Raw genomic sequence first — 144,179 nt, 5'->3', positions numbered from 1 at the left:
GTTGCAATCCAGGGTACCATATAAGCCAGTCTCACTGGGTCTTGCCACAGGAGGTTGGAAACCAGGGTACCATATAAGCCAGTCTCACTGGTTCTCACAAGAGCTAGGTTGTGATCCAGGGTACCATATAAGCCAGTCTCACTGGTTCTCACAAGAGCTAGGTTGCAATTCAGGGTACCATATAAGCCAGTCTCACTGGTTACCACCACAAAAGTTTGCAATCCATGGTACCATATAAGCCAGTCTCACTGGGTCTTGCCACAAGAGGTTGCAATCCATGGTACCATATAAGCCAGTCTCACTGGTTCCCACCACAAAAGTTTGCAATCCATGGTACCATATAAGCCAGTCTCACTGGGTCTTGCCACAAGAGGTTGTAATCCATGGTACCATTATAAACCAGTCTCACTAGTTCTCACAAGACCTAGGTTGCAATCCAGGGTACCATATAAGTCAGTCTCACTGGTTCCCACCACAAAAGGTTGCAATCCATGGTACCATATAAGCCAGTCTCACTGGGTCTTGCCACAAGAGGTTGCGATCCAGGGTACCATATAAGCCAGTCTCACTGGTTCTCACAAGAGCTAGATTGCAATCCAGGGTACCATATAAGCCAGTCTCTCTGGTTCTCACAAGAGCTAGGTTGTGATCCAGGGTACCATATAAGCCAGTCTCACTGGTTCTCACAAGAGCTAGGTTGCAATCCAGGGTACCATATAAGCCAGCCTCACTGGTTCCCACCACAAAAGGTTGAAATCCATGGTACCATATAAGCCAGTCTCACTGGGTCTTGCCACAAGAGGTTGTAATCCATGGTACTATTATAAACCAGTCTCACTGGTTCTCACAAGAGCTAGGTTGCAATCCATGGTACCATATAAGCCAGTCTCACTGGTTCTCACAAGAGCTAGATTGCAATCCAGGGTACCATATAAGCCAGTCTCACTGGTTCTCACCACAATAGGTTGCGATCCAGGGTACCATATAAGCCAGTCTCTCTGGTTCTCACAAGAGCTAGATTGTGATCCAGGGTACCATATAAGCCAGTCTCACTGGTTCTCACAAGAGCTAGGTTGCAATCCAGGGTACCATATTAGCCAGTCTCACTGGTTCCCACCACAAAAGGTTGCAATCCATGGTACCATATAAGCCAGTCTCACTGGGTCTTGCCACAAGAGGTTGCAATCCATGGTACCATATAAGCCAGTCTCACTGAGTCTTGCCACAAGAGGTTGTAATCCATGGTACCATTATAAACCAGTCTCACTGGTTCTCACAAGACCTAGGTTGCAATCCATGGTACCATTATAAACCAGTCTCACTGGTTCTCACAAGACCTAGGTTGCAATCCAGGGTACCATATCAGCCAATCTCACTGGTTCCCACCACAAGAGGTTGCGATCTAGGGTACCATATAAGCCAGTCTCACTGGTTCTCACAAGAGCTAGATTGTGATCCAGGGTACCATATAAGCCAGTCTCACTGGTTCTCACAAGAGCTAGGTTGCAATCCAGGGTACCATATAAGCCAGTCTCACTGGTTCTCACAAGAGCTAGATTGCAATCCATGGTACCATATAAGCCAGTCTCAATGGTTCTCACAAGAGCTAGGTTGCGATCCATGGTACCCTATAAGCCATTCTCACTAGTTCTCACAAGAGATAGGTTGCGATCCAGGGTACCATAAAGCCAGTCTCACTGGGTCTTGCCACAAGAGGTTGCAATCCATGATACCATTATAAACCAGTCTCACTGGTTCTCACAAGAGCTAGGTTGCAATCTATGGTACCATATAAGCCAGTCTCACTGGTTCTCACAAGAGCTAGGTTGCAATCCAGGGTACCATATAAGCCAGTCTCACTGGGTCTTGCCACAAGAGGTTGCAATCCATGATACCATTATAAACCAGTCTCGCTGGTTCTCACAAGAGCTAGGTTGCAATCCAGGGTACCATATAAGCCAGTCTCACTGGTTCTCACAAGAGCTAGGTTGCGATCCATGGTACCATATAAGCCAGTCTCACTGGGTCTCACAAGAGCTAGGTTGCAATCCAGGGTACCATATAAGCCAGTCTCACTGGTTCTCACCGCAAGAGGTTGCGATCCAGGGTACCCTATAAGCCAGTCTCACTGGTTCTCACAAGATCTAGGTTGCAATCCATGGTACCATATAAGCCAGTCACACTGGTTCTTACAAGAGCTAGGGTGCAATCCAGGGTATCATATAAGCCAGTCTCACTGGTTCTCACAAGAGCTAGGTTGCGATCCATGGTACCATATAAGCCAGTCTCACTGGGTCTCACAAGAGCTAGGTTGCAATCCGGGTACCATATAAGCCAGTCTCACTGGTTCTCACCGCAAGAGGTTGCGATCCAGGGTACCCTATAAGCCAGTCTCACTGGTTCTCACAAGATCTAGGTTGCGATCCAGGGTACCATATAAGCCAGTCACACTGGTTCTCACAAGAGCTAGGTTGCAATCCAGGGTACCATATAAGCCAGTCTCACTAGTTCTCACAAGAGCTAGGTTGCAATCCAGGGTACCATATAAGCCAGTCTCACTGGGTCTCACAAGAGCTAGGTTGCAATCCAGGGTACCATATAAGCCAGTCTCACTGGTTCTCACCGCAAGAGGTTGCGATCCAGGGTACCCTATAAGCCAGTCTCACTGGTTCTCACAAGATCTAGGTTGCGATCCAGGGTACCATTAAAGCCAGTCACACTGGTTCTCACAAGAGCTAGGTTGCAATCCAGGGTACCATATAAGCCAGTCTCACTAGTTCTCACAAGAGCTAGGTTGCAATCCAGGGTACCATATAAGCCAGTCTCACTGGGTCTCACAAGAGCTAGGTTGCAATCCAGGGTACCATATAAGCCAGTCTCACTGGTTCTCACAAGAGCTAGGTTGCAATCCAGGGTACCATATAAGCCAGTCTCACTGGTTCCCACCACAAAAGGTTGCAATTCATGGTACCATATAAACCAGTCTCACTGGGTCTTGCCACAAGAGGTTGTAATCCATGGTACCATTATAAACCAGTCTCACTGGTTCTCACAAGACCTAGGTTGCAATCCATGGTACCATATAAACCAGTCTCACTGGGTCTTGCCACAAGAAGTTGCGATCCAGGGTACCATATAAGCCAGTCTCACTGGTTCTCACAAGAGCTAGATTGCAATCCAGGGTACCATATAAGCCAGTCTCACTGGTTCTCACAAGAGCTAGGTTGCAATCCAGGGTACCATATAAGCCAGTCTCACTGGTTCTCACAAGAACTAGATTGCAATCCAGGGTACCATATGAGCCAGTCTCACTGGTTCTCACAAGAGCTAGGTTGCAATCCAGGGTACCATATAAGCCAGTCTCACTGGTTCTCACAAGAGCTAGGTTGCAATCCAGGGTACCATATCAGCCAATCTCACTGGTTCCCACCACAAGAGGTTGCGATCTAGGGTACCATATAAGCCAGTCTCACTGGTTCTCACAAGAGCTAGATTGTGATCCAGGGTACCATATAAGCCAGTCTCACTGGTTCTCACAAGAGCTAGATTGCAATCCATGGTACCATATAAGCCAGTCTCACTGGTTCTCACAAGAGCTAGATTGCAATCCATGGTACCATATAAGCCAGTCTCACTGGTTCTCACAAGAGCTAGGTTGCAATCCAGGGTACCATATAAGCCAGTCTCACTGGTTCTCACAAGAGCTAGGTTGCAATCCAGGGTACCATATAAGCCAGTCTCACTGGTTCTCACAAGAGCTAGATTGCAATCCAGGGTACCATATAAGCCAGTCTCACTGGTTCTCACAAGAGCTAGGTTGCGATCCAGGGTACCCTATAAGCCAGTCTCACTGGTTCTCACAAGAGCTAGGTTGCGATCCAGGGTACCATATAAGCCAGTCTCACTGGTTCTCACAAGAGCTAGGTTGCGATCCAGTGTACCATATAAGCCAGTCTCACTGGTTCTCACCACAAGAGGTTGCGATCCAGGGTACCATATAAGCCAGTCTCACTGGTTCTCACAAGATCTAGGTTGCGATCCAGGGTACCATATAAGCCAGTCTCACTGGTTCTCACAAGAGCTAGGTTGCAATCCAGGGTACCATATCAGCCAATCTCACTGGTTCCCACCACAAGAGGTTGCGATCTAGGGTACCATATAAGCCAGTCTCACTGGTTCTCACAAGAGCTAGATTGTGATCCAGGGTACCATATAAGCCAGTCTCACTGGTTCTCACAAGAGCTAGATTGCAATCCATGGTACCATATAAGCCAGTCTCACTGGTTCTCACAAGAGCTAGATTGCAATCCATGGTACCATATAAGCCAGTCTCACTGGTTCTCACAAGAGCTAGGTTGCAATCCAGGGTACCATATAAGCCAGTCTCACTGGTTCTCACAAGAGCTAGGTTGCAATCCAGGGTACCATATAAGCCAGTCTCACTGGTTCTCACAAGAGCTAGATTGCAATCCAGGGTACCATATAAGCCAGTCTCACTGGTTCTCACAAGAGCTAGGTTGCGATCCAGGGTACCCTATAAGCCAGTCTCACTGGTTCTCACAAGAGCTAGGTTGCGATCCAGGGTACCATATAAGCCAGTCTCACTGGTTCTCACAAGAGCTAGGTTGCGATCCAGTGTACCATATAAGCCAGTCTCACTGGTTCTCACCACAAGAGGTTGCGATCCAGGGTACCATATAAGCCAGTCTCACTGGTTCTCACAAGATCTAGGTTGCGATCCAGGGTACCATATAAGCCAGTCTCACTGGTTCTCACAAGAGCTAGGTTGCAATCCAGGGTACCATATAAGCCAGTCTCACTGGTTCTCACCACAAAAGGTTGCAATCCATGGTACCATATAAGCCAGTCTCACTGGTTCTCACAAGAGCTAGGTTGCAATCCAGGGTACCATATAAGCCAGTCTCACTGGTTCTCACCTCAAAAGGTTGCAATCCATGGTACCATATAAGCCAGTCTCACTGGGTCTTGCCACAAAAGGTTGCAATCCAGGGTACCATATAAGCCAGTCTCACTGGTTCTCACCACAAAAGGTTGCAATCCAGGGTACCATATAAGCCAGTCTCACTGGGTCTTGCCACAGGAGGTTGGAAACCAGGGTACCATATAAGCCAGTCTCACTGGGTCTCACAAGAGCTAGGTTGCAATCCATGGTACCCTATAAGCCAGTCTCACTGGTTCTCACAAGAGCTAGGTTGCGATCCAGTGTACCATATAAGCCAGTCTCACTGGTTCTCACCACAAGAGGTTGCGATCCAGGGTACCATATACGCCAGTCTCACTGGTTCTCACAAGATCTAGGTTGCGATCCAGGGTACCATATAAGCCAGTCTCACTGGTTCTCACAAGAGCTAGGTTGCAATCCAGGGTACCATATAAGCCAGTCTCACTGGTTCTCACCACAAAAGGTTGCAATCCATGGTACCATATAAGCCAGTCTCACTGGTTCTCACAAGAGCTAGGTTGCAATCCAGGGTACCATATAAGCCAGTCTCACTGGTTCTCACCACAAAAGGTTGCAATCCATGGTACCATATAAGCCAGTCTCACTGGGTCTTGCCACAAAAGGTTGCAATCCATGGTGCCATATAAGCCAGTCTCACTGGTTCTCACAAGAGCTAGGTTGCAATCCAGGGTACCATATAAGCCAGTCTCACTGGTTCTCACCACAAAAGGTTGCAATCCAGGGTACCATATAAGCCAGTCTCACTGGGTCTTGCCACAGGAGGTTGGAAACCAGGGTACCATATAAGCCAGTCTCAGTGGTTCTCACAAGAGCTAGGTTGCAATCCATGGTACCCTATAAGCCAGTCTCACTGGTTCTCACAAGAGCTAGGTTGCGATCCATGGTACAATTTCCAAAGCAGAAATAATACACACAACAGAGGCCTATTAATGAATAAATCACATTATAAAATGTATTTTATCAAAAGTCATTGATTACATTATTCAATTTTCTATATTTCACGTCATGAATTAAGAGCCAATCCTATGACGGTTATAAGGAAAATTTGTTACACTCATGAGACGTATAAATTTGATCTTTTGAAATACAATGAGTGTTGAGGAAACAGAGATGGAGGTAAACAAACAAACAAAACATGAAAAATACACATAAATGTTTGATATCTTTATATGAAAATAAAATAAATAATTGCAATTTTATTATCTACTATATTAATGTGTTTTAAATTTAATTCATCCGTACTGTGAGTAAATTGTAAGCAAAAAATGTTCTTTATTTTGACAATTCATCGCATTAATGTACCATCACCCCAAAAATTATGAGTGTTATTTCAAACACATTTTTAATCAATGATAATTAACAATTTAAATTATGCATTATGGTTTTACACCTTCTAATTCAAGTCTAAAGATACGATCATAATTAATCATTTTAATGTGTTGAGGTACATTATACTGTAAGCAACTTTGTGAGAGACGAAATTTTGTGAATTTCGCCAGTCAGTGAATACCACCAAATTCTGTACTAGTGACAATTGAGTTACGATAACTTTTACAAAATTTTAACACCACGAATGCTATTATATCATCAAATCGTAAAAATTTCTAGTAAAGAAAACTGTTTCCATGGAAGTTTTATTATTGTGAGAAATAGTTGCTCTCAAATTGAAAAGCTAATTCCCTTATACTCCCTCACACATCTCTATATTCAAATTAATTATGAATCTTGTTATTTCTGGTGTTTACAAAATTGATGATGTTTTTGTACAAAGGCGTGAATGAGTATGAGGTCTTATCTTACGACATGCTGTTCCCTACACGCTGACACCAAATCCCTAGAAATTGACGTGTTTTGTGCTTGGCATGAAAAATAACACTATTATGAATGCCAGTGCTGAATAGGCTCTCAGCGGACTCAAATTAAATGCTTTTTTCTCATGTTTTCTCAGTAATTTTTCACACCATTTGCCAAAACAAACACTTTGTAGCACACCTTTTTAGTTGAATTCTTTTTTAATGTTAGCCTAAGTGTTGTTATTAATTTATGAAACAGCCAATGGCAAGCAAGAATATATTGGGCCAATCCATTTATGGTGTGGGGAGAGGAGATATATTGTGCCAATTCATTTAAGTTTTAAAGGGAAGAGATAGTAGTTATCATTTTCATGATTATTACATAATTTACGATTTAGGTACATCGATGTAATAATTATTTTAATTTATAATATCAAAACTTATAGTACCCCTCCTGAATTTTCATCTACCCCTATGAAAAAATGGATGAATCCAACTATGAATGAAAATTAAATCTTCATGGCATATAAAAGACTGATGCTTTGAAACGAGACCTTGAATCTGTCCATTGACGACCTGACATTGATATTACCGGCAAACTGGCTGATAACGTATCCAGACAAAAGAACCCGTGTTTAATTTTGAGAAACTTAAGCCATAGAGAGAATCGAACAATGAGGGCATTAATATCATGTACTCTTAATATCAGGGATTTGTTATTTCACAATTGTTTACTAGTTATTAAGATACAGCACTATTATAAATGAATTTTTGTCATAATTTTGTATGATGGATTATTTTGTTTTCAGTGTTAATATAAATTAATAACACGTTGACAGAATTAACTTAATTATGAACTTTTCACCCAAACTTGTATTTTTTTTAATTTCTGTTATTTTTTAAGGCCAAACTGACTGAGTGAAATGTCATTCTAACAAATATGAAAATTATGTAGAAATTAGTGTAAACTGCTTTAATTTTGATAGAAATAATTTTTTGGGATTTTTGCAAGTCATTGAAAATATCTCTGGGGTTCTAGGACACAGATTGTCAGTGACTTTCAAAAAAATGTTGTCATCACAAATACCATAAAATTCTGAAATCACAACAATTTCTAGCAGTGAAAAAAATTAGTTTACAGTAATCAAATGTTGAACTACATGACGTGTATATAAACAACAAAAGTTCACCATAGCAATAAGAGGTTGATCTACATCATCACTTCTCACCTGATCGACTAGGATAAAGTCTTGATGACTCATCATTTTTTTATCACAAACTGTAAGTATATTTTGGCACAAGTTATAAGCAACTAAAATGTAGAATATTTTTTCATGAGAATGGAATTTCACAGAAAATTCACATAAATGGGATCGAGGACCCTATTTTACTTCTACAAAACTGTAGGATTCAACAACAAAAAATCTACATACATCTCTATAAGGAGATTGATGTGCTGTTGCCATGGTTTCAAGGTTATGTGATATGAAGCATGATATTGGACCATCCACAAAATTTTATATATTTTCAAATCACTATAATTATAGTGTTTTTCATTTTATAGATATAAAGCCCTCAGTCCTTTCATAAAAAATTGATGAATCAACATATTGCAAAAAGCGCCATTGCTAAAATTGAGATGATATTATATACTAATCTGTCTGGCACTTCAATGTGACGATCTGCACACCTCACGGACAGTGGAGAATAATATGTGCCTACAAACACATGAGTTAGAAAATGGTAAACTTGTATTAAACAAAATAATTTTAAAATTGTATTCGGTAAAATAATGAAAATCAAGTCATTGACAGACAATTCGTCCTATTAAAATAACTGCATGACGTTGTGACCCAAAATTCATACTCGCTCTATGACACATGCCTTAACCGCTTGAAGCCAATATCCCAAATTTTTGTTATTCTTCACAAAATAAATATATTATTCATATTATTATTATCAAGAACTGTAAGCAATGCAAAATTATGTGTTCATTTCATCTAAAATAAATAAATTATAGAAAAAAAATTATCAAAAAATGTGCTGTACCACCAAAATATGGCATTCTAAAGGTTTACCTACAAAATGTTTTTGTATAGTCTGCTCCTAGCAAAATAAAAGATAATAAAAATTGACAAAAAATTTTGATCAAAAATTAAAAGCAATATCTGAAACTGTCTGTATGGTCCAAAAAGATGATAAAAATTTTACAAAATGTGAAAATATTTGCACTGAATATTGGGAGGGGAAAATATTTGGTATTCAAAGGGTTGAAAGAAATGACAAAATGCTGTTGATCTAACAACAATGACCATGACATTTCAATTCCAAATACACATTTCCTGCTACCAGTGAGTACATATAAATGTTAATAGTTAAGCATTAGTAACAGCTATCCGGGGAATAACAATATCGCAAAAACTAATATTAATGATGAGGGGAAGTAATTACGTTGGCGCCAGCATGTCTGATGAGATCCCGAAACCACTCAACGTCAATGTGACATTGATTAACGCATAAAGCGCACTGTTTAAATATGGATATAACGATGAGTTTTTAAACTACCATCAGCGGTACCTTGGTAGAGGCTTGGCTATTCTATCAATTGTCTAAACCCCATGTTACTTGATGTTGCATGATTAACACATACATGTACCTATAAAAGAGCCTTCTTTAAATATGAATATATTAACAATGAATTTTTAAACTACCATATATGGTAACAATTTGACTATTCTATCAGTTGTTTTCACCCCATGTTACATAATATTCAGTAACACATACATGTAAACTACCATGTTTAAATATGGATATATACCATCTATGGTAACAGTTTGGCTATTCTATCAATTGTCTCCACCCCTTATAACATTATTCCGACCATCAATAATGCATGAAGCTCTCTATGTATACTCAGATTATCTAAATAATAATCTGTATAAAGTTGGCTATTCCATTACTTGCCTCCCCCCATTAGGCAACAGTGATTAATACATAAGATTTGTTCATAGATCTGTGATAAGTATCTAATATAACATCCATGAGACCATAGTTGGCTATTCTATTCACTACCTGCACCCCTCAGTTTGCATGTCTCTTGCATGCACACTATTCACTTGTCAGTTAGCGAGATAGATTGTTTCAAACACTGCATTTCTGAACTGTTCAGTGTTCGATTATAATTATAGTGTTTAATTTGTAAAAAAACTATAAATTTAAAAAAAATGAAATTGCAGTTTGTGTAGGTATTAGATGTACAAGAATCTCTGACAGGTGGAATTGAGTCAAACCTCTTCCAAATGACAATTAGGCAGAGGTCAAGTTCAGAATATATGTGTTTTTAATGTATTTTTAGCCATGCTGTATTTTAAGCGCATACACAGCCTGATGAATGGAAAACTTGATTTTATGGATTAAGAGGAATTGTTACTAGGTAGATTTCCCATTAATGCATGTATATGAACTATTGTGTCCATATTTGGTAATGTGTGCATGACCATGGGGTTTTTAATTTGCAGGTGATGGACCTGCTTTTAATAGAGGAATTTGACTACATGTACTTGTATTGGAGGTGTGCTTCTAATAGAGGAGATACTGTACATGTAATTCTATTGGAGTTGTGCTTCTAATAGAGGAAATACAGTACATGTACTTCTATTGGTGGATTGCTTCTAATGGAGGAAATACAGTACATGTACTTCTATTGGTGGATTGCTTCTAATGGAGGAAATACAGTACATGTAATTCTATTGGAAGATTGCTTCTAATAGATGAAATACAGTACATGTAATTCTATTGGAGATGTGCTTCTAATAGAGGAAATACAGTACATGTAATTCTATTGGAGATGTGCTTCTAATAGAGGAAATACAGTACATGTATTTCTATTGGAGGTGTGCTTTTTATAGAGGAAATACAGTACATGTACTTCTATTGGAGATGCACTTCTAATAGAGGAAATACATGCACACATTACCTCTATTGGAGATGTGCTTCTAATAGAGGAAATACAATACATATACTTCTATTGGTGGATTGCTTCTAATAGAGGAAATACTGTACATGTAATTCTATTGGAGGGTTGCTTCTAATAGAGGAAATACAGTACATGTAATTCTATTAGAGATGTGCTTCTAATAGATGAAATACAGTACATGTACTTCAATTGGAGGTGTGCTTCTAATAGAGGAAATACAGTACATGTAATTCTATTGGAGATGCACTTCTAATAGAGGAAATACAGTACATTTACCTCTATTGGAGATGTGCTTCTAATAGAGGAAATACAGTATATGTACTTCTATTGGAGATGCACTTCTAATAGAGGAAATACAGTACATTTACCTCTATTGGAGATGTGCTTCTAATAGAGGAAGTACAGTACATGTACTTGTATTGGAGGTGTGCTTCTAATGGAGGAAATACAGTACATGTAATTCTATTGGAGATGCCCTTCTAATGGAGGAAATATAAAGTATATTTGTGATATATACATCATGTTAATATTGTGCACTTACTTGTAAGCAAGAAACTAAGTACTTGTAGACTATATAGTCAAGTGGCAACCGCTGCCAGATTCACATGGAGGTATACCATCATTTACACAATAGAACAACCAATCAGCTGTCATCTCCATCAGGCAACCATTCAGATAAACGCTATGCACATTGTCATAACAGACTTGCAGAGACAAAGAAAGGAGTCAAGACTTCACTTTTATGTGATTTTTTTTCTCAAAAATCTTTTAAAGAGTTTTTTAAAAAAAATACATTGATCAAACATGTCAAGAAGAATTGTGATAAAGCTGAAACCAACATGAGATCTATAGAGTATGTGACAATGCCGAGTACTGTAAGTTTAGTATGTACACCTCTCAATGATTGCATCTTTGACTCATACAACTATTGTGAGTTACAATGATTTGTACAGAAAACGTACTATGAGGGCTGAGTTTGGCAGCTACCCCCCTCACCCTCACCACCCCCAAAAGACAACAATTTATTAATTTAAGTTGCAAAAATATGATAATATCGGTTCATAACTAGCTACACACAAGCTGCCGCATTTTGTTGTCTACATGGTAGTATATATAACTGTCATTGCTCATATTTTAAGACCAGTACGGAAAATAAAAAACACACAGATCAGGCGTGCTATTATTAAGCAATCTTATCTTATTATACAAGATCTCATGTTATTATTTCAAAATCTTGTGATACACAAATTTTTATTGTGTTTTCAATGTCACTAAATGAGTTTTCATACATATTGCACTTTAAAGCGTGGTGGTCGTTGCACAGCACGTGTTCGAATTTCATGTAAATAAGCAATGTATTTCACACGCGCTGCATACGTCGCTATGGGTCCCATATCGAACAGGACGCAGCACGACGACTGCGCCCTTTAAATAATGGAACAACAAATTTTGTTTTTGTAATTAACAATCTCCTACTAAAATATCCATCCACTCTAAGCACTTTTTTAAATTTGTTCATTCTTCAATTCCCAAATTAGTTGCAAATCTTAATCGAGTAGAAATCCCTCTTTTTTTCTTGAGAATGATAAAAACACAAGTTGACACCGGTTGGCTAATGGAATGCAGTTAGTTAGTCTGAATCGTGGTGGAACCAATCTTTTAAGTGAATGCACTCCCTGTGGGAAAGACAGCAATACCAATAGCAATGATCTACTGGCTTAACAAGGCTTACTCCTTTTGTTGTTCAAATATACCTGACAAGTGCATGTAGTCCCCTAGGGTGACAATGATTTATGTGGTTATCAATAGGATTTGAAAGGCATTGTGTTTAGGATTTATAATGTGTATCAAGTTCACTACTACATCCATCTTTGACAGCTGTTCAGTTAATGGAATACCCTCCCTTCAGTCAGAGGGTCGATGACCTGCAACTGCAATGCAACTGTAATGGTGTAACTTTTAGTTTTAGTCGGAAAATATTACTGTAACAGTACTTTTTTTTTGTATCACTGTATCTCCCTTTAAAATCTACCAAACTACAAAGTAGAAACCTGATCACTGCTTGCAGCAATTCTTTTTGTGTTTTACAGAGAAAAAAAAAATTTGGTCATTTGTTATTTTAATTTTCTTTCAAATTGTGCACAAAACTTGAATGACCAGAAAGTGTAGGTTTTCCCATGAACCAATCACAGCATAGGTTTTCAAATGAACCAATCACAGCATAGGTTTTCCTATTAACTAATCACAGCATAGGTTTTTCCATGAACCAATTACAGCATAGGTTTTCCCATGAACAAGTCACAGCATAGGATTTCCCCATAAACTAATCACAGCATATGTTTTCTAATCATTTTGTAAATATTATAAACCATTTGTAAACAATGTAAACTGTTTTGTGAACATTATAAACCGTTTTGTAAACATTATAAACCATTTGTAAATATTGTAAACTGTTTTGTGAACAATGTAAACTGTTTTGTAAACATTTTAAACTATTTTGTAAACATTGTAAACTGTTTTGTAAACATTCTAAACTATTTTGTAAACATTGTAAACTGTTTTGTAAACATTGTAAACTGTCTTGTGAACACTGTAAACCATTTTGTAAACATTGTAAACCATTTTGTGAACATTGTAAACTGTTCTATAAACATTGTAAACCATTTTGTAAACTCTTTGTAAAACACTGCAAACTTTTTTGTAATTATTGTTATTTCGGGAGTCTAGAAATGTTTTAAAAGATGTACTTCTATTTTATCTGATTCAGTCATGTACTCATATTATTACAGGCTATTAAATCCATGTGAGTTTGGGAGTTAAACAGTAAATCAGTGGAGTAATAGCAATAAATGGAAAAGCCTGCATAGTTGACCAACCAAGGTCCATATTTATTATTTTTAATAATATAGTGATGCATGTGTTTGTCAAAACTATTGCCAAACTGTCTGCGTTATAAATCAACATTGTTGAAATGTACATTTCCTTGATCAATGTTTACTTTGCATAATGGAAGTTCATTGTCACAACCAATAATACCATATTTTGACATATCAAATCGAACTGGGTTTTTCCGGTTTTATTGCTAAGGGCTGGGCCATTTGAAACTTTGGGGAAGAGGTGTTTTTGGTTATTATTTTTAAGAGCTAGGTCATTGAAATTCCAGGGAGGGGTGTTTTTTTTTTATTCTTACTATGGCTGGCCATTTGAAACACTGGGATTGGGGTGATTTTGCTAAGGGCTTGGATTTTTGAACTCCTGGGGAGAGGGTGCTTTTTCATTTAAAATCCAGGGGAGGGGTGTTTCTGGATGTTATTGCTAAGAGCTGAGATATTCAAAATCCTGGGGGGGGGTGTTTCTGGATGTTATTGCTAAGGGCTGTCATATTTGAAATCCTGGGGAGGGGTATTTCTTGTTATTATTGCTAAGGGCTGAGGTATCTGAAATTATGGGGAGTGGTGTTTCTGGTTATTATTGCTAAGGGCTGAGATATTCGAAATCCTGGGGGGGTGTTTCTGGTTATTATTGCTAAGGGCTGCGGTATCTGAAATCCTGGGGAGTGGTGTTTCTGGTTATTATTGCTAAGGGCTGGGATATTTGAAATCCTGGGGAAGGGTGTTTCTGGTTATTATTGCTAAGGGCTGAGATATTCGAAATCCTGGGGAGGGGTATCTCTGGTTATTATTGCTAAGGGCTGAGATATTCGAAATCCTGGGGGGTGTTTCTGGTTATTATTGCTAAGGGCTGAGATATTCAAAATCCCGGGGAGGGGTGTTTCTAGTTATTATTGCTAAGGGCTGAGATATTCGAAATCCTGGGGAGGGGTATCTCTGGTTATTATTGCTAAGGGCTGAGATATTCGAAATCCTGGGGGGATTTCTGGTTATTATTGCTGAGGGCTGAGATATTTGAAATCCTGGGGAGGAGGTGTTTCTGGTTATTATTGCTAAGGGCTGAGATCTTCGAAATCCTGGGAGGTGTTTCTGGTTATTATTGCTAAGGGCTGAGATATTTGAAATCCTGGGGGTGTTTCTGGTTATTATTGCTAAGGGCTGAGATATTCGAAATCCTGAGGGGTGTTTCTGGTTATTATTGCTAAGGGCTGAGATATTCGAAATCCTGGGGGGTGTTTCTGGTTATTATTGCTAAGGGCTGAGGTATCTGAAATCATGGGGATTGGTGTTTCTGGTTATTATTGCTAAGGGCTGAGATATTCAAAATTCTGGGGAGGGGTGTTTCTGGTCATTATTGCTAAGGGCTGAGATATTCGAAATCCTGAGGGGTGTTTCTGGTTATTATTGCTAAGGGCTGAGATATTCGAAATCCTGGGGGGTGTTTCTGGTTATTATTGCTAAGGGCTGAGGTATCTGAAATCATGGGGATTGGTGTTTCTGGTTATTAATGCTAAGGGCTGAGATATTCAAAATTCTGGGGAGGGGTGTTTCTGGTCATTATTGCTAAGGGCTGAGATATTCGAAATCCTGGGAAGGGGTGTTTCTGGTCATTATTGCTAAGGGCTGAGATATTCAAAATTCTGGGGAGGGGTGTTTCTGGTCATTATTGCTAAGGGCTGAGATATTCGAAATCCTGGGAAGGGGTGTTTCTGATTATTATTGCTAAGGGCTGAGATATTCGAAATCCTGGGGGGTGTTTCTGGTTATTATTGCTAAGGGCTGAGATATTCGAAATCCTGGGGGGTGTTTCTGGTTATTATTGCTAAGGGCTGAGGTATCTGAAATCATGGGGATTGGTGTTTCTGGTTATTATTGCTAAGGGCTGAGATATTCAAAATCCTGGGGAGGGGTATCTCTGGTTATTATTGCTAAGGGCTGAGATATTCGAAATCCTGGGGGGTGTTTCTGGTTATTATTGCTAAGGGCTGAGGTATCTGAAATCATGGGGATTGGTGTTTCTGGTTATTATTGCTAAGGGCTGAGATATTCAAAATTCTGGGGAGGGGTGTTTCTGGTCATTATTGCTAAGGGCTGAGATATTCAAAATCCTGGGGAGGGGTATCTCTGGTTATTATTGCTAAGGGCTGAGATATTCGAAATCCTGGGGGGTGTTTCTGGTTATTATTGCTAAGGGCTGAGGTATCTGAAATCATGGGGATTGGTGTTTCTGGTTATTATTGCTAAGGGCTGAGATATTCAAAATTCTGGGGAGGGGTGTTTCTGGTCATTATTGCTAAGGGCTGAGATATTCAAAATCCTGGGGAGGGGTATCTCTGGTTATTATTGCTAAGGGCTGAGATATTCGAAATCCTGGGGGGTGTTTCTGGTTATTATTGCTAAGGGCTGAGGTATCTGAAATCATGGGGATTGGTGTTTCTGGTTATTATTGCTAAGGGCTGAGATATTCAAAATTCTGGGGAGGGGTGTTTCTGGTCATTATTGCAAAGGGCTGAGATATTCAAAATTCTGGGGAGGGGTGTTTCTGGTCATTATTGCTAAGGGCTGAGATATTCAAAATCCTGGGGAGGGGTATCTCTGGTTATTATTGCTAAGGGCTGAGATATTTGAAATCCTGGGGCGTGGGTGTTTTTGGATGTTATTGCTAAGGGATTGGTCTTTTATTATTTATTTATTTGTTGCTACCCTTTTAAAGCAGGGGATAACTTTTACAGGAGCTGCAAAATTAAAGATACATTATAAAATCTTCATGAGGAGCAATTTGACTGCCTATAATCAGTAGTTGAACAATTAAAAAAAAATATCCCACCAAATAATAGTAAACTTTACTCCACACATGACCTCCCTTATATTTCAAATGGTTCATCCCTTATCATAGAATTTACATGATTGCTGTATGATACAATATAAGCCTTATACAGAATTGCTGATATACTTCTAATTAGAGCTGTTAGATGAAGCATTAGAGATTGAAAAAATATGTAAAAATATTAATTTATTACGAAGCAAACCCCATAAATGCTGACAGTGTGAAATTATGTTCATTTAATAAAAAAAATAGAATTATAGAAAAATCCTTAAAATGTGAAAAATAGTGTTCAAAGTTTCTAATTCATATAATTTTACCCAATTTTTATGATACAGTAGATTAGAAGGCATTATTCTCTAGTATGGATAGTTCAGCAATACCTCTATTTTCTCTTGTTAAAAATAAAACTGTAGCTGTTCCCGGTAAGTCAGATTTACAAAGATCCATCATGGCTGTCAACACACCAATGGGCTGCTGGGAATTCCTTCAATGTGACTAAAAACCTGCTGCCGTATACCAATCAATACACATGTAAAGTAAAACAAACTGTCATCTATCTGCTCTACAAATACTGGCCAGATGAGAGGCTACCAACAAAACACACACCACAGCTGTATGGACTGTTTATTTAATAATCAATTAAAAAACACTCTAGAAAAACTAATAAATTGAAGTAATGACAAACAGTATTATCTGAGAACTTTGTACACAAGATGCTAATAATTACAAGCCTAAGGAGTAAAGTGAACACCTTAACTTTGTGAAAAATAGTAGATGAATTCAGTTTTCATATTTTACTTTAATAAATTAGATATAATTTTATATTCTTCAATATACAGTATATGTGTTTAAATGTTTAGAACAGTCATCTTTATAGTGGCAAATTGGTCAAAATTTGACTCCCTAGCTTCCTGTTAAAATGTAGGGGCTTTAGAAACAGGTGGTAACTAAGGGATGAATGCAACAGCAATCACAGAAAGAATGTATGATACAATGTTTCCATACTTAACAATCCTTTCACCATCAAAATGTAAGTTTATTTCTGTACTTTTTTTTTACATATTCTTTGATAATTTGTCAGAACTGCAGATCACTTGTATAAAATGTAGGTCTGGAGCAAATTTCTGATGAAAAACCTAAAGATATTTAAAGTCAACAAGAGTTGGGAATGTTGTTAATTGACATTGATGAGTGGGTTGAACACAAAATGTAACATTTATAAGGTATCGTATTATTCATTGTCATTTTCATTAATTATGTAACTCTTAGCTGTAAATGTTTAATAGTATACAGATGTTATAGTATTTGTAAATCCCAAGATACCATTATATCATCATTATTTAAACTAAACATGACTGTCGATGTTGATATCATTATTGATTACATATTATTAATCTTTAATGACTCACAATCAGTTCAATTTTTCTTAATGATGAATGTTTTGATGGTTTCGATTTCAAGAACTCACACAACTTCCCCTTATTTTAAATGTTGAAAATTTTCAATTCAAAATGGCTGACAAAAGAATTTCCCATGCCAACATGAATAGATTTAATACTGTAAATCATTAATTATTTGCCAAGTTTCAATTTCGCTATTTTCGCTGATAAGTAAAATTTGTTAAATCAAATCTTTGTGAACATGTAAAAGAAAATTGAAATCGCTTCAAAGGATGAAAATACTAAAATTGAAAGTCAGTGAACATAGTTTTACAGTAAATCATTTAGATATGGGAGTAAATCATTGAGATATGGGAGTAAATCATTTAGATATGGAAGTAAATCATTTAGATATGGGAGTAAATCATTGAGATATGGGAGTAAATCATTGAGATATGGGAGTAAATCATTTAGATATGGGAGTAAATCATTTAGATATGGGAGTAAATCATTGAGATATGGGAGTAAATCGTTGAGATATGGGAGTAAATCATTGAGATATGGGAGTAAATCATTTAGATATGGGAGTAAATCATTGAGATATGGGAGTAAATCATTGAGATATACTATTATATGGATCAGATGTATGGGGCTTCGAAATTCAAGAAAATAATAAATGGGACATTACACCAATCGAGAAAACCCATCTGAAATTTAGTAAAAGAATGCTTGGATTGAATAAATTTTCATCAAATCTAGCTTGTAGAGCAGAAATAGGTGAATTACCATTACTAGTAGACATCAAAATAAATCTTATAAAGTATTTGGCACGGATCAAAGAACTTCCAGAATGTAATTTAACAAAACAGGCATACCATGAACAGATAATCTGCAAACTCCCATGGATTATGTCAATTTACAAAGAGTTAAATAAGGAAGATAACACATTAGATATAAAGAATATCAATGACAAATTGAATGCAACAAAACAAAATATAAAGAGAATAGGAAACAATATTAAACAAAAATATATTGAATTCTGGAAGGAGACAATTATGGATAAACCTAAGTTGAGAACATATACTCAATTCAAAACAAACTACAACTTTGAAAGTTACTTAATTATACTGAATCTAAAACATAGAATTTCTGTCTCTAGATTCCGAACAAGTAATCACAGCCTAGCAATAGAAAAGGGTAGACATACCCAACCTAAAATTTCTTTGGAAAACAGGATTTGTAAACAATGTACTTTAGCAGACATAGAAGATGAAATGCATCTCCTCATCAAATGCCCAAAATATCACACACTGCGAATGGATATATTCTCAAATATACAGTTTCCTGATGAAACAAAAACTGACCAACAGAAATTTACATACTTAATGAAAAATTCTAACACAAATGTAATCAAACTTGTTGGAGAATTTATACACAGCTCGTTCTTAATGAGAAACGAGAAAGATACTTAACAAAAACACTAAAATCTATCATTTATTATTTGCTATAGTTATTTTGTTATTTTGTTTTTTAATATCTTACTTTTGTTGCTATAAACTGATGGAAACACTGTATTTCTAAGGATGCAATAAATTATCTTTATTATTATTATTATGGGAGTAAATCATTTAGATATGGGAGTAAATCATTTAGATATGGGAGTAAATCATTTAGATATGGGAGTAAATCATTGAGATATGGGAGTAAATCATTGAGATATGGGAGTAAATCATTTAGATATGGGAGTAAATCATTGAGATATGGGAGTAAATCATTGAGATATGGGAGTAAATCATTTAGATATGGGAGTAAATCATTGAGATATGGGAGTAAATCATTGAGATATGGGAGTAAATCATTTAGATATGGGAGTAAATCATTTAAATATGGGAGTAAATCATTTAGATATGGGAGTAAATCATTTAGATATGGGAGTAAATCATTTAGATATGGGAGTAAATCATTCAGATATGGTAGTAAATCATTTAGATATGGGAGTAAATCATTCAGATATGGGAGTAAATCATTGAGATATGGGAGTAAATCATTTAGATATGGGAGTAAATCATTTAGATATGGGAGTAAATCATTGAGATATGGGAGTAAATCATTGAGATATGGGAGTAAATCATTTAGATATGGGAGTAAATCATTTAGATATGGGAGTAAATCATTGAGATATGGGAGTAAATCGTTGAGATATGGGAGTAAATCATTGAGATATGGGAGTAAATCATTTAGATATGGGAGTAAATCATTGAGATATGGGAGTAAATCATTGAGATATACTATTATATGGATCAGATGTATGGGGCTTCGAAATTCAAGAAAATAATAAATGGGACATTACACCAATCGAGAAAACCCATCTGAAATTTAGTAAAAGAATGCTTGGATTGAATAAATTTTCATCAAATCTAGCTTGTAGAGCAGAAATAGGTGAATTACCATTACTAGTAGACATCAAAATAAATCTTATAAAGTATTTGGCACGGATCAAAGAACTTCCAGAATGTAATTTAACAAAACAGGCATACCATGAACAGATAATCTGCAAACTCCCATGGATTATGTCAATTTACAAAGAGTTAAATAAGGAAGATAACACATTAGATATAAAGAATATCAATGACAAATTGAATGCAACAAAACAAAATATAAAGAGAATAGGAAACAATATTAAACAAAAATATATTGAATTCTGGAAGGAGACAATTATGGATAAACCTAAGTTGAGAACATATACTCAATTCAAAACAAACTACAACTTTGAAAGTTACTTAATTATACTGAATCTAAAACATAGAATTTCTGTCTCTAGATTCCGAACAAGTAATCACAGCCTAGCAATAGAAAAGGGTAGACATACCCAACCTAAAATTTCTTTGGAAAACAGGATTTGTAAACAATGTACTTTAGCAGACATAGAAGATGAAATGCATCTCCTCATCAAATGCCCAAAATATCACACACTGCGAATGGATATATTCTCAAATATACAGTTTCCTGATGAAACAAAAACTGACCAACAGAAATTTACATACTTAATGAAAAATTCTAACACAAATGTAATCAAACTTGTTGGAGAATTTATACACAGCTCGTTCTTAATGAGAAACGAGAAAGATACTTAACAAAAACACTAAAATCTATCATTTATTATTTGCTATAGTTATTTTGTTATTTTGTTTTTTAATATCTTACTTTTGTTGCTATAAACTGATGGAAACACTGTATTTCTAAGGATGCAATAAATTATCTTTATTATTATTATTATGGGAGTAAATCATTTAGATATGGGAGTAAATCATTTAGATATGGGAGTAAATCATTGAGATATGGGAGTAAATCATTTAGATATGGGAGTAAATCATTTAGATATGGGAGTAAATCATTGAGATATGGGAGTAAATCATTGAGATATGGGAGTAAATCATTTAGATATGGGAGTAAATCATTGAGATATGGGAGTAAATCATTGAGATATGGGAGTAAATCATTTAGATATGGGAGTAAATCATTTAAATATGGGAGTAAATCATTTAGATATGGGAGTAAATCATTTAGATATGGGAGTAAATCATTTAGATATGGGAGTAAATCATTCAGATATGGTAGTAAATCATTTAGATATGGGAGTAAATCATTCAGATATGGGAGTAAATCATTGAGATATGGGAGTAAATCATTTAGATATGGGAGTAAATTATTTAGATATGGGAGTAAATCATTGAGATATGGGAGTAAATCATTGAGATATGGGAGTAAATCATTTAGATATGGGAGTAAATCATTGAGATATGGGAGTAAATCATTGAGATATGGGAGTAAATCATTGAGATATGGGAGTAAATCATTTAGATATGGGAGTAAATCATTGAGATATGGGAGTAAATCATTGAGATATGGGAGTAAATCATTTAGATATGGGAGTAAATCATTTAGATATGGGAGTAAATCATTGAGATATGGGAGTAAATCATTGAGATATGGGAGTAAATCATTGAGATATGGGAGTAAATCATTTAGATATGGGAGTAAATCATTGAGATATGGGAGTAAATCATTGAGATATGGGAGAAAGTATATTGAAATATCTATGAAGCTTTTTAGATTAAGAAATATGTTGATAATTTTAAAATTATAAAAAATAATTTGGATTACTGCGATGTAAAATCAACATGGTATAGAAACTGGAACTAGAATTTGTGTTGACCAGAGAAAAAAGAAGTCTTCACACATGAAAATGATACATATGACATATTCTTGAGAGATTAGTTTTCACAAATTTCATGAAATGCAGTGAACTATTCACTGAAATCGTACTAATAAATTTTTCACACCAACATTTTGCCTATTTATGTATGTATTTTTTTTATAATTTATTAATTTTGGGCCAAATGGACATAATTTCCTATTGACTACAGATTTTAATAAAAAAACTGGAAAAAAAAAATGTGGAAAAAAATTAAGTGGCTTTTAATTTGGGAGAGATGACAAAATGTTATCGATTACTTGTAAGAGTAACTTTGCTGACATTTTTGTATTGTCTCTGAACAACGCTTCAACTTGAGTAAATCTGTAGCAATAACAATTCAACAGTTTACGTTTTAAGTATTCCAGTAGTGTATACATGCATGTTTCGCTTACCGATCACCAATTATCTTAAATGACACTCACTAATTGAAGTGAGAAACAACACACAGTTCAAGTACACTCAACAAATCTAAAAGTCATTAAAAATGTAACCATTAACACCCATCTTAATAAATACTGTATCGTTTTAATTGGACGAGGGAATGTTTATCAAGTGAATATTGAAGTCAATGAAACCACGAGAGAGACTTATCATTTGGTGAGAACAAGTCAACAATTTGTCACTATAGGTGAGTACAGGGCTGGCATTAATAAGTTGGTTGTGAGTTGACTGAAGTGATTAGAGGGTTACTCAGTTTAAAATGCAGATCTATGTCACGTATTCTGATTTGTTGTCAGTTATAGCGTTTTTATACTATAGATTATATATTCATTTTTCCAATGATGTCAACAAATTTCGCAGTGAATGCAATTATCTCACAATAATGTCACAAAACGAAATTTTGTGTAGTAATACTAGCCAATAAAATCATTCATATCAACCTGTACTATGAAAAAGTGATATCAGGGGGAGTCTCGTATTATATATATTTATATATTAAGAACCAAATTACATTATTTTGTTTTTCAAAATTCACCTAACAGAAATATAAAGGTAAATATAGCAGTGAAAAAAAATAATAAGATAAACAATAATACCCCCTCACTTAATGCATTTACACTATAGTAGGTACCATAATCTGCAATAACCGGATCACAGCCAATATGTAACACTGCAAACAAAAGCGTTTCATATATTCGTGTAAGTACATGTATAATAATCAGAATCCAGATTTTATTGCTACAAAAAATATTTACAATATTTCCAAGAAATTGAGTATAATATACATGTAGCTGTCGGAAGAAATAAGCTAAATACTCATATTAAGAAATGGGAGAATTTTCTGAAAAAAATTGTCCAGGTCGTTTCATAATTTGTGGATTTTATTTTGCATAAATTTATTATACAAAGCAGGTACATGAGATATGTATTTTCTTTACAAAGATCCAAATAAAATTTTTGTTTTAAGTACAAGAAAACAAAAAAAAGAACATCCCAAAGTTCTACTAACATTGCATCTACAAGTGTTAAACACAGCAACATCACCAACACAGTACAGTATATTGTACACACTAGTAATGCAGGCTATAGTGACCTGACTACAAATTAACTGACACTCGATAAAACCATGTCAGAATAAAAAGTTAATGAAATTAACACATTCATGATTTATTGTTTGTGATTTGGACACACAAATGAATCAAGGATCACGCAGTCTTTTACTTTCATTAAATTCTGTCCAAGCCGTCACCTGTTAATTGCAATACTTCACACTTTTATTAGAGTCCAAGAATCTTGTCTCCAACACCAAATAAAACACTCTTAAGGGAAATGTAAGTCAAGCTGACTAATTCTCATCTTAATGTGTCCAATTATATTAATAATTAAATTTTGAACTGTCTTAAATCACTGCGATATCAGAGTTCTGATAAATTTAGTGTCACTTCATTAGGTTGGTTTGTCGGGTATTTTGACTTTTTAATCCATATATACCGAGGTAATTAATGTAAAATTTGTTTTACATACTATAATGTGCTTTAATTGTGCAAGGAACATTTTTTGTGTGAATTTCATGATTCTATCATGACATTTTGTAGCATTGATAATTTTCCCAGCGTGTGGCTGTGATTTAGCTCAGAGTATACCCACTGTATACTATGAGTCAGAACAATTAACGAAGTCGGAAAGTTTCATGTCAGGATTGACATTTATTGAACTACGAATCGGGAAACATCAACATCGGCTTGAAAAAAACAAAATAATAATAATAATGGTGAAACAACGAGGTTCTCAAGTGTCAAATGACACGAAACTCAAGTTGTGATTGATCAGTTCTAAACCAATCACTGATCGTGGTATAACATCATAGGTCAAATACAATGTATGATATAATATGAATATGAATAATCTAAACTAAACACCAAAGCTATTGCTGCACAGAAATAATACAGCAAATGGAATAATAATTATAGAAAACATTTTGATGTCTAACTAGACAATTCAACTTAATTAACAAACACACCTATGATTTGCATCTCGCCCCGACAGCGTGTCAGGGACTTCCACAAAATTTTGCAGCTGTGAATGCAACAAAATCATCTGATTGCTGTGAAAATTAAGCAGTTCAGTGCATATTATATATCCTATATCTTTATTTGGTACCAGTCATTTTGGTGCATTTACCAGTTTATTTACATTAAAAAATGTACAAAACAATTTGAAATGACGAAGCTTATAATTCTTATCTCCACAAATGTGGCATGAGACTTTGTGGTTATCAAAACTACTTTTTTTATTTCCCAACTGAATCACATTGTTGTTATGGACACACCATAGATTCCACAGTCTGTATGTGTTTAAAATATATAAACATTTCGAAGCATAAAAAAATGCACCGCAGTAAAAAATCTGATAAAATCAAAACAGATTTATACTTTGTTTTGACTTGCAAATAAGGCTCACAGTGGATGTGTATCTAAAAAGCATTTCTTCAGATCTATGTATAGCCAGACATCACTTCTACCATCAGTAAAGTGGTAATTATTTCAATGGTGCCAGATATTCAAATACTCTAAAAGCTGTTTCTGGTGTGAACAATTAAGGCTATATATTAGCAACAACTTAAAGGGCGGCAGTCGTCGTGCCGCGTCCTGTTCCATATGGGACACACAGCGACGTATACAACGCGTGTAAAATACATTGTTTATTTACATGAAATTAGAACACGCGCTGCACGACGACTACTGCGCTTTAATGAATGTATTATGGTTTCAGTTAATTTAAATATTCATATACATTTATTGACAGTTTTTTTGTTTTTTTTCAAAAATGTTTTTGTGCCAGGCGACATTGAATGTCACTGTTGTCTTTCCTGACTACATGTATTGACAGTTTCCAACACCTGACACCCACCCTTGTGGAGAAAAGATTGAGTATTTGATCTAGACCACATGTTGCTGAAAAAAATGCTATCAGCTGGCTGCCAAATTATTCACATGCTTGCCAATCCTTGACAATAGTTGTTGCTATGGAGTCAAATAGTAACAACTCAAATACCTTTATAGAATCGATTGCTCAAATAACAAATATGCATGGTTGTACCTCAATGAAAATCAATAGTATATTAAAACTGAGCAGTTTAACCACTCAAACTGAGTGACCTTATTAATGTACCTGAACTAAACTCAATACACTGATTAAAATATCAGGAATACATCATGCCGTAGTGAGAGTAATCACGATTGCTTACGGATTTATCACTTGCTAAATATGGGAAAATCCGGACGGATCATTAGCATGCAGGAAAACTGTCGCCACTAACTCTATGGAATACTAGTTAGTGAACGTTCTGTAATTATCCGAGGGCATGGAATTAAGTATCCTGAGATCTGATCTGATACAGTGGATTACTCATTACTTTGATCAGAATGCTTGAAGGGGTCATCTCAATATTGTGAGGTGAACAAAAAGTAATTAAAATAGAAATGCTTTCCCGCTAGGACTAGGACCAATTTTGTTCAAAGTACCTTTTATTTATTTATTTATTTATTTATTTATTTATTTATTTATTTATTTATTTATTTATTTATTTATTTATTTATTTATTTATTTATTTATTTATACAATATTTGCATTATTGCTGTTACCATGACAACTACTACCATTTAAATACATTTGATAGATGTTTGGTTGAAATTACCTGATTACCTGTATCCCCCTATACATGTGTAGGTTCATGCACGATTTAAAAAATTCCAACAATTGGGGAAAAAATACTTTAATTAGTCATTTAATTATTATAATAACTAATTAATTAAGTAACAAAACGTACCAATTTTAACCCATAATTGTCATTTTTAATATTCCCATCAAAAATGTTGTTGAATCATTTATATTTATTTTATTTAATTATGAGCTAAAACGGACATAATTTTCCATTGGCTTCATGGTGCAATCAAAATCTTTGAATAAGTATGAAAAATATTTTGCAAGTATGTTTTTGTGAAATACAATAAAATTGACTTTACTGTTCAAAAGGTAAATTCTGAACTTATGCAAATTTTGGGTCAAGTTCAAAGCAAATAAAATATTAAAGATGCACTTTTGTTATAGCAGTTGTATCTTTGGTTAAATTATTCATTAAAATACTGTTCTATTAAATTTTAAAACTAAATTTTCAGAAAAACACACACAATTGCATCAAAGTAGAAATTTTGCGTATTTATTCACTGTATTTAATATTTTGAAATAAAATAAAACTCATGCAATTTTTCTTGCAGGAATAATTCTAACTTTACTAAATTGAAATTATTATAGAAACCAAATAGCAAATCATATGAAAATTAATGTGCTTATAACAAATATGTCTGTGGTCAAAATAATTTGTATGTTGTGGATTTAGTAAACAATAAATACACAGTTTTGGTTTGTTTTCACTTCTCTGAGGAATTAGGTGTATATAAAATAATATTAAAATATCTGGAAATCACTTTTTAATTTCTCTGGAATAATGATATTAGTGAATAAATTTTGTTTTCTTGTTCATGAAAAAAATGTTCTTTATTTTTAATTTTGTTTTGGCATTATTATCCGCAGGTTTTATCTTCTAAGGTTATTTGGGTTGTGTACATGTATGACTACCCTCCTATTTCTAATACATAACTGCTCAATCTGAAATGTAACAACCATCTAATCTACATACCTAGTATGATATTTTAACCATACATAAACAAACACAATTTTGTGATACAGTATTTTTATCTGGATAAAATAAAATCTAATCATATTGCAAAATTCAAGGAATTCTTATTTGTTTCATTGATAGCCGACAATCCAAATCCACTGTGATATTTTATTACCATAGTAACCAATAGTAAAACAAAAATCATCATTTTAATGGATGTTTGATCTGTAGTTTGTGCAAAAATAGTTTTTTTAGTGACCTTAAAATAAAATCATATTGCAAAATTCAAGGAAATCTTATCATTTGTTTTATTGGTAGCTGACTACCCAAATCCGCTGTGATATTTATTTATTTTAAGTATATGATTGGCACACAGGAGATTTTTTTCCGAACCCTGGCTATCTAATAATAGATTGAATCTCACATCTCCCTGCTGCTGGATGCTAAAATTATACAGCACACCCGGAAATGGGGGGGGGGGGTCTTTGATTAAGATATGGTATGCAAGCTGAAGTAAAAAAATTCGTAAATGGTGTGTCATTTGATGCGTGTACCGGATGTAACTAAGAATATAGTAACAAGTCATTGAAAATGACACAGTCCTCGTTAAATGTTTGAATGTTCTCTTTGTGCTCATCATATTAAAGCGGAGGGGTTCCAAGTGGCGTATACAACAAATTGTTTATTTACATCAAAACACGTGTTCCGTGTAGTAGTAACATGGCCAAAAATAAAAACAGCCGTTATTTGGCCATTTTTGATATGTATGATGTATGTGCCTAATTCGAATGAAAATGATACATAAATTGTGTAAATATAGTAGTAAGGCCAAAAAGTCAGATGGCTGTCAATCGGCCATCCTTGACCAGATTTTGAAACAAGCAGCCTCTCGGCTGAGATAGCTCCGCTGTTAGCACTGCGCATTTTAATTAAAGAACAGAAGATATCATTAGAAAATGAACAATATGCATAGTATCAATGCAATGGGACTTGCTGTTTGCAACAAGAATTCAAAAATATAATAACCATAAATGATTGTGGTTTTTAACAAGAAGAAAATATCACTTTTTACCAAGAATGACAAAAATATTCATCAAAATTAGAGAGTTGAAGATATCATCATGAAATGAACAAATTTGAGAGTGGTCCATATGTAGTATCTATATATGTAATATCAAAGCAATTGGACTTGTCGTTTTTAACAAGAAGTCGAAAATATCACTTTTTACCAAAAATGACAAAAATATTTACCAAAATTAGAAAATTAAAGATATCATCATGAAATGAACAAATTTGAGAGTGGTCCATATGTAGTATCTATATATGTAATATCAAAGCAATTGGACTTGTTGTTTTTAACAAGAAGTCGAAAATATCACCTTTTACCAAAAATTACAAAAATATTCAAAAAAATTAGAGAATTGAAGATATGATCATGAAATGAACAAATCTGAGAGAGGTCTACCCAAGGTACATATACACCAAGTATCAAAGCATTCAGGCTTGTAGTTTTCAAGAAGAAGTCGAAAAAGTAAAACATTGACACGGACGACGGACACCGGACGACGACGGACAATCACTCATATGATAAGCTCCGCTCGACAAAGTCGATAGCGGAGCTAAAAAATTGTCATGGACATGCATCCTAACATGTATAAAGTACATGTATGTGCCAAATTTGAATGAAAACTGTCAGAGCATGTCCAAGATACCACATAAAAAAACAAAACAAGACGCCTGCCAGTCTACCATCTTTGATCCAATTGCGAAATATATTGTCATGGACATGTATCCTAACATGTATATTCTATGTACCAAGTTTGAATGACAACTGACAAAGCATGTCCAAAATACAACATTTTCAAAAAACAAGATGGCTGCCAGTCGACCATTTTGAATCGAATCGCTAAACCACTGCATGTGCATATGTCCCACATAAGGTACTAGGCACATGCATAGAATGAACGAAATCGGTCAACAGGATTCTGAAATATGACTCTGGACAGATTGACGCAGGGACGGACGGACACACGGACGGACAGACACAGGAACTCACTGACGATCGGGGACATGTATCCTAACAGGTATGATCTAAGTACTAAATTTGAATGAAAACTGACAAAGCATGTCCAAAATACGACATTTTCAAAAAACAAGATGGCTGCCAGTCGGCCATCTTTGATCCAATTGTGAAATAAATCGTCATGGACATGTATCCTAACATGTATAATCTATGTACCAAGTTTGAATGAAAACTGACAAAGCATGTCCAAAAAACAACATTTTCAAAAAACAAGATGGCTGCCAGTCGGCCATTTTGAATCGAATCACTAAACCACTGTATGTGCATATATCCCACATAAAGTACTAGGACCATGCAAAGAATGAACAGAATCGGTCCAAAGGATTCTGAGATATGACTCTGAATCGGTGCACGGACGCACAGACGCACGGACGGAGACCGAATTATAAGTCCCCGTTTTCGGACTTCGTCCGAACGGGGACTAATAAAGTGTGAAAAAAGGAAACTTCATGTCACCTCAAGTTGAAAACAGTATGATTTTAGATTGTACATGTACCGGTATATAGGGTATCTATTTTAAGTTTCTGCACTTGATATATAATTCATAAAGTATGTGTTCAGAGGCTTTTTTTAAAAGCTATACTTCAGCATGGGTACCAGGTCTGACTTGGAATACCCCCACCCCTGGGGACACCACACATCAGGTTGGTATATTACTTTACCATATATTGATACATATATGGTTGGAGCTGCATCTGAATTGACGTCGTCTCTCAGCTGTATTCCTGAAGCATCAATTCAAGTAACTATAGAGACGATCCCTAAATGACTGGGGATAAGAATACTACTATTTTGTCACCATAGCTGATCTCAAGTTTGTAGGCTGATTTGCAAATACTTAGATGTCTGGTAACGATTTTTACTAATCAAAAATCTGATACTGTCGGCACGTATTAGAGGCTAATGAAGTGACCAAATAAATGAGAAGAAAAAAAACTTAATTTGTTGGCGGTTAATTGGAGTAAATTGAATGAGCTGAACTGTTTAAATGCCTAGACCATATAGGAGCACTATAATTGTTAGCTATTTTGCACCTTAAAGGGTTTAGCTGAACTCAAGTTTTTATTCAGTGAAATATTTTCATTTTATTGCAAACCTTCACATTTTATTGCAAACCTTCACATTTTTCTGCAACCTTCTCAGTTTGCTGTAAACCCTCACATTTTGCTGCAAACCTTCACAGTTTACTGCAAACCTTCACATTTTACTGCAAACCTTTTCATTTTATTGCAAACCTTCACATTTTTCTGCAACCTTCTCAGTTTGCTGTAAACCTTCACATTTTGTTCCAAACCTTCACATTTTGCTGCAAACCTTCACAGTTTACTGCAAACCTTTTCATTTTATTGCAAACCTTCACATTTTGCTGCAAACCTTCACATTTTACTGCAAACCTTTTCATTTTATTGCAAACCTTCACATTTTGCTGCAAACCTTCACAGTTTACTGCAAACCTTTTCATTTTATTGCAAACCTTCACATTTTGCTGCAAACCTTCACATTTTTCTGCAACCTTCACATTTTGCTGCAAACCTTCACATTTTTCTGCAACCTTCTCAGTTTGTTGCAAACTTTCACATTTTACTGCAAACCATTTCATTTTAATGCAAACCTTCACATTTTGATACAAACCTTCACATTTTGATACAAGCCTTCACATTTTATTGCAAACCTTTACATTTTGATACAAGCCTTCACATTTTATTGCAAACCTTTACATTTTATTGCAAACCTTTACATTTTATTGCAAACCTTCACATTTTTCTGCAACCTTGTCAGTTTGTTGCAAACCTTCACATTTTAATGCAAAACTTTTAATTTTATTGCAAACCTCCACATTTTGTTGCATTAACCTTTTCATTTTACTGCAAACCTTCACATTTTACTGCAAACCTTCACATTTTGATGCAAACCTTCATTTTGATGCAACTTTCTCAGTTTGTTGCAAACCTTCACATTTTTCTGCAACCTTCACATTTTACTGCAAACCTTCACATTTTGTTGCATTAACCTTTTCATTTTACTGCAAACCGTCACATTTTGCTGCAAACCGTCACATTTTGATACAAACCTTCACATTCTGGTACAAACCTTCACATTTTGATACAAACCTTCACATTTTGCTGCAAACCTTCACAGTTTACTGCAAATCTTTTCATTTTATTGCAAACCTTTACATTTTGCTGCAAACCTTCACATTTTACTGCAAACCTTTTCATTTTATTGCAAACCTTCACATTTTGCTGCAAACCTTCACATTTTAATGCAAACCTTTTCATTTTATTGCAAACCTTCACATTTTGCTGCAAACCTTCACAGTTTACTGCAAACCTTTTCATTTTATTGCAAACCTTCACATTTTGCTGCAAACCTTCACATTTTTCTGCAACCTTCACATTTTGCTGCAAACCTTCACATTTTTCTGCAACCTTCTCAGTTTGTTGCAAACTTTCACATTTTACTGCAAACCTTCACATTTTAATGCAAACCTTCACATTTTGATACAAACCTTCACATTTTGATACAAGCCTTCACATTTTATTGCAAACCTTTACATTTTGATACAAGCCTTCACATTTTATTGCAAACCTTTACATTTTATTGCAAACCTTTACATTTTATTGCAAACCTTCACATTTTTCTGCAACCTTGTCAGTTTGTTGCAAACCTTCACATTTTAATGCAAAACTTTTAATTTTATTGCAAACCTCCACATTTTGTTGCATTAACCTTTTCATTTTACTGCAAACCTTCACATTTTACTGCAAACCTTCACATTTTGATGCAAACCTTCATTTTGATGCAACTTTCTCAGTTTGTTGCAAACCTTCACATTTTTCGGCAACCTTCACATTTTACTGCAAACCTTCACATTTTGTTGCATTAACCTTTTCATTTTACTGCAAACCGTCACATTTTGCTGCAAACTGTCACATTTTGATACAAACCTTCACATTCTGGTACAAACCTTCACATTTTGATACAAACCTTCACATTTTGCTGCAAACCTTCACAGTTTACTGCAAATCTTTTCATTTTATTGCAAACCTTTACATTTTGCTGCAAACCTTCACAGTTTACTGCAAACCTTTTCATTTTATTGCAAACCTTCACATTTTGCTGCAAACCTTCACATTTTAATGCAAACCTTTTCATTTTATTGCAAACCTTCACATTTTGCTGCAAACCTTCACAGTTTACTGCAAACCTTTTCATTTTATTGCAAACCTTCACATTTTGCTGCAAACCTTCACATTTTTCTGCAACCTTCACATTTTGCTGCAAACCTTCACATTTTTCTGCAACCTTCTCAGTTTGTTGCAAACTTTCACATTTTACTGCAAACCATTTCATTTTAATGCAAACCTTCACATTTTGATACAAACCTTCACATTTTGATACAAGCCTTCACATTTTATTGCAAACCTTTACATTTTGATACAAGCCTTCACATTTTATTGCAAACCTTTACATTTTATTGCAAACCTTTACATTTTATTGCAAACCTTCACATTTTTCTGCAACCTTGTCAGTTTGTTGCAAACCTTCACATTTTAATGCAAAACTTTTAATTTTATTGCAAACCTCCACATTTTGTTGCATTAACCTTTTCATTTTACTGCAAACCTTCACATTTTACTGCAAACCTTCACATTTTGATGCAAACCTTCATTTTGATGCAACTTTCTCAGTTTGTTGCAAACCTTCACATTTTTCTGCAACCTTCACATTTTACTGCAAACCTTCACATTTTGTTGCATTAACCTTTTCATTTTACTGCAAACCATCACATTTTGCTGCAAACCGTCACATTTTGATACAAACCTTCACATTCTGATACAAACCTTCACATTTTGTTGCATTAACCTTTTCATTTTACTGCAAACCGTCACATTTTGCTGCAAACCTTCACATTTTTCTGCAACCTTCACATTTTACTGCAAACCTTCACATTTTGTTGCATTAACCTTTTCATTTTACTGCAAACCGTCACATTTTGCTGCAAACCGTCACATTTTGATACAAACCTTCACATTCTGGTACAAACCTTCACATTTTGCTGCAAACCTTCACATTTTGATACAAACCTTCACATTTTGATAAAACCTTCACATTTTACTGCAAACCTTTTCATTTTACTGCAAACCGTCATATTTTGTTGCATTAACCTTTTCATTTTACTGCAAACCGTCACATTTTGCTGCAAACCGTCACATTTTGATACAAACCTTCACATTCTGGTACAAACCTTCACATTTTGCTGCAAACCTTCACATTTTGATACAAACCTTCACATTTTGATAAAACCTTCACATTTTACTGCAAACCTTTTCATTTTACTGCAAACCTTCACATTTTGTTGCATTAACCTTTTCATTTTACTGCAAACCGTCACATTTTGCTGCAAACCGTCACATTTTGATACAAACCTTCACATTCTGGTACAAACCTTCACATTTTGCTGCAAACCTTCACATTTTGATACAAACCTTCACATTTTGATAAAACCTTCACATTTTACTGCAAACCTTTTCATTTTACTGCAAACCGTCATATTTTGCTGCAAACCGTCACATTTTGATACAAACATTCGCATTTTGCTGCAAACCTTCACATTTTGATACAAACCTTCACATTTTGATACAACCTTCACATTTTGATACAAACCTTCACATTCCGATACAAAGCTTCACATTCCAATACAAACCTTCACATTTTGATGCAAAACTTCACATTTTGATGCAAACCTTTGCTTTGTGCTTGCAAACTTCTTTTTAGTGCAAAGATGTGCATTCTTAGCAACACATGTTGGTACTAGTTAACAAGTCTTATAACATGCTTCTATATTTATATAAAGCATGATGAGAAAAACACATTGTATGATATTTCATAGTTTCTGTATACTTTTCATGATAGTTTGAAAAATAAACCAATTAAATAGAATGGAATATCGTAGAGTTATGGAATATAGTAGAATTATAGAATATAATTGAATATTATGCAATAGAATTAGAGAATATGAGAGAATATAGTAGAATTATAGAATAGAAAAGATTATGAAAGATTTATATAACAGAATAAAGTAGAATTAGATGGATTAGATTCTAGTAGAATAGTTACATTATTTGACCTAGCATATGTTAATCAGGGGGTTATACTTTTGACTTTCATGGTTATTTACTGTGTCTATAAATGATTGGAATTAATTGCAGGGAAAGCTCATACTGTGCTGATTACAAAGCATGTCTTGGATGCCGTACCTCTAATTGGTTACCTGAGATCTACGCTCGATAAGACATCCTGCTCACAGTAACGGTCTATCAGAAACAACAGACACATATTCTGAGACACGGTTACAAAAACACACTAGGACATAAAATATCCAAATATATGTACTTCAAGTTGTTCACCTGATGTCACTTCTTAGCTGCCAACATTGGAAGGTTTTCTTTTTGAGATTTCATCAACATGCAAACTAAAATATATTTGTTGCTTCTCAGCACGCATATCAGTTCAAAAAAGGGTTTTAATGTCATGGTGAATGGTAGATAGAAAAACGTGTCACCACACCATTTTTATCTTTTAAAGACAGTGACTTTCTCAAAATTCTGTGTTCACACTCCAATTATGAAATTGTAATCACTTGTTTGTATTCTTTCTTTTACTTGTAATCACCACTGAAGGTTTATGTACATAATTAGTTTTATTCTGACTGACATCAATTCTACTCTCCATCATGTGACAGAAAATACTATCAAACATCATGCAGTTTCTAGGATGTGGTTGCTATCCACTGTTTTGGAAAGATAATAAAATGTTTCCATGGAAACAGATTTATTGTTATTGCATTACACACATCTCAACCTGGTATACTGTAAGTAACATATTTTATTTTAGCTGAAATTAATTATCGCTGAAAAGATTTTTTGGTGTTTTGTATGGAATTTATTTTCACTGATTTGTGACGAGTTAAATGTAAAATATAGGAAAAAGGGTATATTTGCTGGATTTTATTTTCACTGAATCATTCCTTCAGCAAAAATAGCGAAAATAAAGTATTTTACAGTAGTTATTTGATTTGGAATGAAAATTTTAAGTATCAAGGAGATATAATATACGATTTAGCACTCACTTGCATTCTGGGTAGGCTATCTATTTGTTCCCATGACAATATGTCTTGCAATTAATTTGTTACATCTCATATTATCTTGGATGATTAATACAACGCATAAACACTGGTGATTTCTGGTGATTACATTTTAATGACGGCTCAGTTTAAAAAAGATTGATATTATGTACAAAAGAATTATTCTCATGTACAGGAATTTTACAGAACACAAACATGCATTTAAAACAAGGAGAATGTGAATTGTATTTAAAATGTCCCTCTCTTAATTTGCATTTACACTGTTTTATTGAATCACATGGTATTTATGAACATGCATTTGTTTTCATGCAGATTATATGTATTAATTTTTTGGTACAGAAATTTGTTTGTTTCCTAATTGATTTATTTTCAACAATCTCGAAAAAAATTGGTTTGATATGACCTAGTTCAAGATTCCAATTCCTAAATGAAACACAATAATTATAAATTTGCAAGGATTCTGGAATTAAGGGAATCTTGAACTTTTTTTAATAAAAATTTTGCTGGAAGGAGATATACTGGCTTTTATATAATTTCAACCTGACAAATATGTCCATAAATAATCAAATGCCGACAGATTACAGTACCATGTGTGTGTACAATAACAATCTCAATTAATTATACAGCAATATGATGGAAAGCCCAAGAGTGGACTCTTATGAGTAGAAGCCCGGCACAGAGTACTCTTAATTGTATACGCATTATAGGCGGTACTGTACTCGTATGTAGTACTGTACTAATTTCACTACATTGTATGCATATTTAGTATTATATTGTACTACATTACATTGTATTGCATTTATATATAGTAATGCATTATAGGCGGTACTGTACTCGTATGTAGTACTGTACTAATTTCACTACATTGTATGCATATTTAGTATTATATTGTACTACATTACATTGTATTGCATTTATATATAGTAATGCATTATAGGCGGTACTGTACTCGTATGTAGTACTGTACTAATTTCACTACATTGTATGCATATTTAGTATTATATTGTACTACATTACATTGTATTGCATTTATATATAGTAATGCATTATAGGCGGTACTGTACTCGTATGTAGTACTGTACTAATTTCACTACATTGTATGCATATTTAGTATTATATTGTACTACATTACATTACATTGTATTGCATTTATATATAGTAATGCATTATAGGCGGTACTGTACTCGTATGTAGTACTGTACTAATTTCACTACATTGTATGCATATTTAGTATTATATTGTACTACATTACATTACATTGTATTGCATTTATATATAGTAATGCATTATAGGCGGTACTGTACTCGTATGTAGTACTGTACTAATTTCACTACATTGTATGCATATTTAGTATTATATTGTACTACATTACATTGTATTGCATTTATATATAGTAATGCATTATAGGCGGTACTGTACTCGTATGTAGTACTGTACTAATTTCACTACATTGTATGCATATTTAGTATTATATTGTACTACATTACATTGTATTGCATTTATATATAGTAATGCATTATAGGCGGTACTGTACTCGTATGTAGTACTGTACTAATTTCACTACATTGTATGCATATTTAGTATTATATTGTACTACATTACATTGTATTGCATTTATATATAGTAATGCATTTATAGACAGCACTGTACTCGTATGTAGTACTGTACTAATTTCACTACATTGTATGCATATTTAGTATTATATTGTACTACATTACATTGTATTGCATTTATATATAGTAATGCATTATAGGCGGTACTGTACTCGTATGTAGTACTGTACTAATTTCACTACATTGTATGCATATTTAGTATTATATTGTACTACATTACATTGTATTGCATTTATATATAGTAATGCATTTATAGACAGCACTGTACTCGTATGTAGTACTGTACTAATTTCACTACATTGTATGCATATTTAGTATTATATTGTACTACATTACATTGTATTGCATTTATATATAGTAATGCATTATAGGCGGTACTGTACTCGTATGTAGTACTGTACTAATTTCACTACATTGTATGCATATTTAGTATTATATTGTACTACATTACATTGTATTGCATTTATATATAGTAATGCATTATAGGCGGTACTGTACTCGTATGTAGTACTGTACTAATTTCACTACATTGTATGCATATTTAGTATTATATTGTACTACATTACATTGTATTGCATTTATATATAGTAATGCATTATTAGGCGGCACTGTACTCGTATGTAGTACTGTACTAATTTCACTACATTGTATGCATATTTAGTATTATATTGTACTACATTACATTGTATTGCATTTATATATAGTAATGCATTATAGGCGGTACTGTACTCGTATGTAGTACTGTACTAATTTCACTACATTGTATGCATATTTAGTATTATATTGTACTACATTACATTGTATTGCATTTATATATAGTAATGCATTATAGGCGGTACTGTACTCGTATGTAGTACTGTACTAATTTCACTACATTGTATGCATATTTAGTATTATATTGTACTACATTACATTGTATTGCATTTATATATAGTAATGCATTATAGGCGGTACTGTACTCGTATGTAGTACTGTACTAATTTCACTACATTGTATGCATATTTAGTATTATATTGTACTAAATTACATTGTATTGCATTTATATATAGTAATGCATTATTAGGCGGCACTGTACTCGTATGTAGTACTGTACTAATTTCACTACATTGTATGCATATTTAGTATTATATTGTACTACATTACATTGTATTGCATTTATATATAGTAATGCATTATAGGCGGTACTGTACTCGTATGTAGTACTGTACTAATTTCACTACATTGTATGCATATTTAGTATTATATTGTACTACATTACATTGTATTGCATTTATATATAGTAATGCATTATAGGCGGTACTGTACTCGTATGTAGTACTGTACTAATTTCACTACATTGTATGCATATTTAGTATTATATTGTACTACATTACATTGTATTGCATTTATATATAGTAATGCATTATAGGCGGTACTGTACTCGTATGTAGTACTGTACTAATTTCACTACATTGTATGCATATTTAGTATTATATTGTACTACATTACATTGTATTGCATTTATATATAGTAATGCATTATTAGGCGGCACTGTACTCGTATGTAGTACTGTACTAATTTTACTACATTGTATGCATATTTAGTATTATATTGTAATACATTACATTACATTGTATTGCATTTATATATAGTAATGCATTTATAGACAGCACTGTACTCGTATGTAGTACTGTACTAATTTTACTACATTGTATGCATATTTAGTATTATATTGTATTACATTACATTACATTGTATTGCATTTATATATAGTAATGCATTATAGGCGACACTGTAGGTGGCCTGAGGGGAATCTCTTGGAGTTCCTCATAAGATTTTCATATCTGCCTACCATGGTGCACGCGAAACCCTCACAAAGAGATAGTATAATGATAATTATTAAGGAAATATTGTGTTTACCTTGACCATAAACACTTAGCTTGAATTATTACCATGAATATTTTACATTGCCATTACAAATATAATAATCCCCTGGCCAATTGTACATACTGGTACAAGATGTGGAATATACATGTGTTTCATTTTTCATATTTTCTGTGAAATCGTACATTAATTTGCGGGTAAATTATTTGAGTGGACAAACTTTGTGATTAATTTGTGCTCTTCACCAAAAATTTATCCAAAGACTACAATTTATAATAAAAATGTAAAAAAATCATCATACAAAAAACGTTGGGTTTAATTCCTGGCATACATTTCTAAATTTTGTTATTCATGTGCTAAACTAGTAACAAAATGATGCAAGAATTGAATATATACTGAGTAATAAGTCGGGTCATATAATTGTCACTAGCATGCATATAAAATATTTAATTTGTCCAAAAATGTTTCAAGCAAAATCTAAGGTACTACCATTATCTGTAACATTTGCTATAAAGAATAAATTCCTCAATATCAAAAAATATGAAAAAAAGAAAGACAGCTTCTGTTCCATAAATAATTGTCATTAGTGTCAGTGTCAATGTGCTGCAACACGAATAATGACCTGTACTTGACCCTTTGGACAGCTGAGTCATAAAACACACTGTGTATATCCATCTCATGTGTCGACTTCTGCTTGATTGGTTAATATAGTACAAGTTCATTGCCAGCAACCCACAAGATGATTAACAGGATTACTGGCGCCAGTATGTCTGCAATACCTGTGACTCCTACTCAAAAATGGAATGTCCTGATGAATCTTACCAAAATCAGCTTGACAGGTACAGGTGAAATATTATATTTTTGATAAATTGTAGTATATTTTCATTATAAAGATTACAATCATTTTAATACTATTCCTATTTAATTTTGATAAACCATTAAAATTATCTTTGCATCTCTCTGTTTCCACTCCAGAGGGCAGTATTATTTCTATTCAGACATTCAAAAGAAATTATAGTTTTAACATTTTAAAAATAAAAACAGCAAACAAAATAATAAGAATAAATTTAAGGGTGAATCATTACAAAATCTGGGGGGGTGAACGGGAGAAAACATGGATGCAGTTAAACTCTAGTTTTGACCTTTAGAAACTGGGGCAGTGAAGAAGATAGAAAAACTGATTATGGTGATTATTTTTCCTTTGTTTCTGAGCTAGATTTTTTGTTTGCTTTCCTATATCCAGTGTGTGTGAGAGTTTTTGTTTGTTTTTTTGGAATTTTTTCTGTGCAATTGTTTCTTCAAATTTTGCCATGTTTCACTGAGTTTATGTTGATCAATGTAATAATAATATCTTATTGCATTTACAGAAATAACATTTTTATCAGTGTGCAGCAATATAGTGCTAAGATGTAAAATAAATTGGAAAAAAAACATAGTCAGAAGAACAGCTTACTCTCTGCTATTAGAAAAATGTTAATTTTGAAATTGCTAATTTGCTTGCAGTGAAAATTTGACAGTTTACAATTTAAATATTCATCATTTGATTTATGAAGTCAGAATTATGAATTCAACATTTCGTCTATTTGACTGTAAACTGTGAGAGCATGGAATTATGGGTAATACATGACTGACAGTCATCATGAGGAAAGAACCGGATACGAAGCATGTCTGGGGGTTACTAAAAGTAATTCATTTCATAAGTCTGTTTATAGCATACTAAGATCCATTCTTGACATAAAACTACAGTAAGTCATTACTCCCTCATTTCCCGCACAATGTATTACAGCCTGCCTTTGAGGCTTCATCATTCATAACAGTATTAGTAACACATTTTTGCTCTTAGCAGAGGAAATGATATAAAAGTACAGAGACAAGGGATTTTAATAATGCCAGGCTTATACGAGTCTTCAACAATATTCCAAGTGCATGTCTTTTCTTTGCTAATCAACTCCTCACGTTTCATGTCAGTAAACAACCTTTATCATTTTTCTAATTACCCAGTCATATGACCTTTAACTTTGCTTCAATCACACTTTGTCCTACCATTGGATGATATTTGACCTTTACCCTCCATGTGTCACGCTATTACCTTTAACCTCATGACCTTTGCCACTTTCACAGATTTCTGGGTGATTATACAGATTTCTAGGTAATTGTCTCCTATACTGAAATCATTCATTTTGCAAGCACTTTTTGTTTTATTTCATTTTGTGCTTAATTCTGTACAGCTTTATATAGCGTAATTTAAGATCAAATTTTTTAATTCCTGAATTTATTTGATAATTCTTGTTTTCTTAGATTATTTATAATAACAGATTTTTAATAATAACTCGATTCTTTTTAATTGAGTTTTAATTTGAACCCAAAAAAGACATATTCATAAAAGCAGGAGGGTGGTCACCTGTGCACACACAGGAATTGAGTCTCAAACGACGATAACAACACATGCTAAAAAGGTTCATGGGTAGACGCTTGTTTGTAAACAATGACACGCTATGGCCATCTGACGCATGCGGAGGCGATGACTCCTCCATAATATACTATAATATTCATAAATATATGTTTTCGTTTAAAAAAAGTGTCATTAACTGCAAACAATTGGATTGACCATAGACTTTTAGAGGGTCTATGGATTGACCCAATCAGTACACATTCTTCATTCCATGAAGTCCTCACATATAAATTAGAACACGTTAGAACACAATGTGGTATAACACCCAAACCACCCTTTTTTAATGCAAGAAAATTCTGCCATCTTTTCATCTGACAATTTATTCAACTGATATGTCAATGTACTGAACTTTAATTGCACTTACCATGCACAGACTTAGTAAGCTGGATGGCAGAGGAGAATTGCACTATGCAATCTACGATAACCCTCAAGCCAAAACCTACAAGGAAACTTGCATGTATGACTCATCCACCAATCATGCTGGGTTACTACCATCAACACAGGCAGTGGTATCAACTACAAAAACCCCGACAGAAAAACCACAAAATATCCACGCAGTTGGCAGCAAAATTCAATAATCTTGTTCTGAAAGAAAACAGCTCCGGGGAATACAAGAATGAATAGAAGGTTGGGTATTCAACGGTAAAAATTTAAAGGTTATAGCTACATGTAGTGAAAAAATAAGAGAAATCATGCTGTATAATAATCATTACAAATATAATTAGCTTAATCAATTAAAAGACTTGATTAATCATTAGAATCATTACGAATAAAATTAAACTAATATTATAATTACTGATATTACCGGTTTCTGGCTAACAGCTGGTGAAAAATAGCTCAGGGTAGTGTGATTTTTCACGTTAATAATCTTTATAAATGACTTTTTAATGATGTTTTATAATTATAAAACATAAGCAGACCCCGGAGAGAGGAAGTGACCTCGTCTGCAAAATTACAGATGGTTGTGAAAACAGTAGTTTCAGACACCTGGTTAGAAAAATATGATATGAAAGTCATATTTCATATTTTTAGCTAGACTAATCTTGTTCTGAAAGAAAACAGACTAATATTTGATGCAAAGACTCATTATTCAATTGTTTTATCTCTTAGACTCATTCATAATATAAATTGATTTATGCAGTTGTTTTTAATTGTAAGGTGGTGTGTTACCTGTACATATTGTCCGTAAGAAAAGTACAATACTCATTTAAAGAGCAGTGGTCGTCATGCCGCGTCCTGTTCGATATGGGACTCACAGCGGCGTATACACCGGGTGTAAAATACATTGCTTATTTACATGAAATTCAAAACGCGCTGCGCGACGACCACCATGCTTTAATACAAGTTTATATTATAACTACTGTAGAATACTTTATTTTCACTTGGAATTTATTTTCGCTATTTTCGCTGAAGGGATGAAAAAATAAAATGATAAAATCCAGCAAATATACTTTTTTCCCTATATTTCACATTAAACTCATGAAAAATCAGTGAAAATAAATTCCAAGCAAAACACCCAAAAAGCCTTTTCAGCGAAAATTAATTCCAGCGAAAATAAAGTATTCCACAGTATATTATATGTAAATGTAAATGACATATTCATTTTTATGATTTTAACCTACAACCAGAATGAGAAAAAAATAGACATGACACTCCTTAAGTACTGGGAACAGGTAGCATTCATCTCCCAGTAGAGCTAATGATAAAGAAATCAGGTTGGTATATACATGTATTAAGGTAGGTACTGCCCCAGGCTGTATTGAATTCCCATTTACACTTTGATTCAATATCATTAGCATGATTGCTTTAAAGGTGTCAAAACCTCAATTTATTGAATATGGTGAATCACTGCTTTGGTGCTGGAATCATGATTGCCTTGTAACAGTCACATTCTTACAGTATTTGCAGATTAACTGCAATTTATATAACTACCTCACTTAATATTACTCTGAATATGATTACTACTATTTTAAAGGTGTTAAAACCTCAATTTATTAAGTATACCAATGTAATCAGGATTTTGCTTAGCGCAATATGATAACATTTTAGATAAACATCCTCAAAGCTTAGATAGAGCTTTCTTCCTTCGTTCTTTTTTTTTATTTCTTTCTTTCTTTTATTTATTTATTTATTTATTTATTTATTTATTTATTTATTTATTTATTTATTTATTTATTTATTTATTTATTTATTTATTTATTTATTTATTATTTGTTTGTTTGTTTGTTTGTTTATTTATTTATTTATTTTCTTTATGTCAGTTTTTTTATCAACAGCTGGGATTACTGTACTCATCAATTTGTTGTATAATACAGCTGGGAGATACAAACAATGGCAGGACCACATTGCCATGGCAACCCTGTAGTAACCCAGCAGGACAGTAACAATAAATCAGGTGACTTTTAATCCCAAATTATGGGATGTGTAAACAATTGTAAATTAGTTCAACATAACATCATGATTATACATATTAATATTCATATTCATACATGTACATGCCAAATTATTATACTGTAAAATACTTTATTTTCGCTTGGAATTAATTTTCGCTATTTTTACTGAAGTAATGATTCAGTGAAAATAAAATCCAGCGAATATACCCTCCTATATAAATTCCTGTATTTTACATTCAACTTGTCAAAAATCAGTTAAAATGAATTCTATACAAAACACCTAAAAAGTCTTTTCAGTGAAAATTAATTCCAGCTAAAATAAAGTATTTTACAGTAGACATATTCCTATTATTCTAGGCATGTGATTCCCTATCTGACACAGAAATTCAACGGTGATTCTGATAACAGCTTTGTTGTCATTTTTTTGCAAAACAACTGATTGTTAATGATCTTTTATTTCATGTATTATATATTATATGACTTCTGACGCAAAAACTTGCTGGAGATTTTGTTTTGTGGTTCAAACACTTACATGCAGGTTTACTGAGGTTACAAATTATTCTGTGTCCAGCTGAAACCAGTTGTGCAATTGAAATCGTATATCTACCTGATTCGCCAAGAATGATGGTGGCACACATTCAAACATCCGATCATCCTAAATGTACCTAACCATCACTATCAGTGGCGATCAAACCTACCCAGCACAATCGGTAGTCATCTTGCCTACCCAGCACTATCAGTGGTCATCTTCCCATCAAAAGCTATCAGTGGCCATCAGTAGCTCTCTTGCACAAAGCTATTGTGGCCATCCTGCCCAGGTAGAAATATTAATGGGCATTCTGCCTGTAAAAAAATATCAGTGGCAATCCTGCCCACCAAGAGCTATCAGTGACTATACTGCCTGTCTCAGATCTATCAGTGACCATTTTGTATCCCAGAGTTATCAGTGGCCATACTTAGCCATATTGGTCAACTATTATGTGGTATACCTGTAATCAGTAGCTATATATTACAATAAATATTGCAGTTGCCATGCTGTTCACATTCAAAGGTTATATCTATGGAAATTCTGACCACATAAATAATATCAGGGGTCATTCTATCTGATCCATTGAAAAGTTACCCCAGTCATCTAGCCCACCTAAAGTCACCAGTTACCATGCTACAACCTAGTACCGGTAATATCAGCAGTGCAGTTCCTTACCACCTACAGTTAACTAAGGCCACCCTGCCCAACTATCAGTGGGCATCTGGCATGCTCACCTCGGCCTACAGATTACCAGTGATTACTCTGCCCTTGCGCACTCTAATGACAACTCAGGATGTTCTGTCACAAAATTGCTTTGTCCGAGAATAAAAACTCGCTAGATGAGAGACACGTATACAGGCCAATTCACATTTTCAATTTATAAATGCCTAAAGGAAGCAAATGTCAGTATTATTACAATCACCTAACACTAACACGTGCAGTAACATTACTCAGTATAATTGATTCTGGACATGCACAACAAACATCTTTGTTAATGGATTTCGTAGATGGAAATCCCACAAATGGTGATTGGAATGTATTGGGGGGCAAAATTAGCTGTAATGCACTTTCATTGCTATATAGAAGCATATGTGTTAACACTGAACCAAACTAGGTGCATCAGATAAAGGTGATGATAATTATATTTTGTAACATTAGCTTATACTGACAATTTTCTGGTTTTTAATCATCTAAAAATGGTTCTGTGACTATAATAATTTTGATTTTGATATTCTATCCATATTACAGTTACAATATTATGTGATGGGTACATAATCATCATAACTCTGTGAAGTAGTTTATAACACTCTTGTCACATCTTAGGGTTAACCAAAATGCATACTGTAACCGCAATGTTTGATCTCTACAGAGACAGATTCAGTAACAGAGCTTGATGTTTATTTGACTTGTACTCTAGTTACTCACATTCTGAGTTAATTGACCAATCAAGTTGTTTCTAGTTAAACCAATTATAGCAGTTTTGTCACGACCAGTAAAAAATCATCAGACTCAAATTGTGGCATCAAATAAAAGTCGTATGTATGCAAATTTAGTTCTGATTTGTTAGTTAAATAATAAATCACAGGCAGTAAAATCAAGTGAATGTCATTAAATCTGATAGTGCTAGGAGAATGCGCCATCATATATAGAATTATAACACGGGTTCCTGTGTTAGTATGGAATTTAAAGCGTTGTGGTCGTCGCGCAGCACGTGTTAGAATTTCATGTAAATGAACAATGTATTTTACACGCGTTGTATACGTCGATATGAGTCCCATATCGAACAGAACGCGGCACGACGACTGCCGCCCTTTAATCTGCACAATGTTGTTTAAGTATTTTGCGTATATACTAATATACAGTGGGAAGTATCTTTGGCCTTTGACTCAGAGTTGTTATCTATCTTATTGACATGGTTTGGCTTCCACATTAAATGTTTATTTTTCGTTGTTTGTGTATAGATTCGTCTTTCATTTGGTTACATATATGAAATTATACAGTCAAAAAATTCACTGGCATGGAATACATCCCCCTCCCTAAAATTGCTTCATACGAACTAATCTCCGCTCCTTGAGTGTTGAATGACAATTGCGTCGATTAACCACTTTTTTTTGTCAACCACGGTTTTGAATTCATAAATATTAATGCTTAATATAATGCCTCAGTGGAATCAGCTGTGTATATGCTCAACATTAATCAGAAGGACAATTTATCATATTTTAAAATTTCTAATGACGTCTACATGTTTCGACTGATGCTAACACACATTACGATTTGTTGATTTTTGCAGCATTACTATTGAGACATTTCAAGCCGAATTTAAATTTTGTACTTCTGTGCATACTAATGCATTCGCTGGTTCCCGGCGTCCATTGCGAATGGCAGGTAGGACGCAGGTAACTAGTAATCGCCATATTGTTCCATTTGGGCCGGTTTTCCGGCCGGAAGGAACGCGACTGGGTGACGTAATTTGAAAACATTCCAAGTTCCGTTTTGCGTAAACGTGTCTGTAATGCTACAATAAAGCCATGCTCATACATATTGCCTGCTTAGATTTACAGATTTGATATGTTCTGTGCAAATTTATAACAAAAGAAACAATTCTTTTTATTCGCCCAACTTTCGAAAGCAAAAGGAAACCCCTGAACGGCCACGAGCGTAAGCGCTGACGTCAGGTAACTAAGGGAAATGGAACAAGCAACGAGAAAGTGATGTACCAATCAGAATGCCAGAACCGTTACTAGTTACCGGCCTCTTGTGGCTTGGTACGCCATGACACTTGAGGCGGGAACCAGCCAAACTAATGCACTGTATGAAATGCATTATGGGAGAGAACTTCTAATTGTATAACACGTGAAAATATGTATTGCCAAGAAAAAATGTTTTGACAGTATTAACAATTGATATCATACGTTACCAAACAAAATGCTGAGGTATGAAAACATAATTTCACCATAGAAATCAGTATAAAAATGCAAGTTTTGATTTTCCACATTTCGGACTCTTGTTCTTCAAACAATTGTCCAGCAACCACAGTTGTTTAAGGTTTTATTGGTACTTCCTCATCAGTGGTGGAAGTGGTTTGTTGGGGGCGTCGCCCCTCCAAAATCAAGCTGAAAGCCTTTGTGTCAGCAAAATTTGTCCCTCAAAATGCACGAAATTTTCATTTCGTGCCGCCGCCTCTGCTCATAATAACGAAAACATTAAGACGGTGACATATCATTTTTAATTAGGCCTGAACCTTCTTAAAGCGCTACAATCGTCACGCAGCGTTCAAAATCCGCGTGAACAAACAATGTATTTTACACGCGCTGTATACGTCGATATGAGTTCAATATCGCTCTGTAGCGTCTTGAGTGTTTTTTTTCCACAGTTGAAAAATTAAATAAATAATATAGGTGCATACCATTGACAGTCATCTGGCATTTTTTGGAGTCTCTATTAATGTAGAAAATATGCAAATTATCGGTTATATGATAAAAGTGGTTCATAGTATCTATATTATCCAATGCTCCGATTAGTAAATGGCATCTTTTATTATTATTTTTGTTGTGACAATATATAATAAATGTGAATATATACATATAATATAAATATTAATATATTATTGCTTATATTGTGTCATTTATCAGCACAAGTATATTGGGGAGTTCTTGTATTAAGAATTGTCAATCACAGTGTCCCACCAAATGTTATCTGTATACTTGTCGTATCAACCAATATTCTGCTGTAGATTCTGATAGCATAAACTGTATCCAGCTGGGGATAATAGGAATACAATATAATTGCAGTTGACTCGTTGTGACCTCCAATGTATAAGCATGCAACTCACCTCATATATGGTAAAATGAAGCTAACTTAAAAGTCGTTTTTTTAAAGTTTTAACAAGAGTCATACGTCAAAATATGTCTGGTAATTGACTCAGCATGGCGCCATGCTGTGCCACTCAAAAAAACATTCACCCTCGTTGGTCTAGCGACCTGGGAGCAATATCAACGTTTTTTTTTTAACCAATTCGCGGGTAATCTACGAGTGAGTCAGTCAATTTTGATGGCACCTGGAGAACTTTTGTCGTATTTGAATTCAGTTTTATGATTAATGAATGATATACTGTCAATAATTCAGGCAATTATTAAGGCATACCTATTTACCAGGCTGTATAAATTTAAAAAGACTTCTACAGTTCACTTCACAAAATGGATGACCTGCAGCGAGCTACTTGACCCATGCAGTTTGAATATACTTTGGTAGTAGTGATCAGCTAGGCCAATTTTATGTAGCTTGTTTTCTTAATAACCGTTACATTTTTTGCAATTTGATAATTTAAGACGGAAATGACGACATAATTCAATAATGTCATTGTTAGTGCCATATATCTATTAAATGATCCTGGTTTAACTACTACGATATTTACTGATTGTTGTATTTGCCTCTTGACATTGAATTGGTTTATAGAAATTGTAGTGTGCCTTCATAATATAATTTTTAAGAGTAAATTCTCTGAAGGAAATGTCAATTATATACATTCAATATCGTAAATACGGAGGGTTATTTTGTGAGGTGAGATACATTTGTTCGAGGTTATTGACATGATTATGCTAATGAGTTTAACACATGAATGTGGCCCGCAAGTTTGATTACTACCGCATAATAATTAGGAAATATCACAATACTATCAGTTTTATTAAATAACCACTGTCACATTCACCAGAGACGAATTCGATTAGTAAATAAATTATGTCTTAATGTCAAGTGATGGATAATACATTTTGCATATTGTATACACTTTGTTCCAATAGGTGATTTTCCGTTCACTGCTAAATCTCGCATACTGCGTGGAAGGCGCGGACCGAACGTCTGCTGCAAAAATCGAATATTTTGATTTTGAACTTGAATGTCCTTTTTATAATTCAATATACGAAATGCAGATCAAAATAGTTTCGCAGTTGTCGAATCTCAAGTTTTAACGTCACTATTACCTTTGTCCTGTTTTAACGTCCAATGTCACGCATAACGCGAGATCTCACAAAGAACGAAAACGGCCTATTAAAAAATCATAATCATAATTGATCACAATAGTAAAAAAATACATTTTACCTATTTTCATCAGATCTGAATAAAGTTCTGTTTATTCTTAAGTTAGATTTTCCTTTCTCTACAGTCACAACTGTAAGTCTTAGATTCATGGGTTCATTGTTATGCATTTCACTGTTACACAGGCACCGTATGTCTGTACACCATAATCCAACCGCTGTCCCCAGGCAATTGCAACCTACTCAGGGATGCAAAATGTTTTCCTTCTCATGAAGAGAGACTCTTAATCAAATAAAGACGGCAATGGAACTGTTTATCAAGTATATTGTCTATGATTGAATGCCTGTGTTCACAGTCATTTTACAAAATGTTTCTCAGTGTCTTGGGTATCGAATCTTCAACTCGGTCGGTCTATCAGAATACTATTAATATAGATTTGACTACAAAGCGCCATACTACTGAACAAGTATATTATCAATGTACACGAATAAGTACATTTTGGATTTCAATGGAGTTTCAAAGCATATATTGTCACGTAAGCACCACAGACGTACTTATACTGGAATAAATATGCAATTTTATCGGATGTTACTGCAAAGCGTCTTTTGGAGATACAGGAAGAATTTACAATGGGAATAATGATATGTGTCTCATTCAGCATAACACAAATATGGACTCTGTTAAAACTGCTGAAAAAAGGCCGCTTCCTCATCAAAATGTACAATTTTTATTAGTAAATAATCACTATAACTTGGCATGCTGATACTTTGCTGAAATATACTGGAATGCACCAGATCACTTGTACTGCATAAGGCATGTCAATGTGAGTTAGTCACGAGATATTAACCAGATAGCGAAAGTAAATTTAAATGTTTACCCTAAAGTTCGATAGACCTGTAATAAATTATCATTACAGTAATGTGTAATTGATAATTGGACGAATATTCATTCGTCTGAGCCATTACAAGTAAAGAAGACGATTTCAGGTCACACTCACGGTCATATGCATGATGGTGTTTTGATTACTTTTAACGTTTATTTAAATAGAGGTGACAGCTAATACATGACTGTGAGATTATACATAGCAAATCAAACTTCTAAAGTTATACATAGTGACACTAAGGTAAGAAAGCAATCAGAAATAATTTGATCTATGTATGACAGGCATGGATTGGAGGTAAATCTCGATTTGTGTTAATGCATGAATCCACCGCGTCCTTCCTTGCTGTCGCCAGTGTCTTCATTGCTATTCTGTCGGTGTAGGTTGTGTGGAACAGCGGAACAATACCGCTTGCTTCAAGAACATTTCATGAACTTTTTAACGAAGCTTTACTTAAGTACTTAAAGGACGACAGACTGTACAATTTGTAAATAGAATGAATTTCTAGTTGGAAGCTGCTGATTTCTCAAGGTTCTGTGTCTGCGTGTATTTGTGGAAATCTCCGTAGGCCGAGTGAACAGGATGACACATGGTTTATGTCATAATCAATTCGCGTACATCCATCATACGAGTATTGAATCTGACACCAGGAAATTTCTATTCAATGAAAGTTGACGTGTATACACATTGAATTGACGCCCCGGATCGGTTTTATTTCAAAATGTCCATAATATTATAGATGATGTCGATCGCCTTAGTAATATGTACCACTGAGACCCCAGAACGTCGATCTACTGCAACGCAAATCCAATATATACAATGGTACAATTTGGTCTACATTTTACCAATCTGCTATTAATAAGCAGGGTTTAGGAACATTAGTCGAGATAAGGTGAATAACAAATATTAATTATTACTTTAGTGACATGATATTTCCCTGGAGGCACGCAAATACCAGGTGGCTTATAAAATTCACGTTGGTGCTGCGCATATCAATTAGGAGAGCATTCTTTTTATCCCAAGCTTGCATTGAGAAAGCGTTACGTGTATCAGCAAGTAGTTAAAGGGCAGAGGTTGACTAGCAGCGCGCGTTCCAATTTTATGTAAATAAACATTGAAATTGACACGCGTTGTGTACGTTAATAAGAGTCCCATATCGAACAGGACGCAGAGCGACGACCACCGCCCTTTAAATAGAAACTATCTGGTTAATGAGTACAACTAATACGCAACATAACTTCACAATATAATAATTGCTGTACTGCCCTCTAGTGTCAATATAAAATGTTTTAATATGATTAATTATCCATAATGTTGTAGACATCATGGTTTCATAAAATACTTTGATTGCATCAAACATAATAAGGTTCATTACGAGAGTCATTGTATCTCTAGGTTGTAAACGATCTTTGTAAAGATTCGATTTATTCTTGTCAATGTGACGTCGTTCCGTTCACATTACAGTCATTAAAACAATTATATCTCTAATTGTGTCTGTTGTAGGATTCCATACTATAATCAACTTTAAGAAATTCAAGTGTGATTCTATTACAACAGTTGATTTAATAACGAAAATGATTTTTCGGTGGCTTTATGTTGACTGGAAGGGTTACTGATGTAAAACCTTGTAATCGATGTGCGTGACTGGAAGAGTGACATAGATGCGCAAATATACTAGTTCTATCAACTCACAATACGAGTGTTCAACACAATATACTCGAGTCATTTGTATAGCGTCTGTCGGTGGCAAAACACAGTCAACAAAGCAGAAATGAGAATTTGTAGGTGAGACATGTTATTGACCAGTGGAAATAACTAAACATCTTTGAACAAATCGTGAAACAAGAGGTCATTTATATACACTATTTCATTAACTTAAAATTCGTATCGCTTTTTGCTATAACCCAATGTACATTTATTTCCAAGGTTATTAATGTTGTACTAGTATATTATAGATCATTATGTTTTGTAAAAGAATAGGTCTGTACATATAAATATCTGAACGCATTGCTCAGTGGTTGGAATTGACTAGTATTATTAAGGCAAGTTAAAACAGTCTCAGAACATATAACGATGTTCATTGAATGTTTTCATGCCCAGTAATGCTCATGGGATAAGTGACTGTGACAGACAGGCACTTGGCCTTAACGTGTATACCCCAAATCGTTCCATTCTTAGAAGTGGCAACAAATAGACGGATACAGACAGATGTGCACTCGTTTTGTTAGTCTTTATTTGTACGCGTAATTAATCAAAACAAGGTAGCCTTGGTACAATGGATTTCTATGAGAAGGCTTTCATCAACTGATTAAAATAAAAAGATACAATGTATATGAATACAATCTCACATGGGAGAAGTTTAAAAGATTCTTGGTCAGGGCTCACGCTTTAGGAACTATATGCAATCTTGACATTATTATTGGTACATGATGTGTATGATACATGATGATAGCTATGGACTTGGCATGTTCGTATAATGACCTTAGACAGATGGGATGGCAAATAGCCGTGCATTATATTTCAAAACACATTGGCCTTATGCAAATCAGCCTATTCCATGCATGAATCCACTTCAGGGTTCAGGACACTGGTTCTTAGTTCACATTGAAGTACAACTTTGGCTGAACTATTCCCACAATTCGACTAGCTCACATCAATCAAACAGAGGTAAGACCAACGCATTGAAATACATTTTAAAATATTCTAGGGTAAGACAATCTATAAACGCTAACCTAATTATGAGAAGAAGCTGTGAGTGGGCGGAGAGTTGGAAGGTCACTTTATAAAATACCAACATTGGGAGTATGAATGACTTGTAACTGAAGTTAGTCACACCTACCATCCCCACATAAAATGGACAGGACAGTGACAGAATTCAAGAAAAACCATAATTTGAAGCACATATACAAATTGTAGGCAAGACACATTATTACTCTGGGCTCGCTGGAAATGCATCATAAGAATTGATTGATCAATGGAGACAGACTGCAGGGTACAGTGCATTACAAACTAGATTCTAGAAAAAGATCTTGAAATGTATTGGTAATGATTACTAAGTGACTGGGTATGTTAGCTTCGTAGTGCCGAGGGCTCCATCAACAATTTATGTCACTGTCGGCATTATTTCATTCCTAATTCATTGGAACGTTTTCTGTATTTGGTGAGGTGATGATTGCTATGAACTGAGAAAAGAGTATCTGCAAGCAATTCGACTGAATTTGTGAACATGTTTTTTCTCTCATCGACATCGCAGTTACAAGTGCGGCGTGTACAATCAACTGTTTGTAGCATATTATTCCGATTACTGTCTCTGGGCTGGTAATTATACTTTAGTACAAATAACAATGTGTCCAATCGAAATTCAGGATACATGAAGCGACAAATTAATTTGAAACAATATAGAAAGGGAAATGACTGACAAAAATAATAATATTCTGTATTTTTCTATTTGACAGCAATTACATAGAAAATGCAGTGGAGCATTTTTCTAAATATTTTCATTGTGTGGAAACCGCTGTGAAAGAAACCTTGGAAGGGAATATGTTTGAGTTTCCTTGTCAGGTTGTTACACATCTAACACATCACTTGCTGTTGCAAAACTACAGTCGACTTGACTATGCGTAAAATGCAATTAATAAAATTAATACAGTACTACATACGAGTACAGTGCCGCCTAATAATGCATTACTATATATAAATGCAATACAATGTAATGTAATGTAATGTAATACAATATAATACTAAATATGCATACAATGTAGTAAAATTAATACAGTACTACATACGAGTACAGTGCCGCCTAATAATGCATTACTATATATAAATGCAATACAATGTAATGTAATTAATGTAATACAATATAATACTAAATATGCATACAATGTATTAAAATTAGTACAGTACTACATACGAGTACAGTGTCGCCTATAATGCATTACTATATATAAATGCAATACAATGTAATGTAATGTAATACAATATAATACTAAATATGCATACAATGTAGTAAAATTAGTACAGTACTACATACGAGTACAGTGCTGTCTATAAATGCATTACTATATATAAATGCAATACAATGTAATGTAATGTATTACAATATAATACTAAATATGCATACAATGTAGTAAAATTAGTACAGTACTACATACGAGTACAGTGCCGCCTAATAATGCATTACTATATATAAATGCAATACAATGTAATGTAGTACAATATAATACTAAATATGCATACAATGTAGTGAAATTAGTACAGTACTACATACGAGTACAGTACCGCCTATAATGCATTACTATATATAAATGCAATACAATGTAATGTAGTACAATATAATACTAAATATGCATACAATGTAGTAAAATTAGTACAGTACTACATACGAGTACAGTGCCGTCTATAAATGCATTACTATATATAAATGCAATACAATGTAATGTAGTACTATACAATACAATATAATACAATTCTGCCTATGAATACAACGTAATACATCCAGTGAATAATATACAGTAAGTGGCTCAATCGGCGTTTTGGATTTTGAGAATTGAGACAATGATATTCATCTCAAACTCAAAGTAAATTCGTATTTACGATACAACAAACTTTTTGAAAGACAAATTGAAACGTTTGATTCAATGACAAAGTAATTTTGACTGACATTACAAAATATAGATTTGGGTCAATAGCTCGTGTGGTCAGTTTTTGTGTCTTGTGTTGATCTTTAGTCTGTGTGATGATATTTTAGTAATTTCTGGTACATTTGATGTTTTTAAAGTTCTAATATCAGGATGTTATCGAGACATACTAATTTATTTATTAGACACAATGCTGTCCGCTGGGTGATCAGAATTGACGGCACTAAAGTTCCTTAAGAGGAAAAACAATTAGAGTAATTAAACATACAAACCAAAAGGCACATCTAATAAAATTGGAAACAAATATTGTAACTCCCTAAAGTGGAACAGCGAAAACGCCAGACTTCTTGGTATTTACTGTCTGTTTTCTTAAATGTTCCTACATGCATTGAAAGTCACTTTTGTATATTCTTCTCAAATGACCGTAGGCAGTACATGTACGAATCTGTGGCAGACGACATCTGTAGCAGACGACATCTGTAGCAGACGACATCTGTAGCAGACGACATCTGTAGCAGACGACATGTATGCTTTACGCGTGTATCCAATGAATGCCTACTATAATGTTATATTGTCATCGTACGATCTAAAGAAAATGAGCTACGTTCTATCAAGCGACTTAAATCCCGTTTTTGTCACATTTTTTGCTTTGGCGAGTGATTAATAAATTTAACGTATTATCAATTAGTTAAAGTTTCGATAGTGTGATATAAGAAGATAGTGTGCTTTCTTCGACTTTTTTGCGTTTGCGTCGCACGTTTGTGGTTACGCAAATCTATGAGAGGGTAACAAGAAGGAAGTGTGTAGTAGTCTGTTTCTTGTTTTGTTTTGGTTGTATATCAGATTTCATATTGGATTTTTTAATCATTGGTTTAATTGACAGGTAGTCTATGAAGTAGATTAAAATATATTCTCAGAAACGTGAATACCAGATCTAATTTCGGATCTGTGAATCATTGGTTGAAACAACTAATGGCTTATGAACTGGGTTATAATATTTGCCCGGGAACATGAATACCAGATTTCATTTCTAATTTGTGAAATCTTGGTTGAATCAACTGTTGGTCTTTGAAGCGCATTATGATATATGCCGGGGAACATGAATGCCAGATTTCATATCTGATTTCTTGAATCAACAGGTGGTTTATATATGCTACATATGTTACAATATTCAGTTTCTGACATAACTCATAGCCATTAAACCCACACTCATAACTGTAGTCTGTACGCAGTAACGTTTTCCGGAAAAAGCAGTTTTGCACTTTACTAATCGTTGTTAATTACGTGAATATTGCACTATGTGATAACCATTCCATTATCTATATTAGCAACCTTCAAGGCTCACTACTCAAAAATAATTCGGCGATATCGGATTTGTTATAATTCTGTTGGTGTTAGATTTCCTTTCTCTGAGATATAATCCACCTTTATGTGCAATTACTGGGAACACGAAGCACACATTTTAATTAGCCGTGTCTGCAAAACTGTTACACAGGCGATAAATAGTCGGAAATAGTAACAAGTGAAATGACCCATGGGAGCGACATAATCATGACTGGTTTAATTTCATGTGCTTTAAAGATATCTAAGTGTATGCTGGGAAATGGACGCCGAGATCTCGTTAACAGCGAGATAACCACTTGACTTGTTTATCCCCTCAAATATTATATCCTATCGCGCTTTATACACACATATAAATGATACACTTTTACTGTACCCGCAGATAGATCTGACTGATTGGAGTGTCACTCAAACCTCACAATTTCGAAGATCCACTCAGCATGCGCGTTTCAAACAACAATGTTCGCGCCGTGTGTGTGCAGTATGATGGTGGTATATTCTAGAAGTAAAATGTTCCCCGATTGGTTGAGTAATTTCTACTCACGTGAACAAGATCTTCTCTCCGTCAAAATTTAGATGACACAAAACGCTCGTAAAGTACTATTTTTAATGAGATTGGTACATTCCATGATAAACGTTTTTTTTTCTTCAGAATCTGCATCGATGACATCAGAGATTAAATATGGGTAACGACAGGCGCTATGTGATATTGTGGAAATACATAAGATTAAAAATGTTTCGCCTGGATTATATTAAATCACACCGAAACATACGTCATAAATGACGTCAGATTCTTTCAGAATACAATGAGATTAATTTCTTATCAATCAAAAATTGTGTTATACAAAATAACTTGTACTATATATAAATAATATATTTTCGACGCGTATGGCCGCCGAGATATCGTTGAGAACGAGAGCTAGTGAAATCACCAATCGGAGAGACATAATCATGGCTGCCGAGATATCGTTGGAACGAGAGAGCTAGTGAAATCACCAATCGGTGAGACATAATCATGGCTGCCGAGATATCGTTGAGAACGAGAGAGCTAGTGAAATCACCAATCAGAGAGACATAATCATGGCTTCCGAGATATCATTGAGAACGAGAGAGCTAGTGAAATCAACAATCGTAGAGACGTAATCATGGCCGCCGAGATATCGTTGTGAACGAGAGAGCTAGTGAAATCACCAATCGGAGAGACATAATCATGGCTGCCGAGATATCGTTGTGAACGAGAGAGCTAGCGAAATCACCAATCGGAGAGACATAATCATGGCCGCCGAGATATCGTTGAGAACGAGAGAGCTAGCGAAATCACCAATCGGAGAGACATAATCATGGCTTCCGAGATATCGTTGTGAACGAGAGAGCTAGTGAAATCACCAATCGTTGAGACGTAATCATGGCCGCCGAGATATCGTTGAGAACGAGAGAGCTAGTGAAATCACCAATCGGTGAGACATAATCATGGCCGCCGAGATATCGTTGAGAACGAGAGAGCTAGTGAAATCACCAATCGGTGAGACATAATCATGGCTTCCGAGATATCGTTGAGAACGAGAGAGCTAGTGAAATCATCAATCGGTGAGACATAATCATGGCTGCTGAGATATCGTTGAGAACGTGAGAGCTAGTGAAATCACCACCAATCGGAGAGACATAATCATGGCCGCCGAGATATCGTTGAAAACGAGAAAGCTGGTGAAATCACCAATCGGAGAGACGTAATAATGGCTATCGAGACATAGTTAAGAACGATAGAGCTAGTGAAATCACCAATCGGAAGGACATAAAAATGGCTGCCGAGATATCGTTAAAAAGCGACAGAGCCACGAGATTTTGTTGCCATTCCAATATTTTTCCATTGGATCCCAACAATGTATCCACTTTTCCAAATACCGTGGTTACTTAGATCTGGAGGAAAGTCGTCGCTATGACGACAGAGAATGAGATCTCGTCAACCATTTACGTCACAGGTTTATTAACATATGAACGGGTACTTCGAACTTTAAGTATAAAGTTGTTCTCAGTAAGTGAATAATGATAATAATAGTTAATAATATATTTTTTTTAAATTGTAATTTGACTGGATATTGTTAATACAGTACGCTGTCCGCTTAGCACCAGATACGGCTTCTTGAAATGCATACGAGTAAGAATAGCTGGCAAATGGAAAAACTCGTATCAAATTACTGTCACTACAACAACACTGAAAGAATCATCAATGACATCTCGGTACTCTGTATAAATATTTAACAACCATAACGCACTTGACAGACGCAGGCATTGTCTTTAAAGTGTTCTTTGCTGTTGTACGTTAATTTGTCCATTAACGAAGACATGTAACAACGTAGCAATGCTACTTGAAATATCGCGATAAAGTAGCACTATACTGATACATAAAAACCATTATGAATTAGCCCGTCATGCAAATTTTAACATGTGATGAGAGAAATGGGAACATTTTATGACAATATTTGTCAAGGACGATTACTTTTCACGGTGTTCACGAACACAGCGTAAGCTGGCTGAGATACCTGATGTAATTAACACGCTTTGTTGTTTTCAAGAGGATAATGGCATCTGCAGCAGGCTATTGTTTATGCTTTAAAGTACTTCTTCATGAATAGTTCGCAATTTCTGCATGACTGTGAAGCAAAATTCGTCGATATCGTGAATTTAAAAACATTGTAGCAGATTTTTGTAAATTTATTAATTAAATCTTCCATATAGCTTTCTAAAAACAATTTTTAAACTTTCAGAAAAAGGTAAATTATCTTTCGTTGAAGATACAGTGAAACTGAAAAAGACTCACAAAAAAGTGGTTAATTATATTATTTATATGACCCAATATAGTTTATTTATAATGTCTGATAGTACGCGTAAGTATACGCATTATACGAAAAATACACGAAAAAACAACATTTTTACAGCAGAATTTTTTAAATCAAATTGTCAGTATTTTCTTCCCTGCCATAAAATTGGCAAAATGTATTTGGTATAAATATTTGTTTCCTTGTCAAATTAATAATTTAAATGATATAATAGAAAATCGTTTTCTCGAATATTTTCAGGAATTCCGAAATTATTTAATTATTTTTGAAAGAAGTACTCAATATTTTGAAGGATTTGAAGGATTAATATTACAGGTTATTATGTAAAAAAAACGGATAATGATTTTTATTTGCAATCAATATTACTCAAATTTTAATATCCCGGATTAAAAAAAACTGATCAATTGAGGATTAGTACTTACAATAAGAGGATCATGTGCGAATATCCTGAACTGTCATTTGTATGAACACAGGATTAGCTAAATAGCACTGATACCTGTATGTAGAGCACGGATTATTAAAAACGGGAACCATCGCGCTCAGTAAAATGTGTGTATTGGTGGGGGGGGGGGGCTCTAGCAATTCTTTTTCACATGTTCGTACGGTAGTCCCTTCTTATTTTTTTTTAATAAGGAGGTTTTCTAATCATGTGTTGTTTCGTCACTGTAAGATTGTCATCGCCGCCTCGATTATTTTGTGCTATTTACGTCATCGTACAGAGACTTTAGCCTTCCACATTAATAATAATAAACTAACATCGGTTTACCCCGTAATGAAATTAATTCAACGGCGTTCCGCTAGAAAGAAATAGGTATAGGTAGAGATTGTACCGTGTTTGTATCACCTATAGCCGTAGATTGAGACCACTGATAAACAGCTCGGGTTTAATCAGTGGCTTAGTGTTACGTAGAAAACAACTTAGAAGCGGCCGCGCACGTTCGAAATTAGTCGTGGTGTCGCGGTTCTAGGCATTTTTTGACGGTATATCCACGTAATACACAGAACGTCAAAATTGAAAACGCTGCTAGTCACACGAACGTATGCGACGTCTCGGGCAAGGTTGTTAATATATCACGAACGTTGATATTCAAATGATTGATCTCTCACCGTGAGCACTCACTGCGAAATACGAACATGTCGCTTCCAGTGGTTAAACATCATTTCACCAATAGACGCAAGTTCAGACACAAGTCTAGACACAGTACATCAAGAAGTGGGAAAAAGTTACAAGCCAAACTGAAAAATCGGTATTAGTTTCTTAATGACGCACATCCAGGAAACATGCTTCATATCCAAAACTGATATCCATTTCATTACAAAAACACTTTCTTCTCTCTACCGTCGCATAATTTTAAACGCTTCGTTTGTACGCGTCATTCAAGTATATATGGCACGCAGACTAAAAAAACACAACTACTGCCGAATAACACTGGTGCCGAAATATATCAGAGTTAAATGAAGCAGTGTGTGTTCGGCGTAGAGGAGTTTAGTGATCGGAACGAGCCCAATCACTCGTATAGCAGCCTTTCAAGTGAAACATGGAGACAGACAGTCTGCCAAGAAGTGGCCATCAAACGTACTACATGATACTATAATGAAGAGCTGCCACAAAATGAAGCATAGTTATAAAATCTTTTCCGCCATTTTGCTTCTAAGTCTTATAAGTGTTTTGATTAAGTCATTACTGGCCGTCTAAGGAGATGTAATTGACATAGGGCGGCAAATGCTACAACATTTGTTGCCATATTCTGCCATTCGAGGGCGCCCTTTATGTGTTTTCTTAGCTGCGGCTCATTTACCGTGATTGTAGGTTGTATAATGCAAAACACTGCGGAATTGCTTGGTGGTGATTTATCAAAGACAACATTTCAGGACGTACAATGACTGAAACTTGCTGTCACAACATTTCGCCATATTCCTGGCGTCAAATTCACATTTAACTTATTTTCACAGCAACAATATGTCTTATCGAATTTGCCTGCAAAGGTTGTCAAATTGTCTTTAAATTTAAAATTAATTGTACACAATGAAACAGGAGACTGTAGCACAATGGCAGTGAAACGGTTACAATGTTTGGGTTTTATGGATATTTCAGACATATTTGACGAGGATATCAATGTAATAATATTATATCCAAGACGGTGTTAATACAGCGTGACGGGAGCATTGACGGACGTTCTGTATGATCACAGACCCTCCAGTAGAGGGTCTATGGTATGATCGCATATCCAGGTTATCTTTCCGATCCAGCCACATAAATGTAACTTTGTTGATATACACTTTGTTTTTAAATCTTTCTATATTTAAAAATATTGCAACATCATTTGCATTTCCTACAGGGGGGGGGTGTATATACCCAGCTCACGGTTGCTTATCGTAGCAAGGTAATAATGACATGTTGTAACTAGAGATATAGTGATAGATATACAAACAAGAATTTCTCATATGAAGATGTGCAAGTGGTGTGATGCAGATCTCATGCACATTGCTACATAATCGCGAGACAAAATACATTACTAGAAAGTTTATACTTTTCGAAGGCGGAGCTTCATTTGTGTCGTCTCATGACGCACTGTAGAGATGACGCCGACCTGTAATGTCAATGTAACTTGCCATGTATTTCTATGGGGTCGGTGCGAGCTAAATAGCTAAAAATATAGATAAAGTCAAGGAAACAGCACAAACTCAACTCAGAGGCAATCCTGTGAAACTGTTCAAGAGAGTCTCAACAACGAGCCCAAAGTACAGTTTTCTGAAAATTTGATTTCTCCTGTGATGGTTGCCAGGCGGTGAAAATGCCCGGATGCCCACTCCCGAAAATAACGTCCACTGCGTTCTAAGATGTCATTAAGGTTGCCTATTCCAATAAAAACCATGGTAGTTTAGTACACACTATAGTATAAACTGTAGTATGAAGTTTAACTATTTAAGTGACTACAAAAAACGTTCAGTGTTCAGTTGTAACTTCGTATTTCATATAGCTTATTCATTTGATGCGATTTATTTGACAAGATAATATTTTAACATCCCAGACATTAAATTCCACAACAAATTTCTAAAAGAAATTACTTGAATACTGTGTTAGTTGTACATGTAATTAATTGTCACTGAAACTGCTATTATAGTTGGCTTGTATTACTTACCACACATTAAAATAACATGATAAAAGTATTTTCATTAGATAGTATTTTTTTTTTTTTCACAGCCTTTAATGAAACTAAAATCCAGGTAAAAATAAAGTAGTATACAATACATAAAAATACTGAACTTCCTGTTGTCTATTCCATTAGCCATTCCAATAACAGACTTTCATTTCCTGTCTGTCTGTCTTCCAAACGCGAGATCATCCGAGCTTACTTCCGTAATGTCAGTCTATGTTCCTGTAATAGGTGGAACCCTTCAGGCGAAAATTAATCATGTATCTCTGTTTTTCACCATGAACTTTCGGAATGTTGCTCATTATGCATACCCTTGACACATTAATCACGGTCAAAGGTTAATCATTGAAAATTCGGGGAAGTCGTAGAAATCTGGGCAAAAAAAAAATTGTAGAAAAACACAAAATTTACCGTGACTAACAACATACATTCAATAGAGAAAAACAACAAGCAAAATAATAATAATAACAATATGGTCATCCTAAAAGATCCTTGCTTAAAATTAAATGAGGGATAAAATAATTTACACAAGTTTTTTTACCGTCTTCTCTTCCAGATTTTGTAATGGTCAACCAAAACAGCAGAAAACATACTATCCCACAATGCAGTATAATAATATGTAAATGAGATGCTCTGATTTGTCATCAAGGATGAAAAGGAAACATGCATATGCGCATGCGTTGTCCACAATCTTTGGTTTCAAAACAAGATAAACATTTTTCAGATTATTCCGATAACCCGAAGCATACAACCGTATGTTCGTACAAATATATTTCTCAATGCTGCTTATAGAGGGCGCATCAACACAATTTAAATAGAAATTTTACGCGCTGATTGGACAGTCTCAAAAAGGGATTACAAAACATGTACATACAGACCGTGGACATATAATTGTTTCGTTACCCAGCCCAAGATGGACCATTGTCATCCACTCCAGTGTCCGAATCAGTAAAATTTCATTTCTGTTTTATCCTGACTGATGACTGACTTCTTTTTACTATTTTTTGCATGATTTCTGGAACACGTGTTGCAGTACTCGTTTCTGTAAACCTTCTTGAAATACACACCATTTAACAAATGCATCTTAATTTACCATAATTTAGCAAAAATGTTAACAAACTCATCGAAAAAGACTTTTTAATAAAACCCCATATAATGTGAGTTAAAGATGCAAACTACCTTACCATGCTTAGATCCACAGGATCTTTAAATAAAAAACACAATGTAGTAACAACTAAGACAGCAACACAACAATAGAGGAACTCTAATCCGTATTAGATTCACTATCAGTTTAAAAAGTAATTTATCATCACTTGAAAAATAATAAAATAAGAAAATAAATGATACAGCTGACATTTCAATAATCTTGGGATAAAAACATAAAATTTATTATCATGCCATTTAATAATTGATATCGTAAATCTAGATATTCTGATAAAGCTTTCAGATTATCGGATTAAGGATAATATATTACGCCAAGCATTGACAAATTGGGATGGATTATTGTATTCTGATTATTTTTCATCAATTATTGAAGCAGCCTGAGTGAAAAAAACAGTTTATGGATCTTAAATATTCTTCTTCACGGCTCACATATTTTTAGATAAAGTACACCGAATATGTAAAGAAACATTTCTAGGTCTATTTTGCATATACTCACATATGTATACTGTTTTTCGCACAAGTGTAACTTCATTTTGCATAATTATATCGTGTTTCATTCAAATCGAGAGAAGCCGTTATGCTGGACGTGCCTATAACCATGCAACCATAGACCACAAATGATTGACTAATCAGATTAAGTCGCTGGTTACCTATCGTCGATTGCAGTTTATATTTCAAAAATAAATGTGAATATTGGGCCCAGATTAGGATTTTGAGTTACAATTTAAAGGGTGGCCAGGCACTGCGCCGTGTCTCATTCGTTACGTATACAATCTGTGTGAAACACAGGTTTTGTTTCTTTGTTAACACGGAATTCGAACGCGCACACAACCACTGACCTTTAACACTTTTTATTTTAATTTAAGACAAATTTATCAAGAAATCTTATGGAAAATGGATTCGGCGCAATATATTGTGTGCTCGTTTTTTTCTAATTTAAGTGACGTGATTTACGGTAACAGAACATAACACTAGAAATGAATATCATAATCCAAAACAGATTTGAAAATGACTTCATTTACATAATTACAATTTATTACTTCACGTAAAATCCAATCAAAGTCGTCGCGGATTTCCAACTGAGAAACAAGCTCCATGAAAAGAGGGTTAACAAGCTGGAATCTTGTAATAAATTGACAAATTAGATTTTTCTCTTATTATGAAGATTTATTTTTATGATTACTACAAAAGTAATTTCTTAGAATTTCCATGGAATGTACTAACGGAATTTCTCAAGCAAGGAACAGACAGTTAAATTAAATTGGTAACTTGACATTTGAGTAAAATAAGTTGAAAACACATTGTAACACCTTGTAAATACTTCTACTACTAGTTCAGTTTGCTAGCCTCCGGTAGCAGATGGGTTTCCTTCAGAATTTACTGGAAAAGTATTCTTTCTTAGTCTCGAATACTACCCGTTTAATGGTTTCCGTGTTCTCAACAATACCCGTTTACTAGGAAAAGAATATTTTCACTATTTAATAATGAAACATTTTTCAGCAGCAAATAAAACCCTGGATTCGATGTCTAGATCGACAATATATATGGATACATGGTCACTGATTGAGTTAAAGTGGAAGGGTCGTCACCTGTGCATGCGCAGAAATTGAGTCCCAAGCGACGCTAAAACGCAAAGGCTCATGGGTAGACGCTTGTTTGTAAACAATGACACGGTGTGGCAATATGACGCATACGCAGGTGGCGACTCCCCGGCTTTAAGCAGGTCATTTGTGATGGAATGTAATTATGTAATTTACTATGATACGTACATGAAATAGGTGCGATTTCAGCAGATCATTGATTGGCCCATACGTACGGGACAGGGACGGGGATCAAACATCATGTGTGTACTGTTTCATTTATTGGGGCGGACAATTATGTGAAAATGAATGGAAGTCGATTATATTATTTTGTTGAGCATCGAATACACGGAAGGGTAAATGCTGTGTAAAATCGAAGTTAACATCTACTGCGTGCGTGACTCGAATCGAACCGAAGTTCGAGTACGGTGCCTAATTATCTTCACGTCACAGCACGTCTTCGACCACCGGGCATCCCCGCAAAAGATACTTAATAACCGAGTTTATTGTGTACAGGTGCAGAGAGTCTGAACCCCGTCCACGCCGATCGATGCTTATATTATTTTGTTGTTCTATGAAAAAACGTCATGGCAGTATTGTGTTAAGAGCTTACATCGCCATTCGGGGTCGCCATGCAGATTATTTTATTTTAGCTGTGCCATTCCACGGAAAGTGTGATAGAGAATCTCTAAAAAATAATTTTCACATTCACATAATCATTCACAAAATATCAAATCGAAAATGTTTAATATTTCACAGTAGAAATTTTAAAATTGTGAACAACCCAACCACCATTATAATAAATACACATCTAATATAGGTCATTTTAGTAGTGAAGTTTGAATTGAGAATATAAAATACAAACGTATTGAATAGAACACACAAGTTTGATTCCATATTGTCTTCAGAGTAGTTTAAATTTTTGCTCGTATGTTAGATCTAAGTATTTACTCATTCTGAATCATTTAGAATTTATAAATGGGTTATCATAGAGTTGATAATCAATAACAAGCTAAGGATCAAATGCAAGTCTTCAAAAAGTTAAGGAGCCTTGTATCATATCATTTATTACCAGTGATGTAGTCCTTAAAGAAATCTTTATTTTTGTGACCAGTCAAATAGCCCAAAGGGTGTATGTAAACCATTATCACATGACTATAATATTATAACCGTATTGCTCATCTTTTCCTGCAAGAATTTTTCAATTGTTGAAAATTATACACAGTGGAGAATCTCGCATTTCTATAAAATGACATTGTCTTGAATAAATTGTACTAGCTGGCTCCAAGCTGCTCATGTAAAGACAATCTATAACAACATTTTGATATTTTCATGTCTCAATATTATTCTGCAGTCCATCTAATACTTTATTTGATTTTATATTTGATTTTACTTATTTAACAGCGAATCTAAGTTTACTATTTTGGCGTCTAGTAGAAATGTTTTCGTACAAAATAAAAAAAAATGTGACAGAGTTAGATCTATTCTATTCTATTCTATTCTATTCTATTCTATTCTATTCTATTCTATTCTATTCTATTCTATTCTATTCTATTCTATTCTATTCTATATGGGATATATATTAGCGATGACAGACCTCGAAATAACAAATAAATAAATGTATGAAATAACGGAAAGTATAAGAGTTTTAAGAACATACTACTAATTGTCTCGCGACAACCTGTAGCCTCGTGCCATCTCAACCGTTTATTCAGATGCACAGACTTAACGGTCATTATGTGTCATTTCAATCAAACAATCTCCTTATACTAACTGTAAACAGATCGGTTTTCCTTCAAATTAGTCTGAATTTCATCGCCCATTAATAGACATTTGCATCTGATCAAACATTGGGAAGAAATGCATCACCAGAAACTATTGTCAATGTCGTGGAAATTGACATACTAGTATACGATTACAATTTGATATGTGCTGGATTGTGCAGTTTTTATTTGTTTACGACCTGATTCAATGATAGATTACTACGTAATGGATGGAATAGTCATGATTCAAATATTATTGTAAAATGTTTCATGGTTGAAAGAGAGCCACTGTTCTTTGATATTTTGGGAAAAACACCCAAGTTACGACATATTTTGGGAGAGAACCACTTAAGTTACTACATATTTTGGGAGAGAACCACTTAAGTTACTACATATTTGAGAGAGAACCACTCACGTTAATACGTATTTGAGAGAGAACCACCCACTACATTTTTCCCCGGATACGCACGTTTTGAGAGATATCTACCCAATGTACCTAACTACTGAGAGATTCCTACCTAAGGTATGAACATATTGAGAGAAACCTACCACAGGTATGTACATATTGAGAGAAACCCACCACAGGTATGTACATATTGAGAGAAACCTACCACAGGTATGTACATATTGAGAAAAACCTACCACAGATACGTACATATTGAGAGAAACCTACCACAGGTATGTACATATTGAGAGAAACCTACCACAGGTACGTACACATTGAGAGGAACCTACCACATGTAAGTACATATTGAGAGAAACCTACCACAGGTACGTACACATTGAGAGAAACCAACCACAGGTATGTACATATTGAGAGAAACCTACCACAGGTACGTACACATTGAGAGAAACATACCACTGGTACGTCCATATTGAGAGAAACCTACCACAGGTACGTACACATTGAGAGAAACCAACCACAGGTATGTACATATTGAGAGAAACCAACCACAGGTATGTACATATTGAGAGAAACCAACCACAGGTATGTACATATTGAGAGAAACCAACCACAGGTATGTACATATTGAGAGAAACCTACCACAGGTACGTACATATTGAGAGAAACCTACCACAGGTACGTACATATTGAGAGAAACATACCACAGGTATGTACATATTGAGAGAAACCTACCACAGGTACGTACATATTGAGAGAAACATACCACAGGTATGTACATATTGAGAGAAACATACCACAGGTACGTACATATTGAGAGAAACCTACCACAGGTACGTACATATTGAGAGAAACCTACCACAGATACGTACGTATTGAGAGAAACCTGCCACAGGTATGTACATATTGAGAGAAACCTACCACAGGTACGTACATATTGAGAGAAACCTGCCACAGGTACGTACATATTGAGAGAAACATACCACTGGTACGTCCATATTGAGAGAAACCTACCACAGGTACGTACACATTGAGAGAAACCTACCACAGGTACATACACATTGAGAGAAACATACCACAGGTACGTCCATATTGAGAGAAACCCACCACAGGTACGTCCATATTGAGAGAAACCTACCACAGGTACGTACATATTGAGAGAAACCTACCACAGGTATGTACATATTGAGAGAAACCTACCACAGGTACGTACATATTGAGAGAAACCTACCACAGGTACGTACATATTGAGAGAAACCTACCACTGGTACGTACATATTGAGAGAAACCTACCACAGGTATGTACATATTGAGAGAAATCTACCACAGGTACGTACATATTGAGAGAAACCTACCACAGGTACGTACACATTGAGAAAAACCTACCACATGTATGTACATATTGAGAGAAACCTGCCACAGGTACGTACACATTGAGAGAAACATACCACATGTATGTACATATTGAGAGAAATCTACCACAGGTACGTACACATTGAGAGAAACCTACCACAGGTACATACACATTGAGAGAAACATACCACTGGTACGTCCATATTGAGAGAAACCCACCACAGGTACGTACATATTGAGAGAAACCTACCACAGGTACGTACATATTGAGAGACACCTACCACAGGTACGTACATATTGAGAGAAACCAACCACAGGTACGTACACATTGAGAGAAACCAACCACAGGTATGTACATATTGAGAGAAACCAACCAGGTGCTTACGTAATTGTAAATATTCAAGCGTTCTGTCATGTGGTGCAAAAAATACATATTTCGAGATGTTGTTATTTGCTCATTTACATAATATTGGCCAAACTTTCACTAGAAGCAATTTCCCATCCTACATCTGCATTTCACAAGGCACACATATAGAAACCTATAACCTGTGGTAGGTTACAATTAGCTTTCATAATACATATGCAGCTGGTCATCGAATTCTCTAAAAATCGTTATTAGAAATGTTTGTAGTAGTAGTGCTTGAGAAGATGTTTCCCAAATATAAGTTGTTCACATATGGAAAACAAAACCAAATTTAAATGCCTGAATTATCTCATTGCTGTATCATGGTCAGATAATTTACTGTGCACACAGTCTCAGTCGAATCTACACCAATTAACCATTGTAACAGTATTTGAAATATTGAAAGAAATCACATCTGTTGTGCAGGAAAGTATTAGTATCAAAATGTTTTAGTTCTTGTAAGCACAATCACAGTTCTTCAAACCTTTGCCCAAAATTAAAATGTTTTTATTCCAACCATCAATCATCAGAAGTCGGAACTGTTATTTGCTTTGACTATGTGCCCATAAACCACCAACGCCTTGAGAGACAGTTACTTCAAGTCGACACCACAGGAATATACAGTTGGATATTTCCCACAATGTACGTAATGTTTCAACGCACTCTGGGGTTACCATTCATTGTGCCAATTAGCTTTCATAACACATATGCAGCTGTTCATCGAATTCTCTAAAAATCGTTATTAGAAATGACGTAACTAAATGAGAACGTACCGTGAACAGTGAGTGAAATGGACAACGTGTGCTGGTTGTACAAAACAACTAAACTGTATCATCAAAAGCATTATTAATGACGTCATCCAAACATGTTGTAAACCGTTTGTATTGCGGGAAAGACGCTTCTACAATTGTGTTCCCATACAAGTACATGTATAGGCTGTCTTATATTTGCATCGTTTAAGAAGGTATGCTGCTGTTTCCCGCTATAAAAGTAATGAATGGCCCTTAGTTTGTCATATTAGACATTATTTTCACATAGATCTACGCGATACTAATAGAGTAAATACACCAATTCGTCTGTGAAACCCACCCGATAATAGATCGCATGTGAGAGTGCCAAACCCATTCGATAATAGATTGACTGTGAGAGTGCCAAACCCATGCGAGGAGGCGTCAGCACGACATTTTGCATGGATGGCGAGATCTGCTCATCATCCCTCGCGATTTTGAAATCTTGACCCTCTCAAACGCTATTTCCTGCATTTTGAGGGGCAAATTTTGTTGACACAAAGGGTTTCACCTTGATTTCACAGGGGGCGACCGTCTATGAGTGCTAATCCCATCCGATAATAGATCGTTTGCATGTAAATTAGTAGAAGACGAAATTAGACAACAAAGATATATGTTATGTATTCGCAATTACCTCCTGTTTAGTAATTCACATTTTATGTAATGGATATGATTATTGCCGATAAACTTAGTTTTGTCATCAATAAAACGTAATACATGTGATAGTTGTCTTGAAAATAATGTACACTTCAGACACACTAGACTTTTTTATTTAGCGATATAATTTTAAAGCTCTTTTATAGAACGATACAGTCAACCCGTGGCAACATGCTGCTTATTATGACTGGGTTGTGACGTTACTCTACATACATTTGAAACAGGATGTCACGAGTCTGGCAAACGGACAGAATGTATTCTTTTCCCCCCAGCTGAGTGGGCACGTATGGGACGTGAGTTACCCCAGCAATCACTCCATGGTTGGCAGAAAAGGGTAGTAATTATGCCACACATCAAGCGCATTAGGAATTAGAACTACAAATATAGTACCTGTACTGTTTCAACCACTCTTCTGTCAGTGTGAATGAATTATCACTAATACGTACAACGGCAATTTTGTATGCGTTTAAACATATAGATGTATAATTAGGAAAATAATATGCAAAGATCGATGTATCTAAAACTAATCATGCAGCAAATATTAATATTTAAATATTCAGGATAAATTTATGTTTAAATTCTTTCATCTGTTGCAACAAGTTATATTATATTGTGTTAGAATGATATGCAAATTAACTGATTTACTCACAGAGGCATGTTTCACTCGGATTAGTGTTTCAGCAATTGCACAACTTATTGGAAACATCACGAATATTTTATATCAAGTTTATATCTGTCTGAATATATAATTGAACCAATGTTACTCGTAATTTATTCTTGTGTACGTCCGTTAGTTTCACCATTGCTGTATGTATATAGCTGGTTTTTATTGTTTTAGTTTTGCAACACTCCTCCGATTATTATATTGTGAACATATACATCATCAATTGTTGCTAGGTGTCGAATTTATATTTCCAAGGATGTTTCAGGAGGACTTCCGACCTAGAATGAATTGATTGACATTTATCTGTAATACATCCATCTGGTGACTTCGACAGATTTAAAATTCAGATATATATTGACTTTCTAATACGCAACTTCGCCGCCTAAACTGCGATCCGTATTATAGACCTTATATATTTTCTATGCAACACGATAGACTATGAGAAGTGAAGACACTTTGAAATATACATAATTATTTATCATGTTTATATATCCATTAGTTCACCTTTTAGCTGAACTGGTCCCAACAGTAGTTAAGAATCTACGTATAATGACTCAGACACATATCCATCAAAGGATTGCCATTAATAAGTTATAATCCTGTCAAGAATAGGTCAGACAGGATCACAACTCTTGAGACATAACTTGGCTTCAGTTTGCTACTGTTAGTGTCTATTTATACAGCTCTTCAAATATCGTCCAGCATGGAGTAATAAAATGACATTTATATTTCATAATGCTCTATGTGTAAAGTTTGTGATATTATTTATATATCAAACAACTTGAAAATGAGAGGAAGTGAAGGGGGAAAAGAGGAGACAGCGGCAAGGAAGAAAGAGATGATTGAAAGCACGAGAAGTGAAGATTAAATGATGAAGAAGTAATTATTACGGTTCGCCTTATTACCTCATTAATAATAAATTATTTTATCATTCTCTTATCAAATACTGTAATTAAGAAACTTGATTATCATTTTCCTGATGATATTGATGAATATATACTTGATGTATGTGCATTGCGATATAATTTCTATTTCTCAGACTCTAGCAATTGTGAGCCCATTCATTCATTCATTCATTCAATTTTCCATTCATTCATTCATTTATTTTCAAATTATATATGCAATACACATTCATGAGCATGGATGCAAATGTTGACGTCACATTAAACCTTTGATACATATGTATCGACATTTTTATTTGTCACTTTTACTACATTGGAAAAGAACCACATATGATATAGGTACGCATGTATCAGCGAGATAACCAACCTAGGAGCACATGAATCAAGCTTTATACTGACAAATGTAAACCCACTACTAAACAAAGATACCAAATTACATCCATTTATAAAGAAACATCCCACGAGCAACAGAGTATGTCAACCACTAGCCAATACCAGGAGCGATAAAGTTAAAGAACAAAACTCCACTAGAAGCAACTACGGAATGCAAATAACGCCTTTGGGTAATACGTTCTTACTGATGGATATGACGAGATTTATCCCTTTAGTGCAAACTATATACGTTCTCTGTATCAATGACATACAATCTGCTTTATAACCATACCAAGGTCATCATGGGTGAACATCAGTGTACGAGGATTACCATCGCCTACTATATCATATATAAAAGTCAGTAAGAAGGCCAGTGAATATTTGCAATTCACTGATAGCAATCAGAAGTCCGTCTTATAACTGTGGCTAGTATTACCGTCATCCGAGCCCTGTGAGATATGAGATTTCCTACATGTACTGTGTATATTAGTTTGTAGTATACATATATGATACACATGTCATACTGCGTCATTACATTTACCAATTGTGTTCATTAATAAGATTAAATTCGAATAAATATTACGAAGTCGTTGAATGATTTCTGTGTTTGTTGTGTGGTTGTATTGTGTGAATTTTAAATGAAAGTTGTTTCAAACCGACATTGCGTATAGAGGAGGTGTATAAGAATACGTCACGACAACACGCTGCGTGTAGTGTAATATATAACTGAAACACAACATACATCTGTATCAAATTAAAAAAACAAATGATGTTCATGTTCTTTGAATAGAAAATAGAAAACGGGACAGTCCACATGTGGCGCGGGATTGTACTCAAAACGCATGTACATCGTCTTGAGGTCCATACTTATCGCTGAATTAGACGTATTGTATAACTTCACCATTTGTGGATTGTCCAAAGCTTTATTTTCTTTGACCAATTTCGCTATTGGAGTATGATTACGGGAGTGCTTCTGATAATCTGTTGATTTAATGTCTACTTTCCCATTGGTAATAAAAACGAATTCAGTCATTTGTTTTTATCTGATTCATCGTCAATGGCACCATAAAAAATGCCACTGCTCAGTAAACAATCATGTGCATCATAGACTCAATTCTCATAAAATTGCAATTAATTCTGTCACGTATACGCTCATGAAAATCAGTGCATAGAAAAGATTAAGTGAATGACTATACGCCAATTGTGATTTCACTATTAGTTCATAAACTTAACTTTTAAAAGAAGATTCTGGAATTGAGTCTTGTCTCAAGTAGTCTCTGAAATAATGAACAATTATCAATCAATATCGTTATATTCTAAAATGATGATAACTGTGATGTACAAACAGTGACATCAAGGACATTTGTAAATCCAATCTGCAAACTTGTGCTACGTATGCCTTATTCTCAAACAACCGCCGAGATCTCGTTAGGGAGGGGAAGTATCGTGGCTCTCGCGCTCTCAACGAGATCTCGGTGGCCATTTCCAATTATACCTGTATTGAAAAATGAAAACGCAATTTATAACCAAGGATAGGATACACAGAAAATGCAACTATTACAAAACACTAAACAATCAATATTCGAAACTTTGTTAAAAATTTTGTTAAATATTTTAATCAAATATTTTAAATAAAGTCCAACAACATCAATAAACCGGCATGTATATTCCAAAACACTAAAAATAAGGCTATATGGGTCAAAATGGTTATTTTTTATTTGTGTTTCAATAAAAGAGACACGCAAATTTGGCAACTCAAGTATTGCTGTTGTTCTAGGCAATCAGCACCTAACTAATTCACTACGTTCGCTGACTGCTAGACCACGCCCACCGCGGTGTATACTTTTTCGATGAAAGGATGATTTATCGAGGATAATATTTCAAATAAATCACCTTCGTTTTATTTAGCCAATAAATGCTGAAGTTTAGCTGTGACAATTTACAAACACTTGTAGTTTTACTCGAAGTAATATGATATGTACTTCCCGAATCATTCTCACATTGTAAAGCTAAAGATTGATACCCTTATTCTAAAGAAGCATGCTATTTTGTGGATGTTAGTGTCAGGTGCTATTTGTTTTCGATTACGTCATAAGTTCCGCCATTGTACACAGACTCGAAGCTTGTCGCGCAAGAATCAATACAATCGTCCTCCAACTATCTAATATATCACATCACAAATAGGCAGGTATATGTTCGATTTGAAACATCACAGAGCTGACTACAGTGTGCACAAATCGGTGATACTTGAACGAGCCTAAACGGCGATGACCTAACCGGACAGCATATAACGCGCGTCAAAATACCGCAAATATGCCCTCATTCAACTATGGAAACCACAATAAGAAAAAACAGCCATTTAGTTCCACGATCGTAAATAACCAATCCCAGCAGACCTTTCTCCCACATCACCTCGGGAACTATTTGAGGGACAATGAAATCTTCGAAGTAATTTCCTCAAAATGATATTTATCTAGGAAAAATATCAGGGGTCGGTGAAGAGCAATTATGTTTGTTTTAAAGAAGCGAGGAATAGATAAAGTCAATAAATCATCCATTGGGTAATTGCTTGCTATATTTATATATCTAAATCAAACTGCCAACGTTTGCGGAATACACACAATGTGTGGGCATACATGCAACTGTATTGTAAGGTCATCCTATATATATATAATGCAAACATATTTACTTTCGCGAAAATTTGAAGCAGATTAGTTCTTTTGACATGAAGACACTCTAACTATTTTGAAATAGTTCCCGTGTTTATTCAATGCTGAATTATCAAACTTGGAAATGTTACCGGCAGCGAAAAAGCACCACTTGGCAATTGAGTGACTTTTGCTCTATATTATATTAAAACTTGCATGTACACCTAGTCCCATCAAACTTATGAAATAATTTAATTACTTTGTCAGTGTTGTATAAAACTGTATAATTTTAACAAAGAATCTTACGCCATAATTCCAAGACAGAAAGATTGTTATAAGAAGAACATATAACCACGATTGTGTCATGTTATATGTGAGACCACAATAAAGCTTTATTTATATCTCTTATACTGACAGTTCCACTCCATAGCTGTCCACATTAAAAAGTCCTTTAAATCCCGGTAAAACCTTCATTACACGAGAAGAATTCTAATATAAGGAAGGTGAGATGAATCTACATTATAAGCATAGTTCCGATACGCAGTAATTATACTGTCATTTCACCGGGCGGACAGCGATCACTGCTTACACATTTTTAATAATTACCTAAGATAGTGATCACAGTAATTCTGAAATCCATTGTGGCATTTTCACGGCAATTGCTATTCCCTGCCACGATCTCATCTGGGCAGGATGGCTCCACACTGTCTCAGTCATCGACAAAATGATTGGTTTCAATCCCCGAGCTTATCATCCTGCACATATCAAACATCGCAGATTCAGTTTGTTTTTAATAAATCACTCATTTAAAGATAGAATACATGTCAAGGCCAGCTGCCCAACTAATCAGCACAACCAATATCATCATTTGTGTTTCCACGAAGAACAGTCATCTGTCTGCGTAATTTCGGTTACACAGAAAACCTGAAGTACTTTGTTTACGTATGCAGCAATCTTAAAACCGGAGTGCACAGACATTTGACTGGCTAGCTATAACACTTTTTTTACAGAATTAAAACAGGATACACTTGCAATGAACGGACATGTCTGTAAATGCGCGATCGAGAAACATTTCTGTCTTTGCAGTTAAATGATAAATATGTACTTAAAAGGTTCAGTTGATGCGGGTGTCAATTTCACTGCTAATCATATAAATATATTTATGTATAACACTTTTAATCGCAATGTTAGTCTGTATACTCTTACATCTGCAAAGAAGGAAACAATACATGTCGTTCCCTAAACTTGGTAATGGTTTTATATTTACACATACACTGTGCACTATTTGGAAAAAAACTTGGTTGAGCGGTTTGATACTTTTGTGCATATATTATAAAGTGTAATAATTCAAGGCTTTGGGTGGTATATGTAACTATAGAGACGCGTATTATAGTTTTAGAGGGGCATGTTCATCTGGTGGTTAATATATCAAATGCCATATTTCAGTCACAAAGTTTTTGTATCTCATTTCACTCATTTTAATTTACTTTTCATTATTTTTGACCAAATAGACATAATTTACTCTAACATAAAATGTACGTATGTTAATATATTAAAGGACGCTTTTCATCTTGTTTATACTGGGCGAGTGCGGTACATATAATACGTGCATTTCAATACATAAATCATATTCACTTTAGATTGTTTGTCAGTCGATGTGTTCTATGGACATGTCATTTCACTCACTAAAATGATGATATCGATTGAGCAAGATGTTATTTCTACTTTATATCTATAGCTGGATTCAGTGGCACTAGTCTCTGTGTGGTACATACATATAGACAAGGACAGTCATATGCTGCATATTAGAACAGTGACGGTGCGTCAAACATTACTGAGTGCCGTACAGTATCAGAGCACTGGGAGTTACAGAATTAAACATTCCATTTCACTCACACACACACACACACACACACACACACACACACACACACACACACACACACACACACACACACACACACACACACACACACACACACACACACACACACACACACACACACACACACACACACACACACACACACACACACACATACTTGTATTGCAATATGTTCCGAGGACTTCATTGGATTAACTTTTAATATAGTTGAATTAACTTTTAATATAGTTGCGATATGAACTCGATTAAAACGCGTTCCTATATAGGGTTGCGTTTTAATTGGAGTTTAATTAAACTCAATTACAATGCAATACAATGGAGAATGTTTTCCGAGGACTATGAAAAAGGTCCTCGGAAGGTGTGTATGCCCTCGGAAGTAGCTATATATCTGTATTTTTGTCCTCGCAACATATAGCAATCCAAGTACACACACACACACACACACACACACACACACACACACACACACACCCACACCCCCCCCACACACAAGCAACACAATGCTTCTGTTCTGGGCAGAACTATGAATATATGTGATATATATTTCAAAGAGTAGCATCTCCCCTGGTTCATTAATTAGCACATTACCATTAAATAAAACCATGGCAAAATACTGACAAATAGTATAAAATTACCACCTAAAAGTAATAGAGGGCGTTATAACACTCTCCTGTGATAAATACATGGAAAACAGTGTCCACATCCATGTATTTATTAATGCGGCCTTCGCATGACGTGTTTACATATCTAATACTTTTCTGTTCTTTTGACATTGAACATACTATATTACCTGCCTATATTAATACTACTGGGTTAGTACATATAGTGCTGTAGGCTGAGGGTGACAGCTTTGCCTCGAGATGTACTACTGACACAGTTACTGATTTATCAGCTTATTTCCTGTTTTATATTTCCATATACTTGAGTATCGCGTTGCGTGTGTCCTTTTCTCAGCTCGTGTGTACGTTCAATACACAGTGGGCTATTTAACATTACGAATTATATTTGAGAAATGCATTTGATTAAAACAGCATGAATATGCGACAGTGTAGTAAAGATTTTGTTACAGTAACTGTCACTCAAAACTAGGTTTGTAAGATAATAATCAGTAAGTGATTTCGCGCAAACAGGATTTAAAACAACATTATTAACACGAAATCTGTTAGGATAATCCCGGTGTTGTTAAGTCATGTTAGTCTGAAAATATCCTAGTTTCTTAATTGTGGTAGTTTAGGATTAAGCACACCAGATTAAATATTCTAGCCAGTCAATTAGGATCTCTTTAAGACTGACACATGCCAGTGTATTCGGGAAACAAACAACTGCTCTGTACAGGACTGCACACAGTAATTATCGGTCACCAGAGGGCGTTCCATTTCTTTTTGTTCTTATCATGCCATGCTTAACGAAACATCCATGTACCCGATTAAGATTTCTCCTTGCTGCCAGATGTTATTTGAAGTACGTAATATTTAGATTCATACTAAGATCCAGTTTTTCATGTAGAGTGTGTTGCTAGAAAAATGTTATCAAAGCAGCCACCATGGTTACCAACACCGAAAAGCTGATAACGCCATGTTCAACATCTTTAGATGCAAACTCTAAGTCGTAGACAAATATGTTTATAGTTTGCAGTTTATAGTTTTATATGTTTCGTAAAACTTTTATAAGCCTTTAAACCAAGTATTCAATGATTCAATCAACTAGTATTTCCATGTTCACTTAAAAATTGTCTGGTGGAATTTGAATACAAATTTACCGCCACCCAGTGTTATTTATGATACATCAAGGGTTTATATTCACAAAAATAAAACTGTATTTTACCATAAAAATAATGAATTTTGTAGAAATATGAGAATAAATTACTTACCTCGCTTCATAGTATAAGTGTATGCTGATGAACACTGTAGCGTATCGGGATTTGTCACGTGACACAAGAAGAGAGCCATTGTAGGTATATTATCTAATTTGCTATTTTTGAGGAAATTGGTTAAAATACAGAATTTATTTTAAGTTTATTTTAACATCAAGTGAGAAAATACACTAAACTTTAGTGACAGTGTGACGGACAGAAGCATCGTACAAGGGTGATTTTGTGGAAAAGTAATTTGTACAGATGTCGAATATTCCAGCTATTATAACAGAACACTACAGTCTGCTATTACCTCTAGTATTTACACATGTTATTGTAATCCACAATGCTTAATATATATATATGACAGTTAATCAAAGACCTCGTCCAACTTCGTGTGTGCCTTGTCTTTGAAAAGTAATTAATTTGCCATCCAGTCTTTGACATGGTCAATACATCCTGCCCACGCCAGAAGAGTGTGCTACAATGATGTCAAACAAAACTGTTTTTGCAATTAAAAAGCCAAGAGAAGCTACAGTTCTAACTTGAGTTCTTGTATCTTGTATCTGAAATGTTGTATTTATATTTTATAGCCTCAACGCGACGAATATTAGTGTGTTTAGTCTCCATAGACTTATATACAAATATTTTTGTAAACCGTAAATATATTCAAGCTACATTAGTTAGGCTGAATTTTAGTGTATTCAATAGTAACACTTTGTCACGATATAACCCCCATAGAGTTGTCCATAGTTTGTAAAGGATTTTGATAAATACCTGTAGAAAATGTCAAATTATGTCCATTTGGTTCAAAATTAATTATAGAAACATAAATATTAATATACAAAATGTTGCACCATAGTTTTGGTAGGGAAAATGTTTTAAGAGTTAAAGACACACTAAATTCTAGTTGAAGGGTTCGCGAATGTTTGAAAATATTACAGATCGTCCACCTTAAAAGTTCAGGTTCAGTCATCTTTCACAATGGAAATCCACATAATTGTTCTTTGAAAATGCATGAATTGAGGCACATTGTAGTGGAAAACGTTAACGGCAGTAAAAATAGTAGTGAAATCAGTTGCTATGAATCAGTATAGATGTAATTAAAACACAGAGTAATGTAATACTCTTATCACTATCACGGATATATTCAAGTCTGTACAAGTGCAAATTATTTTTCTTCAAAGGTCAAAAACTTCACTTGTCACACAGCACTGAAACACGCTCGATAAATTCAATTTGCTAAATGCCAACACACCCTTAAGTTTACCAAATTCATTTACAAAAATAAACAACATCTCAAGTTTTCTGGGAAGAAATAAAACACCCACTTACAGAAGACGGCATTAATTATGTCTTGAGTCTGAAAACCGATTACCGTTCATTGCTTTAAGTGACAAGACTGAAATGAAATGCACACAGAAATGATTACAATCTTAAGTAGATGAAATAGAGTCAAAATATTTGTTTTCACAGGATCAATAATTTAATCAAAGTGTGGATTTTCTTGTAGATAGTCAGGGAATAAGGGTTGTCAATGTCTGTTAATCTACGTTCTAATCAGAACATATAATGGCTTTACGTGTCGTATATGTATCATCAATCAGTTATCAGTCATATGCTGGAATCATTAATTATTCGTAATTCATTACATTTCAATCCCTAGATATTACAATTGTGAGAATGGCACATGATGATTTTCTATTGTATGTACACAACTGAGAAAGACGGAAAGGGAACACAATTTAATGGCCAATATTAAAATTCCTTATAATATTTTTGTGGTTTTCAGAAAACAAAATAAAATAAAAGTTTTGCTCTAATCGGCCACGGTCTTTTTTCAGGTGGAATTGTAATTTGTTTTGTAGGTGAAAATCATATATGTCTGGCCAGTGATAAAATATAGGGAAACTGTCTAAGCCTTGCCTGTATAAGACTTTCGGATTTGTGAGAAGATTTTTTACATCTATTAACAGATTTTCAAGTTCCGTTAAAACCAATCGCAATGTTATAAGGTCATATCGAAGTGTAGCCTAGGCTATTAAATGACATTCTTGAGATACCAAAAACAGCCAAGTTAATCAAATTTGGATTTTCACCCATTTATTCAAAGATAAATGTGAACTGCACCAAGATTATAAATTGATTGAGAAATTACACAAGTGTGGAATGATATGAAGACAAATACTTGCGTTATCTGTAATACAATAAATTGTTAATGTTGATTCTGTAAGGTTTCAAGTTTATATTGCTCGATGGTGTCATGCTCGTCTTTAAGGTTTCAAGTTTAGAATTCCTGAAGAAGATCCAACTTATTCTGTAAGGTTTCAGTTTTATATTGCTTGATGGTGTCATGCTCGTCTTTAAGGTTTCAAGTTTAGAATTCCTGAAGAAGATCCAATTTATTCTGTAAGGTTTCAGGTTTATATTGCTTGATGGTGTCAAGCTCGTCTTTAAGGTTTCAAGTTTATAATTCCTGAAGAAGATCCAATTTATTCTGTAAGGTTTCAAGTTTATATTGCTTGATGGTGTCAAGCTCGTCTTTAAGGTTTCAAGTTTAGAATTCCTGAAGAAGATCCAATTTATTCTGTAAGGTTTCAGTTTTATATTGCTTGATGGTGTCAAGCTCGTCTTTAAGGTTTCAAGTTTATAATTCCTGAAGAAGATCCAACTTATTCTGTAAGGTTTCAGTTTTATATTGCTCGATGGTGTCATACTCGTCTTTAAGGTTTTACGCCTATTAGACGTTCCAGCTTGAGTTTCAAGTTTCAAATGCCTGAAGAATCTCAAACTCATTCTATAAGGTTTCAGGTTTTAGGCTCATAATTCCTGATACTATCTACATCATAACATTGAGATCAATTAAATCAATATTAGGACATATTATATATTGTTTATATATTTATTTTTATTGAAAAGAAATCACTAACAGTAACTTCTATGTAATACAGAGATGAAAATGATAGAAAAACTTATTACTAAAAAACAAAAGTTGTGACTTGTAATGTATTGTATATCAACTATTAACCCATATTGCTGGAAGACATTTGTACAATTCCCTATTTTAGGGTATTTGTGAGAATGAAATTTCCCCCGAAAGTCTGTGACTCCAAAAGTATTAAATGAAATCTTCATTTTGCAAAACTCGCAAAAATTTATTGTAAATCTAATGTACATTGCACACAATTTATATACACAAATATAGCGGTACATATTGTATTACCAGGTTCTTGTTTATGCATCAAGCATATGTCCAGAGGTTTCTAGACACTCAACACAAAAATACATATACATGTACACAGTTATCAGTAACATAATAATTAATATATGCCAATCAAACAAACATGTTCGGCGAAAGTACCGAACGACACAACTTAGTTTATCTACTTCAGCTAAGTAAGTATAAATGTAGATATACATGCAATTATACATCTATCTCAAATTCACTATAATTAGACTTTCCATAGACGCAGCCATACATTAATAGATTGACATGATATACAATATGGATGAATATCACTATAGATGGCATTTGTATTCACAGGATCCAGCGTAGGTATTTCAATGGCAATGAAATCAACCACATTGTCGACAATCAATCAATATTAATGCTGGAAGTTGCACCAAAGCTGTGATGTCCTACAAGGAGGGGAGGCAAGGGGGGTAGCTGGTACGATTTTACGGGAAATAAAAAGGGCGTTTTACAATTTACAAGGAAAAAAAAGACGTTTTTACAGTTTACAGTGTTAAAAAAAGGAACATAGAATGGTCCGAAAAGCTCTCCGGCTCAAATTCTCCGCCATTGCTGCGCCGTGTGTAGAGATGCACGCGCATATTACCCTCGTAATGCTCTTCATTCGGTTAGAGGGCCTTTTACGTCTTGACATTCAATTTTGTAGTGAATTTTGTCATCTAGTCGTTTTACAGTTTCTAAAATGTAATTTCCCTGGATTATTCCTTACGATTTTTTTATTTGAATGTAAATCCTTGTACGTACCGAAAAAAATGACACATTTTTACAGTGTACGAAAAAAATACTTGATCGATTACGTTGTACATCTAGCCTGTGATTACAGAATTACAGAATTTATTTTTTCAATTTACGTAGTACGAACAAAAAAATATTGCAATTACGTTGAACGAAAATAACCCTTGCCCCCCCTCTACAAGTGCTTGTATGTGGTAATCAGTTGTATTGTAAACACTGCCCTCTAAGCCGATATGACTTACCACTGACGCATAAGGATTAGTTGTAACACAACTAGTTGTGCGATTCACTGGCACGTCATTGACGCAATGGAAAATCATATATTGATAGAATAATTGTGAAAAAAATCTACTATAATAAAATTAAATTTACATTTTATAAATAAAATAACAGTAAAAGTGTGGAAATCATAGTCAACAACATTTTTTTTTTTTTGCCTCAAGTCTCTTATACAGTTGCATAAAATTAACTTTTTTCTTGAACGCCTTCCCAGCAGTCAACTAACTATTTCAACTTGATTTTTGGCATTAAAAAATCAGACATGTTAGAGGGCACACTTATTTTGAATAGTTAGTTTCAAGACCATACACACATTGAACCTCTATATAATGCCTAATTAGTATCCGTGGTGTCACATTTAAATTAACTAATTAATATGCATATTTAATAAACTAAATTAATGTTATTCCAATGACTATGTTAAACAAAATTTCATGTTAACAAATTGTGAAAATATGATAAAAATATGAGGTTCTCTAAAAACCTAAGAACAGAAGCGAAAACTTGGCATTCGATGGATATTTACTTATTATGCAAATTAGATATGCATAGAATGGCGAGATTCTTATCACATTACTTGTGTAATATGTAAATTGAACACATTCAGAATATTTTACAAAAAACTGTTTAAAACATTAAATTTAAAGAATTCTAATTTGAATCAAAAGATTTGACATTTGATTGAAATTCTAAACATTCCGAATCAACTTTTGTTAAACACAATATTTCAATCATAGTGAAAAATATAATTACAAGTTTTAAAATATAAATCTGTAATAACATTATAACCACCCCAACGATATACTACTGGCTCTTTAAAACTTAATCCCCCCACAGGTTCGGGGTACATTTATCTGTTAATCCCCACCATAGGTGTGAAAAAGTTGCATTGGGTTTGGCACTGAACAAATAATCACTGATAGCATAGTTCAGAGACAATCTGTAGACAAATATACCAAAATTAGCAACATTTTCCATATTTTGTTGATAAATTTTTTATTAATTTTGTACCAAATAAACAAATATAAGAACAGATCATTTGGGTTTATTTGGTGTAAGGAGACAAAGGGTTAAAATAACAGTGACGTATATATGCAGATATTACTAAATTACTGTAGAATACTTTATTTTCATATGGAATTATTTTTTTCACTCAGGCTGCAAGAATGATTCAGTGAAAATAAAATCCACTGAATATACCAATGTTCCTTCCTATATTTTACATCCAACTCATCAAAAATCAGTGAAAATAAACATCATACAAAACACCTAAAAAATTAATTCCTGCAAAAATAAGATATTTATTTTTACAGTACTGTAAAGAATTCAATTCCACTATTTCAACATTTCAGGTGTATTCATTCTTATTATTATATTATTTTTCTTCATTTTCATGTGATTTTAAGGTAATAAGAGTGAATTCACTGTTACAGACAACAGAAAAAATCAAACCATGTGAAAAATTAATGCATTTACAGTCATATTCTTGACTTGGCATTTAATTATGAGTGTAGTATTTATTATTGCAGCATCCATGTATGATATCTAACTCAATACATCATGTTCTGAAAACAACTTTTGCATTATGTACTTGAGTACACAGTTAAATTCTCAGAATACATAATTGTGTAAATAATGAATTGAAGGTTCTATGGCTGCCATGTTACTGAGTGCACCAGTGATAGTTTTGTTGTTTTTATGGTAAAATGTTCTTAAAACCTTGTTGCAGATTACTAGATTTCTATAACTGTTGCCGTGCAGATGCTGTCTTGAAATATACGTATGGGTAGCAAAAACAAGTTACACATTATCATGTTATTTATCATGTTGCCATGCAAGAGAACGAATAACAAATAGGTTTCATCAACATTTCCAGAAACATTTGATTTCAATCTTGATGCATAAAATACAAAATTAACAAGTTTGTACAATACTGAAGACAATATAGTAAAATATGAGATAAAAGCTGCATATTCATGATTCGCAGAGCAACATGTCTTGGCATACAAAGTAAACACCAATCACATACATGGTAACCTAGCAACCATAGAACACAACAAATAAAACATAAAGTATTTTTGCAAGAAATACATCATAAATCTATAAAATAACAATAATTACACAAGATGCTAATAAGATTATTATTATTCAGGTTATGACAAATGCAGGCAGGTAACATCATTTTGATATTTTCACGCAGTAATTATCGTCATGGGAACCATAACAAACAAACTCCCAAGGGCACCAATTAGTATCCACTTCAACACAGCTAATGAAGTTTCTGAAAAAAAAAAATCAAATTTAAGATCCTATTTTACAAGATAACTGAAGAAAATGTGGCTTATTAGAAGAAAAGATGAATCTCACCGACAATATTGACCTTGCCAGATAAATGAAAGTGAAAAATGTGTCCGAGTGAACATAATATTATAAAATTGTTAGTAGTAATTCTGAGCAGGAAAACTGTAATGTTTTACAGTAATGTACAAACATTCATTTTCATATGGATTCAATTTACAAATATTGAATGTATTCATCGAGTTTTAAAAACACATATTTGCTGTAAAACAACAAATTTCACAGTACTGTAAAATGACTAATTTTCACTGGGTTTAAATTTCGCTGATTTACCATTTCAAGTATATTCAGTGGCTTTTAAATTCATGGTTTTATCATTTAGATAATGTGTTCTATGCTCAATTTACATATTCACTGGGTTTTAATTTAGCGCATTTTTCCAGTCAGCAAAATAAGCAAAATTAAAACCCAGTGAATAATTAACCCTTTTACACAGAACACGGTTGCATTTGCGTGAATATTGGAAATCATTACAGAGAACTCAAGCATGATAGGTAGTCAGATATTACGCGATGTTGAGTAGACATATTGATTTCACTCAACCCTACAGAGATAAGTACAACACAGTAATAGAACGCATCTATACCACTTACAATACACTTTTAATGGATACATTGCAGAAAACAAGGAAATACTACACTATGATTTCAGCTTGGACATCAAAGCCCACAGCAATCAAGGAAATGATTATATGATATGATGTAGACAACTAAAGTTGAGTCCATTATTCAGCTTTTATAAGAATTCTACTAAAAATATAAACTAAGGATGAGCAAAATTAAAAAGTTGTCTTGGAAACATTTGATTATTTATATACATTCTTTTATTAATTTATGTAAAATTCATTTTATAAATTATCACTTTTTGTTGTCACCCAATGTGAAATTATTTACGAGATAAAAAAGTTATTTTTTTTTATTTGAAACCAACTACACGCATAAGATTAGCGCCCTCTATCAGCAGCTATGAGAAATTAATGAGGTAAGAAAAAAATTGCCACATATCAAATACCAAAACATTGTGACTGCGATTTTTCAGAAACAAGTGAAAAAATTTCACAACATATTAGCCAAAAGTGGATAATTTAAATTACAAAACGAATAAATCTGATTAAGAACCACCTAAAGTAACAAAATCTGAGCATGTTGTCCACGGACATGTAAAATTATATAACGATGACAAACGTTAGTTCTTTGAGAGGAAACGAACATTATCTTGTACTATCACACATAGCAAACCAATGACGCCGACAAACCTAACCTACAATGGCTATGTTTATTCAGTTTACTCAATTCGCATGACAACAACGCATTAGTATCACAACAAATGTCTTGCACATCAGTAAGACAATATGCCTGCCTTGGGGTTTCAACTAAAACGTGATGCGAATGCAAATCACAACAGCTGATCATCTTTCTGTATGAATTCACTCTAGTTTAGGTATCTGAGAGACAATAGTGCATGAAGTAAGATCAACACACGCTTGCATATTCTAAACATGCGCAGCATTGTTTGGGGAATTCTTTGTATACTGGTGTCTCAGCTGATAGCCCGTTAATTCATTCTTAGGGACTTTTAAGCTTCCCTAGCTTGCTTCAAAATTGAAAGGTCAATGTCAAACCACTTGGGAGTGAAGCCATAAAAAAAAACATACATTGTAACAGTTTTAATATTAACTTGATACAATTTCAGTTTTTGAATTTTATTTTCTTTTATGCAGAGAAAAATTTTGTACTATGACTACAAATTAGTACATGTACTTCTATTGGAAGTGTGCTTCAAATAGAAGAAATACAGTACATATACTCCTATTGGGGGTGTGCTTCTAATAGAGGAAATACAGTACATGTACTTCTATTGGAAGTGTGCTTCAAATAGAGGAAATACAGTACATGTACTTCCATTGGAAGTGTGCTTCAAATGGAGGAAATACAGTACATGTACTCCTATTGGAGGTGAGATTCTAATAGAGGAAATACAGTACATATACTTCTATCGGAGGAGTGCTTCTAATAGAGGAAATACAGTACATGTACTTCCATTGGATGTGTGCTTCAAATAGAGGAAATACAGTACATATACTTCTATTGGAGGAGTGCTTCTAATAGAGGAAATACAGTACATGTACTTCTATTGGAGGAGTGCTTCTAATAGAGGAAATACAGTACATATACTTCTATCGGAGGAGTGCTTCTAATAGAGGAAATACAGTACATGTACTTCCATTGGATGTGTGCTTCAAATAGAGGAAATACAGTACATATACTTCTATTGGAGGAGTGCTTCTAATAGAGGAAATACAGTACATGTACTTCTATTGGAGGAGTGCTTCTAATAGAGGAAATACAGTACATGTACTTCTATTGGAGGAGTGCTTCTAATAGAGGAAATACAGTACATGTACTTCCATTGGATGTGTGCTTCAAATAGAGGAAATACAGTACATATACTTTTATTGGAGGAGTGCTTCTAATAGAGGAAATACAGTACATGTACTTCTATTGGAGGAGTGCTTCTAACAGAGAAAATACAGTACATATACTTCTATTGGAGGTGTGCTTCTAATAGAGGAAATACAGTACATGTACTTCTATTGGAGGTGTGCTTCTAATAGAGGAAATACAGTACATGTACTTCTATTGGAGGTGTGCTTCTAGAAAGCATAACTAAAGTAAACATGGTACTGCAATGAAAAACTAATTTTTGGTCATTTATGCATGATCGTAATTCTTCAATTTAGTTGTTTTCAAAGACCTAAGACATTTTTTTTACTGGTGATGATTATTATTCAAAACTGGTATATTGTGGTCACAGTTGATTAGTGAGACATGATAAAATCAATTGCATTACACTACACTGGGGATCACGTCTCTCATCACATAAACAAGTATGTACAGAAATGACAGGATTTGAGAACCAACAATGTCCATAATATGAAGGGGAACATTGTCATGTATTCTAATTTTACAAAATGATCAAAGCTGTTGATAAAATTTAACTCCATGAAGTCACTGACCTTTTTTAATTAGGTTCCTGTGGGAACTGCAAAACTATGTGATTTGAATATTTTTTTTTCTATTATTGTTATCTTGAAAATGAAAGCCTTATGCCCGACTGTTAAAGGTTACGCATCCTGGTACTTGCATGACCCCTAAAGGTCATACATCCTGGTACATGCATGACCCCTAAAGGTCATACATCCTGGTACATGCTTGACCCCTAAAGGTCATACATCCTGGGACATGTTTGACCCATAAAGGTCATACATCCTGGTATTTGCATGACCCCTAAAGGTCATACATCCTGGTATTTGCATGACCCCTAAAGGTCATACATCCTGGTACTTGCATGACCCTTAAATGTCACATATCCTGGTCCTTGCATGACCTCTAAAGGTCACATATCCTGGTCCTTGTATGAGCTCTAAAGGTCACATATTCTGGTCCTTGCATGAGCTCTAAAGGTCACATATCCTGGTCCTTGCATGACCTCTAAAGGTCACATATCCTGGTCCTTGCATGACCCCCAATCTATTATGCTGCTTTCTGAGAGCTATAAATCAGTGAGAATTTTCCATAGTATACCATAGTATTTCAAAAACTCATGCGGTCATGAATAAGATCTTCTGATCCCAAATCTTATATATATTGACTTTATTGAACAAATATTTTTAAAATCTTATTTTCTTGGTCGTGCACTTGAGAGTGAGCATTCAAAGTGGAAACAGTATTTAGGACAATTGATAAAAATAAAACATATGGTAAATAGTATATTACGAGACAACTCAGTTTACCAGAAAAATCATTTCAATTCAACATTAAAAACAGATGAGGAAAGATACTGAGGCAACGATAAAAAGAGAATTCATGTGGTGTTACTTGTTACTTAGTTAGCTAAGAAGCTTAGCAGGTGAATCTTGGCGTGCCCGTCAGGAAAATGTGACTAATTACGTTAAATTTCAAGTGCCAGTTACAATTACAATCTAGTAATGATATTGGAGCACAAAAGAAAGCAATTACACGAACACATTCCAATACATAGAATTATCAAATTAAGTACATCTATGTAGATTCCCCGAGGAACACAAACTGATGGTGTTCAGCACAACCTGGTTGTTGGAACGTCCATTTTCTCATTTGTACCCAAGGGGATATTTAATCTGATGCAAATAAACTACAAATAATGGAGCGTGTCATTTAAAATAAGATCAAATTTGTAAAACTAAGAATAGATCTTACTCAGGTTGTTTGAAAACTATACCGATTCATAAATAGTGGCATCAAAAAGACTTTGAGATGAAGATAATAGGGAAATTATTGTACCGGTAGAAAACGTTAAAATTTCTGAATTTCATACGAAATGTAAACTATCAACCTACTGAATTTTGACTGCACTCATGTCATACTTTAATCTAATTACTGCATGATTGCACAAAATGTGCGGCACATGACGACTGGACTTTCAGTAAAAATGTCTACTTAATTTTTAAAAACATAACAGCAAACCCTAATTTATATCTAAGTGCTATACAGACATAATACTTTAAAATCACATTTTTCCAAGTAATCTTGTATTCAGTACAGAGTATTGATTGCTGTAGAATCAATGAAAGAAGAAATTGATAATACAAAATAAAAAGATTTTATATCAGTAACAGTTGGGGCCTCTTTTTCTTCACAAAATACTGATCTACTAGGACGTTGAGGGGCACACTTATTCTCTCATATATGGCCCCCCAATTACAAAATTGTGTTTTGATAATTCAATGTCATGTTCATAGAAAATAGATTACATGAAACCCATTTAAAACCACCAAACTAGTTAACGCTAGTTAACTATATTAATTTAAGTCTTTTATTAAATCATTCATAGAAGGAGGAGGGGTTTGATTTCTTCAAATTTTAACAAAAAAATTTGTTTTTTCCAAAGTTTAAGAATTGTTTTTTTCAGACAAGTGTTAACTTTCAATAATATTTAAATCGATGCTATTGGCCTGTTTAAATAATATAATGAACAATGTTGTCAAAAACATCAATAGATTTTTCCGAATGTAAGTTTGTAAACTGTTTCCAATAGAATTTTCAATACTACAAAATGTCAGGTTTATCCTGGACAGCGTGGATTTTGTCTCTTACGCAATAAAAATGCTTGGCTTACATTTATATTCTATTAGTAACAACCCCTCCACCATCCAATGTTTAAAATTTGTTTGGTCAGGATTATTTTACTCCCCCCTGTTTCCCCACCCTGGAAATTCAACTATCATCATTATGTAGATTGCCGCGTACATTGCGTCTTTGGGCTGTGCATTCTATTATAGAAGTAAGAACATAGCCCCCTAAGTCAGGATAAAATAGATGACTTCATGTACAACTTGAGTGTACAATCACTCTGTGGTTTAACATATTGTGTTCTTCTATACATACTAATGATACTCAAAAATTCCACCAGCTTTTTGAGCAGCGATTATAATCCTATTTCGCTCCTCCTTCATAAATAACTAAGTCACGATAGTCAATTATTGTAAAGCCGCTGCTCAATGAACCTTACATTTTATGTAATTTTAACGATTAAATCCTTGGATGCAGCGGACGATAATTCAATTCCTATTTATTGTCATGCACGGGGCATACCTACTCGGCTAATTCGTTTTCATAAGAAGTGTAATGTCTCGTTTCACTCTATGCAGTATTCATCTAAAACGGTAAATTCTTGTTTTATGACCTTTACAAGGTCATCCATGCTGTGTTGTGTCTTTTGTAATGCAGGTGTACAATTCCAGATCTGTACTTCAGGCCTTTCAAGTTTGTATCATAAGTTCAATGAAGTATAGCGTACTTGACACCATGTACTGCAAGTGTCAGAATACCACAAACTCGTATATCAAGTCGTCATGGTGATTTACGTTTTGTCACCGTATTACTTGCTGGGGGAAATGATGACTTTTTTTGTCAAATTTTCTCTAGAAGTAGCACAGGCCAAATTTTATAATGTTGTTTAATCTTATCATATTTTTTTATAATTTATAAATAATACTAAGGTTTCAAAATTATGTTTCACAAAAAAAAATTGGTCAAACATCCATGAAGTCAAGAGCACTTCACCATTGGTGTGTATGGTTGTTAAATGTTGTTATTTATATATACACTGAGAAAAATCGTTGGTTCTAATTACTGTCAGAAATTATTAAAAAATATGGTGAATTAACATTTATCATTTTTGTGAAATATTCTTTAACGTCCATTGCGTTCTCAGTTATTGTCTCAAAAAAATACAATTTGCTCAAGGTAAACAATATCATTCGATTTGCGTTTCACTGAAGCTGACCAGCTTGGCTATCTCTACGAACCTAGGCGTGATTGTGTTAGGAGAAGCTGTATCTGACCTCAGTGAGTGATTTGATTTGGTTGTCAAGGAGCTGAATCCATCAATCTGCATTCAGGTAACAACAACTCACATCGCAATGTATTGATAGATGGCGTGATTTCGTGTTGTTGCTATCAGGGTGTTTTCTATGTTAAAGCACGGGAGTCGTTACCTACTCATGCATCAGGTGTCCACTGCGTGTCATTGTTTACAAACAAGCGTCTACCCATGAGCCTTTGCGTTCTTAGTGTGTGTTGTTATCATTGCTCGGGACTCAATTCCTGCACGTGCGCAGGTGACGACCCTCCCGCTTTAAGTGAACTATTGAAAATAATCGAACAAAAATAATTTTTGTGTTTGGTGAATTAATGCTTAATCAATTGAATCATTTTTCTTATAATTTAAACAAAAAGTTAATTTTACTTATTTCAAAAGTGACACACTTATGCAAACCAAGAAACATACATATCATGTTTTATTTTGATACATATTCTACATTCTGAATTATTAGCGAAAAGAACAAGTTGTGTTCTATGGTTAAATTTTTGTTCATGAGTTAGCTCACAAGAATGTAATGTCAAACGCTTTGTGTTTTATCAATGTGGTAAGACTGTATCTATGATTATAGATGATATTTTTAAGATTATTTAAAATTTGAGACCATGAAAGTCGCTGTAATTGATTTTTGTGATTGGAACATGTTTAAGTACAGAAAAAATTATCAAAATCAATTGGTCAATAATTTTTTGGCTATCTATCTGAATCTGTCTGTCCCATCATACAAATATGAAGAAATTTTGTAGCCTAAGTTCTCATTTTATATCCAGAATTTTTGCACAAATCTAAGACACAATTACTCCTATAATCTCCAAGCACAAATAAAAATAATGAGAGAAAAATCTTGTATTATCGATGTTAAATCTACATTATAAAGCAGAGGTATGAAGTATGAATACTGCCCCCATTGTCCAATGAGTCACAATTTTTTTGAATACTGCCCTCTATGATAGTATAACTTATTACTTTGTTTTCTCACAAATTCACAAGTTGATCATCAGGCAATTAAAAATCGTCTTAATAGCCTGAGTATACTAAATATTTGTACAAATGAACATTTACTAAGAGAAAATAATAATAATAATAAAATGCATTAAAACTCATCTAGAAAAAAATCTCATTATAAAATAATCTTAATAAGTTAGAGGTGAGTAAGTGTTCACAAACAAAAAAACAGGACTGTAATGAATTGTGATAAGCAAAGTGTTAAGACTTTCATGATCATTGATTTGAACGAATAAATGGAATTATCGAATTACTGCATTTATGATAAGGTTCAGAGCACTAACACAACAAGCAATAACACCATGGGGTGGTAGTGAATATAGCTGTACAGAGAGAACTTGTGAACATTGTCAGTCAGAAACAATGCACTGCTTTATATACATAATTCAAGTTTTCATTTACCAATATAACATTTAACTGCATATTTTCACAAAGCTAGAGAGTCAAACTTACCATGACAGCTACATAATCACACATACTTAGGTAGTCCCACTTACCATTACAGAATAGGTGAATAATTGCACAAAGATAAGTAGTCCCACTTACTATTACAGCTACATAATCACACGCACTTAGGTAGTCCCACTTACCATGACAGCATAGCTACATAATCTTGCATACTTAGGTAGTCCCACTTACCATTACAGAATAGGTGAATAATTGCACAAAGATAAGTAGTCCCACTTACTATTACAGCTACATAATCACACACACTTAGGTAGTCCCACTTACCATTACAGAATAGGTGAATAATTGCACAAAGATAAGTAGTCCCACTTACCATGACAGCTACATAATCACACAGACTTAGATAGCCCACTTACCATGACAGCTACATAATCACACATACTTAGGTAGTCCCACTTACCATGACAGCATAGCTACATAGTCTTGCATACTTAGGTAGTCCCACTTACCATTACAGAATAGGTGAATAATTGCACAAAGATAAGTAGTCCCACTTACTATTACAGCTACATAATCACACACACTTAGGTAGTTCCACTTACCATTACAGAATAGGTGAATAATTGCACAAAGATAAGTAGTCCCACTTACTATTACAGCTACATAATCACACACACTTAGGTAGTCCCACTTACCATGACAGCATAGCTACATAATCTTGCATACTTAGGCAGTCCCACTTACCATTACAGAATAGGTGAATAATTGCACAAAGATAAGTAGTCCCACTTACTATTACAGCTACATAATCACACACACTTAGGTAGTTCCACTTACCATTACATAATAGGTGAATAATTGCACAAAGATAAGTAGTCCCACTTACCATGATAGCTACATAATCACACAGACTTAGATAGCCCACTTACCATGACAGCTACATAATCACACATACTTAGGTAGTCCCACTTACCATTACAGAATAGGTGAATAATTGCACAAAGATAAGTAGTCCCACTTACTATTACAGCTACATAATCACACACACTTAGGTAGTCCCACTTACCATGACAGCATAGCTACATAATCTTGCATACTGAGGTAGTCCCACTTACCATTACAGAATAGGTGAATAATTGCACAAAGATAAGTAGTCCCACTTACTATTACAGCTACATAATCACACACACTTAGGTAGTTCCACTTACCATTACAGAATAGGTGAATACTTGCACAAAGTTAAGTAGTCACACCTACCATTACAGCATAGCTACATAATCACACATACTTAGGTAGTCCCACTTACCATTATATCATTGCGAATATAATTACACAAAGCTAGGGAGTCATACTTACTATTATAGTGTAGCAACATCAGCACACAAAGCTGTGTAGTCACTTTTCAATATAGCAACCTTGGATGTTAATTCTAAGAACTGTTCTAGTGGGATAATTGCTTCTTTACTTTGGAAAATACATTTCTCCTGCAATTGCGAGAAAAAAAAGACCTTAGAATGTACTGAGTATGCATATGTCAAGGCTATGTACAAAATTCCAATGTGACAAATATGTATTCTTAATTCTTAAAACTGAGTTGAACTGATTCTGAAATAACAGATAAAATGTTGTTTTTGCTTTAAAAAGATTGTTATTTGGCTATCTTTTCTTGATTTGGGTCATACAAAAAATGCATGTGTGTGACATGTTATGTTAAGTCTGTCTATGTTTGTACATGATTGGACAAGGCATGTATATGGCTTTGGAACAGCATTAACTGAATGAAAATAGTTGCCAGATGGCCATTTTGAATCTGATATAAAAAACAAAATTATGGGCATAGAAGTACAATTACGTCCAACGTATGCACCATGTTTGAAGAAATTTATTCAAGCATGAATAAGATCCAGCTATGGAATGTCAAAAATACTGAAAAAATACATTCAGCCATCTTTTATCTGATCAACGAATACTTGTCCATATTGAGTGCCATTGTTCTGGAACAGCATAAATTTTAACAAAAGGACCATCGGATGGGCATTTTGAATTTCGATCATCAAACATATACATCTATATATCTAAAACATGATGAATAATGAATATATAAAATTTGAACATATTCAGTCAAAGCATGTAAGTGTTATGGCTCTACAACCACATTTATTAAAACTAAATGGATGCCAGTTGGCTGATTTAAAAACAAATTAACTGTGCATCAGGAACCCATAATGTCTAATGTATACCAAGTTTGAATAAATTCCATCCATAAACTGGTTCTGGTTCCAGAATGCCAGAAATGCTTGATTTTCATCATTTTTCAGCACAAACATGGCCGCAATTCGGCCATCTTGAGTCAGATCATGAAACAAATTGATGTGCATATGTATAATTTTATGTATAATGTATGTGTGAAGTTTGAATGTAATCGGTCCAGGCATGTCTAAAATACAGGTTCGGACTCAAACATGAACGGACACACCCATACACACAAATAGGTCAATCCATATGCCCCCGTTTTTGAACTACCCGGTATGTCAAAAAACAAGGCCACATGCAGCAAAGATGTCATAATATCTACTGCATATACCAAGTTTGTACAAAATGTATCCATACTTGCATAATGTGTGCATCAAGTTTAACATGATTGGTTCAGGTATGTCCGAGATATGAGTGCATATGAATACAGGTACAGACAGAGATATGAGTGCATATGTATACAACCACAGACACAGAGATATGAGTGCATATGAATACAGGCACAGACACAGAGATATGAGTGCATATGAATACAGGTACAGACACAGAGATATGAGTGCATATGAATACAGGTACAGACACAGAGATATGAGTGCATATGAATACAACCACAGACACAGAGAAATGAGTGCATATGAATACAGGCACAGACACAGAGATATGAGTGCATATGAATACAGGTACAGACACAGAGAAATGAGTGCATATGAATACAGGCACAGACACAGAGAGATGAGTGCATATGAATACAGGCACAGACACAGAGATATGAGTGCATATGAATACAACCACAGACACAGAGAAATGAGTGCATATGAATACAGGCACAAACACAGAGAAATGAGTGCATATGAATACAGGTACAGACACAGAGAAATGAGTGCATATGAATACAGGTACAGACACAGAGAAATGAGTGCATATGAATACAGGTACAGACACAGAGAAATGAGTGCATATGAATACAGGCACAGACACAGAGAAATGAGTGCATATGAATACAGGCACAGACACAGAGAAATGAGTGCATATGAATACAGGTACAGACACAGAAAAATGAGTGCATATGAATACAGGTACAGACACAGAGATATGAGTGCATATGAATACAGGTACAGACACAGAGATATGAGTGCATATGAATACAGGTACAGAAACAGAGATATGAGTGCATATGAATACAGGCACAGACACAGAGAAATGAGTGCATATGAATACAGGTACAGACACAGAGATATGAGTGCATATGAATACAGGCACAGACACAGAGATATGAGTGCATATGAATACAACCACAGACACAGAGAAATGAGTGCATATGAATACAGACACAAACACAGAGAAATGAGTGCACATGAATACAGGTACAGACACAGAGAAATGAGTGCATATGAATACAGGTACAGACACAGAGAAATGAGTGCATATGAATACAGGTACAGACACAGAGAAATGAGTGCATATGAATACAGGCACAGACACAGAGATATGAGTGCATATGAATACAGGTACAGACACAGAGAAATGAGTGCATATGAATACAGGTACAGACACAGAGATATGAGTGCATATGAATACAGGCACAGACACAGAGAAATGAGTGCATATGAATACAGGCACAGACACAAAGAAATGAGTGCATATGAATACAGGTACAGACACAGAAAAATGAGTGCATATGAATACAGGTACAGACACAGAGATAAGAGTGCATATGAATACAGGTACAGACACAGAGATATGAGTGCATATGAATACAGGTACAGAAACAGAGATATGAGTGCATATGAATACAGGTACAGACACAGAGAAATGAGTGCATATGAATACAGGCACAGACACAGAGAAATGAGTGCATATGAATACAGGCACAGACACAGAGAAATGAGTGCATATGAATACAGGTACAGACACAGAAAAATGAGTGCATATGAATACAGGTACAGACACAGAGATATGAGTGCATATGAATACAGGTACAGACACAGAGATATGAGTGCATATGAATACAGGTACAGAAACAGAGATATGAGTGCATATGAATACAGGCACAGACACAGAGAAATGAGTGCATATGAATACAGGTACAGACACAGAGATATGAGTGCATATGAATACAGGCACAGACACAGAGATATGAGTGCATATGAATACAACCACAGACACAGAGAAATGAGTGCATATGAATACAGGCACAAACACAGAGAAATGAGTGCACATGAATACAGGTACAGACACAGAGAAATGAGTGCATATGAATACAGGTACAGACACAGAGAAATGAGTGCATATGAATACAGGTACAGACACAGAGAAATGAGTGCATATGAATACAGGCACAGACACAGAGATATGAGTGCATATGAATACAGGTACAGACACAGAGAAATGAGTGCATATGAATACAGGTACAGACACAGAGATATGAGTGCATATGAATACAGGCACAGACACAGAGAAATGAGTGCATATGAATACAGGCACAGACACAAAGAAATGAGTGCATATGAATACAGGTACAGACACAGAAAAATGAGTGCATATGAATACAGGTACAGAAACAGAGATAAGAGTGCATATGAATACAGGTACAGACACAGAGATATGAGTGCATATGAATACAGGTACAGAAACAGAGATATGAGTGCATATGAATACAGGCACAGACACAGAAAAATGAGTGCATATGAATACAGGTACAGACACAGAAAAATGAGTGCATATGAATACAGGTACAGACACAGAGATATGAGTGCATATGAATACAGGTACAGACACAGAGATATGAGTGCATATGAATACAGGTACAGACACAGAGAAATGAGTGCATATGAATACAGGTACAGACACAGAGATATGAGTGCATATGAATACAACCACGGACACAGAGATATGAGTGCATATGAATACAGGTACAGACACAGAGATATGAGTGCATATGAATACAACCACAGACACAGAGACATAATGAGTGCATATGAATACAACCACAGACACAGAGAAATGAGTGCATATGAATACAGGCACAGACACAGAGATATGAGTGCATATGAATACAGGTACAGACACAGAGATATGAGTGCATATGAATACAGATACAGACACAGAGATATGAGTGCATATGAATACAGGCACAGACACAGAGAAATGAGTGCATATGAATACAGGTACAGACACAGAAAAATGAGTGCATATGAATACAGGTACAGACACAGAGATATGAGTGCATATGAATACAGGTACAGACACAGAGATATGAGTGCATATGAATACAGGTACAGACACAGAGATATGAGTGCATATGAATACAGGTACAGAAACAGAGATATGAGTGCATATGAATACAGGCACAGACACAGAGAAATGAGTGCATATGAATACAGGTACAGACACAGAAAAATGAGTGCATATGAATACAGGTACAGACACAGAGATATGAGTGCATATGAATACAGGTACAGACACAGAGATATGAGTGCATATGAATACAGGTACAGACACAGAGAAATGAGTGCATATGAATACAGGTACAGACACAGAGATATGAGTGCATATGAATACAACCACGGACACAGAGATATGAGTGCATATGAATACAGGTACAGACACAGAGATATGAGTGCATATGAATACAACCACATACACAGAGATATGAGTGCATATGAATACAACCACAGACACAGAGACATAATGAGTGCATATGAATACAACCACAGACACAGAGAAATGAGTGCATATGAATACAGGCACAGACACAGAGATATGAGTGCATATGAATACAGGTACAGACACAGAGATATGAGTGCATATGAATACAGGTACAGACACAGAGATATGAGTGCATATGAATACAGGCACAGACACAGAGAAATGAGTGCATATGAATACAGGCACAGACACAGAGATATGAGTGCATATGAATACAGGTACAGACACAGAGATATGAGTGCATATGAATACAGGTACAGACACAGAGATATGAGTGCATATGAATACAGGCACAGACACAGAGAAATGAGTGCATATGAATACAGGCACAGACACAGAGAAATGAGTGCATATGAATACAGGCACAGACACAGAGAAATGAGTGCATATGAATACAGGTACAGACACAGAGATATGAGTGCATATGAATACAGGTACAGACACAGAGAAATGAGTGCATATGAATACAACCACAGACACAGAGATATGAGTGCATATGAATACAGGTACAAACACAGAGAAATGAGTGCATATGAATACAGGTACAGACACAGAGAAATGAGTGCATATAAATACAGGCACAGACACAGAGATATGAGTGCATATGAATACAGGTATAGACACAGAGAAATGAAATACAAGTGCATCACTAAATAAATTCTTGCAGTAACGAGAAGCAACACATTTTTTTGCGGCCTTACCTTTCCTAAATACATCGTCCTAACGTAATGCGCTCCTTGTTTATCTTCATATAACTCAAACGCCAAATCAGCTGCGTAAGGTGGCCATTGATTGTCATATATTTCCAATCCATTTAATACTGATATAAGCATAGTGTCATGACATGAATACATATGAAATTTCTTGAAACTGTGAAAACAAACATAAAATATGTGCCTTTTAAAGCCTTACATTGTCGTGACATTTTTTCCTAAATTAGTCAGTGAAATTGACAATCTGAGAAACATTTTTTTCCTGCATTTCTCTATTTCAATACATCTCATTTCTCTGTTTTAATATTTCTCATTTCTCTATTTTCAATATTTTCTCTGATTCAAGGTGTGTTTCAAGATGCAAATCAAAATATTTCCAGATCTAAATTGAAACTTTTTGGAGTGTCAAAATAAAGTGTTAATGTGCTGTAAGAAGAGATATTAAATATTTGCCATTGTTATTGTTCCTACAATGAAATCTCACAGAGGTACACCAATGGCACTCACATACTGAGTATCAAAGCAATAGAGTTGGTAGTTATCAAGAAGGCTTACTAAAAAATTTAAAATATTGTCACAAACAAATCTGACAGAGAAGTCAAACAAGCAGCCTGTCAGCTGAGATAGCTCCGCTGTTAGCAATGCACATTTCAATTAAAGAACTGAAGATATCATTAGAAAATAAACAATATGTATAGTATCTGTTAATAATATGCATGACCTCATTGTTAGGGACTACGCATGCGTTGAGTGGTTATGATGTTTTCCCCCTGCTGGAGGCGGCCATATATATAACGGAAACGTGAGTAGACACTTCTAGTTACGGATCAATAAATTCACATGGTAGCAGAGCAATGGCTTCAAATACTAATTATAAAAATCCCCCGGTGTTGGGGAAGGATACGGTCTATGAAGACTGGAAAGCGGAACTTGAGATGTGGCGTTTAGTGACGGATATAAAGAAAGAAAAACAGGCACTTGCAGTGGCGCTAACTTTGAACGGGCAAGCAAAGGCGAAAGCCCTAGAGATTTCCAGCACACTACATGACGAAAACGGCATGACTATATTGATTAATGCATTGGATGAGGTATTTTCGAAGAGCAATATGGATCTAACATATGAAGCACATCTTAACTTTGAAGGATTTATTAAATCGCCAGACATGTCCATCTCGGACTTTGTCGCAGAATTTGAACGGAGATATCAAGTTTGCAAGAAATACAATATGACTTATCCAGATACCGTATTATCACTCAAATTAATGGGAGCAGCAGACTTGGAACGAAGAGAAAGACAGATGGTGATGACAGCAGCCGGTGAGCTGACTTATGCCAACATAAAAAAGGCACTGAAACGTATATGTGGTAACGATGTAGGGAGTCAACTTGGCAAGATGGAGGAAGGCATCAAAATCAAACAAGAATCAGCATTTATGACCCAAAACTATCAGAGATCCACAACAAGAAAAGGACATGTACAAGATTTTCAAGGTCAGAAATTTAAAAATAATCCCCAGAGAGGCACTAATCCTCTAGATAAATTTGGAAGACGTAGCAGATGTGTTATATGTCAATCAACATACCACTGGGCAAGGGACTGTCAACACAAAGATCATGTAGCTAAAGTTAATTACACTCAAGCTGAGGGAAGTAACAAATACACAAGAGAACCGGAGAATACAGAGACATGTGATCTGACCTATTTAACCAAAGAAAATGTGACAACGAGTGATATACTGATGACTGAAGCTTATGGGTGCGCATTTATCGATACTGCATGCACTCGTACAGTTTGTGGTAGGAAGTGGTTTGAAAATTACTTAGAAAAATTGGATGAAACGCAAATAAATTCAGTTGAGCAACGAAAGAGTGAAAAATCTTTTAAATTTGGAGATGGGGTTTGCATAAGTGCCATAATGAATGCAAAGATACCAGCAAAAAATTGGCAACACAGCATGTAATATTAATACCGAAGTGGTAGGAGTAGACATTCCATTATTACTAAGTAAGTCATCATTAAAAAAAGCAGAAACAAAGTTAGATATGATGAATGATAAAGCAGAGATGTTAGGTAAACCAGTGGAATTACAGTTAACAACCAGCGGACATTACTGCATCAGTTTACAACCCAATAATACATGTACCAGTAATAATCAAGAGAGTCATACACTGATTACAGAAGAAGAGAGGTGTAATAACAGACATACTGATAACACAGTAGAGGAAGATGAAGCATTAATAATAGATGTGAATACAAGTAAAGAAGACAGAGAAAAGATATTGATAAAATTACACAGACAATTTGGCCATGCTTCGGCTAGTCGTTTATACAAATTAATTGAAAGTGCTGGAACACAAGACCCTGATATTAAGAAATCATTGGAACGTATAATTGATAGTTGTGAGACTTGCTTCAAGTATTCCAAGCAGACACCAAGACCAGTTGTGGGGTTTCCACTAGCGTCAGATTTCAATGAAACTGTTGCTGTTGATTTACATGAAATAGAGAAATCCCTATGGTACTTACACATAATTGACGAGTTTACCAGGTTTAGTGCTGGAGTAATCATCACCAGTAAGAAGCCAGAAGTGTTTGTTCAGAAATTTATTCAGGTATGGATTGGATTATATGGAGCACCTAAGAGACTTTTTAGCGATAATGGTGGGGAGTTCAATAATGGAGAAGTGAGAGACATGTGCGAAAACTTTAACATTGAGTTCAAAACCACACCGGCATATAGTCCTTGGAGTAACGGGTTGTTAGAAAGACACAACCAGTCCCTTACAGACATCCTAACAAAACTGAAGGGTGACAGAAACCAAGACTGGAACACAACACTTAGCTGGGCACTGATGGCGAAAAACAGCCTATGTAATATACATGGGTACAGTGCGTATCAATTAGTTTACGGGAAAAACCCAAATCTGCCCTCAATATTAGTGGATGAACCACCAGCACTAGAAGGCACAACATCCAGTAAAACAGTTGCTAAACATATACTGTCAATGTATGCAGCTAGGAGGGCTTTTACCGAGTCGGAATGTTCGGAAAGATTACGAAGAGCCTTGAGGAAAAATATCAGGCCTACAGCAGAAGACTGCACAATAGAGGACAAAGTGTACTACAAGAGACCCGACAGTAAAGAATGGAAGGGACCCGCCACAGTAATTGGCCAAGATGGTAAGGTTATATTTGTACGACATGGAGGAATTGTAATAAGAGTACACCAATGTAGACTGAAGAAAGGAAAACACATGATATCACAATGTGTTGCACAATCAGACAAATCTAAACAGAAGTTCTCTGACATACATGAAGAACAGAAGAGACATGAAGAAAATACAAAACAGATAGAGTCTAGCACTCATGAAGATACCAGTTATGAACATATAGACAGTGGCATGCATGAAGAACAGAAGAAACATGAAGAAAATACAAATCAGATAGAAAATAGCACTCATGAAGATACCAGTGAACATGCTAGTGACATACAGGCTGAAAAGAAACGAGAAATAAACTACCGTGAATCAGCTAACAGTCATGGTATGATTAATCTAAGACCTGGAAACAGAATAAGTTACAAGCATAAGGACACCAGTGAACAGATTTATGCAAAAATAATAAGTAGAGCTGGTAAAGCTACAGGCGGTAATAAGAATTGGTATAATTTAGAATATACAGAGCCTACACAGTTGCAAGGGATACAACAGTCAGTAGATTTGAGTAAAACAGAAAACTTGCAGCTGCTTGAAGATGATATTATTCCACAACAGGGTATTGACAATGGGGACGAAGTACTGGTGATGGATAATATTTCATTTGAATCAGCCAAAATTGTAGAATTGGATAACTGGAGAGATAATGGAGTATATAAGGAAGTACCTAACATGGGTGTGTACTGTCAAGGAGACAGAAAATGGTATAAAGACCAAAGCAAGATTGGTTGCACGAGGATTTGAAGAAGCACAAGTCGATGAGATACAAAAAGATTCTCCTACTTGTGCAAAGGAAACTCTGAGATTAATACTAGTTGTTTCTGCACAAAAGGGATGGAAGCCAAGATCCATGGACATCAAAACTGCCTTTTTGCAAGGCCAGAAGATAGAAAGGGATGTTTTTATGAAACCTCCCAAAGAAGCTAACTGTGAAGGGACAGTGTGGCACTTACAGAAGTGTGTATATGGTCTCAGTGACGCATCACTTCACTGGTACTACAAAGTTAAGGAGGTGATGATGGAAACTGGTGCTATGTTGTCCAAGGTTGATCCTGCAGTATTTTTCTGGAATGACAATGAAGGCACATTAATTGGAGTTCTAGCTTGCCACGTAGATGACTTTATATGGAGTGGTACAGACAAGTTGGAAACTGATGTTATTGACATAATTAGGGCCAAATTTAACATTGGAACAGAAAATTCTGATGCTTTCCAATACCTGGGAATAGGACTTAGAACAGATGAAAATCATATTTACCTGCAACAAGCAGAATATGTTAATAGCTTGATGTTAATAGAGATCTCCAAAATGCGATCAAGTCAGAAAGAATCAGAATTAACTGACAATGAAAGAGATAGTCTTAGAACAAAGCTTGGTCAAATACAATGGGTGGCACATCAGAGTCGGCCAGATTTATTATTTGATGCCTGTAGATTGGCCAGCAACATGAAGAGGAGTACGGTGAGAAATCTTACAGAGATAAATAAACTGATACTGCGAGCAAAAAGTGACAACATCACATTGAAATTTCAGCCAATAGGAGAACAACTTAAGTTAGCGGTATTTAGCGATGCCTCCTTGGGAAATTTACCTGATGGAGGAAGTCAGGGTGGCCATATCATTTTCCTGGTAGGGGAAGATGGTATGTGTTCGCCAATAAGTTGGAGTTCAAAGAAGATCAGAAGGGTAGTGAGAAGCACATTAGCAGGAGAAACACTCTCGATGGCAGATGGCATAGATAATGCTATATATATTGCAACATTGTATGAAGAGATGGAGAGTACCAAATTACCCATCATATGTATAACTGATTGCAAATCATTGTTTGATGCTTTAAAATCAGTAAAACTAGTCAAGGAAAAACGACTGAGAATGGAAATAAGCAGTATCAAAGAATTGATCGAAAACAAACAGATTCAAGAAGTCATATGGCAAGATGGACAGAAACAACTAGCTGACTGCCTAACGAAGAAAGGTGCTTCGCCACAAATGCTATTGGAAACTCTAGAAAGGGGAGCCTTGCATCTATAACTTTAATTGTTGTTGCTGTTGATTAATAGACTCTTACAGTTATTTGGTGTTGTTGACTTTCGTGTTAAAGTATTTGGTTGAACATTTTATTTGAACATTATTCCTGTATTAATATTTTACTGGACTCTTCCACACAAACTTTTATTTAGAGAAAAGGGGAGTTTGTTAATAATATGCATGACCTCATTGTTAGGGACTACGCATGCGTTGAGTGGTTATGATGTTTTCCCCCTGCTGGAGGCGGCCATATTGTTTTGGTTAACGGAAACGTGAGTAGACACTTCTAGTTACGGATCAATAAATTCACAGTATCAACGCAATCAGACTATATCACTTTTCATCAAAAATGACAAAAATATTCACCAAAATTGGCGAATTGAAGATATCATCATGAAATGAACAAATCTGAAAGAGGTCCACATGCAGTACCTATATATGTAATTGGACTTGTTCTTTTTAACAGAAATACTCACCAAAAATAGAGAATTTGAGATTTTGACATGAAATGAACAAATCTGAGAAAGAACCATTCAAGATACTTGCATATCAAATTTAAAAACATTCTGACTTGCGGTTTCGAAGAAGAAGTTGAAATTGTAAAGTGACGACGACGACGGCGACAACGACGGGCAATCAGTAATATGAACAGCTCTGCTGTGTCGACTTTGTCGACAGTGGAGCTAAAAAACTAATTGTTGACAAACAGCAGACAATCACCTACATGAACAGCTCTTCTCTGTCATCATTGATTTTTGTTTTAAATAAATCTTTTTAGCCTGTAAATGCCATTATAGCAGTAAAAAATATTATCTTATTGGATTTTCTCAGTGCCATATTTGCCAGTAGACAAACATTAAGATTACAGACTTACTTTTCTTTTTGTACAGCCTGCTGTATATTATCATTAACCATTTGTACAACTCTACCTCCTGCCATCTGGAGCAGTTCTAATCGATGCTTGCCCGGCCGACACACGTAATAATTCATCAAGTCAACAGCACATTTGTCAATAAAATCTGATAGACTATTTAAGATGTCCATAGTTTGGATTCCATGAACCTAGCAGAAAAAAAAAATAGAAAAACAATTCTATGGGGTATGTAATATAATTTATTCAAATTATTTCCTTCATTTGTTACTCTGATACTCGGATATACTGTGACTTCCTGTCTTACGGACACAATGGGCAATTCATTATATCTCCTGTTATACGTTATACCGGTAATATTGGTTGAATGCCCTGTCAAAATTTTAACTAATTTAGAAAAAAAAAAATCTGGAAATTATGGCTCTCACAAGTTAAAGTGACTGAATTATTTTTCGTCTCTGTAATAAATCCCATCATGCATTACTGTTTGAATTCTGTTTTGGTAGTGCTAAACACAACTAACCTAGGGAAGTATGTAAAGTTTGATGTTCACTTGGAGTGGTAATTTGAGTTAAACAGTTGTCTTATAAATTCAAAAGTTTGTTAAAACGCTTTATTGGAATTAATTTTCGCTATTTTCGCTGAAGGAATGAATCAGTGAAGATAAAATCCTATATTTCACATTCAACTTGTCAAAAATCAGTGAAAATAAATTCCATACAAAACACCCAAAAAGTCTTTTCAGCGAAAATAAATTCCACTTAAAATAAAGTATTTTACAGGAGTCTATCTTTGATAGGTAGTCAAACCGAGAATCCCATGTGGGATCCAGTGAATTAATGATGACACCTTAAGTGGCTGAAAACAAGACAAAACAAAATCCATGATGTTTGGCTACTGGTGAGTAGCTTCTGATGCAAACATCTTGTTAATCTCATAGCTGTTGCATTTACTAGTGTGATGAATATTAGAAAAACACACCACAGAGGTTGGTGATAGTAGATGCCTATCTTTCATACATCGTACTTGACATGTGTAATGGGTCAAATAAATTTTGCCAACATTAATAATACAACTTTAAAAACATCGTAAAACATATTCATCATGACTCCCTGTCACAATTTGAAACCACAGGGAAATGCACAAATGTTCAAAAAACAAAACGTGATTCAATCAATGAACATCCTGAATCAGAATGGTGTGCACATATATAATGAACTTAAGGTAGAGATGCAGGTTCGTGGGTATTTTTCGTGAATTTTTTTTGTTTTTGCTTTTTCTCACCCAGACAGTCTTGGCTAGATAGTGTTAAAATTTCGGAGCATTGTCATTGTTGTAACATACTCAAAAATCAATTTTAAAATATAGGAAACCGAGGCACGCGTATGTGATTAAAAGTCCCGAAAGTTTGTTTGCGTTGCTCTTTGATTGACAAGTCACTGTTGATGTTATATGCAAATGATTGCTGGCCCCAGTTACGGAGCAGCCGATGTGCGACTTCCTGTCCTGGCTCTCTGTTTACTTACCTCAAGCGCGATCAACTATCATACTACAAAAAACAGACAAGACGTAGACGCTTCCAGCATGCAAGCGGAATGAAACAAAACATACACATAGATTTCAAGCTTTTTCGTATTGTGGGCGAAACTAAAAAATGTTTCCACAAATTTTTACTCCAACGGCATTTTAAAACTAAAGTAAACATTTTTCGTTTCGATGTAATGATTATCGTGCTGATAGAATTGTGATGCAATTGACAAACAACACTGCTGTTGCTGTCATCGATAACTAACTTTTCAGTGCCAAAATACACAAACATAAAATGCTCGATTAATTAAAAATAAATAAAAAAACCTGGAAATTAGCGAAAAATCGGCAATGAGATGCTGTTTTTAAACACCGCGGACAAATCATGCACTCTGCGATGCCATCTTGGTTACCTTAATCGGAAACCCCCTTGTCAGCTAGCATGCACCGGTAGCGATGTCGCAAACTACGTTGTATGGTCGTGATCGGCGACCTCTGGTACTAAGGAACTCTATGAATGAGGTATTTCTAGAGGTCAGAGTTCGTTTAATTTGCATCGACCTGTCTCGTCTGTAGTTGAATGAAACCTGCATCGATTTACAATAGTTCCCTTTCCAATGTGACTTTATTTCGAATAGCCGTTGTGTAGTAAAATATTAGGGCCCATTTCAACCTGGTCGTCTAACTTCGCACGGTCCACGGAAACGGCGTCATACAAAGTATTTTTTAAAGGTTTGAGGGAAGGTAAATTTAGACTCAACCCACCCAATGGCGATCGCTATGTTTATATAACTGTATGAATAAGTCATCGGCTTTACGTAATCCATTGTGTCCCTCCCCCAGCGGAATTGATAACACGACGCCATGACAGTTTTCACGCTAGGTTGAGACTTCGCGGACGATTTTTTTGTCCGTTTCCCTCGAATTGTAAATGTTTTTATTTTATTTTTTTACCTGACGATTTTACATCGGCAAATTACGGTATATGGTGTATTTCTAGGAGTTTCTGTTACACATATGAAGCGAATAATTCGTTTTAAATCTTTTTTTTTACAAAATGGCGATTATCTCAGTTTCATTTTTTACTCCAAATTTCAACTTTAAAACTATTTAACTTCAAGACGGTTCATTTGTTTTCGATGAAATTTTCGGGGGTCATTATTCAGGTCTATCCTAAGTAAATGGCTTCGTATGGTTTCACTGTCTTTACTGGAACAGAAACAATAGAGCTGCCAATTAGCGGCTCTGTTAACTGTGAACGATTTATAAAATGTGAATGTTTCAAAGAGCACTGTGTAAAAACCTTTCAATGGAAGCACTAATAAATAAGCCATTATGTTCCTAGTAAACAGAAGTTTTAAATAAGTGTTCTTAAATTAAAATCAGGGTATGCATTCAAAAGTTAAATAGTTTTAAGTGCACTTTCACCTAAAATGCATGATTTTAACCCAAAATCAACACCACTTAATATGGTATCATAGTACATTATTGTAAACCATAAAACTCAAAAGTTTAAATAAAACTCTTTCAAATGATATATAACTTGATTGGTAAAAAGTATATTTTACTCATGTAATTACAGTAATTAGAGACAATTAGAAATATAGTCTCCCAACCTGCATCTCTACCTTAATCTAAACACCATCAGTGTTTGGAAATCACAAGTGGCTGTTCTCTAAGAACATGGCAGTGTTCCATGTTATGCCTTTTTGCATATAGAAGAAACAAAGGAAGAAACTCCAGAACAGTGTAATGGAAATCATCCATATAATAAACAATGTTGTAAACTGCATCATAGAATGTTAGGTGGGACAGCGTTGCATGCTCACTGGATATTCTTACTTTACAAATTACAAATGATAAACAAGCAGCCTATCGGCTGAGATAGCTCTGCTGTTAGCAATGCACATTTCAATTAAAGAACTGAAGACATCATTAGAAAATGAACAATATGAATAGTATCAAAGCAATCGGACTTACAGTTTTTAACAAGAAGTCAAAAATATCACTTTTTACCAAAAATTACAAAAATATTCACCAAAATAAATTAATTAGAGAATTGAAGATATCATCACAAAACGAACAAATCTGAGAGAGGTCCACATGTAGTACCTATATATGTAATATCAAAGCAATCAGACTTACAGTTTTCAACAAGAAGTCGAAAATATCACTTTTTACCAAAAATGACAAAAATATTCACCAAAATTAGAGAATTAAAGATATCATCACAAAATGAACAAATCTGAGAGAGGTCCACATGTAGTACCTATATATGTAATATCAAAGCACTCGAACTTGCGGTTTTTAACAAGAAGTCAAAAATATCACTTTTTACCAAAAATGACAAAAATATTCACCAAAATTAGAGAATTGAAGATATCATCACGAAATAAACAAATCTGAGAGAGGTCCACATGTAGTACCTATATATGTAGTATCAAAGCAATTGGACTTGCGGTTTTTAACAAGAAGTCGAAAATATCACTTTTCACCAAAAAATGACAAAAATATTCACCAAAATTAGAGAATTAAAGATATCATTACAAAATGAACAAATCTGAGAGAGGTCCACATGTAGTACCTATATATGTAATATCAAAGCATTTGCACTTGCGGTTTTTAACAAGAAGTCGAAAATATCAGTTTTTACCAAAAATGACAAAAATATTCACCAAAATTAGAGAATTAAAGATATCATGGAGGAGTGCGCATGCGTGAGTAGTAGAAACATCGGTACCGATCTGCTCCACCAAAATAAGAAAAAATCTATCGAAAACCTCATCAACCAGAAAAATGTAATACACCATGGCAAGTAATAAGACCAGCTACAAGAACAAAGATAGAAGAGTAGACCAAATGATATCAGGATCGACCAGAAATACAAGGCGAACAACACCGGACCGAGGAGAGGAACAAGATGGCGGTACGGAAAGCGGCAATAGCCAGCAAGATCTTAAAACACTTGTGAACCTGCCTACAGAACAAAAAATAACGATAATCCTAAAGAAAATCTTCGAAATAAAGTCTGATGTCGAGCAGATCGCACCATTAACTAAGAAAATAGAAGAGATGGAAGGAAGAGTGAAAGATATAGAAACATCGATCGAAAATGTCCACGAGAAAATGGAAGAAATTACGAAAGACACAGCCACCAAACATGAATTGACTGAATTAGAAGAAAAACTACGAGAAGCCGAAAAAGAAATAGAAAGACTAAAATGGAAACAAGACGATCAAGAAAATAGAGGAAGACGGATGAATATTAATTTCAGAAACATACCAGAGGGGTCAGAACAAGGAAGCAAGGGATGTATAGAATTTATACGAACATTTATGGAACAACACATGGGGTTAGAATCAGTAAAGAACATAGCGCTACAGAGGGCGCACAGAGACCCGCCATTTTTGAACCCGTCGAAAGGAAAAACAACAAACAACAGACCAATAAAAGTGGCATTTGTAAATGCAGGCGAGGCCAGAAATATACTTATGTCGGCACCACGCATTCTGAGAAATCACCCATATAAAGGTAATCATATATTTATCACTGATGACGTCAGCTTAACAGTGCAAGCCGAACGAAGACGTCTACTCGAGTACAAGAAGCAGTTGAAGGCTGAACAACCCCAAAAACGATGTTTTGTGGCTTGGCGTGTACCCGCTACATTAATGGTCGAAGGGGACGACGGCAAGATGAAGCAGATGACAGTTAAGGACATTAAATGAGTAATACTACATTAAATGGAACTAAAATTGATTTGAGCTTCGATGAGGTTTACATGTGAGTAACTGTCATTTTGGGGCCGGAGGTAAGATAGGTGTTTTTTTGTAAGTAATTTGTTTCTACCGACATGGTAACACCTGCACTCCACCTTTTGATTAACTCAATCTCTTGTTATGTATTTAGGTGTGGATTATTTGTTTTAGCTTTTATATGTTTTTATTAAAGTTATGTTGTTGTTATACTTCAAAAATGGGCAAAATATTTCAACTTGAAACCTGATTATATGTATAATTATGTGATTGATGGAACTTAGTATTTTAACCTTCAATGCCAGGGGGTTGCGGGATTACAAGAAAAGGAAAAAGATTTCAACCTGGCTGAACAAGAAAAAAGCTAACCTAATTTTATTACAAGAAACACATAGCACCTCATCAGATGAACAGTTTTGGTCATTACAATTCAAAGGCCAGTGCTGGTTCGCCCATGGTACAAGCGCTAGCAGGGGGGTGATGGTGATAGCTAAAGATTTGAATTTATCCATTAAAAAATGCATTATTGACCGGGAGGATGGTAGGTATGTTCTGCTCCATGCTGTATGTGGTGGAAGATCCTTTATAATTTTAAACACATATGCTCCTAACAGAGAAATAGAACATAACCACTTTTTGTCACAAATTGACCAGTTGCTGTTGGACAATCCCTTTGAACCACAAAGCGAGATAATTTGGGGAGGGGATCTAAATTTTGCAATGAACTTAAAATTAGATAGAGGAGGAGGTAACCCCAAATTTTGGCAAAAATCAGCAAACCAAATGAACGACATTATGGAAAAATACAATGTAGTAGATATCTGGCGTCTATTGAACCCAGAGGTACAGCGATTCACATGGCGGAGAGGTAAACCTTATGTAATACAAAGTAGGCTAGATTACATTTTCATATCAAATGACCTGCAAAGCCTGGTGAATAAAGTTGAGATTATTCCAGGAGTGCAATCAGACCATTCTGCAGTTCAACTTATACTTAACTTAGTCGAATTAAATCGAGGTCCATCACACTGGAAATTCAATGCTAGCCTTGTAAATGACGAAGTCTTTGTAAAAAGTTTAACAGAAAAAATTTCAGTGTGGAAAATGGAAGTAGAAAACAAGGACAAGGGACTTATTTGGGACTACATAAAATATAAAACAAGAGAATTCTCTATAAAATACTGTAAAAAAAAGGCCAAAAGCCGTAAAGATAAAATTAAAGAATGTGAAAAGGAAATTATACTCCTGGAAAAATTATGTTGCAACACCCCAACTTCCCTATGGCAAGATATCTTTGTAAATCTAGGGGAAGCACTTCAGCTCAGTAGTGTGCCAAATAAACTTTGTTTGATATTGGGGAATCCTGAATATAGTTGGCAAGTGAACTTTATAAGTCTACTTGCTAGAAAACATATCTATTTCTCAAAATTCAAAAAAACAGTGCCAAACTACCTAAATTTCAAGCATTTGCTGAAAAGATATTTTGAAATTGAAAGACAAATTGCAAGACAAAATAATAAACAAGAGGCACATTACAAGAAGTGGTCCCCCTTGATTCCTTGTATCACATAATGTACACTTAGAATATACTAAGGTTTCATAAGTTTTATTTGCTATGTAACTTCATTAAAGAAGCCCAATAAAAAAATGTTGTAAACACAAAAAAAAAAAAAAAAGATATCATTACAAAATGAACAAATCTGAGAGAGGTCCACATGTAGTACCTATATATATAATATCAAAGCAATTGCACTTGCGGTTTTTAACAAGAAGTCGAAAATATCAGTTTTTACCAAAAATGACAAAAATATTCACCAAAATTAGAGAATTGAAGATATCATCACGAAATAAACAAATCTGAGAGAGGTCCACATGTAGTACCTATATATGTAGTATCAAAGCAATTGGACTTGCGGTTTTTAACAAGAAGTCGAAAATATCAGTTTTTACCAAAAATGACAAAAATATTCACCAAACTTAAAGAATTAAAGATATCATTACAAAATTAACAAATCTGAGAGAGGTCCACATGTAGTACCTATAAATGTAATATCAAAGCAATTGCACTTGCGGTTTTTAACAAGAAGTCGAAAATATCAGTTTTTACCAAAAATGACAAAAATATTCACCAAAATTAGAGAATTAAAGATATCAACATGAAATGAACAAACCTAAGAGAGGTCTACCCAAGGTACATATACACCAAGTATCAAAGCATTTAGGCTTGTAGTTTTCAAGAAGAAGTCGAAAAAGTAAAACATTGACACGGACGACGACGACGACGACGGACAATCACTCATATGATAAGCTCCGCTCGACAAAGTCGACAGCGGAGCTAAAAATCAATCAAGTAGTACTAGGGTAAGCATCATTTGGCAGTTTTTTTGCATACATTTGAAGTTTCTTGAGAGTTTTAATCACATGATCTGATCAAATGTGTTAACTCTATATTGGATTTGCAAAGGATTGTGGGATAGAAAAATTGAACAATAGAGGGCGTTTGGAGGGAAACTCGCATCTTCTCCATAGAGCCCGATGTTAAAACCAGCTTTTTACCTCCCCTGTTTTTAAGCCCTCTACTGTTCAATGTTTCTATCCCAAAATCCTTTGCAAATCCAATATGGAGTTAACAAATTTCTTCCCTATATATGAACATTCCAAAGGTTAAGAGTTCAGAAAAAGTATATGTACTTGCAAATATTCAGTTGTGCAGTTGTACTAAAAATATTCACTGAGAATTGACGTCGTATCATAGCAACTATAGACAAAAAATAAAAAACACTCATAAATATGTAATAACCTATACAGGCATAAGCATGTAACCATGACAACTAACATAATCCGTCTCACCTTCTGACAGGCTAGGACATCACGTAACTTGACAATATCTAAACGTTCATTTTGCGGGATTCCCAACATATCCTGTAATTGTCGCCTACTGTGCCGCATTCCTGGCATCGTGTCATTATCATTCCAGAGATTTTTATTAATTGCTGCAAATCTATTGCAGAAATAAGCATTTGGATAGAGAATCTCATCAGTTGAGGATGCAACAAGAATTGAGACTGGATCTGAAAATGAAAAGGCTTGTCATAGTTATTCAACGAAGTGATGTTTCTGCTTATTATTAAAAATAAAAATATTATGATTCAAATAATCAAAAAACAGAGATAAGAACACTTTCCCGGGAAGCTAACTCAGTAGCCAATCAGTGAACAGTACAGGTATCGAAAATTCAGATTCATAAACCCCATAAAAGTAGCCTATTGGTAGGTACTATGTCTAATGAACTTTTCATATGCAAGAGATTTTTTCACACAAAAATGCCAAATGTTGTCAAATTTTGTTGGTAGATCCATTGTCCTAAAATTTAACTAAACACCTCATTTTGGAAATATGGTTCTTTTTTTTTTTAGGTCAGGGCTTGCTTCAAGATGGCCACCTTCATATATTGAATATAATTAGCCGTAATTATTTTATTATCATATGCCATCTGAATGATTTACTTAAAGAAACTATGAATGCATTGAAGACACGTAGCCTTGACAACGACAGGCTTTAATTTTACTATTTTGCAGAATATGACAAAAATAGTGTTAAAATAACAGTACAACTTACCTTTCTTTTTTATATGATTTCCAAACATACCTGCTAGAACACAGGCAGCTGATTCAATTGTACGATTCACATTTGTACTTCTAATACTAGAAAAAAAAATATTGAGGAAATTTTGTCAGTTGATCGTCACGTTTCTCTGTCTTGGGCCGACTGCTCCCATGTGCTGTGACTGATATTACAAACCTTCAGTACGGCTTTTAGCGTGTCCCAGAAACGCTTTGGGAGTGTTTTCCTTGCTGTAGCTCGCTTAGATATAGCTATTTATCATGTCCCCATCATATAACATGAATTTGTTATTTCAAATGTACTTAGTTATAAGTCATGAGATGAGCTGTCCATTTTCAACATGAAATAGACAATCAAATGCACCACAACTGACATGTATAAGTATACCATTGTATCTATTATGTTTGAAAATGGTTTCCTTAATACATATACCGTAGTTGTCCGATTATAAGCCTGCCCTCCAAATTTATAGTATTTTACAACAAGTCATTTATCCGATTATATTTTGATTGGTTAATTAGCGATTTAGGTCAACTTGTGCAAGATAAAGAACATGGCAGATACTTGACAGCATCGAGCATTTGCTTACGATGAAACTAACTTGAATTTTCATTTGCATTTAATTTACAATTTAAAGAATTTATTTTTTTGTACGTTATTATAATCACTACTGAGTTCAACAATCTAACAATTTTGAAACACAGCATGAACGGATTGCGCAACCGTGATCATTTGCTGCTACGCAATGCAGTTGTGTTTATGAATAAATTAGCATAAATTATCGCTCAAGAGAAGTGCTAAAATCTGAAATTAACATGTTTCGAGGCAGTTTTTCAAAAGATAGTAAAATATGCTAGTTTGAATTCAATCAGAAACTTAAACTAAAATCTATTTCTATATATAACCTGTTATAAGTGTTATATATGTGTTGGTTCAGGCATGTATAAGATATGGCACCGTGGAACTGCATGATGACCACCAGTCAGCCATTTTTGAATTTGATGATAACAAAATCCATGTCTGATATGATGTATGATGTATGTATGCAGATTGAACTTGATTAGTTCAGACATATTGATGATGTGGAATGGCAACTGCATTTTTTAAAACAGAATGGTACCAGTTGTCCATATTGAATCTGATTTGTAAAAACAAACTAAATGTAAATTGTGGATCAAGGTCCAATAATATTCAATGTAACAATTAATTTATGCACAACCAGGATCTGTTTCTTAACCTTTTCACCCCCAGAACTTCTCACCCCAATTTTTTCTGCATTTTTTTTTCTTGTATTCTTCAATATCTCAATATCTTTGGAAAGGAACCCTAATTTTGGAGCCAACAGACAAAATTTGAGTCAATTTCACACACAAAATTTGACCAATTTTATCCTGATCTTTTGAAGGAAAGTGCAGACTATAAACAGGACTATTTTGTGAATTTTAATGAAAAAAGGGAACTGGTGGTGAAAAGGTTAACACTATCCAGAATTAGATTGTGATATGAATACATACTGTGGAATACTTTATTTTTGCTGGAATAAATTTTCGCTGAAAAGGCTTTTTGGGCGTTTTGCTTGGAATTTATTTTCACTGATTTTTGATGAGCTTAATGTGAAATATAGGAAAAAAGTATATTCGCTGGATTTTATTTTCACGGAATCATCCCTTCAGTGAAAATAGCGAAAATAAAGTATTCTACAGTATGCATATTTATCACATGGTGTATGGTGTATATGTGAAGTAGATATACAGTCATTACCGGTAGGTCATACTTACTAGATATGTTCTGGTGTAAACTTTGGATCAAGAAACTGTAATGTATCAATATAATATTTCTTGTAAACTCCACCCAAGGCATGCATTTGTTGTTTGCCTTTTGTTGTCAACTGACCAGCAAATGTTCCACCCTGTATCGAATATAGAGTATTAATTCATTCTGAAAAAAAATACTTTTTTACGGTGTTAGAAGTCTTTAGATGAAGAACTGCTGCTTGACGATTGTAGTAGTGTATTTTAACATTAATAAATTCAAACAATAAACAACTTTTTTAATTCCATTGATCTTAATGGAATTTTTTTTACATCAGTATATTACATTCTCACATAGTAGTATTTTTGTCACAGAGAGCTTACTTTTGAACTGCCATAGAGGGCATACTTTTATTGAGTTGTCATGAATGGCTTTGACTGGTGTTAAGTGTCATGGCGCACCAAGCCACAAGAGGCTGGCGGCTCGTATTACAGACACGTTTATGCAGAATGGAACTTGGAATGTTTTCAAATTACGTCCAGAATCTAGGCCCAGTGATACAATATGGCAATTACTAATTACCTGCATCTTACTTGCCATTCGCAAAGAATGCCAGGAACCAGCGAACGGAGGGCAAACTTTTATTGAGTTGCCATAGAGGGCTTGGCTAGTTCCCGCCTCAAGTGTAATGACGAACCAAGCCACATGTGTTATTATTTGCCATAGAGGGCATACTTTTATTGTGTTATTACTTGCCATAGAGGGCATACTTTTATTGTGTTATTACTTGCCATAGAGGGCATACTTTTATTGTGTTATTACTTGCCATAGAGGGCATACTTTTATTGTGTTATTACTTGCCATAGAGGGCATACTTTTATTGTGTTATTACTTGCCATAGAGGGCATACTTTTATTGTGTTATTACTTGCCATAGAGGGCATACTTTTATTGTGTTATTACTTGCCATAGAGGGCATACTTTTATTGTGTTATTACTTGCCATAGAGGGCATACTTTTATTGTGTTATTACTTGCCATAGAGGGCATACTTTTATTGTGTTATTACTTGCCATAGAGGGCATACTTTTATTGTGTTATTACTTGCCATAGAGGGCATACTTTTATTGTGTTATTACTTGCCATAGAGGGCATACTTTTATTGAATCAAAATGTGAATAAAAAAGTTGATATGTGATGACAGTTTAAATTTGGTGTCCTTACCTTAAACAAAACTTCTCTGTAAACAGCATCAAGACGACTTTCAGGCATGGCACCACCATCAAGACCTTTTACAACATAATGAGCTAATAAACCTTCTCCTCCAGAAAACAAAGTCTCCTTGTCCCATACTTGCTGTACGACAACAAAATTACAGACATTAAATTTCATAGTGGATTTATCTAAGATTACCTTTTAGACAACATTCTTCAAGTACAAACAGCTCTGCTAAATGCAAAGAACGTTCTTCTATTGCCATTAGTGCAAGCTAAAAGCAGAGATTGACGAAACCACTTTCTTCTACAAAAGTACTTTATTTTTTTTTATTAAATGGCTGCTATTGGTTTTTTTCCACAAACTCAATATTTTATCTTTCACCCTCTTTCATTATGTTATCAATTGTTAGATGAAAGTGCAGTAAAAGTGAGTGGTTAGCGTCTTTGCAGCCAACCACAATCTTCTTTAAATATATACCGCTGTATATTGTTACTTTGAGATGTATTTCTGTTAGAGCATTTTGAAACATAGTTCTGTACCTTGAATTTCCGTGATGAAAGTGTAAATGATAGGAATTTGTTAATATCTGCTGTTAACCTAACCATTGTGCTAAAACAGAAACATTCAAAATCTTCGCTTCTTGTGATTTTTTTGGAACACATTACCATTGATTATTGGACTAGAATAGCCAAACGCAATTGTTCCTTGTTCTCCCTCACCAATCCAAAAACAGATATTTAATTCCACTGACACATGTGCTTCATGTAGAAATTACCATCCTTTCCATTCCAGCAAGATCGCACCCTCTGCAATGTTTCTTAAGTGGATAATGAATTAATTTTTTTTCGAAAAGTGTAGACCTGAAGGTGTGCTACAGGCTGTTTACCGGTAGCTATTACAGCAAGTATTGGGGCAGCTAGCGAATTGGCTTACTGGTTTGGTTTTGACTGAACTGTTGGCTTTCGAATCACGCTGGCACCGTGCTGTGGTCACGCCCACTCTTGGTGAATCTATATAACAGTAGGGGATCATCATACTTTAGTTGGATGGCGATTTCGCTTTCAAATATACAAGGGAAAGTGTTCTATTTTCTTCGTGTGTATAATGAGGTGTTCGTATACAAGGAATTGTCCACGCAAAAACAATGAATGAAGTCGAATTTTATTAGCGGTTGGTTTACCCCAACAAATCATTTAGATTTATTGGCGATCCGCTCCGCTAGGATTGCCCTTATAATCACTTTTGTCATTTTGTGTGTCTGTGTGTGTACATTTCCAGTATTTTCACGTATGATGTCTTCTGTGATTTTTTTGGCTCGGCCGATTTCGTTCAAACTTGGCAGGTAGGTCACACCTTCACCTTAGATATTAGGAAAAATTTGAAAAAAAATTTTGGCCCACCATTGCCATAGCAACAGCCAAAAAACAGATTTTTGGATAGCTTCGCACCAAATGTATCTCCTCCTACAAATTTGGGATAAAACACTTCAGACATAGCTCATTCTACTCAGCTTGAGTGTGGGCACAAAGTTACTATTTAAATTTTTGATATCTGTTTTCATTACCGAGAAATTTGACCCCAAAGTTGGGGTAACTTTTCACTAGCAACGGCTTTTAACTCCTCTGTGATTTTTTCGGCTCCACTGGTTTTGTTCGTGCTGTCACTAATTGGAAACAAATCCTGGCCCACCACTGCTATTGCAACATCCAAAAACTGATTTTTGAATACTTTCGCCCCAAATGTATTAGCTCCTACCACTTTTGTACACAGTCAGCTGGCATCGGTGTAGCCTGACAAGTTGGCGTAGGTGGCGCCCTGGACTGCAACAAGTTGGTGGGGATCGCAGCAGTCCAGGGCGCCACCTACGCCAACTTGTCAGGCTAGCATCGGTGTCGCTGGGTGTATATGATGAAGGGAAGTTGTGCAACCAAATTTGTCGAGTTTGAAGTTTTTCGCCAATAAAAAAATAACTAAGGCAACAACTCACGGTTTTTCAGCATTTTTGTAATAAAGACATTATTCTCTATCAATAATCCGCCCAAAACAGGAACATTTCTACTAATTCTTGTGTTTTTTCGACGTTTTTCGAAAAACCTGCGATTAGGCTGCGAAAGTAGAACATTCCGGAGGGGGCGAAACGGAAGAGCCAAATTTAACGCGTATTTTGACCTCTATGCGGTCGTTGCCAAAGAGCCCTGCGTCCATCGCCTTGCGATGCTCTATTGTTTCACCAGTTGCGTTTTTTTGACTAAAATTTGGGCAGTACTGTCAGTCACGAAAATTGATGAATAAATTAATACACATAAAATATGAATCACGGGCTAATTCAATGGTCACTGAACACTCCACTACTAAACAATCTGTGACAAGATAGTAGCGTACTGTATATTTGACCCAGATTTTACAAGCGTGGTACAGTTTTTTGCGCGTGTCCGTAATAACGCGCACAAAGGATTGTGGAACAGAGTCCTTTATTTGCTGGCATTCTTGACTTTTGACTGCAGTTCTTTTTTATATTTTGGAGTAAATTCTTCTGATATGCTCTTAGGTTGCTTAATATCCGTCTGAAATTCTGGACTGTGGTCATCTTTTCCGATTATGAGTCGTATGTTTAAATAACTCACCGTAACTAGTGTTTTGCATTATGAAGTATATTATTATGAAGGTCAACACACTGTACTTGAGGTAAATATTTACCATTTCGTTATTTCACTTTCCAGCATTTACAGGAAACGCTTCATTCATTCTAGAAAATTACTATGGAAATAATAAATGTAACAGCAGAATACGTCCTAGCACAGTCATTCTACTAGTAGAGTGACTGTGGTCCTAGTAATAAACTAAGTGACTTCTAAAGACTGAATGGTGTTTGCGAACTTCGTATTAGTTATAAACCGACATTATCTTCACGTTTATGTCACCATGGAAACAGTCAACAACATATTGCTTGTTTTTGAGCGGAGCGGATCGCCAACCAGCCTACCGGCTTGTAGGAAACTGTTTCTCAATTTGTCTCTCAGTGTTCAAGATGGCTATCCCCATTTAGTAAATATTAATCACATTTATCATATTATCACTTGTACGCCAGCTGATTGTGGCCATTTTAAGGCTGACCAGGGAAACTACTTTCACTCGCCCAGAGTGGACGCGACCACGAGTCGGCGCCAGCGAGATTCGAAAGCCAACTGTTTAGGCAAATCCCAAGCAGTTTAATAGCCAATTCGCTAGCGAGTTTGAAAATTGGCTGCCCCAATACTTCTGAGACTTGCTGTAAGCAGAAGTAGAGTATGCAAGAATAGAAATGCCAATCTGTGTTTTTTCGTTGATGCTACATATTGCTGTTATTTTGTGATTTTTTGTTGTAGATACAGTGTAGTTTTCTTATTTCATAACATCAATAATATCAACGTCTTTGCCATGAAAAGGTTTGTCGCCAGGGTCAAAGGTCGTACTGAGTTGAAAAATACGCCGGATGTCTGTTATTAAATTTTATTATACTTACTTCCAATTCTGGTATATTCTTTGGATTTGGTATTAAATTCAAAGGTGTTCTAGCACCATGTCTGAAGAAAACTTGCACCATTTTCAGTCGAAGTCCTCGCTTCGTTATATGGTCGATTTGAAAACGGTCATCACCGTCACTGTCAGACTCATCGTCCGATATCCCTGCTGTAGATTTTACGAATTGAGCAGATCGGGCGATGCATACAGCACACACTCCGGTTCCTACAAGGCACAGTTTACGTAAGAACATCATCACAACTCGAATCCAGAAATAAATATGTGTATCAGCCTGAAATTGTCCGGAAATAAACCCGGAACTAAAAATACTATTGACACGTGGGTCAACAAAAATAAAAATGGCGACCGAGATGAACTAAAACGAAAGCACTCTAGGTACTCATTGTAGGGGCGCTGTTCTTGCTTAAAATAACTTACAAGTTTGTTTCATTGCTCAGTTGCTGTGAATTTCATAGATTATACCAAATATTTTAATAAATATTTTTATTAAACAACTAGACCAATTACAATAGCAGGATCGTCTATTTGGGATCTTTTTTGTGTTTCTTATTTTCAAAAATAGATTAAAAAAAACACTTCATTATTTGCTTCATGTACTATATTTTCTTTAGAATTAGTTTTTACCTTATACAGAAATGCATGTTTTTCTCATAACAAGTTCACAAGTTTTTGTTTACCCATGGATTCACTTCCTCCAATACAGAAAAAAACATATTTATAATAATTTTCAAATACCAATCAATAGAATTCATTAAAATTCAAATATCTAAAAGTGATTGGCTCAAAAGATCACCATCATCTACTGTAAAATAATTAATTTTCACTTGAAATTAATTTTTCGCTTTTTGCGCTGAAGGAATGATTCAGTGAAAATAAAATCCAGTGAATATATCTTTTTTCATATATTTTACATTCAACTCGTCAAAAATCTATGAAAATAAATTCTACACAAAACACCCAAAAAGTTTTTTCAACAAAAATTTATTTCAGCTAAAATAAAGTATTTTACAGTACTCCAATAATGCATGCACATGCCTTCATCTGACATAGCAATCGTGACTGCCCTCTTATTCAAAATGAAGAGCTTGCTGATTGGACGATGTTGAACTATTAACTCACTAACAAAAAAGTTACAATGGCATTCCTGGAACAGTGAATTTGAATTTTAAAATCCATTTTGATTTATGAAAATGTATATTTATAAAATGTTTATAATGATCACTCCTTTATGCACATGGCTAGATTAATTTCTCTGAAATGTTATAGCTGAAACAATATGCTAATACTTGATAATACTATTCAACTACAAAACATAAAAATCCAATACATAATACATATACATGAACAAAATAAAAATAAACCTCTACTTCCGCCAACCACAAATTTTGGTTGAATGATCACAGTCCAAATTTGATTAAGATACATTACCTTAGAATTAATCTTTTGGGTGACCGAAATTCAGTGAAAATAATTTCACATTTTGTAAAATTTTCACTAAATTTCATCATCATTTTTGGCCAGACAGTTTCAAATATTGCTTTTAGTTTTTGATCAAAAGATTTGTAAATTGTTATCAATATTTCATGTGAGGAGGAACATACTATACAAAATTATTTTGTAGATGGTGCCAACACTAGAAAGGGTAATATATTGTCACAATACTAATATTTCCTCTAATATAAATCATAGTAAAATTGTGAAAATAAAAGCAAATTATAAAATATGGTGTACTTGTAGCTGTGCCATTATGTATATTTAATATAGAAATTCATCATTACCTATTTGTTACACAGTATTAAAAGTACACACAATACATTTGAATTCAATTGAACAGATTGGCAATACACTTCCAAGTACAACTACTGTAAAATCTGTATTAGAAGCTGCATCTCTAATAGAAGTCGCATCTATTTTTTTTGAACAATTGGGAACCACAAATTCACCATTTCTCATATGTGTAGATGCTCTAATAGAAGGCGCATCCCCTCTGTTGCATTGTACCATTTTAATAGAAGCCACGGCTTCTAATACAGATTTTACAGTAATTGCCAATAATTGGCGTTATACAGTTTAAACATGAATCAGCTAATCTGTTTTTGTTTTTAATTGTGCTTGATTAATTTTGCTTAACAAAAAATAAGTATAACATTTTCTTTACGATTTCAATAAAGCTCAGTTCAGCCCTATTCTACTAATTATACACTTCTCGTAGTGGGGGCGCAGTACCTGTGTTCACATAAAACGGTTGAACATTGAACACTTTGTCATTAGTTCAGTAATAATTGTGTAAGTGTGAAAGCTTTATTTGGTTATATTAACTTGATAGATAATCCTAACAAATCTTTAAACCTCAATCTTGGCCATTCAACAGTTCAACTTCCCTCCAGACTGAACACATGCTTTGACTAAGTTGCCAAGTATGGTTTATTTACAATATACACATAAATAACGCAGGCTTCATATAAAACAGGGGATTTTCAGCAAATCCATGAAAATGAAAAAAATGTACAATAGATTTTTCTATTGATGTAAATAAATCTCCGTTTAGCACTGAGTATAGGACAACTAGTACTGGTTATAGTACTCAGAGAGTCCTTTAATTTTATCATATGAAACACCTGATCATGTGGTCAGAAACAAGTAAACTGAACTGCACTAAACTACAAATGAACTATAAATATTATAGGCTTTGTAATTACCGTATGTACACCATAATAATAAAATGTTTTTCAACATATTCTTAGGTGCGAGGCTACATCACAGAACATTCTATGTTACAAATATGCACACAATGTACAATGTATTTCTATGGGCTGTGCATGAGCTGCTGTGGAACGCAGCAAATAAAAGAAAATGCTAACATTGAGAAAACATCACAAACTGAACCATCACCTGTACGGTTAGTCTTGTTACACAGTTCAGGAAAGTCTCAACAACTAGCACTAAAGTACCGGTAATATTTCCTGAGAGTTTTTGGCTTTTGTGAGGTTGCCAGGCGGCGAAAATGCCAGGATGTACGCTTTCGAGAATATCAAATTTGTTGAATTTCACAAAGGATGACGACATATATGTACGTTGAATTCTACACTGTCTTTACACATTTGCTGACAAACACTACACTGAAATAATCCTTGTGCTCCATGAAAACCCAGATGCATAATGTAAAGCATGGTATTCTCATAAGTAATGCAACATGCTTTGCATCTGAAAGTCTCATTGTTTGAGGTAGCTGGTTGTCCAATCAACGAATTTCCATTATATTTTTTAACACTATGATTGTTACGTTTAGTAGTTTTTTGTCTTAATGTGTGTGCAGCAGTGCTAGTATCTGTATCAGCTGAGTAAGCAGGCTCTTCATCTCCAGAATCAACTTTAATATATTCATCATTGTCGCAATCAATGGCCTGGGACTCGATCGCTCTTCTAACATTACTGGATGTTGCATGTGACTCTAGATTTTTTTCAGGCTGATTTACAATCACACTTGCTTCATTTTGTTCTTCTGAATCTATAGACTGATCTACATTACTAGAGGGAACTGTAGCAGCTGGTGTTGAATGCAGATCTCTTATTTCACTAGTACAAGATATCGACTCTTGGTTACCAACAAGCTGACACTTTTCCGCAGGCTTATTTTTTTTAACAGCATGTGTAGTCTTGGTCATCGATTGTTTTAACTTGCTTGATTTCTCATTAGCATGCTTCTTTTTATGTAGTTTCAAAGTATTTTTAAGTAAAAAAATTTTTCCACAGGATAAACATTTGAAAGTTTTTTTCTTGACATGTGTTCTATCATGTAATTTCAGAGTACTTTTTCGTAAGAACTGCATTCCACAGACACGACACCTGAAGTTTTTAAATGTAGTGCGTACATTTATATTATCATCATTTGTAGACTCCTCTTGAATATCCTCATTCACAGGCAATTTTTTCTTGTTCTTTTTCTCTTTATGTATTTTCATATGTTTTCTTAACAAATATTTAAAAATAAAAGCTTCTCCACATAATCTACAAATGAATGATTTTTCCTGGTTATTGTTACACGCACGATTATTTTTGTGACATCGCAATGAAGATTGGTGTGAAAATTTCCTCCCACATTCACAACTGTATGGTTTTTCACCAGTATGGATTCTCTGATGTAACTTCAAATTTCTCGTTGATGCAAGATTTTTTCCACATGTCTCACACTGAAATGGATTCTCGCCAACATGACGTTTAGCATGTTCTCGTAAGTCACTCAAATGACGGAAATACTTGTCGCATACATCACAATGATGTGGTTTTTCACCTGTATGAATCAGCATGTGTACTTTCACATACTTTTTATTGGCAAAATATTTACCACAAGTGTTACATTTATATGGTTTTTTACCAGTATGACATCGCAAATGATAATTGAGCCTTGTGGTGTCAGAAAACATACGTCCACAAATGTCACACAAACATTGCTTTTCTCCAGTATGCACCCGCAGATGGCTATTCAAATTGTTTTTACGTTTGAACGTCAATCCGCAAGTATCACACTTGTATGGAAATTCCCCAGTGTGCGACATTACATGTTCTTTTAAAGTTCCTTTTTTTACAAATCTTTTCTCACACATATGACATTTGTAAGGTTTTTCACCAGTATGGGATCTTCGATGAACCAACATGGTAGACTTTGCTGGGAATCTGTGGGAACAGATGTCACATTTATATGGTTTCTCACCAGTGTGCACTTTTTGATGATTTTTAAGACTGCATTTTGATTTAAATTTCCCCCCACATATATCACACACATAATCTAACAATTTCCTTCGACATTTACCGCATCGATAGGGCTTGTTCCCAGTGCTGGTATCTCCATTTCCTGCTGAACTGGACCTGATCAAAAACTGTTTGTCACATGTAACACATGTGAATTTAAGATGAGTCTTCTTATGTGCTTTGAATTGACTTTGGCCTGTCAACTTGACTCCACATATAGGACACACATGGGTTCTTTCTTCATCATGTGATTTTCTATGCTGTTTCAATATAATTATATTGCAGCATATTTTCCCACAAAAGTCGCAATTAATACGCTTCGTACAATGTCGTCTATAAGCACATTTCCAGCTGAATTTCCTTTTGCATATCTTACAAGTATATGTCCTAGTTTTGTCTATTCCTGTTTTTTCTGTGTTTTGGAGAACTTGACCAGACAGATCTTCTTTGTGGTTTGTAAGTTTTTTCTTGTTTCGTAAACACATAGCCATGATTATGATCTTTGTTGATGGTAATACTAGTCGGTGAACTTTCAACCATAATCTTGCCACCTGCAATTATAACGTACAGCATTGTGACACTAAAGGTTATGAATACTTCTTCCACAGTGTGCATGACAGTTCCTGGACGCGTCTTTGTACGCACAGAAAAGAGTAGATAGGGTCACCTAATAACAAGCTTATTTTTGATTTGCACATGAGTGGAGAAATTTTTTTACAATGTTATTGTAATCATATTCATGCTATAATCCATAGTTCCATGGTCTGATACAAAGATCTGACTGCAAGCCTAGTCATCATTTTTGACAAAATTAGTAATAAATCACATGACAATGTTCATTAGTTTATTATGTACAATCATGAAGCTAATGTCTCATGATACAATGAAATAGCATTATTTTGTGTGTTACAGTTACGCTTTTTGAGAAACAGGTCCTAACATTTCTTGAAAATTGCTATTTTTAGAACAATTCCATAGAACACAATGTTAAAAAAATTGCATTTTTGGACACTTTTTAAAACCCAGATTTTTTAAATAATTCAGAACAACAAAAAGTACTCCATCATTAACAATATATGAATTTTTCAGCCTATGTCACCAGGCTAGATTTCGAGATATTGCATAATATCTCTGCCATAGGAACCTGTGATAAAAGTGTTATAATAGTGTCAAAATGGCGACTTTTCACTAAAATACAACCATCAACTTTTTTTAGGTCAATAACCTTATATATTGCCTTGAAGTACAATTTTTGCAAAATGAATTACCGGTAATTCTGGGTTTTTGATTTCATGAGTAGGCTTCTACCTTAAAAGTGCATGTGCAAGATCACAGTCCCTCTATCACCGGTCTCGAAACGGCCGCTGTCCTATTGTCCTATTGCGCGTAGCGGGTAAATAAACCATTGACACCTATACGTAATCCGCAGTTGACGCAACTTGTCAGGGGTCATCTTCAAGTTGACCCGCATATCATTACCATTAATGATTTACCCGACATGCTTTGCGAAAAAAAATTGTGCGGTTGCGCAGAAGTTTTCAGAACCAGAATCAAAACATTGGAAGTCGATTTTTGAGCAGCATGTCGTGGAAGTACGGAAATGATTTTGTTGGCTTCGAGGACGAAGATATCGAATGGGATTTTGTGATGGGACAGGAAGACTTTTTCCCCTCTAATGCTGCCGATGTTCCAGACGATATGAAAGTACATGTACGCGAATCTGCTAAACGGAGAAATTTCGTCTACGTCTGCCCGACTTGCGACAAGCAGTACAAAAGTTTAAGTGGCTTCAAGGGGCACATGAAAAATGTTCATGATACAAACGTCAAAGGTATGTCCGTTACTATTGCTGTATGATCGAGGGGAATTAGTAAATGTTTGGTCTAAATGTTGTTCGAATTTTTTTTCATATTTTTAGCACAGTTGCATCAGGCAGCTGGTTGCATCTCCAACGATTATTAGTTGTCTGAGATTGCATGTACTTCCGTTTCACGGCGCTCCTGTGACAATATCTTGGGCAAGGAGGAGGCAATAAATTTGAGTACAATAATTATACGAAAAAGAGCCTATTGCTTTTTATTTGGGTCGGCAGACTCGCCGTGTATGAATCAAACTGGGCAGACACGATAACATGAAGTCGACATCACTACCAACTTGTCGCCTCTTGTGAAAGTGTGAATGAGTATTGTTGACCGAAAATCCTCACGATGTCTTGACGAATATGAAAATATGAATGATTTATTATGAATATATTTATTTATAAGTTTTAGTTTCTATCTATGGTAATCTGTATACTTCATGGTTATATTACATTGTTTTCAGTTCCTGAACACTAGCAAACTGGCAATATACAATCTGTGAAAAGAAGGTCCAGTGAAGAACACAGCAGATCAGGTAGACATTTTTTTATTACAGGTTTAATCTCCATAGAGCCACGTTATAATTTTTTTTAAGATAGGCTCAAAGAATTTTTTGTGGGCCTGATTATTTTTTTTAGATAAGCTTAATAAATATTTTTTTCAACTCAAATGTACTGAATATGAATTATTACTAGCCATCTAGTATCCATGAAGGAAGAGCATTGTAATATCCTAAAATAAAAATATAGTAATTTAAAAAATGCAATTACCATGTGCAATAATTAAGTTTTTCCGTTTCAGGTTTTACCAGACCCAGCAGTGTATAACAAATTGTTGTTGCAAAGGCCTTACACCACAAGATGGTTTGGCATGCTTTTTTTAATATGTGGGTAGACAGAAAAACCACAGATGACATAATTAATGTATTTATGGATTTTCGGCCCAGTGACACAGATATAGATGAACTGTTCAGAACATGCATTTTTAACTTTGCAGTGTTGGCAAGAACCCGAAGGGACACCATGGACTACCAGTCTGAAACAGTTGAAGCAGCAAGCACAAGTGAACTAAGTATTGAGGAAGAGCAGGCACTCAGATATTTTGCTGATTACATTCCCTACAACTTAAAGAAAATGGCAATGAAAGCACAAAAGCAAAATTAATTAAAATTTGTATTTATTTATTTATTTATAACTTATTTACATCTAACAATAAATACAAAAAACAGCAATATATTAGTATATCTTGTTTTTTTACTATTTTACATTGTTTTCAAAAACAGAAATACTAACACTTCTGTTTGGAAAGAGAAGAGGAGGAGTATCATCTACTATATGCTGTAAGGGCCTTCTCTTGTGTCTCCCTGTATTGCCTGTGATGCACTGCATGTGATAAGATTTTTGAAGTCTGATGACATTCTCTTGATACCCAAAAGCCATAACTGTTGGGTGGTTATTTGCTCCTCCTCCTCTGTGCCGATGCTTACTGAAGTGGGCTTGTAGTGGGTCTTGACGGAACCTCTCACTCAATATAAAATCCACTCCATGGTTTAGTAGGTATTTAGATACTTCTACAAAAGAATGCACTGGGAAAAACAAAACAAAAATAACTCGTAAGATAAATTTTAAATTACTAGCATATTACCAATTTCTGGAAAACTTTACAGTGAATAACAATTTCACATAAAATAAAAATAAGTGCGACTCAACTCACCAGTCATTTTCAATTCATCAACCGTTTGTTTACTAAGACACATAGCATTTCCAGCACTTTGAGAATATAATAACTTCCACATTTAATTCTTACATGTTGCATTGTAGCATCATTAGCAATGGTAACATGCGATTGTGAAAAGTCATCACATTCACTGGACTTTTTTTTCAAATTGCTTGTAGTAACTCTTGGGCCTCCGAAAACTGTTCTTCTTACGAGGCATGGTTGTCAAGAGCTTGTATGGCTTCAACAGCTGCACGTTCTCGTCTGACAATATAAAAATAAAATAAAAATGTAAACAAAGATATTTCACCGAATATAACGAAACAGCAGATACCCAAATATACCTTAACCCCACAACTCATTTGTTAATCTTCATAACAACCAGTATTGGGTATTATTATCTACACCGGATTTGTATTATTCTCAAAAAAGGAACCGAAACGAGAAACTCTCGTTGATGTATTTACGCACAGTTCGGTATCTAAAATGGCGTCGAGTTGAACCACGAGTTTCGAAAAACACACACAGAAAATCTATTTTTCGGGACACAAAAAAAATGTTGGCAGCACAGAACATCTTTTACCGTGAATGGCACCTTCAACAGCACATAAAATAGTGAATTTAGTGATCATAACGTAAGAATATCTGATTTAAAAAACACGACCCATTATCGCAACAATCGACTATTCTCAGGATGTTTGGTCGTATGTGAATAACCAAGATCACACAGTTTTCAAGAATTCGACAAAAAATAATACGATATAAACACTCCCACTCGAAGCAAATACACTTCCACCCGCCAAAACGATGCGAGTTGAAGATTTTGCTAGCATATCAAGCGAGAAAAGGGAACCGAAAAACTACCGACATGTTTTGAGCGATGAACTTTTTGACAAAATGGAGGTCAGAAAATCGAGGTCAAATTTTCAAGATCGAAAAAACTACGAAATATTCGAAATGAAAGAATGGATAATAACTCACCTGTTAACTAATGGTATTTCGCTTCGGTAATAACAAAAAGTTGTTAAATATATGAAATTTTACAGCTAAGAGCAAGGAATAAAATACGGAGCCCTCGATCATACGTTGTCCAAAATGGAAAGCGACGCTATACTGTCACGTGACTATGCGACGCCAACAACCGCTACACGCACTCACTGGATGTTTATTGCTAATCCCCCCTAAGACAATAGGCGTTTCGAGACCGGTGATAGAGGGACTGTGGCAAGATATATGGGTCTTATATAAACAAAGATGGCGACTTTGACTGTTGCGCAGATCAACAAGTACGAACTGACACGTTTCCAAGCTTTAATTAGGCAATTTCCATGTAATTGGGAGGTATCGAAGGAATCACCGTCGGTAATCAGTGCATGTCGCGCCCAGGTCAAACCTCATACTTGTGATTTCCATTTGAAGAACGCATTGGATTGTGGGAAAATCAATGTTTATCAACACAAATGTCGCACATGTGCAGCGCAACGACTACCGCGCTTTAAGTTCATCCCTTTTTATTTCCTACACAATTGCTATATATCAAGATGTGAAAATTATATGTATGTCAATGAATAATGAATCGTACGTAAATATTAGGTGAATCCTACATCAATAATCAAATCGTATGCTGTCTTCACATTCGTGTGAATCGGCCTTGTCCAAGGTCAGCTCGTGAAACATGGGAGCAATCGGACAGTCATTTGCGAGGGTTCTGCCTTAAAGTAGCCCAAAATACGGCACAATACTTGAAGTGGGGGAAGTTAGGGCAACAATTTTGTAGAATCAAAATGATTTGTATTATGTAAAGGCGCTGAGCTGAACTTACCAAGACAATATTTCGAGCGAAGTTTTCGAAAAAATAATAATCTGCAGGTCTGTTATAGCGCCCTCTGTCGATGACATAAATAAACTCTTTGTTTTTATAGAAAGAGTTTACTAATTAGTGCCCGTCAACCTTTTACACACTTTAAAAGTTAACACTGCTGTATAACGAGTTTATTTTCCCCATCGGAATCTTCTGAAGAGTAAAAAATGTCACACATTATACGTCCACTTGTCAGTCCACGACAGGTACTAGTAGCAACGTTGCAGTTCGTCGCTAGAGGGCGTTGAAAGGTCACATTGAAAATGGCCACACTGGTGACGATTGATGGTTGCAGAAACTATTGTACCCCGTTTTCAAACGTTGGTTTTAAAGTATTCACACATCTATCTGATCGGTAAGTTACCTGAATTCTCTGAGTTATCTTTGATAACGTCTGATTGCTCGACTAGTAGTCTTAGCCCTGCCTGTGTGTAGGGTCATTCCAGTTTTTGTCCAACCCCCCTCCCCCACGAAAGTATATTAAGGTTATCACACCCTATGGATTCAAATCCACCATTCAGGTGTTGAATTTTTGTTAACTAAGTAACACACCCCCTTGGAAACTTTACTGATTTGACATATACGTAAGGGTATGTGAAAAAACTAAATATATTAAAAATATGACACCTCTCGGAATTAAACCATCCATACTTTTTGTAGAAATATGACCCCTTGGCTTTAAACCATCTATGGGAGGGGGGACAAAAACTGGAATGACCCGTGGACGGTTGATTCGTCTATTGAGGTGATTCGTCCCACTAGTTGATTCGCCCCAATTCGATTCATTCACAAATTTATTCGCCAGAAAGTTCGTCTGATTTATTAAGTTGGCCTGATACTAACCTGTCCCATATGTGCAAACTATATTTTTAGCTTATAGATTGGGTTCCGTCCGTCCGTCCTTCCTTCCGTCAGTCTGTTCGTCTGTCTTTTACCTCTTATAACTTTGATATGCTCTGTCCAATGTTTTTCCAAGTTGGTGCAAATGTAATTCTCAATCCCATACATATGCACGCCAAGTATTTTTTTGATTCGCCAGAGTTTTATTGTGTTTTTCTGTGATTTTCAACATTTTACTAGTAAAATGCTGAAATTTGGCGGAAAAATTCAAGTTTTAACAACATCTAGCAAGAGAACTGGCATACCGTATTGCGCATATGGCAGTCTAACCGCTGAGGAGATCGGCGTCGTTTTCGTCTGAGGATATTGTATTCCAGGACTGTATCTTTCTTTGCACAAGGCTTATATAGATTAAATTCTATCTCAAAGGTAAGAAACTGTGCTTATGGTATTTATTATGAACTTTGATTTATCCTTTTGTGTCCTGACTTTAGTGAGAAACTAGCGATCACACAGTGTCACACTTTGCCAGAAAAACAGTCCTGCTATTAGTTCAAGAACTGGTTATGAAACGTGTAAATCGAAAGTTTATCTCGTCATTTAGAAGGCTTGGGAATAACATTTGGCATATCAAATACTGGAATAATAAAAACATAAAAGTTTAGAACACGCTGATCGTGATTCTGTTATGCACAATTGCTATTTCCGGTGTTCATTGGCAACTGCTAGCAGATTGAAACTTGGTTTCGTGACGACATATTAGACTAGAATTATCAAGAAAACACAAGTCAAGTTCGACCAACCGTGACTGCTTGAAAGCAATGATGAAATTGAAAAGTACTGTAATTCAATATCAATGAATCTATCATCACTTTTAAATTACCTTTGAAGTAAATATGATACCTGAGTGCGTTACTACACTTGTGACCGGGACCACAGACGCTCGGAACGTTTCTTGGATAATAAAAAATGACGTAAAGTAGGATCGGCATAGTTAGTCAGTCGCCGGTACATTCCCCTACCACTCATATAATGACACAAGGTAGGAAAGCGTTGACACCATGACATCAAAACTTCCCGAAAATAAAACGATTTTCCAAATTTCATTTCGATCCGCTTCACACAACTCAAGCATGATATCGGTAGAAACTATCGATTGACTTACATTACCTTTATTCGAACTAAAACGGGTTAAATCCTGTGAAAATCAAAACACCAGAGCAAAAAGGACAAATCCATCTACGCCGATATTTTGAAGCAGTGACCCGAGCATGCACAGTTCCCAAACATGTACGCGCATACTGCATAGTTTCAAAATTTAAATATTGTATTGTTGTATGTTGTATTTTTGAATTAAATTTTCCTGAAAAATAAAAATTGAGCTAATAGTTTGCAATATAAAAAAACCATCAGTATCGGTTTTTGATGACGCAGTACGCGCGTACATGTTTTGGAAGTGCGCATGCTTGAAGTAATGTACTTTTTTGGGAAAATATATGAATAAAAGAAAAAAAAAAGAGTACCCATCACATTTCAATGAACCTAGGACTATACACCATATTAGTTTTTGGTAAATATTTATGCTTCTTAATCACCTAATTAACATAATTAATTAATACTGATATTAGTAGTGTTGATCATCACATTTGACCCTAGTCAGATTTTAATGACATTGAAAATACAAGTACTCTGGCTTTTTGCACATTCTTAATATTTTATTTATGCAGAATCCCGTGAATATTATTTTGACAACTTTGTAGAGTGGAAACAGACTGGTGAATTAGTTCATCCTAGACTTTGGTAGAACATGTTTAAAGTAGTACAGTGTGAACTGCAATTTCTTTCTGGCTGGTATAAATTTATTAAGTAATATTTTTTCGTACTAAAAAGACTCAAATATCTTTTTTAATTAAATCTAACAACCTCTGCTTACTTTGGACTAAATGTTCTTTTTTTTTTTTTCAGGTGCAGAGCCAGAATTTTTTTCTCAGAAAGCAAAGCCACTGGAACTGCATGTATTAAAAAACATACAGGTACTATTCGCTGCGTGTCTGACAATTGTATAAAGTTTCGCAGGTCCTCCTTTTTAGCTCCGCTGTCGACTTTGTCGAGCGGAGCTTATCATATGAGTGATTGTCCGGCGTCCTCCGTCGTCCGGTGTCCGGCGTCCGTCGTCCGTCGTTCGTGTCAATGTTTTACTTTTTCGACTTCTTCTTGACAACTACAAGCCTGAATGCTTTGATACTTGGTGTATATGTACCTTGGGTAAACCTCTCTCAGATTTGTTTATTTTATGATCATATCTTCAATTCTCTAATTTTGGTGAATATTTTTGTCATTTTTGGTAAAAAGTGATATTTTCGACTTCTTGTTAAAAATCGCAAGTCCAATTGCTTTGATATTACATATATAGGTACTACATGTGAATCTCTCTCAGATTTGTTCATTTTGTAATGATATCTTTAATTATCTAATTTTGGTGAATATTTTTGTCATTTTTGGTAAAAAGTGATATTTTCAACTTCTTGTTGAAAACCGCAAGTCGCATTGCATTTATACTATGCATATTGTTAATTTTCTAATGATATCTTCTGTTCTTTAATTGAAATGTGCTTTGCTAACAGCAGAGCGATCTCAGCCGAGAGGCTGCTTGTTTTTACTTTGAGAAGTTCTGTCAACCAAAGCATAAATATGTGTTTCTCTGTACATAAAATTTCACACTCTCTCTTAATATTAATATATGATAATAAAAACTTGATAATATTTTTCTGGATTTTTGCACTTTATTTGTATCATTGTCGTATGAGAAGTAATCTTGTCCTTATTAGAGATAATGAAACTAATCCAGGGCCACAAACTAGTTTATCCAAACAGACACAACACTGACTCTACATATTTGCAGATCTGATTTGTATACTTCCTTGTCATTTTACCTGTTGTACTGGTTTGGTGCTATCTGGTTTCCTTGCTGAGAATAATGCTGACCTGGATGGAGAGTGCTATAAACTTGAAAATGCCATAGAAATCACGTTTGCCAATTTATGTCCATGCAACTTTAAAATGACAACTAGCGACTTAAAGTTTATAGTTAATAAATTACGCTACTAACAAATACGTCAATTTTGTCATGTTATATACCATTTGAAAGCCTATTTTGTCAGCTTTTCAACAGTATGATGCATTTTTTGTGGTTGCTAACGGTATCGAAAATAGGTTGAAAATGTCCGTTTTTGGTTAAATTATGTTTAAAAGTATTTAACTTCTGAACGCTGAAGGTTTATAGTGTGGCAGTTTGACTTGTTTAAAACATATATTCACTAGGATTATAGTCTTTTCCCAATGTCTTCTAAAAGTTTCATACTCTTTTAAATTGACCCGTAATCAATGTTATTGCCGATTGACAATGCGGTTACCTCAAAACAATAAATCTATACGACACATTTTGAATGTGCCAGATCGGAACAATTGTTCCTGAAAATTTAAAAAAAAATGACAAAATAGTCTGTAAGCTACCTAAATAGTTTTGAAGGACCTGGTTGAAGTCAAAAATAAAGTTGAGATAATCGACATTTTGTGTAAATTTACGCGAAACCATGAATGTCGTTTCGCATACTTTTTGGACACTGTCGAAACACCACAAAAAGATCGAATACCACAAGTGGAACAACACTGTTTTAAAAAAAAAAATCTGCACAAATCTATTTGTGTGAGCGTTTTTTTCTACAAATGCGAAGTTGGCAAAACTGCCTTCGTGATCCAAGCTTTTGATGTCCCGCTATGTTTATAAAGTCAACAGTGGGGGGAGCTTGTACGCACATACATGTATATGAAAATTACCGATCAGCTGATTGTTTATAAATCCCGACTCACCAGAGGCCCAGGGTAAAGATGTGATAATAAAAATAAAATAACGTTAGTAGACTATGTCAAAGTATACTATGCATCACAATAGTATTGTCTCCGTAATTTCTGACAGCCGACAAATATTCTTGTTTGGCCGTCTCCTCGACATTTGAAGCCAAAATGGCGGTGTGGTTTTTGTATGGGTGAGCGGAAATTGGTGGTGGAAGTTCAACAAAACTTTACAATATGATGAGTGCCTGTCTTCCTTTGCCGATTGCTCTCATTCTCAGAATTTTCTTTCTATTAATCTCGAAATGTGTTTCCATTTCGTTATGATGAAGTCATCTCCTCGACAGTCACCATTCAAACTCAAGAAAACTCCCCCAGCCTTGTCAAATCTTTTCATGCAGGGTCAAAGTTCCTTTCCCGAAGAAATCACATGTCGCGGCTTTCTCCAAGCATTCGTTCAGGGACATTAGGTCGATTAATCTCAAGACTTCAGAATTTTCTTCCATTATATTGTGACGTTAAATGCGGGGGGGCCTTTATGGGGCTACACCGTATTCAGGATCGGGGAGTTTGTCTTTAATACTGGTCTAATAGTCTTTGTCTTTGGTAGCGTGCTTATCTAATAAGTCTCCTCCCTCTCAGCTCGTCCGCTGTCACGGGGTGGGGATCGTTTGGTGAATGTATATCACCACAACTGAGACTGTGCAGAGAAAGAAATATACCAGTAACGATTATAACAAATCAACACAACACAATATATACGGTTTCCTGTACTTTAATAAACAAATAACAGGGATGCTGGTCACTGGAACCAGCAAGGAGGGGGATACACTGTAAAATAAAATAAATTAGAGACTTGATCGATGCTGCAGGGAACACTCCACTCTCCATTGGACAGCAATGTGCAATGTTGCGTTCCTTCGTATCTGGCACACTGGCGAAGCAGCTGCACTACAATTTAAACTCGTGCTCTGTGTCCAGGGAGTATCGGCAACTGCACTGCTATCTGCTGCTACTGGTAGCACTGGTACAACGGGAGTAGTTCAGGCAGTGAGCTTCAGTGGTTCCTGTTGATCAGCAGGGATTACTGCACAGCACGTCTGCATATGTACCCCTGTATAGGGTACAGCTCACTGGAGTCAGGAATCAGCATCACAAGATGTTACAGGATCAAGTCAGGTCACCTTCCTGACTAAAGATTTTCCCTTATGTCTCAACTTAAATACCCGAGCTAATTTATGGCCATGCAAATAATAAAATGTATATAACGAAATGATTGGTTATCTCGAAATAGCCGACAAATCAGTGTACAGAGGATGCCAATTTTGGTAGTGGAATAAACCACTCTTAATCCAAGCTCTACCAATTTAAAGTAGGAGACTCGGGTCAATGATGTCATATCTATTTTCATTGCCAACAACACTGGGTTCAGCACATTCCAAGGTATTTCACAATCCCCATGTCACTGTCTGAGCCATACCATTATGCCACAGGGAGAGACAGAATGTATGTATCTCAATTTCTGCTGACAACACAATCCAGTGACTGTATCAGCAGTCTTAAAAATAAACATGTGCAATGGGTTGTTGCAAATTATACAAACATGTGCGCTTTTCATTCACACAGCCAGGGCTCTGTACTTTTCACTTACAATTTATGTCACAATATTCCCCCCTGAGTTCAACACACCGGGGTTGATTTCATAGCATTTTTTCACAGACATAAATTATCTTGAAAAATTGAAATTGGTTATGGTAATTAATATCTGAAGTCTATCCTCTCAATTGAAATAGTACACAAAATCAAAATCAAGTCACAGCTCAAGTCGACTTTTGACTGCCATTTTGTTTGTCAATTTAACCTCTCTCCCCAAACTCCCAATGCTGGTCTGCAGCCCAGCAGTAGGAATGCGGTTTGAGATCTTTCTGGCCACAAATAAAATAAAAACTAGTTTTCATGAATACGTCAAAAATAATTAAATATGGAGTAGTTTATTCTTCACGCACAAGTGCGGGTTTTCTACTTTTAAATTTCTAGTTACACTAAATCCAAATGGAAATATATATGCCACCCAAATAAAGGTAAATACATTTTTCACGGCAGTGCAAATTTCCCATACAGGGTTATTCACTCACAGTTTATAGTTCAGTTCTATTTCATGTCTTCCTCATCTGATTCCACAAAAATGCACTTTGACTGGTTCATAATTTTCGCTTTCATCCGATCTCTTCTAATGTCTTTATCACAACCGTCGCATACTTTCCACCTTTCTTTATTCCGAGTTGCTTCCAGCTTCCTCAATTAACTCTCACGGCGGGCGCCAACCGTGACATCTCTTCCTATTTTGGTCTGATTCCGCATTCCTTCGCCCTCTTTACTGGACCTATTTCCGCATCAGCCGTCTGGGCTTCCTTTATCTGATCACCGCTCACCTTAGGTTGAATTCTGACAGCCCGTACCTGGGTCTCCATTTCCGCTTCCACCATCCTGGTGTCCACTATTCCTTTTCCCATATTCACCTTTTCTGTGTCCCTCATGCAAGTGGGAGTATCCTGCAATGAACTGCTATACTCTCCGGCCCTGGAAATCACAGCGCTATGTTCCCCCTGCCAACCACATTTCCCGCATGGTCTCCTTATAACCCGTCAGTTTTCCCGTGGATTTTCCCTGGCCTATAACCTTATACTCGGATTCCCCAAGGACTTCGATCCACCTGGCGAGTTTTCCTCCTGGACACTTAAAACTCAACAACCACCTTAGAGCTGCATGATCAGTTCTGATGGTGAATTTCCTACCGTACAAGTACTGCCTGTAGTATCTCACGAAATTCACCAATACCAGTAATTCTTTCCTTGTGACGCAATAATTCTTTTCCGCTTTACTCAGCGACCTGCTGCCATACGCTATCACCCTTTCCTTTTCATCCTGGACCTGTGATAAGACAGCACCAATACCTGTTTCACTTGCGTCTGTATCCAGCACATATTCTCCTGTTTCCTGTGGATACGCTAGTACTGGGGCGGACATCAGACACTCCTTTAATACCTGGAAAGCAATCTCACATTCTGTATCCCAATTAAACACTTCATTTTTCTCCGGTAATCTGTGCAAAGGTACTGCTATTTTGGCAAATCCTTGTACATACCGGCAGTAGTAAGACGCCATCCCCAAGAAACTTCTTACATCCTTCACACTTTTTGGCGTTGACCACTCCTTTATGGTTCTCTCTCTTTGTCTGGATCGGTCGCTACACCATCTTTTGACACTATATGACCCGAATACATTACACTGGTTCTGCACAGGTCATATTTCTTTGGCTTGAGTCTTGACCTGGCTATCAGCAATCTGTTCAATACTTTTTCCAAACACTCTAACTTCTCATATACATCTCTGCCGTACATAATAATATTGTCTAAGGTCTAGGAACTACAACTTGGTTCAATAATACTGGCTTTTAGCATCTTTTCTACTTCCAATGCAGGTCTCTGCATCACATGTATACGTTGCTATTGTTTTCTTGACATCAGTGTTTCTGATGCCCCAGTATATATTAACAATATCTTTGCAATCCATCTCCTTTGTCTGCCGCAAATATCCCGCCTGTCGCCCTAGTATAGTCATGTACGGTAGGGAGGGGTCTACTTTCCTTTTTTGGGGGGTTTCTGTATCTGGTACCTCTAGTTTCTTTTCCCCTCGCTGCGTACTCTGCCCCTCCTTCTCTGCACCATTTTTACTGCTTGTTGGGGTTGCCTGGGCCTATCTGCATTTCCGAGCCAGCCCTGGTCCCTGGGGTTAGTTTTGATGCATTTCCAGTGTATCTGCTTGGTGGGGTGGTACAGTTTCTCTTTATATGCCTCCGTCCACCACATCTGTAACACTCAATTCCTATCAGGTGCCACCTTTCTGGTCCTCCTGGTCCCCCACTGCATGGCTGTTCTGCTATCAGGCTTGGTTGAAATTGTCCTACCCCCATTTCTTTCATTCCTTCATTCAGCTCCATCACCTCTGAGTCACAATCAGCATTCAGCACCCTGCCAAATTTGGGGCACCGCTCAGCCAGTCTCCTTTTCTCTGACATCACGTGTGATTCAGTCTCCAATGTTTTTGGATTTGCTCTGAATATACCGTCTCTTATTTCCTTTTCAGGGATTGCATTTTTGAAATACTGCCTGCCCAGCCTTTCTTGGGAAGCAGGGTCCATAACTGTGTAGTTCATCTCTGTTAAATCACGTATAGCTTCACCCAATTCTTGCAAACTTTCATCTTTCTTGCGCTGCCTAAACCATAGTTCTGCCGCATAGGTATCTGCTTGCCCACTGGGACTAAATCTCTTGTCCAATCTTGCGACTAACTCTTGGTGTGGTATTTCTCCACCATCTGTTTCTCGGGTCAGCACTTTCTGCGCCAAACTGGACAAACTCACTGCTAAATACCTGGACTTGTGTACCATATACCAATTATTTACAATTGCACATTGCTCAAAATAGTCTTTGTAATATCTCCATGGCGTTTCACCTTTAAATTTTTCTGGAATTATGCTAGGCTTTGTCACAGGATACATGCCCCTCTGATGGAAAGCCTCCTCTCCTTTCAGTGCTTTTTCTCTGTACAACTTTGGTCTAACTACCAGCTCTGGATTCTCTTTTACCTCTTCAAATAAATCTGAGGTGGGGTTTGTCAGCCATCTGCCAGTTGATTGTGCCCGGGGGTACCCAAGCCAGAGGTCATCTGCTCGGTCAGCTGGTCTCCCTCTCAATGCTGATCGGTACCGTGGTGTGGCTGTATCCAGCCTCCATGGTATATCTGTTTTCTCTGCTACTGTTGATTCACTCCGCTTTTCCGCTGTAACTCTACTGCCAGTCAACAGGTCAGCTTTACTCATTTCTTGGGTCACATAGCCAGAGGTTGGTGTCACCTGTGGTGGCAGCTCCTCTGCTTTACCCTCTGGCTGCACAACCCCCTCCTTTTCAGTCTCCACTGGATCTTTAAGCTCTGCAGTATCACCAGCTGCTGCCTGTGCAAACTGTATTTCTCTTAATGTATCAACAAAAATTTGCTGATCATTTCTTTGCTCTGTATCAGCTACTGGTTCAATCTGGATACTCTCTACTGTAATCTGCTCTGCCATATCTGGATCTGCCACTGGTTCAGTCTGGATACTTTCTACTGGAATCTTTCTCTGCCATTTCTTGATCTGTAACTGGAGTCGCCTTGATCTGCTTTCTCTGGTTCACCTCCTCTGCACCAGTTGTATCCCACCGCTGCCACCAATGTGACGTTAAATGCGGGGGGGCCTTTATGGGGCTACACCGTATTCAGGATCGGGGAGTTTGTCTTTAATACTGGTCTAATAGTCTTTGTCTTTGGTAGCGTGCTTATCTAATAAGTCTCCTCCCTCTCAGCTCGTCCGCTGTCACGGGGTGGGGATCGTTTGGTGAATGTATATCACCACAACTGAGACTGTGCAGAGAAAGAAATATACCAGTAACGATTATAACAAATCAACACAACACAATATATACGGTTTCCTGTACTTTAATAAACAAATAACAGGGATGCTGGTCACTGGAACCAGCAAGGAGGGGGATACACTGTAAAATAAAATAAATTAGAGACTTGATCGATGCTGCAGGGAACACTCCACTCTCCATTGGACAGCAATGTGCAATGTTGCGTTCCTTCGTATCTGGCACACTGGCGAAGCAGCTGCACTACAATTTAAACTCGTGCTCTGTGTCCAGGGAGTATCGGCAACTGCACTGCTATCTGTTGCTACTGGTAGCACTGGTACAACGGGAGTAGTTCAGGCAGTGAGCTTCAGTGGTTCCTGTTGATCAGCAGGGATTACTGCACAGCACGTCTGCATATGTACCCCTGTATAGGGTACAGCTCACTGGAGTCAGGAATCAGCATCACAAGATGTTACAGGATCAAGTCAGGTCACCTTCCTGACTAAAGATTTTCCCTTATGTCTCAACTTAAATACCCGAGCTAATTTATGGCCATGCAAATAATAAAATGTATATAACGAAATGATTGGTTATCTCGAAATAGCCGACAAATCAGTGTACAGAGGATGCCAATTTTGGTAGTGGAATAAACCACTCTTAATCCAAGCTCTACCAATTTAAAGTAGGAGACTCGGGTCAATGATGTCATATCTATTTTCATTGCCAACAACACTGGGTTCAGCACATTCCAAGGTATTTCACAATCCCCATGTCACTGTCTGAGCCATACCATTATGCCACAGGGAGAGACAGAATGTATGTATCTCAATTTCTGCTGACAACACAATCCAGTGACTGTATCAGCAGTCTTAAAAATAAACATGTGCAATGGGTTGTTGCAAATTATACAAACATGTGCGCTTTTCATTCACACAGCCAGGGCTCTGTACTTTTCACTTACAATTTATGTCACAATATTGTCATTACGGCCCACTTTTTTCGTCGAGGCATATCTGTTTTTTCTGTTGTACAGACGTATGATCCCATGTCTGTTTCATACTCAGACTTTCGGTACAGTATGCACTAAAAATCGCATCTTCTCTTTGGTTATGATAAGATCAATCACATATCACATATGCGTGCCTTGGTTCTCTATATTTTAAAATAAATTTTTCAACTATCTAGCAAAGACTGTCTAGGTAAGAAAAAGTAAAAAAAAAAAAAAAAAAATTCACTGCGAGCGCCCACAAACCTGCATCTATACTTTAATTCTGTACATTCCCAAGTCATTGTTGTGTCAATAAATAAATCAAATTAGAACAGAACCACTTGCACTGATCTGAAATTGGGTTATAGGATCTGTGTACCAAGTGCATTTAGTATTTGTCAAGCTTATCACTATTGGTTGTATGGTTTTTTCTCTATTTTGGATTGAATACAAGAATAACGTCACTATTACTCCAACTTTCTATCTCTTCTTTACACGCATAATTTGTTTACTGCTTATGTTCACTGTGGCAAAACACACATGATTGTTAGAAATCATGACTATACCCATCAGAGCAATTTATCTATACATAGGCCCTTTCTCTGTTAAGCTGCTTGATGCATTTTAATTTATTTTTTATAGGTACATTTGGTATTAATCTGGCATCATCTTGGGTAGATTATAGTGCTGATAGCATAATATAATGTGATGATGGACAAGAAAAAAGGACAAAGGTCTAAGAAAGGTAAACTTCACAAGTGTCCTACTTGTGGTAAGCGTTTCAATAGCGAAGCACTAAAACTACATCAAAAGAGCCATCTTGGTGATCAGCGGCACAAATGTTATAAGTGTGAGAAGACATTTAAGCTAAGACATGAGTTGAAGAAGCATGAGGCGGGACACATACCGAAGAAGCCATTCAGATGTGACATTTGTTTCAGCGGTTTCTCAGAAAAATCAGCTCTCACGGAGCATCATAAGTGGTATGATGCGGACATTCCACGTGAGTGCACCATATGTGGGAAATGCACATTTTCGAAGGCGTTGCACAAGCATATGAGAGTCCACTCTGAGGAAAGGAAATTTGTGTGTGATGTCTGCGGGTTTAGATTTGAACAAAAAGTGATGTTAACAGTTCATAAACGAAGGCATTCTGAGATTAAACGCTATGCATGTGACGAATGCCCAAAACGTTTTGTCCAACGCACGGAAATGGTGGTACATAAACGAACACATTCAAAAAATAAAATGTTTAAGTGTAAAAATTGTCACAAATCATATACCAGTAGATCTTATCAGAAGGAACATGAAAAAGAGTGCGTAAACGGCGTACTGAATCGCTACCCTTGTCATATATGTGGTAAACAGTTGAGACATAAGAATTATTTAAAGGTTCATCTTTACAAACATACTGGAGAAAAAAAGCATCAGTGTGAAACATGTGGTAAGAAATTCTTTGAGAAAACAGTTTTAAAACAACATAAAAGGATACACACCAAGGAAAAGCCTTATAAATGTGACGTGTGTGACATGCGATTTGGTTGGCAGTGTGCCAAAAAATCGCATATGACAACACATACTGGT

The 144,179-nt window shown here is 35.3% G+C and overlaps 3 protein-coding genes and 2 long non-coding RNA genes across 5 annotated transcripts; 2 read left to right on the top strand and 3 right to left on the bottom strand.

The window, feature by feature from the left end:
• Window positions 1-85,027: 85,027 nt before the first annotated feature.
• On the bottom strand, window positions 85,028-121,613 carry LOC102801927 (lysophosphatidic acid phosphatase type 6-like). The gene is made up of 9 exons (XM_085494882.1): window positions 121,261-121,613; window positions 117,765-117,896; window positions 116,569-116,699; window positions 114,785-114,870; window positions 114,017-114,237; window positions 105,887-106,074; window positions 99,756-99,924; window positions 94,450-94,577; window positions 85,028-85,180 (listed from the first exon to the last, which is right to left on the bottom strand). Exons 1-8 carry the CDS (start codon window positions 121,513-121,515, stop codon window positions 94,452-94,454), a joined length of 1,308 nt encoding a protein of 435 aa, XP_085351008.1. The 5' UTR covers window positions 121,516-121,613; the 3' UTR covers window positions 85,028-85,180; window positions 94,450-94,451.
• On the top strand, window positions 100,518-106,047 carry LOC146729810 (uncharacterized). The gene is made up of 2 exons (XR_014928020.1): window positions 100,518-100,569; window positions 105,903-106,047. It is a non-coding gene; the product is annotated as an uncharacterized LOC146729810 (long non-coding RNA).
• A 1,760-nt stretch (window positions 121,614-123,373) lies between the features above and the next one.
• On the bottom strand, window positions 123,374-126,025 carry LOC102807073 (uncharacterized). The gene has a single exon (XM_078012147.2). It carries the CDS (start codon window positions 125,933-125,935, stop codon window positions 124,328-124,330), a length of 1,608 nt encoding a protein of 535 aa, XP_077868273.2. The 5' UTR covers window positions 125,936-126,025; the 3' UTR covers window positions 123,374-124,327.
• A 1,456-nt stretch (window positions 126,026-127,481) lies between these two features.
• Window positions 127,482-129,119, top strand: LOC146729809 (uncharacterized). The gene is made up of 3 exons (XR_014928105.1): window positions 127,482-127,860; window positions 128,352-128,423; window positions 128,885-129,119. It is a non-coding gene; the product is annotated as an uncharacterized LOC146729809 (long non-coding RNA).
• A 4-nt stretch (window positions 129,120-129,123) lies between these two features.
• Window positions 129,124-130,726, bottom strand: LOC146729808 (uncharacterized). Its single transcript, XM_085495443.1, has 3 exons — window positions 130,586-130,726; window positions 129,602-129,868; window positions 129,124-129,473 (listed from the first exon to the last, which is right to left on the bottom strand). The coding sequence occupies exons 2-3, from the start codon at window positions 129,681-129,683 to the stop codon at window positions 129,145-129,147; spliced, it is 411 nt and encodes a 136-aa protein (XP_085351569.1). The 5' UTR covers window positions 129,684-129,868; window positions 130,586-130,726; the 3' UTR covers window positions 129,124-129,144.
• Window positions 130,727-144,179: the final 13,453 nt, after the last annotated feature.

Source organism: Saccoglossus kowalevskii, chromosome 21 (genome assembly GCF_978046115.1).
Source record: "Saccoglossus kowalevskii chromosome 21, keSacKowa6.1, whole genome shotgun sequence".
Taxonomy (NCBI): Eukaryota; Metazoa; Hemichordata; class Enteropneusta; family Harrimaniidae; genus Saccoglossus; species Saccoglossus kowalevskii.
This window is presented reverse-complemented; position numbering and strand designations above follow the sequence as displayed.

Coding starts and splice junctions, on each gene's coding strand:
- LOC102801927 (XM_085494882.1), bottom strand. CDS start 121,515: ATGATGTTCTTACGTAAACTGTGCCTTGTAGGAACCGGAGTGTGTGCT. Junction 114,871..116,568: donor TTTACACCAGAACATATCTA/GTAAGTATGACC, acceptor TTTTTTTTCTAG/TATTAGAAGTACAAATGTGA. Junction 106,075..114,016: donor ATGTCCTAGCCTGTCAGAAG/GTGAGACGGATT, acceptor TTTTTCTGCTAG/GTTCATGGAATCCAAACTAT.
- LOC102807073 (XM_078012147.2), bottom strand. CDS start 125,935: ATGTTGGTTCATCGAAGATCCCATACTGGTGAAAAACCTTACAAATGT.
- LOC146729808 (XM_085495443.1), bottom strand. CDS start 129,683: ATGTGGAAGTTATTATATTCTCAAAGTGCTGGAAATGCTATGTGTCTT. Junction 129,474..129,601: donor TGATGAATTGAAAATGACTG/GTGAGTTGAGTC, acceptor TGTTTTTCCCAG/TGCATTCTTTTGTAGAAGTA.